At 36.5% G+C, this 144,179-nt stretch overlaps 1 protein-coding gene across 5 annotated transcripts; it reads left to right on the forward strand.

Moving 5' to 3' along the window:
- The first annotated feature begins 8,442 nt into the window (after window positions 1–8,442).
- Window positions 8,443–104,976, forward strand: IL15 (interleukin 15). Of its 5 annotated transcripts, none has more exons than XM_007999862.3 (8): window positions 8,443–9,266; window positions 30,114–30,235; window positions 92,754–92,864; window positions 93,880–93,977; window positions 95,337–95,421; window positions 99,805–99,849; window positions 101,687–101,824; window positions 104,565–104,976. In XM_007999862.3, the coding sequence occupies exons 3-8, from the start codon at window positions 92,853–92,855 to the stop codon at window positions 104,673–104,675; spliced, it is 489 nt and encodes a 162-aa protein (XP_007998053.1). In that variant the 5' UTR covers window positions 8,443–9,266; window positions 30,114–30,235; window positions 92,754–92,852; the 3' UTR covers window positions 104,676–104,976.
- Window positions 104,977–144,179: the final 39,203 nt, after the last annotated feature.

Genomic DNA, 144,179 nt, shown 5'->3' on the forward strand with positions numbered 1-144,179 from the left:
CTTCTTTATTCAAATAATATGGAAAATTACATTGATTGACTTTCCAATGTTAAATCAGCTACACATTGCATGGAAGATCTCTAGCTCCTCTTATTCCTTATGATACATTTTTGGATTAGATTTGCTGATACTTTGTTAAGAAGTTTTGTGCAATGTTCAGAAAAGATGTAACTATATCTGCAGATTTATTTTTGTGTAATATCTTCGGTTTTGGCAGAATAACTCTGGACTTCTACAGTAAGTTAGAAAATGTTTTTCTTCTGTTCCCTTAAAGAGTTTATGTATAATTGGTATATTATTAATATTTTTTCCTTAACTGTTTAATAGAATTTGCCATTGAAACCATCTGGGCCTGGAGTTTCCTTTGTGGGAAGGACTTTAATTATAAATTTAGTTTCTAAAATAGATATAGATCTATTTAAACTTTTTTTATGTGAGCTTTCATAAATTGTGGCTTTCAAGTTTGCCCTTTTTTATCAAGTTGTCAAATTTATTGCCATAAGGCTGTTTTTAATATTCCTTATTATTCTTTCATGTGTACAGTATATTGGTAATGTCTACTCCTCCAATGCTCATGCTGGTAATTTATATTTTCTCTCTTTTTCATTAATCAATTAGCTAAAAACAATTTAGCTAAAGATTTTCTAATTGTATTGATCTTTTCAAATAAGTAACTTGTTTACTTTCCTTTTCTTCTTCCATTTCAGCTCTTGTTTCCTGTAATTTGTTTTGTGTGTATTTTTCTTTTTCTAAAGGTAGAAGCTTATTCTATTGATTTTGATCTTTTTGTAAGGTATTTATAACTATAAATTCCTAAAAGCTGTTAGCTGCATCCCTCAAATATTGGTATGTTTTGTTTTCATTAACATTCAGTTCAAAGTATTTTACAGTTTCTTCTGTGATATCTTCTTTGGTCTGTTGTTTATTTAGATAAAGACTTGTTGTTTATCTTGGAAACTTATCAGAACATACCTTAGGAAATGTTAAGCACTGTTCTTGCTTACATTTAGAGTATAAGGCATGTTTAGAATATAAAGTATGAGTAGAGAATAGACTCAGGATTGAATCTATATATACACACGATCTATATTCCCCAACAGGTTATAGCAGATTTGATTTCATTTCAGAGATTTATTGAGATCCAAGATGGTATCACATTGGAGGGAGTGGCATAAATGTGAAGGAGAAAGTTTCAGTATCAGAGCAGACATGATGCTACAGGTCAGGAGAGCCTTGGGTTGAGGACATCAAGCTTGATGCGTAACAAAAACTTACAAATGCAACAAAGTCAAAAAGCACACAAGTCTCAAATAAATAAAATAAGTAATCACAAAGAACTTCCATAATATGACTCTGCTATATAATTAGAGAATATTTAGCAAAAAATTATAGGATGTATGTTAAATATAAACAATGCAAAAGTGAGTAGCTTATGTGGTATGGCAAAATTCATTAGATGTGTTAAAAATAGATGGTAAGTTTGTAGCCTGAAAGACATGTTAAAGGTAGAATAAATGAAATATATACTAGAATGAACAAGACTATTACGTATAATAGAAAAGGATAGTAAGTTGTAGTTATGATCATGCCCTTTTCAGGCAGGCATTTTTATATATAATCTTTAAGTTGGCCATTATCAGTGACATCTAACATGGTCCCATTCTAACCCATTCACATGTTTTGTGTCTATGAGGTATAGATAAAACCCATAGTTGTTTAGGAGGCTAATTGAAATAGAATTTTGCTTCAAATTTTGCTCCTATGTCTCTCTGATATGGTTTGGATTTTTGTCCCCTTTGAATCTCATGTTGAAATGTAATCCCCAGTGTTGGAGATGGGTCCTGGTGGGAAGTCATGAAAGTCAAAGGGAAACCTTTGGGTCATGAGGCCGGATCCCTTATTATCGGGAAAACCTGCTCCCGATGTTTAACGTGGGTTCTTTTCTATTTCCTAAGTGTCTCAGCTGGGTTGAGAAATAAAGGGAAAGAGCACAAGAGAGAGAAATTTAAAGCTGGGTGTCCAGGGGAGACATCACATGTCGGCAGGATCCCTGATGTTCCCCAAGCTGTAAAACCAGCAAGTTTTTACTAGCAATTTTCAAAAGGGTAGGAAGTGCACGAATAGCGCGTAGGTCACAGAGATCACATACTTCACAAGGTAATAAAATATCACAAAGCAAGTGGAGGCAGGGTGAGATCACAGGACCACCAGAAGAGGAGAAATTAAAATTGCTAATGAAGTTTCGGTGGCATTGTCATTGATTACTCTTATCAGGAAATAGGGTTTGAGAGCAGATAACCTGTCTGACCACAATTTATTAGGTGGGAATTTTCCTCCACCTGATAAGCCTGAGAGCACTATAAGAGACCAGGGCTTATTTCATCCCTTTGGCTTCGACCATAAAAGACGGGTTGCCTTAAAAGGGGCTGTCTATAGGCCAACCTTCAGGGCGCATTCTCTTTCTCAGGGATGTTCCTGCTGAGAAAAAGAATTCAGTGATTTTTCTCCTGTTTGCTTATGAAAGAGGAGAAATATAGCTCTGTTCCGTCCGGCTCACCTGCGGCCAGTTCAAAGTTACCTCTCTTGTTCCCTGAACATCGCTGTTATCCTGTTCTTTTTTTAAGATGCCCAGATTTCATATTGTTCAAACACACATGGTCTACAAACAATTTGTGCAGTTGACACAATCACAGGGTCCTGAGGTGACATTCATCCTCCTCAGCTTACAAAGAAGATGACAGGATTAAGAGATTAAAGACAGGCATAGGAAATCACAAGAATATTCATTGGGAAAGTGATAAGTATCCATGAAATCTTCATAATTTATGTTCAGAGATTACAGTAAAGACAGGTGTAAGAAATTATAAAAGTATTAATTTGGGGAACTAATAAATGTCCATGAAATCTTCACAATTTATGTTCTTCTGCTGCAGCTTCAGCTGGTCCTTCCATTTGGGGTCCCTGATTTCCTGCAACACCATATGAATGACTTGGTGCCCTCCCCATGGTAATAAGTGAGTTCTCTAGAGTTCATGAGAGATCTGGTTGTTTAAAGAGCCAGGCACTTCCTCTTTCCTCTCTCTTGCTCCTGCTCTCACCATGTGACATTCCTGCTCCCACTTTACCTTCTGCCATGAGTAAAAGCTTCCTGAGGTCTCTCCAAGAGCTGAGTAGAGGCCTTTGCCATGCTTCCTATACAGCCTGCAGAACTATGAGTCAATTAAACTCATTTTCTTTATAAATTACCCAGTCTTAGGTATTCCTTTATGGAGATGAAAACAGACTAACACACTCTCTGGTAGAGTATGTGTTTTGGCCCCAGGTAACTTCTGTCCATGCATTCCATTCTTATTCAAACTTCAGCCTTGGTCCCCATCACCACAGCATCAGCAGAGAAGGTTGGCATGGCAGAGACTGAGAAACACAGGGAGGGAGATAGCTGTGTTTATGTGAAAATTATATAATTCAGGATTTGGGTAGTGTGATCCTTTCACACACTTGTACCCTACACTTTGTGTTAACCTGGTGCCCCATTTCTTTTACATCTCATTGTGTGTTTTAAATTCATTTAATATATCATGTTATTTGGGCATCTTAATTTGGTCTGTAAGTTTTTCTATTCTGAGACTTGTAGAGTAGTAACTGGAGGCTACCATTTCATCAAGGTAATTTCCCACACAACCATAATAACAAAATCAATATTTTAACCAGTGATCAGAAAGTTATATTGATATTTTACCAGTGATTAGAACTAATTTTAATATATATTATGAAGAAATTTTAGTTGAAAATTTAATAAAAAGTGATTGTAGGATTAAACACATATGTTAACCACAGAATGAAGTTATATAAATATATAAATTATCAAATTATTTCATGATAAAGAGCTTTTTTACATACATGTATATACACATACATACATACACATATACCTGTAAGTTCCTAGATTTTGATTCTAGCAAGTATTTAAACTATGAGACAAGAAGTGATTTTTTTTAACCAAGATTAATATAACAAATATTTATTGAAGGCCAACTATTTGTCAGCCATAGAGTCAAAACCAATGCCAGTTTAACTTTGTTGACATAAACATATTATTGATATTGACCTGATTTACACTTTTTGTAAAGGTTATTATGTGTGGTAAAAAAACATGAATTTTAATCATAGAACAAATTCAAGGAAGGTGTATTTGCCATGTTTTAGCCAATGTATGTGAAGAGAAGTAAAATTCCTTTTTATAATTTGTCATTGAAATAAATGCTGACAAGATCCATTGTATACATTTATAATAAACTCTCAGATTATAAATCTAAATAGGTTTATTAATGTTTTGTAACTTAAGATCAACATTAAATGACTGTTCTGAATAGTACTGTTAGCATATGAACTTGTCACTTCTTTCTACGTAAGCTCCTTTCCCCCACATTAAGTACCAATGCATTTAAGATAACATGTACTTTTAAATATATCAAAAATTAAGTAAGTTATTGTGATGGTTAATATTGAGTGTCAACTTGATTGAATTGAAAGAAGCAAAGTATTATCCTTCTGTGTGTCTGTGAGGGTGTTGACAAAGGAGATTAACATTTGAGTCAGTGAACTGAGAAAGGCAGATCCACCCTTAATGTGTAGGCACCATCTAAACAGCTGCCAGCATAGCTAGAATACAGCAGGCAGAAAAACAAGCAAGGATTATACTTGCTCAGTTTTCCAGCCTTCATCTCTCTCCCATGCTGGATGCCTCTTGCCCTCAAACATCAGACTCCAAGTTTTTCAGTTTTTGGACTCTTGGACTTACACCAGTGGTTTGCCAGAGGCTCTCAGGCTTTTGATCACAGGCTGAAGCCTGCACTGTTGTCTTCCCTACTTCTGAGGTTTTGGGATTTGGACTGATCCACCACTGGCTTCCTTGCTCCTCAGTTTGCAGACAACCTGTCATGGAACATTACCTTGCGATCATGAGTCAATTCTCCTTAATAAACTTCCTTTCATATACACATATATTTTATTAGTTCTATCCCCATAGAGAACCCTGACTAATACAGTTATTATTGTTCTTAATTTCCAGCTTGAAACTAGGCGTCTTTTCTCCTTCTTTGTCATGGGTACACTCTGACATTTCAGTTCAAAGTCATCCATGTCTATTAGAATCTGCCAGCTCCTAGTTCCTCTGTTTCAGACCTGCAGCAATGTTCTGCCAGCCTTTTGCCAGTCACTTTATTCAAATAACTTATGTTAGTAGCAGGTATGCAATACCTATTGCAGTTTCATTACAGAAACATAAGATGAGGAAGCAGAAATTCAAGGAAAACTGATGAGTTTCCTCCCTGGTGGTGACTAAATTTACCCTGAAGCAAACAAAATTGGACCAAGACATACTGTCTGAGGGCCCATGGCTTCTTTCCTTATGAACTCTGTTTTAGAAACAGTGGAGAATGGTTGCCAATTTAGAGGCACCGGAGAATAGGAATGTGTATTCAAGCCACACTGTCTGAGTTCAAATCCTTGCTGGGTTAGCTAATTTCCATGTGATCTTAGGCAAGTTGCATAATCTTTTGGGCCTTGGTTTTCCCATTTGTAAAATGGGGATAACAATAATTTATATCTCATAGGTTTGCTGTGAGGATTTAATAAGTTAACATTTGTGTTTAGCACAGCACTAGAGAAACAGCAGATTGGAGGAACTACAGAAGTCCTAACTAATATTGCTGTGGTTCTGAAAAAGCAGCAACTTAAGGAGCTCTTGAAAACCTAAATAGCATTTAAGGCCAAGAGTATCCATCTATTGTCAGGATCACCAGAAAAACATGTGAGAAGCAACTTCAAGGTAATGCTGCATCAGCATGCTTTACCCCGAATGGAAACGTGGAGGACCCAGGCAGGCCATGTTTTCCAAAGAGCAGGGGATCAGCTTGTTCTTGATGGGTGGTTTAAATCTTAGGAAAACCATAAATAAGGCCACAGTCATGGACTTTGAACACTAAATCAGATGAAATAACTTGTAACTTCTTCCATGTAATCACAAAAGTTAGAAAACATTTATTAATAATTTATTTTAAAGAAGATTACCCAATTGACATTGTCTTTGAAAAAAGATATTAAAAATTTACTAAACTATAATTTTATTGTTAATTATTTGAATTCAAGAAGATTATTATGGTCACTTCTGTGAGGTTTAGTTAATTTTCACTTCTTTCTATGTTGTAATTTTATTAGTCATTGTAAAGCAGTTTCAAATTATTTCATCAATCTTCAACTTTGCTTTTAATTTATGTAGTGGAATTTACTTGTTCATTCGTATGAGTAATTTTCAATATTTTGCCAAACAGCCTGTGGCAACTGAAAGCACAAGTTGCATACATTAGACTTTTCTGTTTGAGTGCAATGCAACAAAAATAAATTACGTGCAAACCCAACTTTATTGAACTGCGGGAACTCATAACTAATTAAAAATACTTTTAAAATATCTGCATTTATGAAAACAAATTTGATCAACATATTTGGGAGGCAAATAGTAGAGCAAAGCATATCTTATGATTATAATACTTTTTAGTTGTACTTTATGTTTATTTATGTTTTTTATCTCCCTACTCTGACAAAATGCTTTATATATCATTCAGTCCATCTTGTTCTAGAATCTACTGTATTTGAAGCCCAATAAATAGTTGTAGACCAATTTTTTTACTGCTATATACTCAGATTATGCCTGGAAATTCACCCTACAAGTAAACTTTCCATCAATTTCATAGTGTTGTGAAAACTCTCTAGTAGCTCAGAACATTCTTGGTGGTCTCAATGTATTAAAAGTATGCAGTCAGATACTGATATCCCTCAGTCCTGCGGATAGCTAACAAGCTGAAGTCCACAGGCTAGTGAGCACCAACTGAGAGCAACTTTCTATAGATTTCGTGAGCAGCCCAAGAGAGACAGGATCTGAGATGTGATGATATGTCCTCTGGCAGCAGCAATATCTGATATCGAGCTCTGCTAGGTGGTGCTGAGTGTGGCCTCTGAGGTGTCTTATTGTCTGGCACACCTGCTTCATTCACCGGCTGCAGAGAACACAGTATCCATTAAAGGAGCTGAAGGAGGTGCTAGAGGAGTTTACATGGCAGAAGTCCAAGAAGCTCTACAGCAGTCCAAAATGAGGTGGGGGCACATAATACACTTGTTCATCCTTATTCTCTATTTTCACACATGTGGGTATCAGTCCTTCTGTGGCTGCAATATCCTTGTGATGGGATCCAATCCAGCTGCAGTCTTGCTCTCCCAGTGCATGCTCATTCTGCAAATCGGAGCTTCAATGTATTGCTATGAAAAATTTTGTCTGGTCTTGAAATCCATTGATACCATCACAAGAAAATTCAACATGACATTGTCATGAACAGAAATGGATGATTGCTTCATATTCTTACATATAATTTCCAACTATGGTGAAATTTTGAATGATTGTAAAAACTGGTTTTGCATGTTTATACCTCACTTATTTTGTCAATGGAGACTATCTAGAGTTGGAATTCTCATCAAAAAGTCCATCAGTAATTATTTTAAATATAAAACTGATATCAAAAAATTGAGTTAATGAAAATAAACCCAAATTTTTCATAAAAAATATGAAATGATATTATGTGGAACTTTATGTACATGGAAATTGAATAATTTCTATTATTTTTCTATTTGATAATTATATTCATGTAATTAAAAAACATAATTAAATTTTAAGCTAAATTAAACTGAGCTCCGGGAAGACTTACCATTTTCTCTGAGCCATGACTCTGAAAATTTGGAAAGCACCATACAATAGGGATTTTCAGTGATTCAGGGATTTCAGTGATTTGCAAGATTCTGCGAAGTACTTTCAAAACTGAGCATGAGGTCTTTGCTACTGCCTTTATGGCATGCAAATCACTCAGCTTCAACTCAGTTCCTTCCTCCAATGTAAAAAATCCTACAAGAACAACATCTCACGGTTCCATCAAATGGGACCATGTGTGATATTTTACACTGGACTACACAACAGACTGGAAAAGTGATCCGCAGAGAGGCTCATTGCTGTAAGTTCACTCCATGTAGGAACTGTCTTGCACAAAGCTGCCACCCTGGTGTCTTCTTCCAACTTTTCCTCTAGTTGGACCTCAAAGTTTCCTTCTTCCAGCCTATGCGGGGACCAAGAGGCCTGTCTAGAGTAGCCGCCCAGCATCAGGCTCCGACACCCTTTTCCCTTTCCTCTGGGAGACTTGGATGTGTGCCAGCCCAGCCCAGGTCTCCAGGTTCTGCTGCGGAAGCTTCCCACATGGTGCCCGTCGCTTGGGACGCGGCTGGTGGGCTCCCTCCAGTGTCCTTCTGTCTTCTCTACAGGTGTCCCGGCAGGTAGAGGCGGAGGCCGGTGGCTGGTGTTCCTGCAAGGCGGGGCTGGGGCTCCTCGAGGTCCTTGCGCTCGCCCTGCAGGTTCTGCGCCCCAGGACCCGGCAGGGACGGAAACAGGCCGGGAAGTAGTGACACCTGGGGCAGTCAGTCATCCAGGAGCCGCCGCCACCCGCCCCACCCCCAGTCTCTGCAGGAGGTGTTTGTCTTCGCCTCAGCTCCCGGCTCTTTCTCTTTCACTTTTCTTTTCGCCAGGGGTTGGGACTCCGGGTGGAAGGCGCCCGGGGGAATCCCAGCTGACTCGCTCACTGCCTTCGAAGTCCTGCGTCCCCCGGGAGGGAACTGGGTGGCCGCACCCTCCCGGTTGCGGTGGCTGTCGCCCCCCACCCTGCAGCCAGGACTCAATGGAGGTACAGAGCTCGGCTTCTCTGCTTTGGGAGGGGAGTGGTGGTGGTTGAAAGGGCGATGGTATTTCCCCCCCGAAAGCCTAAGCCCGGGGCCCCTCCCAGCTCCAGCGCTACCCTCTGGTCTACCCAACTGGCCCGGCTGCCCCGCCCTCTCCTGGGGAAAACTTAGTCGCAACTTCAGTTTTTGGTTTTTCCCCTAATGACACTTTAATGACACTTCCGAGGCTCTCCTCGCCATCCTCCCGCTTCCGGAGGAGCGCAGATCGCAGATCCCTTTGCCCCTGGCGTGCGACTCCCTACTGCGCTGCGCTCTTAGGGCGTTCCAGCCTGCTGGCTAGCGCAAGGCGGGCCGGGCACCCTGCGCTCCGCTGGGAGGGTGAGGGACGCGCGTCTGGTGGCCCCAGCCAAGTTGCCGGTTTCTGAGAAGACGCTGTCCCGCAGCCCTGAAGGCTGAGTTCTGCACCCAGTCAAGCTCAGGAAGGCCAAGGAAAGGTACCGCAGCTCCCCGCTTCCTAACTGCTCCCGCCCCAAACTCCCTGTGGGCCGGTGCAGATGTTTGTGCGTGCGCGTCTATCTCTATCTTTGCAAAATCAAATTATCGCCCTCTTCTTTGCTTGCACACGTCTTCTGGGAGAGAAATTTGCAGGAATGGTTAGTGCTTGGCAGTCAGGCCTGGGTCTGTATTGGTTCCAACTCTGAGCCAGCCAGTTATCTATTAGAGAAGCAATAGTGTATCTAGAATGCCAAAGGAACTTGGAAAAAATACGAGCGAATTTCACTGAAATAAAATCATTATTCACGGTGGCTTTTAAATGAAAATCCAGCCAATTTTTTCAAGTGTTATTAAGACCGCATGTTACTAGGGTATACAGTTCATTTGACTTTATGTAATTCCATGCATTAAAAACTATGTTAACTTCAAAGTATGTGTAAACCAAACTAATTATTAAATGACCCTTACAACAGATTCTTAAATAGGATGAGTCAGCAATTTCAAAACTGGAAGTGAAGTGGTGGTCACCAGCTAGTTTCCATTACATATTTTTAAACTACTTTCTAATATTATGATACTGGTGGTGGCCAACTAAGTGGTCGTCATCCTTATTTTGTCAGTGTGGTGAAAGAGGCCATATTAGCTAGACTGAATTCTTACTGTGCTATTACAGAATAAACTGGTGATTATGCATCCTGCCATGTAGAGGAGGCAAGGTGAACCACTCTACTGAAAGTATCAAGATACAACACACTTTTGGAAGGCTGAGGCAAGAAGATAGCTTGGGACCAGGAGTTCCAGGTTACAGTGAGCTATGATCTGCCACTGCACCCCAGCCTGTCAAAAAAATAAATAAATAAAAAAGATACAATACAGGTTAAAAATTTAAACTCTTCTTGTTTTCGTGTTAAATAATGTGGTCAACAGAGAAAGGAGATACAAGATCCAAGGGAAGGAACATAAAGATATATAAAGAGAAGAACTGAAAACACAACGAAAGCCATTTAGATCTAAAAAGTGAAGAAAAAGCTAGTTTTACTTAAAGTTAACAAGTATCGTAGAGATCTTAAGGTTCGTTATGATTGTCTTAGTTTCGTATCCTTGCGTTTCTGTTTTCTCACAGAATTTTAGTCAATCAGAAGAGCCTCTGCTGCAGTATCATCTGCTTTGCAACAGTGACAGAAAAGGGTCAGTTGGCCATTGGTCTGGAACTTCTGATAGGCAGGGTATTCCCATACTTTTGGTTTCACCGTTCCCTGCTTGATTTGTAGTGGCAACTCCAGAACTTGATGGGAAGCTATAGTTCTGGTTGGAATTTTCCTGCAGACTACTGGTGATTAAAATGATGCTCTTTTGTTTTAATCCTTGAAATTAATGTAACAAATATCAACAGCTATATTGCAAGGCCCAATGTTTGTCAATGAAATATTTGTTTATAAATTTCCTTGCGGGATGGAGAAAAACAGTGCCTTAAAATTTATTGAAATAGCTTTTGGAAATGGAAGGTTTTAAAGCCTACGGGATACACATCTCAGATTTGGTGCCTCTGATGGATTTCAGGATAGCTAGAAAAGGAGCCCTGAAATGCTGGGTACATGTGGATTTTTCTCAGGAAAATATCCGCAACTTTGATCAACTTTTTAAATAGGTCTCTGACCCAAAACAGTTTTAAATCTTTTAGAAATACAGACTACTGTCCTTTTCTCCCCATCTGTCCTGGAGTTTAATGTTGAGTTCTGCTCATTGTGTTAACTATTTTTCTGAGGGTTAGCTAATGATAATACAGAGTTCTGTCTTCAGACCCATAACTTAAGTTATGAGAAACAGTATGAATAATAGCTAACATTGTTGAGTTTTTACTATGTATCAGACATTGTTCTAAGGATGTATTTTTTAAAAACATCACAATAAACCTATATGGTAGGCAATATATTTTACAGCTGAGGAAATTCTCAAGGTCACAGAGCTAGAAAGTGGTAGAGCTGAAATTCCAACTCAGACAAGTTTAAGATTGTTGATATTTATAGAGGATGGTATTATCTGCATAAAAATATTTCCTACAATTTGACAGTGATAATCAATCCCTATTTATTTTCAGGCAGCGTTGTAATGGTAGAATGTTGGTTGTAAAGTAATGTTTGTATGGCACTTGTGCAATTGACATTATTATATATTTAAAGATTATTTTTCTAATCAAATAATATTCATTTGAGTATCAATATGTGTTTGGTTCGTTGGAGAAATTTCCTTTATGGTCCCCGAATGAAAACATTTGTCTAATTTGCATCACTTTTTGCTGAGAGAGCTTGACAAATAGTAGGCAAATGTGGATTGATCTAGATATCTGTCTCTGCCTATCTATGTATCCATTCATCCATACAACTAGAAGGCTGGGGTTCATGGAGAGGTCAGAGAAGAGGTTTCCATAATATCACAACTGGTGATGATATGGTTAACCATTTGGGACGTCCTCTTTTCAGAAGGCATTATGGTAGAAGGGTTGGCAAGAAGCCAGTTCTTTTACTCAATATTAGCTCTTTGATTCACTTACCCAGTGATTACAGTAACTGCATGAGACTACTGACACTAAACATCGCTTAAATACTTGCTGCTGTCCTATAGGAACGGGTTGGATGGAAACATTCCATAAAGGAGTTGAAGGAAAAATTGTTTTAGTGAGTACTGGAATGCATTAACTAACACCGACTTGATGGTGAATTTCACTAATTAAATACTATCAAGTATATGTCTATATGTGTACATATATGCCTATATGTGTGTATATATACTGTACATGTGTATATATGTGTGTGTATGTATATTTTGTACTGTACTATTTGTTAACAGCTGTGGGCAGACAAGGGCTACTTTTTACTCAGCTTCCAGACTGTATTGACTAGGTAAGCACAAGTAGCTAAGAAATCTTGACAGAAAGCCTGAAACAGAAATTATTGTTATTAACAGTGCCATTCCAGCAGGAACCTCATGTGAATTTGAAAGTTACAAAGAGGAACCCTGTGCTATGTTTCAGGCACCATACTGGCCCTTCATCTGTATGTCCTCACTGAATTTGAATAACCATTGCATTTTTATCCTGAATTTACAAACAAAAAAAAGGCATGCAGAGTTTCACTTGCATTAGGACACAACTGGGTAAGACAGACACTCCACTGAGATTTATCTTGATTCTAATGTTAATGCTCCTTTTTGGATATCATATGTATTCTCTTCTAAGAAAACTCAGGTGTTCACAGTGGACTGAAAACTAAAATGCTGCTATCCTTACCTTGAAATAGACCCTGGTCACCATTTGGGGTGATTTAATGCTATTTATTAATTTGCCTATGTAAAATAATATAGATTTATTTATTTATTTATTTATTTATTTATTTATTTATTTATTTTTGACACAGTCTTGCTCTGTCTCCCAGGCTGGAGTGCAGTGGCGCAATCTCCACTCACTGCAACCTCCGCCTCCCGGATTCACGCCATTCTCCCACCTCAGCCTCCTGAGTAGCTGGGACTACAGATGCCTGCCACCAGGCCTGGCTAATTTTTTTTGTATTTTTAGTAGATACAGGGTTTCACTATGTTAGCCAGGATGGTCTCAATCTCTTGAAATTGTGATCCGCCCACCTCGGCCTCCCAAAGTGCCAAGATTACAGGCTTGAGCCACCGCGCCTGGGCAGAATATTGCCCTTTTTTAAATAAAAAAGTTGTTTAGTGCTGGAGTCAGAAAGAGAAGAAAAAGAGGCTCTTTGATCTCAGTTTAGTTAAATGATATTATTTGTCCACATTTCACATCCAGAGCCAGAGTATTTGTATGCACTTATTTCACAGTGTTTCATCCCACTGTAGGGGCAGAAGACTCTATGTAGACCAGATAAAATTGGATTTCTTAAAAGTCTGCATGTAATACACAGTTGTTTCTTTTCTAAATGCTAATGGTTCCTCCAAGTGCTGACAGGATACAGACAAGATGAGGAAAGTGACAAATTATTTTGTGAAATGAGGGAATTGAAACTGCAAATCGTTCTAGAACAGGAAAATATGATGGTTGTAAGGTTGATGGGGGGGGGGTGGTGGTGGGGGTGAGCTCTGCTTGCCATTGTGACACACCAAAGGAGCCCAGAGAGGGTCTTTGGTCCTTTATATCACTGAATGCTACTTCTCCTTCCCAGGTATTTTGCTCATGTTCCTTCTAATAGAAATTTGACAAAGTAGTCCTTGCACACTGTTAGCACTGACCTCTAAAATTATCAAATAATTATTTCTTAATTGAACATTTGATAAAGATTTTATATTTTTAGGTTATTTGCTCTCCTGACTCATCTGCAACAAAAATAAGTACGTAAAACTTGATCTTTTATTTGAAGGATTTTTATTGGGAAAATTATTCTTGCTTATGTTATTTAAAATACTATCATTACAAAATTAATCAAAGGAACCATTAATTTTTGGTAAGTGATTATTAAGCATAAAACTAAAACAACATTGGAAATACATATCATACAAGTAGATATGTCAATGCTTTGATTAAAGATGTCTCTTAGATCAACTTTTCAAATCGCCCTTTTATTTGGCATCCTGGTGAGGCAAGACATATGTTAAGATTCTGGATAGGGAGAGAGAGGCATTTCTTTCCTAAAGTGGGAGAAGGGTAATTATGAAAGAGGAAGTGAGGAAGGAGAACTTGCCAGAAATCTGCCTGCTTTGGGCACATATCAGGCATATCTCTGGTAAAAGGGGCTCCTGTGCAAGTAATGGATCTTGAAATTGGTTCGTTTAGAACCCTCTATGCCCACAAACCCCTGGGAATGTTGTAGGGTACGCCAGAGGTGTGTGTTGTTCAGTTGGGATATATAGTTCAGCCTTCTTTCCCACACCCTCCCTTTGGCTTCTGGATTACCATGGGTTACTGTGCTTAAAGCAAAGCACAGGGAGTGGGATGGGGAGCAGTAAAGAGCCTGGGCTAACTTCTGTAGAGGTTTCCCACTGGTGACTAGTGGGAAATAAGCTCTAAAAGGGCTTGGGTAGCCTCTGCAGTGAAGTCTCCTCTTCAGCTATGGTCACCCTGCCTCAGTGTTCCAGACACACTTGCCATTCTTTGTCAGCCTTCCTGGGTCCTACTCAAAATGTTAACCCTCTATAACATTTTCTGTCCCCACCTACTGCTCAGGCAGAATTATTTTCTACCTTACATGAATTCTTCTGGTGCAGTCTGCATTCCCTCATAACAACTTTAATGTCTGTAAACTCATTGTTATGTGTCTGTCTCTATACTTACATTTTGAGTAAGGACAATGTGCTCCATGTGCTTAGCAGAGGGTTGGTCAGAGTCTATTAGGATTGACTTCAGTAAGAGTCAGTCATCATTCAGGTGTTTGACAGCTAAGCAGACAACTGTAAAAGAGGTAGGAAACATAAGTAATATAGCAAAATAATGTTGGAATACTGTAATAAAAGTAGCATTTTAGGGAAATTAGTTTGAGGTAGAATTTATTGAAGAAAAGACAATTAGAGATAAGGAAACCAGCTAAAAATCTATCACAGCTAATTCAGGAGTGTAGTTTCATTCTCATTTTCTGCTCAAGGACATAACTCTGGTAATTCATTCTTTCTCTCCATCACCGTTTTTTTCTCTGTCTCTTATGGGTCTTTCCCAATACCATGTAGCCATACTATAATTTCTACCATTTTTTAAAAAGACTCATGTTTTTCTCCTCATGCTTCTCCTCACTTCTATATCTGTTTTTTTCTGCCCACATTTTATAGGAAAACTTACAACATTAACTATATTCTCTGTTTCCAGTTTTCCTCTGTCCATTCTCTCTTGTACCAGGCAGTCTGTCATGTCCACTTCTCTACTAGAAATATACTTGTCGAAGGTACCAAGAACATCCTTTTTATTAAATCCAGTGGTTAGTTCTTGGGTCCCTTCCTATGTACCCTTTCAGCAGGACCTGAGAGATCTTCATGTGGCTTCCAAGCCACTCTCCTTCTCCTTATTTTCCTTTTACCTTACCAGCAACAATTTCAGTCTCCTTTTACTTTACCAGCAACAATTTCAGTCTCTGGCTGGTTCCTAATTTCCCTAACATGTAAATACAGCAGTCTGGGGGCTCAGTCCTTAGGCCTGTTCTCTATCTGTACTCTCTGTCTTGGTGATCTCATCTAGTGTCACGGTTTTTAATCCCTTCTTACATTGATGATTCACAAATGTACATGTGAATCTAGCCATAACCTCTCCCCTGAACTCCAGACTCATTTAGCCGTCTATTTATCTGTTATTCACCCACCTCTGATTGGATGCCTAGTACTCACTGGATTCCAGCCTTTACTGCCATATCTGCTTGCTCCACCTTCTTCCTCATCTTACTTGATGGCAGTTTCATTCTCTTAGTTCCATAGATAATCAATCAATCTGTCTTGGATTTGTCCTTAACGTCTCTTTATGTCATATTCCACGTTGAATCTGCCACCAAATTATTTAGCTAGGACTTCAAAATATACGCCACATCCTATCTCTTCTCACCCTTTTTTTCACTGTTGTCACCTGGGTTCAAGTTGCTGTCATGTCTCACAGTATTATTGCAAAAGTGCCTGCTGCTTGTCCCCTCATCTCTACTACAGCCTGTTCTCAACATGGCAGCCACAGCATTTCAGTTACCTGTCTCTGCATCAAAAGGATCAATAACAATAAAACAAGAACAAAACAAAACAACACCCCCAGAACTCAGTGACTTGAATAACAACAATTTGTTATTTATCATGATCTTGTAATCTGGGCTACTTTCGGCTGCTTGACTCCTCCTAGGCTGCTGGAGATGAGATATTCAAGAAGGCATCTTCCTTCACATGTCTAGAACATCAGCTTGGATAGCTGGAAAGCTCATGCTGGCCAGGCATCCATCTCTCTTTATGTGACCTCTATACATAGCTAACTTGGACTTTACATCATGTTGGTCTCAAATAGTTGTACCATTGAACTAATTATTGACTTTCAGGATCCCCTATAGCTTATCTTGTTATGGTATCTAACTCAGACTTTAAGTCTCTAAACTGGATCTCCAGATAAGGATGATATTTCTCCGATGTAGTTTCTTGAGTGTAGAAACCTGTAACTAAAAAGATAAGTTATCTGTGACCTTCCCCTTGTCCCAACATACAACAGTAAAACAAAAATAGGACAATTGCTTTAAACAATGCAATTTCAAAACAAGACAATAGAAGGCATATAATAGTCGCTAGTCCATAGCAAGTCTAAATAGAGCCGGCATACGTCCTAAGTTCTTGCTCTGGAAGCAATACATCTTCCTGATTAAGGTTTAAATTTGTTCCCTAGGAATCGTTCTCTGTGGCTTTTAACTTTACCTTTTGTACTTTGGGCTCTTTTTCTCATTCTTTCTTTCTTTTCTATGAGAAATAATTTTTGCTATTCTTTGCATTGGTGTAGCCTGCTTCCTGATGTTAGAGCGTTAATAATTTAGAGACTTTTTGTATACTCACTTTTGTTTAACTGCTTTTTGTTTTTAAGTTCAATGATATTTAAAATTTGGGGGGCTTCCTATGAATTTTATTGAGATTCATTCACTTCGTTAGATAAAAGACGACTTGTCTCAAATCCTTGAGACAAGTTCCACTTTAATTTGTTGGGAAGTCGAGATGCCATAGAAACCCTTAGCATTTTTAGAAGCCCTTTGCCTAGTTAGAAAGGTCTATGAGGCACCACTTTAAATCTTTCGGAGTTCTTAATGAAGGGCCTCCCTGCCATACAACTGATTTGATCTTCAACCTGAGAGCACATGTAATAGTACACCCTGGATTTGATCTTTGCCCTGAAACTACTTATTTCTTGGAGAATCTTTTGCTGCCTGGAAAGGCAAGAATGAGAACAGTTGTTATTTTCCAATCTAGCAAGTCTTAGGTTGAACTATTTCATCACTGTGTTTCTGGCCTTCACTGACAGTGTCCTTGCCTCTCTCCAGGTGTCTTCCCACCACTCAGTCTCATAGTAGTTTCAATGTCAATTACTAATTTCCATATAATAAACTACTCCAAAACTTAGTGGTGTAAAATAAGAACCATTTTATTTTCTCAAACCTAAGAATTAGGACAAGTTACAAAGAGAATGACTTGTATCTACACTGCAATGTATATGGCCTCAGCTGGTATGACTCAATGGTCAAGGGATGTCTGAGATGGCTCAGACATTAAGTCACAGATAGAGAGACTCAGTTCTGGCTGTTGTATGGGCCCCTTGGCTCTCCTCCTCTTAGTCTTTCCACATGGCTAAACTGGACTTTCTCACAGCATGATAGTTTCAGGGTTGTCAGAGTCTTCACAACTTGACCAACTTCCATAAGAGAGGAAGTTGGAGCTGTAATCACTTAAGGCTTGGATATGTAATTTCCAGACTGTAACATTTGTTTTATTCTTTTGGGAAAAGCAAGTCAGAAGACCACCCAGATTGAAGGGGAGAGGACAAAGATTCCACCTCTTGATGAGTAGAGTGTCATGCATGTTCATGGGAGGAAGACATTGATTGATGGCAGCTGTCTTTGGAGATTATCCACCACAAAGGATAATCCTGTTAAAATATTAATCAGATTATGCTGTTCCTCTATTCCAAACCCCCCATGGTTCTTTCATCTCACTCTAATAAAAGCCAAATTCTGTTACAGTGGATATTAAGTCTCTAAGTGATTTGTACCCCTGATGTCTGCCATCTACTACTCTTTCCTTAACTCACTGAGTCAGTTACACTGGCACCTTTTCTATTCATCAACCATACTACTATGTTCTTGTCCAAGAGTCTTTTACCTTGCTGTTCCTTCTTCCTAGAATGCTTTTCTCTCAGATATCACCCTCTTCCCCATACCTGCTTTGGGGTTTGGCTCAAATATCCCTGTTGCAATGAAGTAATCCTTGACTGATGTACTTCAAATTGCAGCCTCCCCAGCACTCCCTGTCCCAATCCTGTTTGGGAATTCAAATTATTTTTCAGATTTTGGAAAGTAATATAGTGTGTTTACTATATATCATGTAACGACCAAGCTTATTCAGGTACTTCCTCAAAAGGGAATAAATACAGCTTACACATAGTCTAATGTTAGTTCAGTGTGTGTTTTGTTAACCAGTGAATTAAGGAGAAACTTTCAGTTTTTAGAGTTTTTTTGATTTAATATTTTCATATAAGGAACTATGGACTTATATGTGTTATTGAATTATTTGATTATTAACATCTCCCTTCATTAGAATATGAATATGAAAGTCCAATTTATGCAGTTTTGTTATTTTATTCATTGTTATATCCCCATCACCTATTAGTGCCAGCCATACGGTAGTCTCTCAACAAATATTTGCTTGAGTATTTAAAGCAATATTTAAAGCAAAAATGAATGAGGGAATGAATGGATTAATGGATGCTAAGTAGTAGGGTACTGCAAATAGAATGGAGAATAGAAAGACAAGCTAATTTCAAGGAAGATTTGATTTACCAGTGTTCTATTTATTCATTGAATTGATTTTGGCAATTCAGCAGTTAATAATTTTGAGAGCCTAATATGGGTTGGGCACCTACCTAAATACTTGACTGGTCTGGATTGAGTTAGGGGAGCAGAGCACAGGGAAGAGTCAGAGGATGCCCAAGATTTTAACCACGAGAGTCAGGAAAGATAAACATGTTAGGAACGGATATATATTACAGCTAACACATGGGGCAAGGTAGGGGAATGGATGAACTTGGTTTTAGAAATATCACAATAGAGCTAGAAGTGGAACAAACTACTTAAAATGTCCTGTAAGTGATTAGAAGTGCTAGATTGAAGATTGGATGAACTATTTGTACAAGAGATTTGAGTTTGTGAGTTAAGTAAAAATTATTGGTTAAAACAAGTGGTCAGGCTTTTTCCCCAGGAGGCAAATGTGTATATATAGATGGTTTAGGGTCACATAAGACAATCAGAAGGACTGTCACTGAGCTAAGCACCCTGAAAGAGGAGATGTTCGGGAAGGCCTTCGAGGAGGGATTGGCCAGCTCCCAGGTCTTCAAAAGAGAAGGCCAGGCTTTGTACACCTCCTATCCCTTGCCTGCCTGTCATACTTGCTCTGCCTGCTGCTATCTAGAGGGATTTTAATCCCTTATATGCTTGTTTTTACATATTCATCTTTAAAGACTCACTTTCTCTGTGACATTTTCCTGGCCAGATGCCATCTTTACCTCCTGTCTTGCCTCACACCTTTTCTTTGTGAGTTCTCCACCTGATAGATATTTCTCTCATAATATCTGCAGTGTTTCACTGTATTTACCTGTGTTCATATTGCCTCTTCCACAGGTGTATGCTAAAGGTCATAGATGACAAGAATTGTGATGGTGGAGTTGGAAGGGCTGAAGTTTGAGAAACACTGAATCCTTATGTGTCTAACACCTTGCCTGGCACAGAGTAGACCTATAATAACGTTATTCTTGTTGTCAATGATCCAACATGTATTACCGAAGGGTCAAGTTAGATAAGGTTCTGAGAAAATGAGTTTGACTATATTTGACTCATAGTATATTACTGGTGATCACATGGCTTTTGGGAAACTATTCACAGCATATTTCTTATTGTCAGGGTCAGAAAGGGAAATAGAATTTTCTGAGGGTGTACTTTGGCCAGGTAACAAATAGGATCTTTACCTTCCTTATTAGGAGTATGAACTTTAGAAAACTGAAAACAAATAGGTTTGTTTAGTATTTTGTGCCAGTTTTAATATGGGGGGATAATTTTATAAATTTGCAAAGTAAATGTTTCAGTAAATGAAAGGAAATTGAAACAAGTCACACCCTATTCTCTAAATTCCTTCAAACAGAAATCCTTTCATTTTCTTAATTTTATTTGCTGAATATTTTGAGAAGTTATTTCAGTAGGACCAAAAAGAGACGATAAATTGTGTGAAAATAATAGTATTGCTGAAATTTAATTTATTTAGTATCTCTTCTCTTGAGGGTTTAAGAGAAGAAATATAGTTTCTTCTCTTGTTATGCTGTTAAAAAATTTGTAGTTACCTCAAATATCAGATTAAAATCTGTATTTGGTATCTTTCGATTCTACCCCTGAAAAGCAAGATCCTTGTAATGAACCTCTAAAACTGGAAAGATGTGGTTATGCTGATGGTTTATTTGACTTGATATTGAGGCATTCGTCTTCTAAACCTTGACCTTTCTTAAGTCAAGCCATATTACTCTGAGCCACTGCAATTTATAAAACATGGCTTCCAGGCTAAGGTGTTTAATCCAAAGAAGCTAACAGCACACCAAAAGTTCTAAACAACAGTGGATACTTACTGATCACTTTCTCTGCACATGACTCCCTGCCAAGTGCTGTGAAGGATAAAAAGACGCAGCACACATGATTATCTTTAGAAACTTATTATCTAGTGCAACAATTATTGTTTGCAAGTAAAGAGCTGAGTGTCCAGGGTACTGAACTACTGTCAGCCCCTGAACACAACACACTTTCTTTCATAGCCAAACATTTGGACACGTTTCTCTTATTGGAAATGCACTACTTCATCCAGTGTCTGTCTCTTCCTTGCCCCCTTCTCCTCACTCACCTCGTCCAGAAGTCTCAGTCTGATCATGGCTTCTCTGGGAATATTGTCCTAAATGTCCGGAGTTGGGTTAGGTGTCTTTGATTCTTAACTTCATACCATGAATATTTCAATAGTTAACATTTATTTTCATCCATAGTTCCAAGTATGTTAACATATGTAGCTTTCTCAAATTCATGAGATACTTTCCTTTGCACTTTTCAGATAAGTAAACTGAAGCACCAGAAAGGGTGGTGACTGGTGCAGGGACTACCAGTAGGAAGTGGTGGAACTGAAGCTTGAACTCAGGTTTCTCTCCCGAGCCTGCACACTTCCTATAGAGGGTACTACCTTGCTGGTGCAATTAATAAGAATTATAAAGATTAAAAGAGAGGAGGTAAAATTTTCATTATAGATGAAAGCCATACAAATTAACAAGCTACTAAAACAAATGAGTTCAGCAAAGTTGCCAGACCAAGATTTTTTAAAACTCAATAACATTTTTCAATACTAAATAAAGCATTAGCTAACATAACACAACAGTAAAACAAACCAGCAACACAACCTTCCCCAGCAGGAGCCTGCTTGCTGCAATTAAATATGGTTTATTTGAGGATTGTCTGGATGGCTCAACATCAGAACATCTATCAAAATAATCTTGACGATACAGGAAAAGTTAATGTCAAGTTCTGAGAAGAATAAGAATAGATGGAATTTTCCAAAACTGACTAAAGTATATCTATGAAAAATCTATAGTAAACATCAAATTTAATACAGGGCTCAGAAAAACATTTTTTTTGTTTTAAATTTTGGGAGATGATGAGGATGCCAGTGTTGGCACAGCTATTCAGTAAAGTAACGAAGACAAAAATAATAATGATCATTCATTTTTATTGAGTATTTACCTATGTGCCAAGCAGTATAAAAGCAAAAGTGTGGTGGATTCCCATTGGTGCAAGGAGATGGTGAAACTCCCATCTTCCTACTCCTCCAAGGTAGAGGTGATAATTGAACTAAAGTGAGCCAGGATGAAAAGGAGTTGTTGCAGAGCAATTGTAGGTAGGATGTTCAATTTATCGTTCTGACCCAGAATGTAGCTATTTGGACATAATGGACTGGAGCAAATTACAATGTAGTAAACTTTGAGTGGTAGTAGTGATGGTGTAGGATAGTTAGATCTAAGCTGTGAGATGAAAAAAATCCCTCAATATCTACTAATAACTACACTTTAGATATAGTCAATACATATGGAGGTGCAAGTACCAAACATACTGTAATCATGGATTTTTGTGGTTGAAGCAGAGCACTTTTGAAATTAATATGGAGAAGCAGCACAATGCATAGCATATTCCTTGTGCTATGTTAGCTGAATGAACTTCTGGTAAAGAATTAAAGTGGGGATCCAAAACACATTGTTAAATCTCAATTTAACCTCTTTATGTAAAATTGAATAATACATTTAATTTCTCGGCACTTATTATTCTCTTCCTGTAAATTAAGATGATTAGACCAGAGAAATTCCCTTTGGTGTTGAATCTGGTGGTTTGGGGAACCAACATAACATGGATGGATTCTATCATATGCTGAGGTTTTCAACCTGTGATCTTTATAGATGTTACTTAGGCACTGGAAAGGACTTTAGACACCTCCAATCTAATCTCCTTACTTTAAAGACAAGGTAACTGACACTTAAAGACATAAAGTACCGTGCTAGCGTCACATAGCTGTTTAATGACAGAATCAAGCCTTGGGTCCAAGTCTCTAGACCCCAGTCCATTCCATGGTTCTGATAAGATTAGGAAAGCTACAAATTTCATTAAGAAGTTCTCAATCTGAATTTTACAGAACTATAGTTTTGGAAATTGTGATATGTTAATGATGAATAGATGGGAATGATGGTAGTCTGTATGGAGTATAAGAAAACAATAGATGGTGAACACTTCCACCATTATTTACACAACACATCCAAAGAGAGAGATTCTATGGTGTGCGTATGTATATATACACAGCATATATACATATACACACACACCATCTATCTATATATATATATAAACACACACATATATATATACATACACAATGAAATACTATTCAGCAATAAAAATAATAAAATCATGTCTTTTGCAGCAACATGGATGCAATGGGAGGCCATTATCTCAAGTAAAACAAATTGAAACAGAAAGTGAAATGTGCTATATTGTCATTTAGAAGTGGTGGCTAAGTGATGTGTACACATGGACATGGAATGTGGAATAATAGTCATTGGAGAATCCCAAAGGTTTGGAGGATGGAAAGAGGTTGAGGGATGAGAGATTACTTAATGTGTACAATGTACATTATTCCGGTGATGGTTACACTAAAAGCCCAGACTTTACCTCTATGCAATATAGCCATGTAACAGCACTGCCTTTGTACTCCTTAAATGTATATTTTTTAATGAATGTTTGTGGTCCCACCACATGGCCACATTTAACGTTAGTTGCCTAGAAGTATGTTTTATAACTGAATGGAGATAATTTTCTATACTGTATTCTAACCTAGATGATGTATATACTCTGTAAGATTTTTCAATTTTCTTTGTTCTCACTCTGTATTTGTCAAAAAAAATTTATTAGTAATTTGGTCATGTAAGTTAATAGTGCAGGCTTAGTTACTCAGGGATTGCTCTGGTGCAAGAAAAAAGTTACTCACTTCTGCCTTCCATACCGCTTCACTTTTCACTCCGCCAATGCCAAAAAAAGCCCTCCAAATAAATCTGACCTCTTAGACTACAAAAAATGCAGCCATCTTGGGAAACCTGCAACAAGTACACCCAGTAGAAAGGGTCAAAATCTTAAAGATTGTGACATATCTGTAATCCCACAGAAGGGATGAGGCATGCCAAGTGTTGGATGATGTCTACAAAACCCATTTTCCTTAGACAAAAGCTGAAAGGCATAGAAGTGATATAAAGCAGAGAAAAATGAAAAGTAAAAATTATAAAGACAAGAATGGCAATCTACTTATAATAATGGTTTTGATAACTACCATTTAGATAAGAATAGTTCATGAGGCCAGTGAAAGAGGAGATACAGTACTAAAACTGACCATTTTCCTATCATGAGGAAAGGATCTCTGTTAGCTCTGTATCAGATAATTTGTACAGCCCAAGTGGAGAAGAAAGAACCAGCAGTGCTGTAAAAGATAAGTTCTTCTGTCCAATCTAGGGAGAAAAAAGCAACCACACTGACCACATTAGAGCTCAGGAGTCCAAACACTGCTAGTTGCCAAATAAACTTCATTAAGAGAGACAACTTCCCCCTTAGCAGTTTTATAAACACTATTGCTTTTTCATATAGACTTGAGAAGGTTAGTTTACTTGTCAGAAAGTAGACTGGAAAGCAATGTTTTAGAAACAAGACGTTTGGGACTGCCACAGGGATCTAATGTTCAGGCTAAATCACTTGATACATTTCATATGAAGCTAAGTATTTGGAACAAGAGATGCTAGAGGTCTAATCAGCAAGAATAATAAACAGAAGAACGACAGCCAAGTCTAGCGAAACTGTCTGGAGAAAGAGTACTGGAGGATTTGCAGTCTAATGTGCATTTGTGCTTAGTAAAAGATAAGCTGTTCCTAGATTTTTAAATTTAAGTGTTATTCCTGAGGATTATGGTCATCACATCTCTTTGCTTCTGTAAGGGGCTGGTGAGATGCAATAGCAATGTTTGAGTCCAGTTATTTGTGAGTGGGAGATGTGCGCTATCATTAGGTGTCCTTTTCACCGAATAGGTTATTATCAGCAGGTAATAAGAACTGTGCATCATTACAAATTCTCATGTGGTATTTTGTTCTAAAACAGACAAGGTATGTCTTCTGTGGCAGCGCTGAGTGAACACATAGAGACTGGTGTCAAAATGGCTGTTATAAATTATAGGGTACGTTTTAATAGTTAAACAATTATCTAAAGAGGCACCACTGGAAAATTGTTTAGTAATAATTGGCTGATTTTTACGATGAAGGATAATTCTAATGCAAATCTTTTTATATAAATACCTGAAGAATTCAGAAGAAGGACATTAATTTTAAAAGCACTTCTGGGAACTTTCTATTGTCTGGACTTATTTATCTTTAACTGCAAATGCTGGAACTGTTCAGAAAACCATCAAAATAGCTTTCTATATCTATTTTTAGAGTTTAAAAGTATGACATACATATATAGTCATATGTAATTAATATATATGATATAAATAAAATATAATTTCTACTATATAATAATGGTACTTGAGAGGCCAAAATTGACCACTACTAAATTCAGGCCTAACAAATTCTGTTGTTGGAAGCTACAACTAAAAGAGAATGCCTTGGCCTATGGAATGAAAGGAAAATATTTCGTTATTCTTGAAGGGTTAAAGCTATAAGGCTTCTTTTCCTTCTTACCCTTTCCTTTGTCTTGGTATTATTTCTTTATCATTCTTCTTTACTTATCTTTCTTTCCCCATCATGGTTTTTATGTTTTCAAAACTTTGCTCAAATTTACCAGCTGTAGAAACCTCACCTTGACTACCTCAGTTTGTCTCTGCCTCTTCAGTGCTACTGTACTAGGCTTTGCCCTTTTCATGGCAAAATATGACAGCCTTCCTTTTTGTGAAAATGTTCAAATCATATCAAGGAGTATGTCTTCCCAGTAAGACCACTACCATCCAAATATAAAAATGTTTGTTGCTAGTATTTGGCCTGATAAAGAGCTTGTACCAGAATATAAACTAGCCACATCACTAACACAGGTTTAGTTCACGTGACTTTTTTTTTCTCATAGCAAGACTTTCCTGAAAAAGAAATTAGGGCAAGCTTTATTAATTGCAAACTGGCACTTTAATGAACTAGACTATAGGGATGTTAGTGGATACTTTTTATCTTCCTGTGAGAAGGGTGAGTAGGATAATTGTGATAGATGAGGTGACTGGTTGGTGGTTAGCTGTGACATTCACAGTGTTGGATAATTGCTAATAAGAGGTGACAGTTTTGAGTGTTCACTGTTTGTCAAGGCCTGTTCTACGCAGCTTTTATGAATGAGCTCACTTACACCTCACAATTGCCATTTTCCCCATTCTACAGATGAAAAAAGTGTGGCTCTTGAGGCCAGGCACGGTGGCTCACACCTGTAATCCCAGCACTTTGGGAGGCCAAGGTGGACAGATCACTTGAGGTTAGGAGTTTGAGACCAGCCTGGCCAACATGGTGAAACCCCGTCTCTGCTAAAAATACAAAAATTTGCCAGGTGTGGTGGCACACACCTGTAATCCCAGCTGTTTGGGAGGCTGAGGCACAAGAATCGCTTGAACCTGGGAGGTGGATGTTGTAGTGAGCAAAGATTGTGCCATTGCACTCCAGCGTGGGTGACAGAGCAAGGTTCCATCTCAAAAAAAAAAAAAAAAAAGTGAGATTCTGAGAAATTAATTTGTCCCAAACCTTACACTTAGTAAGGGGCTAATTCAGATTTCAAACCCAGATTTGTCTGAAACCAAAGTCTATACCTGGATCTATTCTGTCCCACAGAGCTTTCTGCAGTGAAAATGTTCTGTCTTCTGTTTTCAAAATCGTAGCCATTTACCACATGTGGTTTTTGAATACTTGCTGTGTGTCTGGCTCAAGTGAGAAAGTGAATTTCTAGTTTTATTTTAGTTAATTTACAGATAAATTTAAATAGCCACATGTGGTTAATGGCTACTGTGATCAACAACACAGGTCCGGAGACTTTAAAATGTTGCTAACTACAGGCTAATCACAGGAAACCCAGTCCAGGAAAGTATATTCATGTAAGGTCTAGTTTTTCTCCATTTCTAGAGTTTCTCAGACATTGTAAAAAAAACAAAAACCAAAACCAAAAAACAACAACAACAGCAGGGGTACTATCTTACATTGCTGCTGCATTGGAGGTAACAGAATTCAATTAAAAAAATTATTTACAGTCTCCTTTGGTTCAGAAACTGTGTCATGCTTTGGGCATTCTAAATGAATTTTGTCTTCCAAGAGTTCATCGTCTAAGTAGCTTTATAGAGAATGTCATAGTTCTTTTCCCAAATTTTCTTCATAAATGATTAGACAAAGTATTTAAATCTGTGCTATATAATATTTTGTGGTATTTTGATTTTAATTTTATGAATAGATAATACATTCCCATGGTTTAAACTTCAAAAAGTTCAAAGTGCCTTCCAATTCCCTTCTATAGGTGCAACCAGTGCTGTCATTTTCTAGTGTAATGTTTTGTGCAGACACACAAAAATGCACATATGTATTTAACCATCCCCCTTTCTGAAACCAAATAAACACTGTTGAGTTACCTTGTTCTTTTTTTTTTTTTTTTTTTTTTTTTTTTTTGAGACGGAGTCTGGCTCTGTCACCCAGGCTGGGGTGCAGTGGCCAGATCTCAGCTCACTGCAAGCTCCGCCTCCTGGGTTTACGCCATTCTCCTGCCTCAGCCTCCCGAGTAGCTGGGACTACAGGCGCCCGCCACCTCGCCCGGCTAGTTTTTTTTTGTATTTTTAGTAGAGACGGGGTTTCACCGTGTTAGCCAGGATGGTCTCGATCTCCTGACCTCGTGATCCGCCCATCTCGGCCTCCCAAAGTGCTGGGATTACAGGCTTGAGCCACCGCGCCCGGCCTACCTTGTTCTTTTTACTTAAAAAATACACCTTGGATATATTTTCATGCTAGTATTAAAAAAACTTCCCATTCTTTTCTATGGATGCATTATATTACATTGCATGCATGTATTATAATTTACTTAAACAGTCCCCTACTGATGGACATTTAGGTTTTTTCCATTCTTTGCTATTACAGAAAATATTCACATGAGTAATTTCAATACTTATATTCTAAAGTGAGCTAGAGTGACCGTATTCCTGTTTCCCAAACCGTATTCCACAGAACACAAGTCTCATGAGATGTTCAATATCCAAAAGGGTTCTATAGTTCAATAACTTTGGTTAACTCTGGGTATTTGTTGGTGTTTCGTAGTGTACACTGTCAAATTAAAAGAAATCTTGCAATAATCTGCTTTGATGTAATCCAAGTGTTTCCCAACCTCACATTTTCTCAAGGAACAGAATACACTATTGTTTTGGGTCAGGTTCCTGGGAAGCAGACTGAGATAGAAATGTTCATGTGAGAGGCTTACTGGGGCATGTTCTAAAGAACAACACCTGATGGAAGTGAGGGCAGATCAAAACAGGGTGGGCAGAGGGAGAAGTTGGACTGTGATGCAGTTGCAACAGTGGCCTCACAGGATCCCATGGGGAGCCTTCTAGAGGCAGGATGTCCCTTTGGAGATATTCCAACTCTGGAAGGGAAGCAGGCCAGATTCCTGGAAGGGAGAGCCACTCCCTGATGCTAGACAGCTTTCTTCCATTGGAAGCATTTCTCAGGAGGGGCTCAGCTGTGAGCTATCAACTGTAACAATGAATTTCATTGTTCACTACAACTCTGTATAGAATCTTCAAATTTTTAAAGGAGATGCTTATCAGTTCCTAGAATATCTTGCTGGTCACAGCAAGTCATTCGGTCTCCTGGGACTCAGTTTCTTGCTGTATGAAATATGTATACTGAACTGAAAGTTCTTTAGAGTTTATAACATTCTTTGCATCCATTTCCATTTCAGTATGTGTGAATTAAATTCTAAGGTCAGAAATAAGTTTTCCCAAAGACATACTTGGCCATATAGAGGCCAATAATGTGGATAGATAAGCCCTAATTTTTTAATATTTCTGCTGTGCAGTTATGGAAAAAACATGCATTGTTATAATGCTTTCAAGTATATGTTCATTAACTTGGGGCAGACTCTTGGGGCAAAATTGAATAAGAGAGTTGAATTAGAGCTTTTTATTTTAAAGATATTTTGGTTACCTCTTGTTAGGTGTTTGCTGAAGAAGCTAGCCTGCTATTTTCCTAGGAACATTGGCCCATATTGATAAAATTGAAGGAATATACTGGCATGAGGTGTAAAGGAGAGAGGAGCATAACTAACTTTAAAGCACATTCTTAGAAGCTCTTATTTATTCTCCTTTTAGAAGCTCAGGAAGCAAACAGGTGTAGATAAACAGCGATAGCAATTTCTCAAGGACCATCCGTTTGGGAATCAGATGGGTCTAAATGCGCATCCTATGTCTTTTATGGTACTTGCGAATTTCATTCTCATACTCCTGCAGGATTCGTCAATTGTGGTTGTTATTGATGGAAGCTTGTTTCCTGGCAGGAGAGGGAAAAGGGCTCAGGGAATGGGCCTCTCTTAAGTGTGCCTGGTAGAGTTGATGAAGGTTCATAAAGATAATGGAAAATATATCCAAGAAAAAGAAAATGTTCTTTTTGGATAAGGAAATGGGAAGTGAAATCAAATTTAAAGCGGTGGGTATTATACAAATATGATGCAGAGAAGCAAACAAAAAGGAAAAAAAAAAGAAGAAGCAATTTTAAGATTGGTGGCTGTATGGGTGTAGGATCAACTTTTAAACTGAATGTAAGTTTTTCTAAAAAACCTTAATCTTTTTCTTCAACACAAAGCTTCATAAGGATTCTTGGATCATACTGAAATTTGGTTAAGATGTTTCTTAATTTATTTTATAAAATAAAAGTTATACTACTTTACTTTTTAAAATGGCATAAGAAGTTGGATTACCCTTATAAAAACAAAAGTTATACTATTTTTAGGTTTTCCAATCATATAGTCTGTTGACATGCTTATACCCCCCTCAAATCTCATATACCTTAAAAGTATTATACTATATTGTGATGTTGTGGTTTACTACTTCGTATTTGAGTGGAGACTTTGCCACTTGACTTTTAGAATAAACGTTTACAACTTATTTTCAACACCTTCTTTAGACTTAGTCAGTAACTTGATATCAAACAAATACATTTGACATCACATGTGCTTTGTGATATTTTGTGATAAAGAGAAAAACATTTTACTAAAGAGCTATATGAAGCATTATAGATTTTAAAAAATGATATATGATTTTTTTTCTCCAAAATGACATATGATATTTTTTTCTCCAAAATGATGTAGTTAGTTCTAGTCAGCAAGGACATGAGTTAAATTATGGGGAACTCTGAGGATTATAGAAAAGATTTCCCTAAGAAGTTCAGTCTTGACTTATGTAGTTTTCTCCATATGAGTCTTCCTGTTTTTTTATAGCATGATCAGGTATGTAGGTAACCATAAATCTGAGGAAGGGAGGATTACTCAATATATAATTATTAATCCTTTTATCCCTACCTTTGACTCTTACAGAATCCATTCCAATATATGGCCATGTGGCTCTTTGGAGCAGTGTTCCATCATGTTCCACGATGGTGACATCATACGGAGCACAGAAATCAATGTTAGCAGATAACCAGCCCATATAAAATCGAGTAAGTAAAGTTTTAAAAATTGTATCATGGCAATATAGATACTTTTATGTAATAGCATAACTAATAATAAGGAAGATGTGGCAAAACAGGTGACGTTATATATACCCAGAACTTTTAAAATGAGCATCTTGGTTTAAAAAATATACCGTTTGTTATTGCATGCTTAAAGCATATATTTGAGGGCACAGAATATTGCACATAATTTTTTTTCTGAAAAGAGCCACTTAGTAAATATTATATGCTTTGTGAGTCAAATGATCACTCTGCCCTATTGCTTGAAAGCAGCCATCATCGTGCATGGGCATGGCTGTGTCTTCATGGGCATGGCTGTGTCTTACCGGAACTATTTACAAAAACAGGCAGCAGATGAGGGTTGGCCTTTGGGTCATAGTTTGTCAATTCTAGGCATATAAAATGACAGAATTGTGCGTATCACTTTCTGTATATTACTGGATTAATTTTGAAAGAACTTGGGTGCTTCAAATTAAATAATAAATGTAATCAAACCATGTAATTTTTGAATGAGTTTACTAATGTAACGATATTAGAAGGTAATGTAGGTTAGAGTTTTTAAAAGACTAATTGAGACTTTTGAGGAGTATTTTAGAGAAATGTAAGGTGAAGTTCAGTCTCGATAACTAACAAAATATAGTAAGGTATAACTTGATGATGGAGATATGTTCTAAGAAATGTATCGTTGTACAATTCTGTTGTGGGAACATCCTTGGCTGTACTGACACAAACCAAGATGGTATAGCCTATACATGTCCAGTCTATATGGTATAGCCAATTGGTTCTAAGCTACAAACCTGTACAGCATGTTACTATACTGAATACTGTAGGCTATTGTAACACAATGGTATTTGTGTATCTAAACATAGAAAAGATACAGTAAAAATACGGTATAAAAGATAAAAAAATATATACCTGCATAGGACACTTAGGATAAATAAAGTTTACAATACTGGAAGTTGCTCTGGTTGATTCCGTGAGTGAGTGGTGGGTGAATGTGAAGGCCTAGGACATTACTTGACACTACTGTAGACTTTATAAACACTGTACACTTAGGACATGCAAAATTTATTAAAATATTTTTCTTCTTTTAATAATAAATTCACTTTAGATTATAACTTTTTAAGGTTAAGAAACAAACATTTTCTTTAACTTTTTGACTTTTGTAATAACACAACTTAAAACACAAACATATTATACAGCTGTACAAAAATGTTTTGCTTTATATCCTTATTCTGTAAGCTTTTTCCTGTTTTTAAAATTTTTTAATTTTTACTTTTTAAACTTTTTTGTTAAAAACTAAGACATAAACCCACACATTAGCCTAGGACTACACAGAGTCAGTATCATCAACATCACTGTCTTTCTCCTCCACATCTTATCTCACTGGAAGGTCTCCAGGGTCAGTAACACACATGGAGATGTTATCTCCTATAATGTCAATGCCCTCTTTCTGGAATATCTCTGGAAGGAACTTCCTGAGGCTGTTTTACAGTTAACTTTTTTTTATATATTTTTTTTGTTATTATACTTTAAGTTCTAGGGTACATGTGCACAGCATGCAGGTTTGTTACATATGTATACATGCGCCATGTCGGTGTGCTGCAGCCATTAACTCATCATTTACATTAGGTAAACCTCCTAATGCTATGCCTCCTCCCTCCCCCCACCCCATGTCAGGCCCCGGTATGTGATGTTCCCCTTCCTGTGTCCAAGTGTTCTCATTGTTCAATTCCCACCTATGAGTGAAAACATGCGGTGTTTGTTTTTATTGTCCTTGTGATAGTTTGATGAGAATGATGGTTTCCAGCTTCATCCATGTCCCTACAAAGGACATGAACTCATTCTTTTTTATGGCTGCATAGTATTCCGTGGTGTATATGTGCCACATTTTCTTAATCCAGTCTATCACTGATGGACATTCGGGTTGGTTCCAAGTCTTTGCTATTGTGAGTAGTGCCACAATAAACCTACATGTGCATGTGTCTTTATAGCAGTATGACTTATAATCCTTTGGGTATATACCCAGTAATGGGATGGCTGGGTCAAATGGTATTTCTAGTTCTATATCCTTGAGGAATCGCCACACTGTCTTCCACAATAGTTGAACTAGTTTACAGTCCCACCAACAGTGTAAAAGTTAACTTTTAAGAAAATATAAGTAAAAGGAATACACCACACATAATGATTAAAAAGGTATAGTATAATAAATACATAAACCAGCAACATAGTTATAATCGTGTTATGTACTGTATATAATTTTATGTTATACTTTTATTTGACTGGCAGCACAGTAAGTGTGTTTCCACTAGCATCACCATAAATTGAGCAATGCACTGTGTTATGACGTTATGAGGTCATTGTGGTTTGGATTTGTGTCTCCATTGTTGGAGGAGGGGGCTGGTGGGAGGTAATTGCATCACGGGGAGAAACTTCCTCCTTGCTGTTCTCATGATAATGAGTTCTTATGAGATTTGGTTGTCTAAAAGTGTGTAGCACCTCCCCCTGCTCTCTCTTCTTCCTGCTCTGACCATGTAAGACATGCCTGCTTCCCCTTCACCTTCTGCCGTGATTTTGTTTCCTGAGGCCTCCCCAGTCATGCTTCCTGTATAGCCTGTAGAACTGTGAGTCAATTAAACATTGTTTTTTTCTTTATAAATTACCCAGTCTCAGGTAGTTTTTTATAGCAATATGAGAATGGACTAATACAGACATCTTTGTCTCCAGGTGCTAGGAATTTTTCAGCTCCATTATAATCTTATGGGACCACCTCATTGTATATGCAGTCTATCATTGACTGAAACTTCATTATGGGGCATGTGTGGCATTAAAGCACAGAAATAAATCTAAGCATCTGGCTTCTTACTGGTAAAGTGAATCTATACATTTTATTTTCACTTCCAGTTATAATTTCTAATTAACATCCTCAGATAGAATTCTGTAGCATGTATACTAGATCAAGATAAACAGTAAAATAAGTAAAAGAGTTTAAGGAAATCGAAACATTTTATAAGAACTCTAAGAGGAAAAAGGTAGTTTCTTTATTTTTCCATCATTTTTAGTATGAGAAAATAAAATAACTATAAATTCAAAGAGAAAACACGGAAATCATGTTCTTTGACAGTAATTATTTATAAACTGAAACTTACCCCTTAACTTCATGAACTTCCTAGAAATTACTGTTTCTTGGAATTTTCATTAAGAATTCCCCAAACTCAAGAACAAATTTACTGGTGGGTTTTTTTTTTTTTTTTTTTTTTGAGACGGAGTCTCGGTTGTTTGCCCAGCTGGCATGCAATGGCATGATCTTGGCTCACTGCAACCTCCACCCCTGAGGTTCAAGTTATTCTCCTGCCTCAGCCTCCTGAGTAGCTGTGATTACAGACACATGCCACCATGCTCAGATAATTTTTGAGTTTTTAGTAGAGACAGAGTTTCACCATGTTGGTCAGGTTGGTCTCGAACTCCTGACCTCGTGATTTGCCCACCTCGGCCTCTCAAAGTGCTGGGATTACAGGCGTGAGTCACTGTGCCTGGTCGGTGTCTTACTGATCCACACAAATTAGGTATTGCTACCATTGAGGGGTTAAAAAAGAAGCAGGGGGAAATTTTGGGTATTGAGTGATAATATTAAAGACATTTTTAGTAATAGCAATGTAGTTGTAAAGTGTCTTGTCACTGAGATATTGATGGAATGAATAAACATTCTTTTTTTTAAAAAAATTATCCTGATCAGTTCTGTGGCAAATAAGCTATGGCAGGGGAATTTTGCTTAAACGAAATTACGCTTGAAATATGCAAGAGATTTAAACAGAGATCTCCCCTAGTATGTGAGTAGTAAATAAGTGTTTCAAAGTCATAAGAAGAGTGTCGTGTGCCTTCTGCTTTTCCTTTTATGAATTCTCTTTCACTCCTACATTTTTAGGTTCAGCTTCCTTTGTCAGGATACTTAAAAACAGGGGCACTTTGATTGGTTATTTTTTGGTGGCCAATAATAGTTATTCATGTCAGGATTTAGGTTAGATGGAATTAAAGACCTCAAGTATCTCTTTCAATTTGCATAGTAAAACAGGCAAGTAAGTGTAATTTGTTCCTTGGTGAACTCTGCTCTTACTGTAACAAGAACCCAGAAAGGCACTATTTGTATCAGTTAATCCCTTGAAGGTAGCTTTTATTTTGGATAGTCACCTGGGGAGTGTAATGGGCTCAATGCTAAAGAAACATTTGAAACATTTCTGCCAACCGAATCTCACTTGTAGTCTTCATCATTATTTCTTTGCTATAATTTTTACATTCTGAAAATAAACACATTTATAAAGCAGAATTGGGGTATCAACTAAGTTACTAAAAACCTCACCAATGCATGTTTTCACTTAAGGCCCCTCCTCTTTTATTTTAGCTAGGGATGCAGCTTACAAGCTTGGGTGGCCTTGAGTCACCACTTTTAACTCAATTTAGTTAAAGTTTTTAATTTTATTTCTTCTTATCTCTTTGATTATCAGGGTAATATGTGCTTGTTATAGAAGAGTGAAAACTACAGAAAAGTTTAAAGTGGAAAAAATATCACCAGTTGCCGTACTTACTAGAAGGCAGCTAAATGCATGACTGTTAACAGGTTATTTTGTTTACGTGATTGCTATAAAAAAGATTGAAAAGTTGCATTGTGGTTTTGCTTGTTTAACAGGAAATTGTGACATTTCTCTGTGACATTACATAAGTAAACGTTATTTTAATGTGTGTATAATACTCTAATTCAAAACAGGCTCCAACCCATCATTCCTTTCTCTAATTTTTGATTAGTATAAATAATACTTCAGTGAATGTGTTTTTGAATAAATTTTGTCCATATTTCTGATAATTTCATTAGGTACATTTCCTAGGAAGGGAACTAAGACGTCTCAAGTAATAAATATTTTAATAAATATTTTAATTTTTAATTTTAAAAAATCAGATCTTATCCCAAAAATGATGTACAGATTGACACTTTTGTCATCCCTACACCTTCATCATCTCCATGTGAGTCTTGGTGATATTGCATCCTCACCAGTGCTGATGTTTCACAATTCTTTCTGGTTCTATGAAGAATAGGGGCAGCAGTTTAGGCCAAATGTAATTCTTATCTTGGAAACCACAGAGAAAATTATGAGAATGGGATTGAAGGGAGTCCCACAAACTAGGTCTAGCAAAACCCAGAGACAGTGAGTAACCATAAAATCCAGAACATGCTACTGTAGATAGGCAAAAGCAACTGAAATTAGCAGAATTTGTGCAGGAAGCACTGCCAGGAGGAATGAGAGTGTGGAGGGGCCACGGTGATAGCAGATGTTGCTGACTGTCGGCAGGTAAGAAGGAAAGAGCCCTGTTTTGAGTGGGAGCTAAACTCAAATAGGGAGTCATTCCTGGGAGAATTGGAGAAAGATGTTTTTGTCCCCGTAAGAGGCAGATCTCAGAAAGCACATCTTTTAAAAAGGAGAGAAATGCATTGGAAGGAAGGGGTTGTATGCCTTGGCGGCAGCTTCTAGTGAGGAAGCTGGAGGAGCTCAGAGCTGGTGCATGTGTCATTCCTCGTAAGATCCAATGGACTTCACAAGGTGCATCCTGACAGGCAGAGTTGGATTCCTGCCTGCATTGTGCACTTAGTGCCTGGGACTTTTCTCCTTGTATGGAGATGTGGACAAGTTAATAGCCTGTGTGGCTCATCTTTGACCAATGGGATACAGAAGTTAGCAACACATTCTTCCCCTTTTCTCTGCCTGGGTGTGACCTCTTAAAGTACAGTTTGTGTACTGCTGTGCACTTAGAAACGATGAACTCTGTTGCATACCCTTATATTGGCTCCCTCCATCCTTCGTTTCTGTTTTGTTATTGTTGTTGTGGTTATTATTTTTTCTCCTTATTTTCACTTCTTTCTGCTTTCCTGGAATCATACCCCTCAATAAAATACTTTTTTCTGTGTCTAATGATGATGTCATACCCGTCATACCTTTATTGTTTTTCTGATTTCTATTGGGATTTCTTTTCTGTTCCATGGATTATTTAAAAATGTATTGCTTAATTTTCAAGCAATTGAAGATTCCCTAGTTGTCTTTTTCATTTTTAGGTTACACAGCCAGGTTTCTTTTAGAGAATAAAACATTGAGTACTTTTAGTCCTTTTAGTTTTGTCATGACTTGCTTTAGGCCCAACGTATGGTTAATTTTGGCAAATGTTCCAAGAGGACCTAACAAAAGTAAGTTTTGCCATTGAGTGCAATGCACCTTAGAGAATGGGTAGGTCAAATTTATTGTTTTGTCCACATCTACTCTGTCCTTGTTGACTTTTTCTTTTACTGTGTATTTTATCAGCTTTTGAAAGAGATGTTTTTAAATCACTCACAATGACGGTGAATTTGCCTGTAAGATTTAAAGCTGTGATTTTAGAAGACTATAGATTTTGGAATGTGAGACCTTCCTGGTAGTTTGACCTTTTCATAGTTAAGAAATGCACACCATCATCTTTGTAATAAGGCTACCTGCCTTAAAGTCTGCTTTGTTATTAATGTAGCTACCTCAGCTTATTTCATTTAATATTGCATGATATATATATTCTCATCCACTTGCTTTCAGCCTGTTTTTTTCCTCTATGTTATACACGTGCATCTCTTGTAAACAGCAGGTAGCTGTGTTTTATGTTATTGTTTTGAATTCAGCCTGACAATCTTAGTCTTTTACAGAGTATTAAGTTCATTTTTATTTAATATAATTTGTTTGTATTCATCAACCTATTTTTTTTCTGTTTGACTCAGCTTTTATGTAGCTTTTTCTTCCTTTGTTGTTATTACTTAGCTATTACAACATGCATCCTTTGCATATTACATTCTATTTAATGATTTGTTTTAAGAAGAGATAATTGCAGTTTGATTTAAACCCTTAGAGAAGAATACAAACTCCAAATTGTTTCCATGAAGTGAGAATGCCACTGATATCTAAGCTTGATAAAAATTTCACAAGAAAACTATTTCCCAATTTTATTTATGAATATCAGTGCAAAACTCTTCGTATTATTGTCAGAAAAAAAAAATCCAGTAACTCATTAAAATAGTAATCATTAAAAAAGTAACTCATTAAAAAAGTACTATCATGACCAAGCAGGCAGGGTTCATTCTAGGAATGAAATATTATGAACTCTATTAAAATAATTTATCATATTAATTGGTCTAAAACTCATATGTTAATTTCTATAGGTGCTGAATATTTATTTGACAAAACTCAACAGCCATTGTGGATATTTTTTAAAAAGACAACTCAATAAAATAAGAGTTAAAACATTTTATGAACATGGCGAACTGACAAACTATTTATGCTGTAGGGGCAGAAATGGGGTGATCCCTTTCTTCCCCATTATAAAGGTCACAGCCTACACCCTTCTAACAAAAGACAAATTAACAAGAGAAATGCATAATACACTTATTTGATCATAGTTTCATGTGACACAGAAGCCTTCAAAAATGAAGACCCAAAGACTCAGGGTAAACTATCCATTTTCATACTCGTCTTTTTGGAACGTTTATGGAGACTTCATGAGCTAGGCATGATTGAAGCATAAACAGCTAATGTAGAACTGTACTTGGACAAAAATGGCATGATCTAATGTTAATAGACCTGGTGGGGAAATCTCAACAAAGCCTGTTCGGATTCTTCTTGCCCTATCTATGCAGCTTTCCTTCCTCCCAGGTGTGGGATATGGCCCCTCTGGAATGAGAGTCTTAATTTCTTTTTGGCCAACTGTTACATGGAAAGGTCAGGGAAGTTTAGAGTAATATTTTTAGGTTTTATGGCTGGCTTTGGTGAAAAGGGGTTCTGGCTCCTATGACCTGCGTTGAGGAAGAGGGCTTCTAGTTTCTATAGCTCTCTGTGGGGAAGAAGGAAGCTGAGAAACACGAGAGTGGAAGATCAGAGAGCAATTTGCTTTTGAGGCTGCTTCTGAGGCCTTCATTTTGAAACATTATGTTTTGAGCCCTAAGAATGCACACAAACAAACACAAACACACATGCACACAAACACACCATCTTGTCTCAAAGCCATTATTGTAATGAAAAAAAACAAAAAAAACCACTAGAGGCATTTCTGCTTATTCAGTTAAAAGTATAAATCATATAAGGATGCACATTTCTCAACCCTGCTACTGATGCTGTACCAGAGATTTTAGCCAACAAAGCAGATGCAAGAGACAAGTTAAGTCTTAAGCAATAAGACCTAAGCAGGTGGAAGTAAAACCTTTATGTTTTTGTGACTTAACATTTAGAAAACCCCCAAATAACCTATGAAAGTTTCTAACCATTACTCAATTCCAGCATCTAAAATAGGAAAAACAGAGATACATTTGACTCATTTAAAAAATCCTTTGGTTGGAGAAAAAAAAAAAAAAATGCCACATACACAAAAAACCAACAAAAAAACACCCTCTGGGGAAATTCAAAAGAATGATAAACGGAGAAAAATATTTACTTTTCCAATCACCAAGCACTTCCCCCCTAATATATTAAGAGCTTTTAGAAACTGGGGCATTTGGGGAAATATAAACTGTAGAGCTGCTGGCAAAGAACATAAATGAATAGTTTATATAAAAAGAATTGCAAATAGCATTTCAACTCAGAACAAAGGTGTTCAACTCCACATAAGACGCTAGTTGTTATTTGATTTTATTTAAGAAATGAGAGAATATAAGTGTATATTTCTAAATTTGCTGGCATTTTATAAAGAAACTTTCAAGGAAGTATAAGAATTAATAGAAATGGTTGTCTACAGAGACCAGAGTGGAGAGACAACAAATAGGGTGAATGGTACTGGAATCGAAGTCTAATTCTTACGTAAATACTTTCTCATATTGTTTTGTTTTTTAGCCATGTGAACATATTACTTTTATAGAAAAAAATATAAAAATACAAATTTGCAATTCCTTTATGTAAGGTGAAAAATTTCACCTCTTTCAATTACTGTGTAAGTTGAGTTATTTAAAGCATTCATGTGCTATTTGTATTTTTATTTCTTAAAATTATCTGTTCAAGTTCTTTAGAGATATTTTTGCTTTGTAGTTTTTTTAAACAAACTTTATAATTCCTTAATATATTTAGGAACAAGTACATTTTAACATTTTTATCTCACCTTTTAAAAGTCTGGTTATCCTATCATTTTGTTCATTATACATTAACTTACAGAGATTAGTAATTCTTATTTTGTCAGATCTATCAATATTCCTGTGTTGACTTTTTAAGAAACATTATTTTATTTTTGAGATGACAACTGAATGCTAAATGTTTAATGAGAATCATATCAATTTTAAGGAAATTGATTATCACTGGCTGACCTTTCACTTCAAACTGCCCTAGTTTTAATAAATGCATAAAACATTTCAAAGGAATCATGACGGTATATTTTACTTCATGGCCTTTAATCTTCTTCATGAAACCTTCATTTTGATGAATGACAAAAGGAGAAAATACAGAAAATGATTCTGGGTACTTTAATGACATCTCTTTGCATGAACTATGAACCACAGTTACCAGTGCTATGAGACTGGAAGGTGTTGCTTGTTCATTAGAGATTCTTACAGCGATTAGGAAACAAAGACTAACTGTGAAATGAGACTTCATGGTTTGGGAGATCTGGAAACATCAGGTGAAACTGAAGTTCTCCCACATGAATAAAACATTTTTATTTTTAAGGCTAATTAGGACATCTGTAACTACTATTTGCTTTCTTGAAGGAAAGTATATTAGGTTGCAAACACTGAAGGGGAGATAGGTGGGCATGTTTCTTAATCTTAGGTGGAATTTAAAGACTACAAAGATCTGAATGTATGTGTGTTGGGAGATGGAGGAACAGGGAAGAAATAAAATGGGTTTAGATCATCCAAGATTTTAACAAACAAAAGTTTGAAATTTTCCAAGCACTATATTTACCTATGTTCCAGGTGCTCAGATTGCATAACAAATTATTCTCAGACTTCATGTAATAAAGACACCATTTATTATGCTCATAAATTCTGCAGATCAGGAATGTAGACAGGGCACAACAGGTATGGTTGTTTCTGCTCCAGATGCATGGGGCTTCAGTGGAAGACTTGAAGGCTGGGAGGTAGGAAGCAGGACATTTTTCTCTAAAGAGCCAGAGAGTAAGTATTCTTGGCTTTGCAGGATTTAAGTACAGTCCCTGTCATTACTACATATTTCTGCTGTTTCAGGATAGTAGACACCATTGATAATATATAAATGAATGAGCATGGGTTTCAATAAACTTTATTTTCAAAAACAGGCAACTGGTTGGGTTTGGCTCCCTGAGGTACCTGAAGGATAATTTGTTTGCATGTCAGGTTGATGAGGAGTGCCAAGTGGAGGTCTCAGTTGTTCTTCATGTAGACCACTCCATGTGGGCTCATGCCCTTTGGGATAGTTTGGGCTTCCTGTCCTCATGGAGGCTGGGATCTAACGATGTAAGTCTTCAGAAAGAGGCAATTAATACATACCCCAAATCCTCCTAAGAATCTCCTTGATGTATCTATGACACTTCCTCTTCTTAATAAACAATGGAAAAATGAATGAATGGAACTCAAGACATTGCCTCAAATGATTCATCCGTGCCGAAGGATGGACTCACAGAGACTTGGCACATCAAGTTGGGCAGGTATGTGAGTCTTGAATGATACCGGTTGATCTCTTTGCCACTGTAGTTAAGATAGGCTTCTGAGGTCACTGAGAAGTTCCAGAAATATTAGAGCTCATCTAGAAATTACATAAATATTTACTTTTTTTCTAGATGTCTTTTTTAAAACTAGAATTTATTTGTCATAGGAGGTGAGATGAGAATATAAATCTCTTAAAGACCTAGACGAATGCTTCACAAAATCCTTGTTAAGTGATAACTTGTCCCTTACCTGCTGCTTCAAGATTCAGACAGCGCTTCATTGAGTCAACTGTCAATATGTTAGTATTGATGGAACAAACTTGTTTTTATTTTGTGATAAATTTTAACATCTACTATGTCTAGTTCCTCTTTATTCCTTTTCTATTTAAAAATTATTTTCACCAGTAGATGTTTTTGGATGAACTTAAGGATCATAGTGTCAAGTTCGCTTCTTATGTCAATTCTTATATGGCAATTTCACTTCCGAATTTATTTCTTATGAAATAATTTGGAAAAATGATATTTCTGTAATATATAGTTTCCATCTAGGAATAACGTATGCTTCTCAAATTACTTAATTGTTCTTTCTGCCTTTCAATCTAGTTTTATTGATTTCTTTATATATTTCCATACATTACCATATTCATTCCTAACTATTGTATAATTTTGTTGCTAATGTGGATTAGGTAATTTCCCCTACATACCGCTGAGACATGGAATGATAAATATAAGAGTTGTTGATATTATGAGGTATATATTTTGGTTTCTGTCCATGGTTTCTGTCTCATACTTCCCATAGATCTTGTTTTTCCTAGGTGACTAAAACAATAGGTATGTCTTTTGTTAAAGTATTTAGTCTTTTGTTCTTGATTTCTGAAGCAGCTTCTAAACAGCTTTAAAGTAATAAAGGTGAAACACAGCCTTTTGTCATAATGTTGGGGCTGTTTAGGGCTCAGAAGCAGGACTCAGAAAACAGAATCTCTCTCTGACCTTTTCCTGACACTCCTCTCCTTTTTTTTTTTTGTGACGGAGTCTCGCTCTGTCGCCCAGGCTGGAGTGCAGTGGCACGATCTCGGCTCACTGCAAACTCCGCCTCCTGGGTTCACACCTTTCTCCTGCCTCAGCCTCTCAAGTAGCTGGGACTACAGGTGCCCACCACTACATCCCCGGGCGTGGTGGCTCACGCCTGTAATCCCAGCACTTTGGGAAGCTGAGGCGGGCGGATCACAAGGTCAGGAGATTGCTCCCCTCCTTTTAACTTAAAATTTTCAATTTTATAAGACAGGGTCTCACTCTATCAGCCAGCCTGGAGTGCAGTGGCACAATCTTGGCCCAGTGCAGCCTTGACCTCCGGGGCTCAGGTGATCCTCCCATCTCAACCTCCTGAGTAGCTGGAGCTACAGGTGCACACCACGCTGCCTGGCTAATTTTTTGTGTTCTTTTGCAGAGATTTGGTTTCACCATGTTACCTATGCTGGTCTTAAGCTGTCTATCCATCTCAGCCTCCCAAAGTGCTGGGATTACAGGTGTGACCCATCCCACCTGGCCTTCCTGCCTCCCCTGCCACTTTTTTTAAACTTTCTCCTTTTTCTCCCCAAGGAAAGCTATAGAAACTAAAAATATACTCTCATCTTCCCTCCTTTTGTGTCTTGGAGCTGGCCGTAGAGAATTTGTCTGATTGTAAGTCATAAGATTCCCATTTCTGAAGGGGTCCTCCTGCACCATACCCAGGAGGAAGGAATGCTGCACAGAGAGGCCAAGAAAAGTCTCAACAGTCCTTGCTGGGTTGCCCCACTCAGTCTATTCATATTAGGCCATACTCTCTTTGTCCATGTAAAAAGTCATATTTTTACATGGTTGTCCATGCTTCAATCATTCCTATCCAATGAATTTTCCATAAGAGGCCCAGAAAGATAGAATGTGGGGAGCCTCCGCATAGCTGAACTTGTGGAAGCTTGCAGAAAGGTGAAGAAGAACTCATCCACGTGCGGGTGGGTGGCACATCCCACTTCCACAGGAATGGAAGCGCTTGTGCTCAGGACCCTTTACCTCACCCTATGTATCTCTTCATCTGACTGTTTATTTGTATTTTTAAAAATATCTTTTATAATAAAGTTGTAAATGTGTTTCTCTGAATTATGTGAACCAATCTAACAAATTAGTGAAACCCAAGGACCGGGCTATGGAAACTCTCATTTCTAACTGGCCGGTTAGAAACCCAGGCAAAATAATCTGGGACTTGTAGGTACTGAGCCTCCAACCTGTGTGATCTGATGCTGTCTCCGGGTAGATAGTGTCAGGAGGCTATTTCCAGGTAGAGAGTTGGGTGTCCACTGCAGAACTGACTGCTTGCTTGTTGGTTGGGAGAAATCCCCACACACTTGGTCACAGAAATTGTCCGTGTTGATTGTTGTGGTATGAGAGTAGAGAAAAACTGTTTTTCCCACTCAGCACCTATGGTTTAATTCATACCTTCTTTTTTCACTCTATATACCACTTACTTTAAAAGAATAAAAATGTGAGTGTCTTGTCTAGCCAGGAAGACTAAGAAATAAGTTTGTCTTCTGCTTTTTGGGGCTCTGTTTTTTTCAGTTATAGGAAGGAAGGGTAGAGTTGAATCAAATACTAATTCTTAAAGGATCTTCTGTTTTTTTAGTTCTCTTATAATGTGAGGTAATGTGGGGTGTATTTATGTTTTTCTTGGTATCCTAATGTATATAATACTTAGAAAGTTGTCAGAACCCTCTAGGGATTAGACATATATGCATAGATAAATAAGCATGAACCTCACTGTCAGCATCTACCATTAGTGAGCTTATTTATTTAATTATTTCTCTTATTTTAATTTTCTGGTACAATAGGTTATGTTAATATTCTGTGAAAACTAACCTGACATTGTTAACCTTTTCATGGGACATTAAACTTTGACTACTGTCACAGTTAGTAAAGCTCACTTTACAGAAATTTAATTTGTGCATTCAAAATGTATATATAAAATTACCTTTTATTAACACATATTTTACAGTTGTGATTAAATCACTGTGTAATTTTATTAAAACGTATGAAATGATTGATTTTGAGATAGACATCATACCTAGTGCCACATATGGTGGGAGATACATGCACATCCTTGTTGAGAGGTATTTTCTTTAGGATGGAAGGCCTTTTGAGAGAGACACTGCAGCTCTCCTGTGCCTCAGCCTACCTCCCTGGGCCAGGCCTTTAAGCTGTCTCTGATGTGGTGGGTTCAGCTTCCTTTATGCCACTTGCCCACTGCCTCTTCATGCAAGCCTCTGACTGTCTCCTCAGCTATCTTCCATGTTCCCTGTGGGTTTTGGCAGAAACTTCTGGATTTCTTCCAGACAAGACGCTTAGATGAGCTGCCCAGGGTGTTTCTGAGCCAAGGATAATGGCTGCATCATGTTGAATTTAGCAGAAATAAAGAGTTAAAAGAAGAGAATGTTGTCTGGGTAGAAAAATTTTGATTTTAGATTTATTAAGTTTGAGGCAATAATAGGCTATTCAAGTGGAAGTATCCCAGGGGACAGGGATTGGCAAACTTTTTCTGTAAAAGGCCAGATGGTAAATATTTCAGTCATTGTGGACCGGATGTGATCTCTGTCACATTTTATTCTTTGTATTTTTTTTTTATTTTTTTTACTATTCTTTTAATATATATTTAAAATGCAAAAATGTAGGACAACAACAAAAAGCTGCAGTGTAACTTGGCTCATGACAGAGCCTTGACTGAGATATTGGGTCTAGAAATCTAGATTAATATTCACCATGTGGATAATTTGAAAACTCATGAGTAAGCATAGATGTACAATATTCTAATTAAGATAGATTATTATTGTAAATTATATAAGTATTTACATTGAAAGTGTTTTGCCCAGAAATAGATTTTGTAAAATCATGTCTTATTTTTTTGAGCCACGTAAAGTTACTAAGGACTTCCATCAACCAGATATAAAAATAGATTCGATAAAATTAATAAAATTTTTCAAATTTGATTAGGATTTAAGAAAAATAGTTTCAGAAAATTTCTAATTTCATAATTCGGTGGAAATTAATGCAAAATAACGTTAAGCTTACTGGATGTCACAGAGGCTAACAGTAATCTTTGGTTTATGAGAATATCATGATATGTGATAGAATAAGACAGGCTATAAGAATTGTAGCCAGCTGTGTTGCCATCAAGGAATTATAATATTTATGCTTTAACTGTGGGATTAAAGGGGGTTATATCCTTTCAAAATTGACTGAAATAAATGCATTATAGGTAGAATTAAATAAAAACAACATGAGTTCTTTACTTCTGTCCAAATTGAATGGCACAAATTGAAGAAGTCTTTTAAACTAGCCATAATTAATGAGTTCATTTATTCCCTTAATTCAAGTAGATCACTCGAGTTTAAGTCTATTTTCCTAATGGAATTTTATTGATTGTAAGTTTAACCAACATGTTTTGCTTTTTGCAACAGATTTATAGAAAGATTCAACATTTTTACTAGTACAACCTAGAAATTATTTTACTTCTTTCATTTAAGATGATACAATGTTTCAGATAAACTTTTGAAATCTATAGAGTATGACTTTCATATATTAAATGCAGAGTGCAGAATACAGAAGTTAGTTTTAGATTCAACATTATGTCCAAGTTCCAGTAGTACCTTTATACCTGAAGTGTTTGAGAGAAACATGGGGAATTGGAGCTTATGTGGAAAGACATAACCAGGAATGTAACATATCTAAGTACTAATTCAAGTGAAAAATAGCTAAAACAACTAGTATGGAGAAGAAAGACCTTGGAGGGTCTGACCTCATGTATGCATTGCACAATGGGGTGTATATCACAGTTGTCTTAAACATTTAAAATGGCAGAAGAAGGAGCAGACTCATTTATCTATCCACTCATCCATCTGTCTAACCATTCACCCATCATTTCATATAGAAATAGCCTTCTATATGCTAATCTTATTGTATATACTAGAGACAGAAAGATGAGTAATATAATCCTTACCTAAAGAAGCTCATAGACTAATGAGGAAGCTCATATTTTGTGGGAACACTTATTAGTTAGGTAAACCATTAGCTTTCTTTTCCTCCTCTATAAGTCCAGATAATAATAATAATAATGCATAACTCAGAGGATTATCTATGGGGGAAAATGAAATTGTGAAAAGTACTACAAAATGCTATAGAACGTTAGATGACATATTATTGACTGAAGGATTTCTGGATAAGAGATTACTAACTCATGTTTTCTGAATCTCTTGATTTAATATTTTATAGTAAATCAGTTACGTGTGGTGTGATAAACCATGTAAAATTTAGTGTCTTAAAATCACAACACTTTATTATTTCTCATTATTTTACTGGTTAACTGAATGATTTTCTCCCTGTCTTGTTTGGGCTCATTTGAGATCTCCTCACTCACCTGCCTGGTGCCGTGGTGATGGCTGTTGTGTGAGCTGCTTTCATCATGCAGTTTCTTCATTAGGTAGTCCAGCTGGATTTTCTTACATGACAGCAGAAACAGTCAAAGATGTAACAAACAGAATGGCAAGGCCTCTTGGGACCTAGAGTTGGAAGTCACACATTATTTTTGCCATATTCTGTTGGTCATAGCTAGTTATAAAGACATAGGACATAAATCATAGCTAGGACATAAATCATAGCCAGCCCAGATTTAAGGGGAGGGAAGATAGACTCCACCTTTCAATGGGAGAAGTGGCAAATTCACATTGCAGAAGGGCACATGGGATGGAAGAGGCTGTTGTGGCCATCTTTGCAACTATGTACCACATATACACATGGCAGGTTTTTATTTCCCATTTGGTAAAGTGTAAGTAATCTATTTTTCTATGTACAGTGGCTAACAGTTGTACTTATTTTTTTGTATTTCAATCATCATTGCTAGCAAGGAAATAATAGTATGAAAAGGCACAGTTTGAGTTCTCCTATATAGTTCATTCCGTCATTGTTGTTTATAATTAAAGAAATTGCAGCAACTTCTAACCAATAGGTTATGAGTGAAGGATTTGTCTGTCTGTGAAAAAATCTAGTAGTTTGAAGGTTCTTAATTCTTGCTACTTTATTATTACAATATCGTCAATTTTTTAGCAATAAGAGGTACATTTTTACTTTACTGCTTAATATCTGTCACTTTTATTCCTACATAACAAGAAGATAAATATTTTAAGTCAGTTTTCCTCTTGTCTAAGTATATAACCAATGGTTACAGAGCATGGAGTTGAGGTGAAGTGTGACTGTGTTTTCTTTTTATTTTAATCTAGTAGTTTCAATATCATTTCTAACTAGATAGCCTTACTTTTCCAATGTCTCACCACAAACTATTACGTTGCTGCATTGATTTATTTTTGTTGTTTTGAAGTCTCAGTGAATTTATGATTTACATCCCACTCTATTTTGAGGGTATGTGTGCTAAAGCAGAAACACAAACTTGTCCATTTTGGTGAAATAAGTGTATTCCAAACTTTTGACAGTTGCAAAAATCCTACTTTGAAAAATATTCAGTCTCCAGATGAACTGTAGACTTTAAATACATAAAAGCAGTTATAACAAAGAAAAATATACCAGTTTATAGCCAATGATGTATGTTGATCATAGACTCTAGCTATAGGAATGCCTTTCATTTTCTTGAAAATACAAGACAATTTCTTATCTTTTAACTTATAGATATGTTGCCCTCTTAGGTTGAAACACACCCTACTATTCTTTGGATGAGTGTCTCCCTACCCTGTAAGTCCCAGTTTCCATGTCACTTCCTCCCCTTTTCTGGCCAGGCACCTCTCTTGCATGTTTGCATAGCACCCTCCTCTAATGCCTCCCATTATCATCTAGCTGCTGTGGACTTTTCCTTCTTCCCACTAGACTATGAGCTCAATGAGGACAGTCATGATGCTGACCTTGAATGTGTTTATACCTTCACTTCTTAGCACAGCAGTTAGAACATTGTAGTGGGCAAATGATATTTGTTAAATGAATGAATTTGGGGTAGACCGTAATAAAATCTGCCACTTTGTGCATTTTCATTCAGATAAAAATACAATAGAAAATCTCTTTTTTGAATCAGGACTCATAGTTGTTTGGCACTGAAATAGAAAAAGCATACAATGATCTATCATTTCATTGTGTACAACAGATCAAACGTTACGCTTTGTAAGTGTCTACATAGTCTCTCATTAAATGGTTCTTTATATAATCAAAGATATGATTTTTCTTGTTACTTTTATTTTGTGGTTCCCTAGCAAATTACTATGGGAATTAAGGTCACCCAAATCAAATACCTCAATTATGCCTTTGGTATCTTACTCATCACTATCCTACCTACTTTGCCTGTATCTCTCTGCTTCTTAAAATTTTCTACAGCTTCCTTTCACCCTCTGAAACAATAATGACCTCATTGCCCCACTGTTCTCAGAGGGCTCGGCTATTAGACACAAGTTATTTGACTGTATCTGCCTCTTGGAACACACATGAAATAATGTATTTATACTATCTGACAATATATTTCAACTCACCTTCTGTAGTTGCCACCTTTCCTTAATTTTTGTCCATTTATATCATACATATAAACTACTTTATTCATTCTGACAGCAGTAGCATAGATTTCATTCTCTTTTTAACTTCATTATATGGTTTGCTTCCTCTAAAAACAAACATTCTAGTTTTTTATACCATTTCTAATATTCCAGCATAATTAATGATCTGCTCTTTTCACTCAATGCATATTTGTACTTTGATAACTATGAATTATTTGGGCCAGCTAAACAATGTAAGCAAATTGAACATTCACAGCATTTGATCATTCATAGCATTTGATCTATTTTGTCTGGGTCTTGATATTTAGAAAGTTCAGCCAAAGTTGATATTAAAGTGTTAAATTTGCAGGAATTTCAGGTAACTCTTCAGTTGATCTTTATTGAAATAATGAACCACAGCCTAGAGCCCTTGTGCTTTTGTGTGCTTACTAGGATTCCATAATTTTTAAGGATATCTAGTTGGAAATTTTGGGAAGTGGGGATTTGACTTTTGGTTCATTCTCAACTGAAGTGTAGCATGGATAGGATGCAAATACAGACCAACCAGACTGAACTTTCTGTGTGCTTTGTGGGGTCATTTGATTATTTGTGTGGTATCTCACATGAGACTTAATTTTAATTTAAACAAACCTGTAAGTCTGTTCAAGGTACAGGAAAACCCAGGTAGAAGTAATACCCTAACAATTTTGCAGAGAATATCAGAAATATAAAATGTGTCAATACGAAAATTAGCCAGGTGTGGTGGCGCCTGCCTGTAATCCCAGCTACTCAGGAGGCTGAAGCAAGAGCATTGCTTGAACCCGGGAGGTGGAAGTTGCAGTGAGCCAAGATCACGCCACTGCACTCCATCCTGGGTGACAGAGAAGACTTAGTCTCAAAAAAATAAAAAATGAAATAAAAAATCTCTGAAGTTTCATAAAATAAAGAATTTAAAGGTACAGTAACAGCATATTAATTTATTACTGTATGCTAAATAGTGTGCTAGGCACATTACATACAAGATTATGTATGCAGTATGTACGCAATGTGCCTCCTAAAATGTGTGTATGATTTGTATTATTATCTCTGTTTTTCAGCAGCTCTGGAAGTTAAATAAATTGCCCCATGTATTAGTTTTCTATTGCTATGTAACAAATCACCACAAACTTAGAGAATTAAAATAACACCATGACTTATATTGTGGTTCTCTAGATCAGAAGGCCAAGCAAGCTGGACTGGATGTTCTACTTAGGGTCTCTGAAGGTAGAAATCAAGGTGTCAGCTGTGCTGGGCTCTTAGTTGACAGCTGGAAAGAATTCATTATCAAGCTCATTCAGGTTGTTGGCAGAATTAAATTATAACTGAACCTCGAACAACATGGGTTTCAGCTGCACAGGCTCACTTATACCCATATTTTTAAAATAATTATATTGGAATTCTTTTGGATATTTGAGACAATTTGAAAAAAAAAAAAAAGATGAACAGTGTACGCTAGAAATGCTGAAAAAATTCAGAAAAAGTTAAGTGTGACACTAACTAGTCTGGAGATACTAGTCTATTTTATCATTAACTACCAAAAAATATACACAAATCTATTATTAAAAGTTAAAATGTATCATAATTTACATATATAAGCACTTAGAGTTGACAGAAATGTAAACAAATATAAGTAGGCATAAAATTAATTGTGGAACATACTAAGCTACTGTAATCGTTTTGTAACCCCCCTCCTGTTGGTATTGAGGTGAACTCCAGTGCTGTGAGTCTCTGCATAAAATGCCCTACGATGCTAATCAACCTGTGTGAGCAGTTGATTTCCAGTAAATTGCATACTGAAGTAAAAAGTTACCTCTTGCAGTTTTCGAGTATTTGTCATAGTGTTTAGTGTACTACCATAAACCTTGAATAACACCCATAGGAAGTGTCACTAGTGATGCTGGAAGTGCTTCCAAGAAACAGAAAAGTCATGACATTACAAGAAAAAGTTGGATTGCTTGATATGTACCATAAAACGAGGACTGCCACTTTGATTGCCCATCATTTCAAGATACATGAATCCATCCTAGGAAAAGGAAATTCCTGAAGCTGTAGCTGCAGCTACAACAGCAGGTGCAAAAACCTTGCACATTTTGTGAAATACCTTTGTATTTCATATCAAAAATGTAGCTTTTATGTGGGTACAGGATTGCTATGAGAAAGACATAGCTATAGACCAAGAGACAGCATACTAGTTTCCTAGACACCATTAAACAATAATTAAATAGAAAGGATATCTGCCTGAACAGGTTTTTAATACAGACGAAAGTGTCTACTCTGGGAAAAAAAAGCCACAGAAGACATTTGTTAGTAAAAAATAGAAGCCAGCACCAGGAATTAAGGCAGGAAGGGATAGGCTAACTCTACTGTTTTGTACAAATGTAGTCAGGTTTATGATCAACACCGCCCTCATCTATAAAGCTGCTAATCCAAGAGCCTTGAAGGGAAAAGATAAACACCAATTGCCAGTCTTTTGCTTTTACAAGAAGACCTGGACAATGAGAAGCCCTATTCTGCATTTGTTTTATCAGCACTTTGTCCCTAAAGTCAGGAGTTACCTTGCAGGTAAAATTCTTTTGATTTTGGACAATTCCCTTGGCCACCCAGAACTCCATGAATTCAAGATTGAAGGTGTCTAAGTTGTCTACTTGATCCCAAACACAACTTCTCTAATTCAGTCTCTAGATCAAGAGGTCACAAGGTCTTTAAACTCATTACACATGGTACTTCATGGAAGTGATTGTCAATGACATGAAAGACAGCCCTGATAGAAAGGACACCATGAAAGTCTGGAAGGATTACACCCTTGAAAATGTCATTGTTATTGAAAAAGCCGTGAAGGCCACTAGCCCAAAGCAATAAATTCCTACTGGAGAAAACTGTCCATATGTTGTGCATGACTTCACAGGATTTATGATGGGGCCAATCAAGGAAGTTATGGATGAGATTGTAGGTATAGCAAAAAAAAAAAAAAAAAAAAAAAAAAGATGAGGTAAAGGATTTCAGGATATGGATCTTGGGGAAATTCAAGAGCTAATAGAAACCGCACCAGAGGAATTAACAAAAGACAACTTAATGGAGATGAATGCTTTTGTACCAGTGCCACACTATGAGGAAGAAGACATATTATAAATGAAGCAGTGCCAGAAAACAAATTGACATTAGACAATCTCGCAGAAGGGTTATTGTTATTCAAGACTGCTTTCAACTTCTTTCATGACATGGACCCTTCTATGATACAGGCACTGAAACTAAAGTGAACAGTGGAAGAAAGATGCTACCACATATAAATATTTTTAAAGAAATGAAAAAGCAAAAGAGTCAGAAGTTACAATGAGTTTCCTCGAAGTTACACCAAGTGTGCCTGCCTCTCCTTTCTCCCCTTCCACCTCCTCCACTTCTTCTGCCTCTGCCACCTGAGACAGCAAGACCAACCTCTCCTTTTCCTCCTCAGCTTACTCAGTTTGAAGACAATGAGGATGAAGACCTTTATGATGATCCACTTCTACTTCATGAATAGTAATTATGTTTTCTCTTATGACTTTCTTAATAATAATTTTTTCTACAGCTTGCTTTATTGTAAGAATACAGTATCTACTACATATGAAATACATTCAAAATATGTGTTAATTGGCTGTGTTATCAATAAGGCTTCTGGTCGACAGGAAGCTATTAGTTTTGGGGGAGTAAAAATTTATAGGTAGATTTTTGACTTTGCCAGGGATCAGTGCCCCAACCTGAGTTGTTCAAGGATCAGCTGTACTTGCAGTTGTAGGAGTGAGGTACTAGTTTTCTTGCTGGTTGTCAACAGGGGCTACTCACCACTCTGGGAAGCTACCTGTGCGTCTGCTCGTGTGGCTCACTCGTTTCAAACAAGCAATGGCATGTTGAAACCTTCTTATGATTTGAGTCTTTCTGGGTTTCTCTTCTCCTACCAGCCAGATAAAGTTCTTTGCTTTTAAGGGCTTGTGTGATTACATTAGTCACCCCTTCTATGTAAAATCTCTCTATGTTAAGGTTAACTATGCCTTGTAACATGAGACAGTCACAGGAGTGATACGTTGTCACATGCACAGTTAGTGTGAGATATTCTGGGGGAAAAGGGGCATAATTCTGCTTACCATATCATATTGCTCAAAACAGAAATTGGCAGAGTTAGAGGTCAAGCCTGGGTTTGGTTGAACTTCAGAGCTTTTTTCTATACCACATTCATCAGAGGGCCTAATTTTATCTGTGGTGATATGGAAACCAGTCTTAGTCCTATATAGCCAGGCTATGTTGGTTCCATATAGTGCTGTAAATGTATTGCCTCAGAGGTCTCCAGCACAGTTTTATGTACACACTGGTCCTGTAAAATAGGAGATCCAGATGGTCAGAAATGCATACATTAGGTTTTGTTATGCACCTTATATTTCTGTGATTTGCACTTGTGTGTGTTTGTTTAGTCTGCGCTATTTTATTACAAGCTTTGATTTCTACTTTCTACCCTTTCTCCCTTCTGCTTACTTTGTGAACATACTTTAAAAACTTGGTTAACTAAGAGTCAGGTTCACTGCAGTTTCTTATGGAAATTTGTAGTCACATATTTTTTTTTTTCTGTTTAGTTAAATCCTTTCCAGAGGTGATTGAGTTGAGTGACCATAATGTGCTAAGGGAACTGCAAAAGATACAAAACGAATCAAGAGAAATCCCTTACTTGATCATACAAAGCTATCATTTAACTAGGGACCCCATGGATTTTTATGAAGTGGAATATTTGATCTGGTGCACACAATAGAAAAAAAAAAAAGCAAATGTGTGATTTCGTTGGTTTTTTTTCTTTTTTTTTAGACAGAGTCTCGCTCTGTCACCAGGCTGGAGTGCAATGGCATGATCTCGGCTCACTGCAACCTCTGCCTCCTGGGTTCTGGCAATTCTCCTGCCTCAGCCTCCTGAGTAGCTGGGACTACAGATGCCTGCCACCACGCCCAGTTAATATTTGTCTTTTTAGTAGAGATGGGGTTTCTCCATATTGGCCAGGATGGCCTCGATCTCTTGACGTTGTGATCCACCCGCCTTGGCCTCCCAAAGTGTTGGGATTACAGGTGTGAGCCACCGCGCCTGGCTTCAGTGATTTTAAATAACGTAAACAAATATATGCCGTATGCCGTATATTTCTTAGGCTGCTAAGTGTACCATATTTTGAGATAACTATTAATTTCTTTGTTAACAGCTTTTGAATCTTGTTTGCTTACCTCCATTCAGAAAATGACACAGTCTTCTTTTTCCTCATGACTCACCAGGCCAGAGACAGCCTCCCAGATTATAACTAGCTCAGTGGTATGAGGAGTAGTATTGATTGTGTATGAAACAAAGTCCAACTTTTATTTACTCAATGACTAAGTAATTTGGGACAAGTCATTAGATACAGCTGGACCTCATTATTCTCCATTATAAAAATAAGCAAACAGTTCCACAATTCTATTATTTTAAATGACATCTGCTGTGATATACTTTGCTTAGTATCCAAGAGGCTGGAAATATTTAATTTATTTTAGTTTGACCACTAAAAAACTTGTTCTCTGGATCTCATAAAGACATGGAAACATTTTACAAGTCAATATGTGTAAGTATTATAGTAAAATTAATTTGAATATACATGGGGCTTATCATACTTAATCAAGTTATAAGATTGTTTTTCCTTCTTTACACAATAAAATTCTTTCTTTGGTTTCAATTTTTTGTATATGCTTGTGTTCTCAAAGGTGTTCCTTTTATTCTCTTTCTTTTAGTTAACCAGAAATATCTTTTATTTTGAATGTTATTTTGTCATAATTCATGCATGATTGTGCTTACTTTAAATGAGATATGATTATTTCTGCTGTCTAGGTTACATGACCAAAATATTAAACAACAGACATGATGATTGCAGACTATGGCCAACATGGCTACACAATGTCTTAGAAAAGTTAGTTTTGCCTTTCTTTGTGAAATATATTGCATGAGACACTGATGTTATCATTTTGATGGATTCTCCCCCAAATTGATGGTCTGGTTTTTACAAGTCAAAGCATTCACATATTTTAAAGTGTTAAAGAAAAGTAAATGAACAGTTAAATTAGAAATGGAGGATGAGCTATAACTTCTCTTCCTAGAAGGGAGGACATTATGAGCAACATGCACATAGGGTATGATTTTTCTGGTAATAAAGTTTGGAAAACAGCAATCAAAACAACAAAACTATTCATATCGTCATTCAGTACATAGAGAACAAAAAGAGTTTCCATTACACAAGAACCTATACTACTATATATTTGCAATGATGCTTTAATGCAGGGGAAAACAGCTGTTTATCTGTTTTTCTTTTGGTTTTATTTTCTTTTTACATTGCCATCCTGTCAGTACGTGGCTTCATAAAGCTGTAGGATTCTGATAGGGAAACTACAGATTCCATGTGCTTTGGAAGCCAATGCGCTGATTATCTAGCTTGATAGCAGTATTTTATTATAGCTGGAGGGAAAGTGTGACTCTGTTTGTGAGAGGCAGGAAGGCGAATGCCACCAATACCATGTCCAGAAGTGAGCTATCCCGTTTTATGCGCTTCATTCTACTAAATGAATATTGTATCACTGTTTTCATTTTTTTGTTTGAGTATCAGAGACTTTTCCAATGGTTCTGTTTCTGTCGAACTCTTGATGGAAAGCCCTGTTGTAAAGCTTCCTTCATGGAGATGGCTTTATGACTTGGCTATAAAGTTCCATAAAATTTGATCAGAAATCGTCTTTATGGGTTGCCATCCTGTGTGCTATTAAAAGCTCAGAACCTGGGTGTTAGTTTTCACTCAGAGCTGCGCTTGCCTTTTGTATCTGGCAAGTGCAGCTCTGACTTAAAACAAACACTTTCCTTCATTTTATCACTTTCTTCCTACAGAACATCTCTCCCACAAGCCTCCCTTTTGGGGCTCACTAGTCTTGTTCAACCCATCTTTACTGTACACTAAACCAAGTTCTTTGGGTGTTTTCCTAGGATATTTGCAACATCAAGGTCAAAATGTTCTTTATGTTCAACAATTCACCTCTTTCATTACCCTAGGTATAGCTCCTAAGAAGTAGTCACACCAAGGAGTCCTCAATAAATATTAATTATACATTTTTGAGAGATTTGTATTGCAATGAACATGTTTCAGTGCCAGTTCTTCCTTATTAAAACTTCTTGTTCTCCACTTATATTTTGTGGCCATGTCATCCTGGCTTTGTATCCTTACCTGCTGACGTCTATATATTCAGCCCAGCCAGTATGCATTTATATTCTCTCTGTAGTTCTGAGACTTATTAATGGTCCTCTTTTACCTTAATTGAGTACAGTCTGAGAGAGTGCCTGTCTTCCATTATTGTACATTTTTCTTCTCACAGAACATCTTTTGATTCTTGCTCTGATCTCTTGTATGAGATGCACTATGAAATACAATTTCTTTCCTTCTTTTTTTTTTCTTAAAAAAAGAGTTGGTATGTTTAATTAACCTGTGTTAAAGAAAGAAAGAAAGAAAGAAAGAAAGAAAGAAAGAAAGAAAGAAAGAAAGAAAGAAAGAAAGAAAGAAAGAAAAGAGATGACTTTTTTTTAAAGGGTAATAGAAGTCATAGTAATCTTTTGCTTTGCCTGAAAACAGCTTTCTCAGTGTCCAAAGGGATTCTAAACTATACATGTATTTCTTCACATGCATTATTAATTTAAAAATAAATAAATAAGAGGGTAAGTGGCAGTCCAGACAGGCTGCTTCACTGTGTCTTGATGCCTCATGGTAGCACAGGCGCTAGAATGCTATGAGTGGGAAAACGATTTCTTTCATCTTCCTTTCTGATAATGTTGTTTGCATGATGTAAATATTCAGTTCTAGCATGAGAATGGGTACCTGAGGGAATTTAAAGTGAAATAACAGGATTGTTAACAAATTTTCATTCCCATATAATTTATGTTTCATATATTTCTACTGGAAAACTGAGAAAACGTTTTTTCCCAAAGGCAATTATTTTGCAAGGCCTTTTTACCCTATTATAAGACTGTCTTTCTTTTCCGTTAATAACCCACAGTATCTCTTCAGATACTCAAGTCAAGTCGTTAATTGGCTTGACTAAGTGGTTGTTGGTGCAGAAAGTTTATTCTCTCCGTTGGTTGTATATAACTTATAGACATTAAATGACCCACTTTGTTGTTCCTAAGGCAAAGAATCATTATTTTCTTTTGGCAGTATACTGTGGACTTTTAATTCACAAACTTATAGCTCAGGTTGAAGTAATTTCTGCTGAGAAGTGATGTTTCTAAACAATTGTTTAATAGAAGTAAACATTAGATGCAACTTTTGAACTAGTATACTCTACTATAGAGATCATTAATGTAAGCTTTTGTTTTTGTAGTGTACCTGTCTCTCTTCAAAAATTCTTTATTCTAAACTGTGATCTTTTTTCTAAACATTTGTTTAGAGTTAACAACAAGATAAGTATAACCATTAAATTCACATATAAATGATTAATACACAAATATTCAGCTTTGTTCTCTGCATAAATATCTCCCTCTCCTTAAATTAAAATTTGTAATTGTTGAAAGAAAATTTGAATACTAGGAAAATTTTACTTAATTATGTCTAACTGTTAATTTTATTTGCTGAGTGGGAAATAGTGATAATTGAATCTCATAAATAACTTTACCTAGAGTTACATAAACCTTTTGACCAAAATTATTTAAAAAATAAAGTACTAGCTAGAATATATCTGTCAGAAAGTCACTACAACTTACCTCTGCATGTCCATAACACACATAAGTAACATATACAGTCATATTTAAAAATGTGTCAACTCTATAAGAGCGGAGACTTTTTTTCTCTTTTGTTCTTTCAGTGGCACATGCACACGTGTACATACATGTGTACACATACACACACAATGAAAAGCCAACATTGGAACCTTCTCTGGGGAGTTGGGGAATGATGAGAGACAATGTGGTATAATAAAAACAATAGGGACTGGGTGTGGTGGCTCACGCCTGTAATCCCAACACTTTGGGAGGCTGAGGCAGGCAGATCACGAGGTCAAGAGATCGAGACCATTATGGCCAACGTGGTGAAACCCTGTTTCTACTAAAAATACAAAAATTAGCCTGGCGTGGTGGTGTGTGCCTGTATTCCCAGCTACTCAGGAGGCTGAGGCAGGAGAATCGCTTGAGCCCGGGAGGCGGCGGTTGCAGTGAGCCAAGATCATGCCACTGCACTCCAGCCTGGGCGACAGAGCGAGACTCCATCTCAAAAACAAAAGCAAACAAACAAAAAACAACAGACCAAGTGTGGTGGCTCATGCTGTAATCCTAGCACTTTGAGAGGGCAAGGTGGGTGGATTGCCTGAGTTCAGGAGTTCGAGACCAGCCTGGGCAACATGGTGAAACCCTGTCTCTACTAAAATACAAAAAATCAGCCTGGCATGGCAGCGTGTGCCTGTAGTCCCAGCTACTTGGAAGGCTGAGGCAGGAGAATTGCTTGACCCCGGGAGGCGGGGGTTGCAGTGAGCCAAGATCAGGCCACTGCACTCTAGCCTGAGTGACAGAGCAAGATTCTGTCTCTGAAAAAAAAAAAAAAAAAAAAAAAAAAAAAAAAGAAAGAAAGAAAGAAAGGAAAGAAAGAAAGAAAGAAAGAAAGAAAGAAAGAAAGAAAGAAAGAAAGAAAGAAAGAAAGAAAGAAAGAAAACCAATAGTGGACAGTGTCTCCTCTTGGTTGTTCTAGTAACTGCACTGTGGGAACCTGGAACAAGTCATTTAATAACTTTTAGCTCACTTTTATCTTGTCCATATACTCGGAAAACATTCTCAAGTGTAATTTCACATTATTATTAGAATAACAGTTATTTGAAGATGGAGAAGATGATGTTAAAGATACAGAAAAAAGCTTTAGGTTGGAGAGAGAGCAGTACAGATGTTCTGGGGGAAAATGGCATTGCTCATATCTACTGTTATCTATAGCAAGGATTCTAAAGGGATTTATAACCCAAACATACTGCAAACGGATTTGTAGAGAGATTAATGACTAGCGTTAGTAGACAGACTGAAATGTAGACACAATATGAATACTTGATACATAGCAGGGTTTTCTTCCCCAAAAATACACTTATGGAAGCAACAGTAACAAAGAGTGCTATAGTGCAGGTGAAAGCCCCTGTTGGGGATATGTGTTGGAGAAGCTGGGGGATGTCATGCTATGACTTCAACTAATTATGACCCAGCCTGTACCCAGACAGCTAAAAATTAACACAGAAGTTTAGCATGTAATTAACTATAAATTCTCATTCTTCAGTACTCAATAGTCCTTTTTTTCTGTTAAAGGAATGACCACTGATGACCAGGAATTGTAAACGAATTTATTCAAGTAGAAGGGCCATTTATCAGATTAGGCTCTTCGTTTATCTAACAGGTGAACGCCTGGTCTGAGTTTTCATACTAGCTAATGTTAAAAAGTAATGTGTAAATTTTTTTTCTCTTCAGTTATGCATTTAATTAGTGACTAATCCCTGTCAAGTATAATTATTAGGCAGCATCACTGTCTAAGAATCTAAAGTAATATCCCATGGCCGAGCAAATCGTATCAGATTTCCTCAGTCTGGCTTTGAAGGACACATGCAATCTGGCTTCAAGCTGCCTATCCACATGTATTTCCTTTGACTTCCTTCAATACTTTTCGTTCAGTGGCACCTCTTAGGTTTTCTCATACTTGCTATTATTATTTATGCTAGGCCTATATTAGCTTGGAATATCCTCCTTCTTTCTATTCAAACTTTATCCACTCTTCAAAATTGACCTCAATTACCACCCATTCCAAGACCTTCTCCATTTGCAGCAGTGTTTATTCAGTATTATTTATTATTCATTTTTTCATATATTCACAATAACTCAACAAATATTTATTGAGTGACTTCTATGTTACAGATGTTGTCCTCACCTAAACATGAATTTTTATTTCAACCAAGTAGTATACTGAGTTTGTGGTTTAATATTTATTGTATCTCCTCTATAAAACTGAGCCTACAGTGGCAGTCATTATGTCTTTTTCTTTTCTTTAATAAAGAGGTCATGAAATAGTGTAAGACAAAACCAAGTAGTGAATTATAAGGCTGATTTGTATTTCCTCTTGGCTACTACTTAGTCATTGGATAATTAAAATCAATGAACATTTATTAAACTTCTATAATGTACATTGCAATGTTATACACTATAGGAGATATACAGACAATCACTTAATAGAGTCAGTATTCCAAAAGAGAGAGCCTCTATTTGAGGTCCTAAGACCCCCATAGAGAATTCTATGTTTTAACTTCAGAGGATTTTATCTAAAGTTTGGATATGTGCTTATATTCATTTTTCTGAGGAGAGGGCACATAGTTTTTAGATGTTAAAGATGTAATTGATAATTTTTTAAAAAGGTTGAAGAGCTCATGATCTCAGTATGTATGAAATAAGTATATAACTAAAGAACAAGAGTCATGAAAGAGCAGCAAACCCTACGCTGTGTTTAGAGAAAGGTAAACTGATATCTGACTATGGTCATTTAAGGAAAAACTTCTTGAAAGAGATGACTTTTGGAATAAATGCAGTCCATTTTTTGACCTAAGCTCCCTCATGGAAAAAAAGGATAGATTATAAAATCTCTGCTATTTTTCCCAGATATAAATGTATTTCTTGATTCAATCACCAAATGCTCTTCAGAATGCCAGTGACATCATAGGCACTCAAAAAACATCTGTTCATTGGTAAATCTGAAATTAAACTTAAAAAATTTATAGCTCCAAATATATCTATTATGTTGAGTTGAAATTTTAGAATATTATTGCATTAGCTTCCTAATGTTCCATGAATGAATAGATTTATCAGATGTTTATATACCATTAATCACAATCTTCCACTTGGCAGATCAGAATGTTTAATTCATTATTTCTCCTTCATTTCTTCATAACATTTAAAAAACTTTGTATTTTGTTATTCTTACTGTTACAGCCATTGGGGTCTCCTCATTAATCTTTATGATTTGGAGGGGCAGGAACTCTCTTAGACCTGTTTGATATTATTTAGAACCTAGCACATCCCCCTAATCAAAAAGGGACACAGTAGGCTGTGCCTGTAATCCCAGCACTTTGGGAGGTCGAGGTGGGCAGATCATGAGATCAGGAGTTTGAGACCCGTCTGGTCAACATGACAAAACTCTGTCTCTACTAAAACTACAAAAATTAGCCAGGCATGGTGGTGGGCACCTGTAATCCCAGCTACTCAGGAGACTGAAGCAGGAGAATCGCTTGAACCCAGTAGGCAGCAGTTGCAGTGAACCGAGATCGTGCCATTGCACTCCAGCCTGGGCAACAAGAGCAAGAGTTCATCTCAAAAAACTAAAAATTAAAAAATAAATAAAAGGTGGGGGAGGGGCACAGTAAATATTTAATCATAAATGAAAGGCTGCATATCAAGGTGCATCAAAATAATAAATTTCCTATTTCATTATCGCCCAGAATTTAAAGAGCATGAGCCCAGGAGTGAGACCACATGTTCAAATCCTGACACTGACTGGTCCTCTGTGAGTCACCTTTGATACGTTCCTTAAATTTGTCACTCAGCTTTCTTGTCTGTGAAGTGCAGTAATGACAGTGCCTACCTCATAGGGTCATTGTGAGCATCAAATTTAGTGCTTGGCAAAGTGCCTAACACATCATAGGCAAGAGAGAATCCAGGTTTGTAGGGCCTTAAGCTTTTACAGTGTCTGAGCTCTCTTGAAGAAAATGAATTTCAATCTATGAATTCAAAATTAGTTAATTAGAACATTTTAAAGGTATTTCTTTGGAGTGGGAAATTATAGGCAGCAAAGGTCTGAAAAATACCCCAGTTATCATCAAGTATTATTGTTACTAGTAATTTCCTGGCTCATTATAATACTTTATTTCCTATACATTTTCAGATGCATACACTCAGATTTCCTTTTTCAAATAATTATTTTAAATAATTTCTATAAAGAGAATAGAAAGAAAATTCATTCTTTAGCAAAGTGGATTGTTATTTATTTATTTTTTATTGTTGCTGGTTTAGGAAGTATTCATTTACTTAACTCATAATGTATTACTGGAAATGCCACATTCTGACTTCCTCCATGGCTTTTTGGCCAGTAAGTTCTTGTTTGGAAGGAAGCCTCAGAGAAGTTCAGGTTATGGGTCTCACTTGGCATGGTCTCAGACAGGCCAGTGCCTTGGCAGCGGCTCCATCCTGGCAGCCTTCTCTTGACTCCCCATCTTCATCCTTGTGAGCAGGGCAGGTCTTTCTGTGAGAGATGAGGGGAGGAATAGAAAGTAGCCAAGAGCCTGGGAGACAGTGGTCACAAAGCTTTGCATTTACATTATTAGAGTCACTAAGGTAAGGTCCAAAATCTCCCTGAAGTCCATTGGGGTTAGGTTGTCATTGAAGTGTAGATAGATTGAAGGAAATGCTGGCAGCCTGCCTCCTGATAGCATCTGCTGCAAACCCAGGATGATTTTTAGGAAGTAGAAGGTGAGGACCAGGCTAGGACCACTCTCCACACCTCCACTACAGGCCTGAGGCTATTACTTCCTCACTATAGAAAATGCAGGTGAGGAGCTCTGAAGCCTCAACTCCATTAATTCCCTAGTAAATCTTCTTCTGACTCTTAAGTGCTCAGTAAATTAGCACTTACCCAAATTATTTTACTGTTTCATTGGTAAATTATTTTTCATTGAAACCCTAGGAATTTTGCAATGAATGCCTTTTTAAATTCTATTTTATTTTTAAAAAAACTTAGCATTAATTGTGTTTCTCCACTTTATTCCAAACAGGACAGAATTCTAAATAACCCAGTCTTTTACTAAAGTGAATTTGAGGTGAGTTGTGATAGAGCAAATTTGTTTAATACCTCATGATCATGTTAAGATCTAATCATATTGAGAAAAAAAATGCCGTATTCATTTCATTCTTAAATATCATTTGTAGTGGACACCGTTCTGTGTCCATAGATCCTTTCAGAGATGAAGAATTTGTTATCTCAGTTGTTGGGAGTGCTACTTGCTACTTGTTAAGATGACAGTTCTCTCCGGGACAAACTCTTTTTGTGCAAGATCATAGTCACTCCCTAAGAGCAGCTAACACCCAGTGTTTCTTTGACAGGAGTCGGGTAGGGTTGTTTACAAAGGCCCTGGTCTAGTTCACCCAACTTGGCACAATTCTGAAGGATCATCCTAGCTTCAGAGCTCCACAAGGTCTGGCTAGTGACAGAATAGTGACTTGACTTCTCCTCCCTCTGACCGATTTACCTATCCTCCCTTCCCTGACACGTAGTGACCCTGAAAACATTTTCCAGTATACCTTGTGTACGTAAATCATTCTCAGAGTCTCATTCTTAGAGACCACTACCTGAAGCATTTTCACCATTTTTAAGAGGCATAATGTGTTAAATAATAGCTTCTCTGGGGACAAGGGTGGAGATCACTTTAAAAATGTGATCCAATTCCAGAAACGTTCAAGTTGAAAAAAGTCTTCTTACATTCAAGAAAGTGTGCTATCAGAGTATACAGGAGTGCTATAATTGTTTGCTGTATGTTAGCTGTGACCAATAACCTGAAGCAATGAGAAGCCTTTCACTGAAGCCATTTTCTATAGAAAGGTTAAAGATTGTTGTTCTTTCCTTTTCCCACTGCAATTTTCTCTTTATATGCTCTCTTGGCTTGATCTCTTTTGAACTCATGGTTTTTGACCATTGCAGTACATCTCTAGTTCTGCCATCTCTTGAGCTTCCGATGTACATATTCATCTGTCTGCCAGAGCCCTTTTGTTGATATCCCACCAGCCTCCCAAACTTAACATATCCAATATTGAGTTAACTTTCCCTCAGATCAGTCCTGTCTTGTTCACAGTTTCAATTAGTGGCCCCACTACCCTGATATTTCAAATAATAAAACCTATTAATCATCCTAGATTCTTTCTTCTCCCTTATCTTGCATATCCAGACAGTCAACAAGACCTGCTAATTTTCCTATGAAGTATTATTCCAATCAGCTTCCTCTTTGCAATTCCTATTGCTATTTTCTCGGTTTAGGTTCTTATGAGGACTACTACAATAATAATTGACTTGTTTTCCTACCCTAAGCCTGGCTTCCTGTAAGCCCTCTGCATAGTGGTCCAGATACTCTACATCAAATACAAATTTGATCATGCCATTACATTCATGAACACAACGAACAGCAACTTCTCCTGTCAAGAAAGGCTCTCTATGACATACTCCTATTTTTTTCATTTTCCATATTACCACCACTCCCTTTGTCCAACTTTATGTGCTAGTAAAATTGAACTGCTTGGAGTCTACTGGTATGCTTCATATTTCATGCCTCTGTGCCGTTGCCTATTATTTTCACTCTTCCAGGAAAGCACTTTTCTTCTTTATTAGATTAACTAACTTTAATCATTCTTTAAGATGATTTATTTTTATCATCTCTAGGATGTTTCTTGCACCCAAAAATCCTATAATACTGTATTAATCCATTTTCTTACTGCTATAAAGATACTGCCTGAGACTGGGTAATTTATAAACTTAAGAGGTTTAATTGACTTGCAGTTCTGTGTGACTGGAGAGGCCTCAGGAAACTTACAATTATTGTGGAAGGTGAAGGGGAAGCAGACACCTTCTTCACAAAGTGGCAAGAGAGAGAGAGCATGCAGGAGAAACTGCCAATTTTAAACCATCAGATCTCATGAGAATTCCATCACTATCATGAGAACAGCATGGGGGAAATGGCCCCTATGATCCAATCACCTCATACCAGGTTCCTCCCTCAACATGTGGGACTTAAAATTCAAGACGAGATTTGGGTGCGGACACAGAGCCAAACATTATCATTCTTCCCTGGGCACTGCCCAAATCTCGTGTCCTTTTCCATTTTGAAACCAATCACACCTTCCCAACAGTCCCTCAATGTCTGAACTCATTCTGGCATTAGCCCAAAAGTTCAAGTCCAAAGTCTCATCTGAGACAAGATAAGTCCGTTCTGCCTATGAGCCTGTACAATCAAAAACAAATTAGTTATTTCCAAGATAAAATGGGGGTTCAGGCATTGAGTAAATATTCCCATTCCAAATGGGAGAAACTGGACAAAACAAAGGGGCCACAGGCTCCATGCAAGTCCAAAATCCAATAGGGCAATCATTAACTCTTAAAGCTGCAAAATGATCTCCTTTGACTCCATGTCGCATATTCCTGGCAGGTTAATGCAAAGGGTGGGCTCCCAAGGCCTTGGGCATCCCTACCCCTGTGCGTCTGCAGCATACAGTCCCTTTTGTTGCTTTCATGGGCTGGCATTCAGCGCCTGTGGGTTTTCCAGGATCATGTTGCAAGCTGTCAGTGGATCTATCTTTCTGGGGTCTGGATGTCAGTGGCTGTCTTCTCATAGCTTCACTAGGCAGTGCCTCAGTGGGGACTCTGTGTGGGGGTTCCAACTCCACAATTCCCCTCCACACTGCTCCAGCAGAGGTTCTCCGGGGGCTTTGCCCCTGCAGCAGTCTTCTTCCTGGATATCTAGGCATTTCCATACATCCTCTAAAATCTAGGTAGATGCTCCCAAAGCTCAACTCACATCTTCTGTGCCCCTGCAGGCTCAACACCACATGGAAACCATCAAGGCTTGGGGCTTGCACCCTTTAAAGCATGACTCAAGCTATGACTTGGTCCCTTTTAGCCCCAGCTGGAGCTGGAGTGGCTGGAACACAGGGTGCCATGTCCTGAGGCTGCACAAAGGAGCTGGGCCCTGGGCCTGGCCTACAAAACTGTTTTATTTTCCTAGGCCTCCAGGACTTAATGGGAGCGGCTGCCTTGAAGATCTCTGAAATGCCCTGGAGACATTTTCCCCATTGTCTTGGCAATTAACTTTTGGATCTTTGTTACTTAGGCAAATTTCTGCAGGCTTGAATTTCTCCACAGAAAGTAGGTTTTTCTTTTCTACGAAATGGTCAGGCTGCAGATTTTCCAAACTTTTATGCTTTGTTTCCCCTTTAAACATAAGTTCAATTTCAAACTATCTCTTTGAGAGCACATAAAAACACTTACAGGAAAAGCCAGGTCACCTTTTGAATGCTTTGCTGTTTAGAAATTTCTTCTGCCAGATACCCTTAATCAACTCTCTCAAGTTCAGAGTTCCACAGATCTTTAGGTGGGGGGAAAATGCCACCAGCTTCTTTGCTAAAGCATATCAAAAGTGACCTTTACTCCAGTTCCCAACAAGTTCCTCACCTCCATCTAAGACCACCTCAGCCTGGACTTCGTTGTTCATATCACTATCAGTATTTTGGTCAAAATTATACAAGTCTCTAAGAAGTTCCAAACTTTTCCACATCTGCCTGTCTTCTGAGCCTCCAAACTGTTCCAATGTCTGCCTGTTACCACTTCAAAAGTCACTTCCACATTTTCAGATTATCTTTGTATCAGTACCCCCACTCTGCCAATTCTCTGTATTAGTCCATTTTCACACTTCTATAAAGATACTACTTGAGCACCACTGCACTCCAGCCTCAGCCACGGCAACAGAGCAAGACTCCAACCCCCCCCCCCCCCCCACAAAAGAAAGAAAGATACTACCTGAGACTGGGTAGTTTATAAACAAGAGGTTTAACTGACTCACGGTTCTACATGGCTGGAGAGGCCGCAGGAAACTTACAATCATGGCAGAAGGCGAAGGGGAAGCAGGCAGCTTCTTCACAAGGCGGCAATAGAGACAATGCAGGAGAAACTGCCACTTTTAAACCATCAAATCTTGTGAGAGCTCACTCAGTATCCTGAGAATAGCATGGGGGAAACTGCCTTCATGGTCCAATCACCACCTACTGGATCCCTCCCTCGACACACAGGGATTACAGTTCGAGATGAGATTTGGGTGGGAACGCAGAGCCAAATCATATCAAATACTATAACAAAAGTATGTGTTGATTTTCTATAAATTCCTAAAGGACAGGAACCATGCTCATTCACTTTTGTAACCATAGTGCCTGACACATAGGGGATACTCAGTAAATGTCTGCTGAACAGATCTGAATAGTTAACACTAATAGGTCCCTAGATCTCTTTGCACTTACTGACTTATTTCTTATTTGGTATGTTATCAATTTTTCCATGATTGTTTCTTTAAAAATTAATGAATTTATGATTTATTTATACAGTAAATATTTATTGAGTGGCAATCATATGAAAGATACTTCTAGATAGTGGGAAAACAAGAATAAATTAGTATTAAATGATTTAGATACACATTTATTGGATAAATAAGACAATTTCATTAGTCATTTGAAACAAAAAAATTAGTGAGCACATACTGTGTTCCAGGCACTATTCTGGAAGGAAGAAAATTCTGGGAAGAGAGGAAGGAGGTAGCACATATAGATTATTTTTAAGAGTTTTTTTTATTGTACTGAAGACAGAAAGCTTAGGCAGTAGTTGGAGGAATTGGTGAGGTCAAGAGTCTTTCTATATGAGAGAAATAATTATATATAGGTATGCCTGATATAAATGATCCAGCAGTGTCAGAAAAACTGGTGATGTGGGATACAGTGGGTTCAATTAATGGAACAATGGTGTCGAGAAAGTTTAAAAAGTCAAGTATTTACTGCACCAATGGATGGTTTTATCTTAGGTAGTGGCACAGTTTATCTATGGTTGTAAAGGGAAAACAGAGCAGATGGACACAGATACAAGGAGATGGAAGATGTGGAAGTCCTCTGGTGAGTCCTGTTTTCTAGGTGAAATAAGCAAGTGATCATCTACCTACCTGTGAACATGGAGAGTACTGGTTTAAGGAAAAAAGAGAAGCAGAGCAACAGTCACCTGAGAAAATTACTAGACTATTAAATGTAATAAAATAGCTGGGCATTATTAAGCGTGGGTTCTCTTGAGGTTAGAGATCACGAATTGAAAGTGAGCTTCACCATTCAATATATGATATTTCTCTAGGCACAGTCTGATGTAGGGGTGAGGTCACAGTAGGCAGAGAGGTGAACTTAACCAGGTCAGATACTTTATCAAGTAATTTCAATGAACGAAAAAAGAGGCAGTGTTGTTGAATCTGGTTGCAATGGAGGTGGTACATGCTTATATTTAAGATCATGGAAGGCCTGCAACAGAAAGAATTGGGGAAGCCCAGGGCTCAATTCTCAGACCCTCTTCATCCTCCTTCCTTTGCTAGATGATCTCATCCAGCCTTGAGGCCCTGCAAGTCATCAATAAGCAGGTCTATTCCAAATTTATATCTCCAGCCTGGACCTCTATCCTGAAACACAGCCCCCTTCTCAACATCTTGAAAAAATTGGTCATCTAAGAGGCATGAAACTTTCAAAAAACTCTGGACTTTTCCCACAGACCTAGTACTTCCACGGTTTCACCCATCTTAATAGATGGCAGCCCTGCTCTATTGGTATCTCAAGCCAAAACCTTTGGCGCTATCCTTGAGGCTTCCATTTCAAATGTAATGTCCAATTCATCAGCAAATCCTACCCCATCAGAATATACACCTCTCTCCGTGTCCATTGCTATTTACTTTGGATTACTGTAGCACCTTCCCATTTGTCTCCCTGTGCCCATGCTTGTCCACACAAATACTTCCTCAATATGGTAGCCCTTGTGTGCTTTTTAAAATTTAACCCAATTTCCATTCTCCCCACACTCAACATGCTTCAAATGGGTTTCCCAATTAAATCCCAGGTTCTTACTTGATGGCATACCTCCTGCCACCCCTACCTAATTTTAACTTTATACTCTTTGCCCAACTTCTCCCAATCCTTCTAAGCCTCTTCTCATCCCTAGTCTCTCTTCTGCTCTGCTTCTATGATACTTTTTTTTTTTTTTTTTTTTAAATTCCACATATGAGTGAGATTATGCAGTACTTGTCTTTCTGTGTGTGGCTTATTTCACTTAACACGATGTCCTACAAGTTCAAATGTTCTCATAAATGACAACACTTCATTCTTTTTATGACTGAATAGTATTCCATTGTGAATATATACCACATTATATTTATCCATTCATTTGTTGTTGGATACCTAAGGTTGTTTCCACATTTTGGGTTTTGGAAATAGTGCTGCAATAAACATGGGACTTCAGATATCTCTTTGATATATTTATTTCATTTACTTTGGATGTATATCCATTAGTTGGATTGCTGGATCCTATGGTAGTTCTGTTTTTAATTGTTTGAGGAACCTCTATACTGTTTTCTGTAATGGTTGTGCTAGTTAACAATCTAACCAACAATGCATAAGCTGTGGCCTCTCTTCACATCCTTACTAACACTTGTTTTGTCTTTTTGATAATTAGAGACTTTTGTCCATTTTTCAAGTTGTATTGTTTCTTCAAAGTTGGGTTGTTTAAATTCACTATATATTCAAGATATATACACTATATATTCAGGTGGATAGTTTGCAAATATTAATATTTTCTCCTATTCTCTATGTTATCTCTTCACTCTGTTAATAGTTTCCTTTGCTGTTCAAAAACTTTTTAGTTTGATATAATCTCATTTTCCTATTTTTGCTGCTTATGATTTTGAAGTTATTTAAAAATTATCTTTGCCAAACCAAATGTCATGAAACATTTCCCCTATATTTTCTTCTAGTAGTTTCCCCATTTTAGGCTTTACATTTAAGTATTTAATTCATTTTGATTTCACTTTTGCATATAGTCTAATTTTCTGCATGTGATGATGCAATATTCCAGCACAATTTATCTAAAGACTGTCTTTTACCCAATATATATTCTTGGCACCCTTTTGAATATCCACTGTAGGTGTGTGAACTTATTTCTGGGTTTTCTTTGCTGTTCAACTGGTCTATGTGTCTGTTTTTTATGCCAGTATTATGCTGTTTTGGTGACTAGAGCTTTGTAGCATATTTCAGGTAATATGATGACTGCTACATTATTCTTTTTGCTCTGAATTTTTTTGGCTATTTGGGGTGTTTAGTAGTTCCACATGAATTTTAGGATTTCTTTTATATTTATGTGAAAAATGTCATTGGTATTTTGATAGGTATTCCATTAAATCTGTAAATTGCTTTGGGTAGTGTGGTCATTTTAACAATATGAATTATTCTACTTCATGAACACTGGATAGCTTTCCATTTTTTCGATGTCTTCACATTCATTCAGAAAAGGTTTATAGTTCTTAGTGTATGGAATTTTATTACTTTTTATTTTTATTTAAATAGAGTTTAGGTAACTGTGGTTTTTGGTTACAATGATAAGTTCATTAGTGGTGATTTCTGAGATTTTCATGCACCCATAACCCGAGTAGCGTACACTGTACCCAATATGTAGTCTTTTATTCCTCACTCTCCTCCCAACCTTTCTCCCTGAGTCCCCAAAGTTGATTATATCATTTTTATGCTTTTATGTCCTCATAGCTTCGCTCTCATTTACAAGTGAGAATATATAACATTTGGTTTTCCATTCTTGAGTGAGGTCACTTACAATAATGGCCTCCAGCTCCATCCAAGTTGTTGCAAAATACATTATTTCATTTCTTTTTATGGTTGAGTAGTATTCCATGCTGTATATATGTGAGATTTTTTTAATCCGCTCGATTGATGGGCATTTAGGTTGGTGCCATATCTTTGCACCTGTGAATTGTGCTGCTATAAACATGCGTGTACATGTGTTTTTTAAATATAATGACTTATTTTCCTTTGGGCAGATACCAAGTAGTGGGATTGCTGGATCCAGTGGTAGTTCTACTTTTAGTTCTTTAAGGAGTCACTGTACCTGCTTTCCATAGTGGTTGTACTAGCTTACGTTCCCACCAGCAATGTAAAAGTGTTCCCTTTTCACCACATCCACACCAGCATCTATTGTTTTTTGACCTTTTAATTATGGCCATTCTTGCAGGAGTAAGGTGGTACCTCGTTGTGGTTTTAATTTGCATTTCCCTGACGATTAGTGACGTTGAGATTTTTTTCATGTTTGTTGGCCATTTGTATATCTTCTTTTGAGAATTATTTATTTATGTCCTTTGCCCACTTTTTGATGTGATTATTTGTTTTTTTCTTGCTGATTTATTTGAGGTCCTTGTACATTATGGATATTAGTCTTTTGTCAGTACATAGTTTGTAAATATTTTCTCTCAGTTTGTGAGTTGTGAATTTACTCTGCTGATTATTTCTCTTGCTGTGCAGAAACTTTTTAATGAGGTTTCATTTATTTATTTTTGTTTTTGTTGCATTTGCTTTTGGGGTCTTAGTCATAAATTATTTGCCTAAGCCGATGTCTGGAGGAGTTTTCCCAATGTTATCTTCTAGAATTTTTATGGTTTCAGCTCTTAGATTTAACTCTTTGATCCATCTTGAGTTGATTTTTGTAAAAGGTGAGAGATGAGGATCCAGTTTCATCCTTCTATATGTAGTTTGCCAGTTTTCCCAGCACTATTTATTGAGTAGGATGTTCTTTCCCCAATTTATGTTTTTGTATACTTTGACAAAGATCAGATTGCTTTAACTATCTGGCTTTATTTCTGGGTTCTCTATTCTGTTCCATTGGTCTACATGCCTATTTTCACACCAGTACTATGCTGTTTTGGTAACTATATCCTTGAAGTGTAATTTGAAGTCAGATAATGTGATGCCTCCAGATTTGTTCTTTTTGCTTAGTCTTGCTTTTGCTATGTGGGTCCCTTTTTGGTTCCATATGAATTTTAGGATTGTTTTTTCTAGTTCTGTGAAGAATGATGATGGTATTTTGATGGGAATTGCATTGAATGACCAGATTGCTTTTGGCAATATGGTCACTTTCACAATATTGATTCTACCCATCCATGAGAATGGGACCTGTTTCCATTTGTTTGTATCATCTATGATTTCTTTCAGCAGTGTTTTGTAGTTTTTCTTGTAGAGGTCTTTCGCCTCCTTAGGTATATTCCTTTATTTCTTTTTTTTCAGCTATTAGAAAAAGGGGTTGAATGACAGTTCAATCAATTTCTACTTTACTGATATGGACACCCTTTATTTCTTTCTCTTGTCTGATTGCTCTGGTCAGGACTTCCAGTACTATGTTGAATAGAAACGGTGAAAGTGAGCATCCTTGTCTTGTTCCAATTCTCAGGGGGAATGCTCTCAACTCTTGCCCATTCAGTATTATTTTGCCTGTGGGTTTGTCATATATGGCTTTTATTACTCTGAAGTAAGTCCCTTTTATGCCTATTTTGTTGAGGGTTTTGATTATAAAGGGATGCTGGATTATATCAAATGCTTTTTCTGTGTCTATTGAGATGATCATATGGTTTTTGTTTTCAATTATGTTTATATGATGTATCATATTTATTGACTTGCATGTGTTAAACCATCCCTGCAGCCCTGGTATGAAACTCACTTGATCATGATGTATTATCTTTTTGATATGCTGTTCAATTTGGTTAGCTAGTATTTTATTAAGGATTTTTGCATCTATGTTCATCAGGGATATTGGCCTGTGGTTTTCTTTTTTTGTTTTGTTCTTTCTGGTTTTGGCATTAGGGTGATACTGGCTTTATAGAATGATTTAGGGAGGATTCTCTCTTTATCTTTTGGAATAGTTTAGTAGGATTGGTACCAATTCTTCTTTGAATGTCTGATAGAATTCAACTGTGAATCCATCTAGTCCTGGACTATTTTTTTGTTGGCAACTTTTTTATTAGTGATTCAACCTGGCTGCTTGTTATTGGTCTGCTCAGGGTTTCTTTTTCTCTCTGATTTAATCCAGGAGGGTTGTATATTTTCAGGAATTTATCTATTTCCTGTAGGTTTTCTTGTTTGTATGCATAAAGTTGTTGATAGTGGCCCTGAATGATCTTTTGTATTTCTGTGGTTTTGGTTGTAAGATATCTCGTTTCATTTCTAATTGAGCTTAATTTGATCTTCTCTGTTCTTGCTTAATCATACCAATGGTCTATCCATTTTGTTTATTTTTTCAAAGAACCAGCTTTTTGTTTCATTTATCTTTTGTTTTATTTTATTTCATTTATCTTTTGTTTTATTATTTTATTTTTTGTTTCATTTTCATTTAGTTCTACTCTGATCTTTGTTATTTTTTTTCTTCTGCTATGTTTGGGTTTAGTTTGTTCCTGTCTCTTAAGTTCCTTGAGGTGTGATATTAGGTTGTTTATTCATGCTTTTTCACTTTTTCATGTAGGCATTTAATGCTATTAACTTTCTTCTTAACACTGCTTTTGCTGTATCCCAGAGGTTTTGATAAGTTGTGCCACTATTATAATTCTTTTCAAAGGATTTTAAAATTTCCATCTTGATTTCATTGTTAAGCCAAAAATCATTCAAGAGCACATTATTTAATTTCCATGTATTTATAAAGTCTTGAGAGTTCCTTTTGGAGTTGATTTCCAGTTTTATTCTACTGTGGTCTGAGAAGATATTTGATATGATTTTGACTTTCTTAAATTTAATGAGAATTGTTTTGTGGTTTATCATATGGTCTATCTTGTAGAATGCTCCATGTGCTGATGAGAAGAATCTATGTTCTATAGTTGTTAGGAAGAATTTTCTGTAAATATCTGTTAAGTCCATTTGTTCTATGGTATAGTTTAAGTCTATTATTTCTTTGTTGACTTTCTACCTTCATGATCTATCTGGTGCTGTCAGAGGAGTATTGAAGTCCCCCACTATTATTATGTTGCTGTATAACTCATTTCTGAGATCTAGTAGCTATTGTTTTATAAATTTGGGAGCTCTAGTGTTAGATGCATATAAATTTAGGATTGTAATATCTTTCTGTTGGACTAATCTTTTATCATTATATAATGTCCTTCTTTGTCTTGCTTTACTGTTGTTGCTTTAAAGTCTGTTTTGTCTGGTAAAAATAACTACTCTTGTTTTGTGTTTCCACTTGCATGGAATATCTTTTTCCACCTCTTTCCCTTAAGTTTATTTGAGTCCTTATGTGTTAGCTGCATCTCTTGAAGACAGCAGATATTTGGTTATTGGCTCTTTTATCCATTCTGCTATTCTGTATATTTTAGGTGGAGCATTTAGGCCATTTACATTCAACATTAATATTGAGATGTGAAGTACTGTTCTATTCTTCATGTTAGTTGTTTCCTAGATACTTTGCTTTTATTGTGTTATTGTTTTACGTACTCTATGAGAGTTATTTATTTATTTTGAGATGGAGTTTCCCCCTTGTCACCCAGGCTGAGGTGCAATGGTGCGTTCTCGGTTCACTGCAATCCCCACCTCCCAGGTTCAGGCAATTCTCCTGCCTCAGTCTCCTGAGTAGCTGGGATTACAAGCACCCACCACCATGCCTGGCTAATTTTTGCATTTTTAGTAGAGATAGGGTGTCACCATGTTGGCCAGGCTGGTCTCAAGCTCCTGACGTCAGGTGATCCACCTGCCTCAACCTCCCAAAGTTCTAGGATTACAGGAGTGAGCCATTGTGCCTGGCCGAGATTTATTCTTTAAGGAGGTTCTATTCTTTAAGGAGGTTATATTGAACTTTTGTTTTAAGATTTAGAACTTCTTTTAGGATTTCTTGTAGTGCTGGGTTTGTTAGGGGCAAATTCCCTTGGTGTTTGTTTGTCTGAAAAATACTTGCCCTCTCCTTCATTTATGAAGCTTAGTTTTGCTGGATAAAAAGAGTCTTAGCTGACAATTATTTTGTTTAAGGAGGTTTAAAGATAGGGCCCCAATCCCTTCTGGCTTGCAAGATTTCTGATGATTTATCTACTGTTAATCTGATAGGTTTGACTTTATAGGTTGTCTGATGCTTTTTTCTCACAGTTCTTAAGATTCTTTCCTTTGTCTTGACTTTAAATAGCTTGATGATGATGTGCCTCAAGACGATCTTTGTGCAATTAATTTTCCAGGAGTTTTTAAAGCTTTTTGTATTTGGATGTCTAGATCTCTAACAAGGTCAGGGAAGTTTTCCTCAATTATTCCCTCACATAAGTTTTTCAAACTTTTAGACTTCTGTTCTCCATCTGGAACACTAATTATTCTTACGTTTGGCCCATTTTACATAATCCCCATATTTCTTGGAGACTGTGTTCATTAAAGAAAAATTGTTTTTGTCTTTGTCTGATGGATTCATTTGAAAACCTTGCCTTTGAGCTCTGAAATTCATTCTTCTACTTGTGCTACTTCTACTTGTTCTAGTCTATTGTTGAACCTTTCCACTACATTTTGTATTTCCATAGCATGTCTTTCATTTCTAGAAGTTCTGATTTTTTTATATAATATCTATTTCTCTAGAAAAATTTTCATACATATTCTGGATTATTTTAAAAATTTCTTCAAGTTGCTTTTTGCCTTCTCTGGTTTCTCCTTGAGTAGCTGAATAGTCAACCTTCTGAATTCTTTCTCTGGCATTTCAGAGATTTCTTCTTGGTTTGGATCCATTGCTGTGGAGCTAATGTGATCTTTCGAGGGTGTTATAGAACCTTTTTTGTTATATTACCAGAATTACTTTTCTAGTTCCTTCTCATTTGGGTAGACTATTTCTTCAAATTGTTCTTGAATTTAGTTTTGATGGGATTGAGTTTTTTAAATATATTTTTTCCCTCTTGAGGATCTGACTTAAGATCCTTTTTTATACTTTATTTTATTTTTATATATAAAAATTTATATATTATATATAATTATATATTATATAATTACATATATTATATATAATTACATATATTATGTATATTATATAGTATATAGTATAGTTTATATTAAATCTTGTATATTAAATTATATATTATATTTATATAAATTATATATATATAATTTATATTACATACAAATTATTTATATAAAATAAAGTTTATACTTTATTTTAGCCTAATTTAATTCTTGGTGCTTTTAGGGTGAAGACTTTCTATGAGTTCTTTAGTTATAGAGAGACTTCGTGTGCTGGTTTTCCTAAATGTTGTTTGTAGTAGTTATGTACTTGGTGTGTGGGCAAGTTCACTGTCTCCTATGGAGTTGGAATGGCTGGGATCTCTTGCATTTTATCTCATTCTCTTGTGATGTACACTTTATTTATTTAATTTTACTCCAATATTTTATTTACTGAGTTGATGATTCAGGCTTCAATCCAATAGGAGAGGTAACCCTTAGTAGTCACTGGCTGTAGCTAAGGCAGGTGGGTACACGTAATACTCAGTGGTGGGCAGGGATCCCAGCCTTGATGAAGGTGGCTAGGGGAGTTCTCAATTAGATGTGCAGAGGTTGTACCATGATGAAGGGTGTGAGCTACCTCAGTTCCCCTGCCAGGCCAGCAGAAAAACTATCCACCTCCCAGCCTTACTTCTGTACCAGTGTTCTGGCTATTCAGATCATACAGGCACCTCTTTTCACACGTAGGAATGTTGGTGTTCCAAGTAGGGGGAATTGTGGCCCTGCCTCTCATACAGGCCTGAATATGGGGTGTACCCCCCAGTTGGGCTGCAATCACTATGAAGTGTTCCAGAAAGGCTGTCTATACATATATCCACATTGCATTCTTGTGGTAGAAACTCCAGTTGTGTCTGCAATGATGTAGCAGGGTTGAACAAGGATCTCTTCTCCAAGACCCTTCATGATCACAGAGGCTGCCTGCCTGTTTGGGTAGAGGTGCTGACTGTCTCTATTGTGTCCAGCTCTGCACTTGGGTCACTGCTATAAGAAACATTCCACTAGTGGAAAGATCTGGGACTCAAGCCTGCTGTTCAGACTCTTTTGTCCCATGGGTGTTCTCTTGATATGGTGTTCTACCCCTTCCCCTAAAAATGGGACTTCTTGAGAGCCGGACTGCAGTGATTACCATTGATCTTCTTGGTCTAGCCACCCAGTAGGGCTACCAGACTCTGGGCTGGTGATGGAGAATGACTGCAAAGGATCCAGTGATGTGACCTGTCTTCAAGTCTCCCAGCAATGGATACCAGAGCCTGCTTTGAATGGAGGTGGCAGGGGAGTGACATAGACTCTGAGATTCCTTGGTTGTCAATAGACTTAGTGTGCTGGCTTTCTTAAATGCTGGTTATACTAATAGTGAACTTGTCATGTGCACAGACTCAGGACCCCTGGATAGCCAGGGTATTGCAGGCAGTGGTGTAAGCTGAGATCACACAGCCGTTTTCTCCTTGCTGAGAGGTATTGTAATGGCCTGAGTTGGCTGGCCTCCAGCCGGAGGTGGCGCTTGCAAGACAGCACCAGCTGCAGTAGCAGCAGTGGGATTTGAGCTTGCTCTAAGTTGCTCAGGGGAATTATTCTGGTTTCTCAGGTGATGGACAGGGTCGTAGAGCTCCCTAAAGTTTGTTATTTGCGTTAATCTACTAGGGTGAGTGGAGAAATATCACCAGGTGGGGGCAGGGTTAGGTGGATCTGAGCTCAGATTCCCCTTGGGTGGGGCCTGCCACAGTCACTGTAAGAGGCATGGGGTGGTTTGCAGGCCAATAGGGTAATATTCCAGAGGTGAGTATAACTGCTTCTGCTATGCAGAAGATTTCACAAAGGGAGTGGGCAGTAGCGGGCAGCAGTAAGCCTCATCCAGCTTCAATGCAGTTGGCAAGGTCAGTCTTGTTTCTGAAGTGCCATGCTATTAGCACCAGGTTTAGGTCCACATAGCCTGTGCACAGAACTCAGACTTGCCTGAGGCCATACGTTCCCTGCAGAAATGGCAAGCATGACTTTCGGGTCATGTCCCTCCTCATCTGCCCTCAAGGCTGGTCAGCAGTGCTCTTCCCACTTGCCACCAAGTTCTGTTGATGGGTGTTCGTCCTTACTCAAAATTATATCACAAATTCAACTGGGAGCTTATTTCACCCTGTGATCCCTCCCTGAGCTCATTGGCTAACTTTCTTGAGGGCTTCTGTGAGATATAGTCAGGAATGGCTTCCCTTGGTTCACACTAGAGACTCGGAATACCTGCAAGGCACTTCCTGCGACTGCTTCTGCTTTTATTTTCACGAGGCTCCCTAAATTTGTTCCAGCTCTGGGTCGCGTTAAGGCCTTTTCCTGTGGCCTGGATTTTCAGATTCCTTAGTGGGGATATGTGCTTAAAGGCAGAATCTCCCCCTCTTATACTCTGGGAACTTTTATTTTTTTTTCCTGTCTCATGGAGTGGGCTGCAGCCTAGGGCTTCTTTCAAAAGGTCTGTGGATTTTTCCAGTTTTCCCAGTGGGAGAGACATGCTAACACTGCCTCCTATCTGCTATCTTAGGGGAAAAAAAAAAGGTGTATGGATCATTCACTTCCTTCGTTAAGTTTATTTCTAGGTATATGATTTTTTTAAATTTTTTGTGGCTATTGTAAATAGGATCGCTTTTTGATTTCCATGTTAGCTAATTCATTATTGGTGTATAGAAATGCTGGTGATTTTTATATGTTGATTTTCTATCCTGCAACTTTACTGAATTTGTTAATTTTAAAAGTTTTTTGATGAAGTCTTTAGGGTTTTTAATATATAAAGTTTTGTCATCTGCAAACTGGGACAATTTGACTTCCTCCTTTCCAATTTGGATGCCTTTTATTTATCTGGCCCAATTGTTCTGGGTAAGATTTCCAGTACTATGTTGAATAGAAGTGATGGATAGGCATCCTTGTCTTGTCTTTAATCTTAGAAGAAAAGCTTTCAGCTCTTCCTTCTTCTATATGATGTTATCTGTTGTTTTGTCATATATGACCTACTGAGATACATTCCTTGTATGTCTAATATTTTTGTGAGTTCTTCACATGAAGGAATGTTGAATTTTTTCAAATGCTTTTCTGCGTATTATCATCTGTATTTTGTCTTTCTTCCTGTTAATATGTTGTACCATATTTATTGATTAGCTTGTTATGCCATGCTTACCATGCTCGCGTCTCTGGGATGAATTCCTCTTACTCACACTAAGTGATCTTTTTAATATGCTGTTGGATTCAGTTTGCTAGTATCTTGTTAAGAATCTTGTATCTATGTTCATCATCAATATTGACCTATAGTTTTATGTTTTTGATGTGTCCTTGTCTGGTTTTGGAATCAGATTAATGTAGGCATTATAAAATAAGTTTAAAAGTTTTCTCCCATCTTCAATTTTCTTCAGTAGTTTGAGGAGAATTGGTATTAGTTCTTTATGTATTTGGTGGAATTCAGCAGTGAAGCTTTCAGGTCCTGATCTTTTCTTTGATGATGGAAGACTTATTAGTGATAATAATAAATAATAATTTATATTAATTGTTATTAATTTCTTTACTCATTATCAGTCTGTTCATATTTTATATTTCTTGGTAGATTTTATATTTTAATTTTGATAAGTTGCATGTGTTCAGAAATTTATTCATTTCTTCCATGTCATCAATTATTTTGGTGTATACTTGTTCATAATAGGCTCTCAGGATCCTTTGCATTTTTGCAGTATAGTTATGTCTCATTTTTTCATCTCTTATTTTATTTACTTGAATCTCTCTCTTGTTTTTTAGCTTAGGTAAAGGTTTGTTGATTTTTATCTTTTTAAAAAGTCAAATCTTTGTTTTGGTTTTTATATGAATTTATTTTTTTAGTCTATATTTTATTTATGTTTTGAATTTTATCATTTCTGTCCTTCCTTCTACCAATTTTGGGTTTACTTGTTCCTATTATTTTTAGTTCCTTGAGGTGAATCATTGGATTGTTTACTAGAAATCTTTCTTCTTTTTTGGTGCAGGCATTTACTGTTATAAACTTCCCTCTCAGAGCTACTTTCACTATGTCCCTTAGGTTTTGATATGATGTGTTTTCATTCTTGTTTGTCTGAAGAAAATAGTTTTTCACTTTGTTTATTTATTTATTTATTATTTTTATTATTATTTTATTATACTTTAAGTTCTAGGGTACATGTGGATAACGTGCAGGTTTGTTAAATATGTATACTTGTGCCATGTTGGCGTGCTGCACCCATCAACCCGTCAGCACCCATCAACTCGTCATTTACATCAGGTATAACTCCCAATGCCATCCCTCCCCCCTCCCCCCTCCCCCCTCCCCATGATAGGCCCCGGTGTGTGATGTTCCCCTCCCCGAGTCCAAGTGATCTCAACATTCAGTTCCCACCTATGAGTGAGAACATGCGGTGTTTGGTTTTCTGTTCTTGTGATAGTTTGCTGAGAATGATGGTTTCCAGCTGCATCCATGTCCCTACAAAGGACACAAACTCATCCTTTTTTATGGCTGCAAGTTTTTCACTTTTAATTTCCTCATTGACCCATTGGTTATTTAAGAATACGTTGTTTAATTTCTATGTATTTTTAAATTTTCTGAAGTTTTAATTTTAGTATTGATTTCTAGTTTCATTGCGTTATGGTTAGGAAAGATACTTGATATGATCTCTATCTTCTTAAAATTTTTAAGACTTGTTTCATGGCCTAACATGTGATCTAACCTAAAAAACTGTTCCATATGCGGTTGGGAAGAATGTGTACTCTGTTGGATGCAGTGTTCTGTAAATGTCTGTTAGGTCCATTTGGTCTATGGTATAATTTAAGTCCAATGTTTCTATGTTGATTTTTTGTCTAGATGATCTGTTCATTGTTGAAAGTGGTATATTGAAGTCCTCTACAATTACTGTATTGCCCTCTATTTCTCCTGTTAGGTCTAATAATATTTGCTTTAGATATCTGGGTGCTCTAGTGTTGGGTGCATAAATATTTATAGTTGTTACATCCTTTTATAGAATTGATTTCTTTATTTTTATATTATGACCTTCTTTACCTCTTTTTACAGTTTTTGACTTGATGCTTATTTTATCTGATATAAGTATGACTATTTCTGCTTGCTTTTTGTTTCTGTTTGCGTGAAATATCTTCTTCTATCCCTCCACTTTCAGTCTGTGTTACACTTGTTGGCAGCGTGTAGTTGGTTCCTTTTAAAAATTTATTTAGCCACTCTCTTATCTCTTAACTGGAGAATTTAGTCCACTTACATTCAAGGTTATTATTGATAGATAATAACTTACTCCTGACATTTAGAAAAAATTACTTTCTGGTTATTTCGCAAATGTTTTGTTCCTTTCTTCCTCTTTTATTGTTTATCTCTGTGGTTTGGTGGTTTTATGTGGTACTAAGCTTGGTTTCTTTTCTCCTTGCTTGTATATGTTATATATGTTGTATCTTTCTTTGTGGTTATTATGAGAATAAACAGTCTTATGGTTTATTTAAATCTGATAGCAAGTTAATTTTGGTCACATAAAAATACTCCAGATGTTTTCTCTTTTCTTCACTATTTATATATCTGTTTCCTTTATTTACTTCTTTACCCATTATGTAGCTGTTGTAATTTTTGACGATTTTGACTTTAAACCTTCATATTAAAAGATTTGCACAACATTAAAGCGCTCAGATATTCTGAGTTTGAATGAATTTACCTATACTGGTGAGCTTTATATTTTCACAAGTTTTTATTATAGTAATAATCAGCCTTTCATTTCCAATTGTAGCACTCCTTTAAGCATTTCTTGTAAAATCAGTTGAGTGGTGATGAATCCCATCAGTGTTTGTTTGTCTGGGAATGTCTTCATTTCTCCTTCATTTTTGAAGGGATAGCTTTACTGAATATAGTATTCTTGGCTGATTTTTTTTTTTTTTTTAATTTTCAGCACTTTGAATATATCATGCCATTCTCTCCTAGTCTACTGAAAAATCTGATAGTCTAATAGAGATCCTTTTGTATGTGAGTTAACACATCTGTCTTGCAGCTTTTAGAATTCTTTCTTTGTCTTTGACTTTTGACAGTTTGATAATCATGTGCCTCAGAAAGGATCTTTTGGGGTTCAATTTAATTAGGGACTTTTCAGCTTCCTGAATCTAGATGTTTGTATCTCTCCTCATACTTGGGAAGCCTAAAGCTATTATTTCATTAAATACGTTTCCTATGCCTTTTTAAAAAATTTCTTCTTCATCTGGCATTCCTATAATGTGAATATTTGTTTGCCTAATTGTATCCCTTGTATTCTGTAGACTTTCTTCATTCTCTTTTGTTCTTATTTCTGTGTTTTTCATCTGACTGGGTTATTTCAAAGACGTGTTTACTAATTCAGAAATTCCTTCATGAAAGATCTAGTCTACTGTCAAAATTTTCACTTATATTTTTAAAATTTTCACTTATCGAATTTTTCAGCTCCCAGATTTCTGTTTGGTTCTTTTAAAATTATATTTGTATATTATGAATTTCTCATTCCAATTATTGATTGTTTGTGTTCTATTGTATCTCACTGAGTTTTTTAAAGATTATAATTTTTAATTATTTTTTAGGCATTTCATAAGTATCATTTTATTTGGGGTCTTCTACTAGGATTTATTGTGTTCCTTTGTGGGTATCATGTTTTCTTGCTTTTATTATATTTCCTTTGTCTCTGCATTGATATTTGTTCATATAGTAGAATAGTTTTTGTTTCCAATTTTATAGAGTAGCTTTTTTAGGGAGAGACATTTCCTGTAGATAAGTCCTAGAGTGTAAGTTCAGTAGGGAGAATGGCTTTGATTCTGGGTGGACTCAGTAGCATGGTATCTGTGCAGTTTCTTTGGCTATAATACTCAGCAGTGATGTCTGTGATTGCCTCAGGGGCCTACGCTGTGAGAGCTTTTGAGGCAGTGGCATAGTTTTCTTGGGGTGGGAGCACTGGGTTGGTTTTCAGGTTGGGCATGTGTGGGCACAGTGAGCTGACAAGCTGTCTGGCTGCCTCTCCAGAGAGTCAGTGGCTACTGCTGTGCTGGCTGTTGGGCCAGACTTGAGCTTACAGAGATGCTGCCAGCAAAGTAGCTGTGTGACTTTCTTTTCAGGGAGGCAGGGTTGCCACCAAACTAGATGAGCATAACAATGCCAAGCATCCCTGTGGCAGTCTGTTGGAGAGGCAGAGCTGCTGCGGGACTGGATGTCAGGTTACATGTGAAAGTCTGTGGGTGCAGTAAGGCCAGGCAGCTCTGCAGTTGTCTTTCACAGGAGTAGATTGCCACACAACCACTTGCCAGGCTGGGTACAGGAACATACAAGCTCAGTGTGCTTGCTGGCTGTGAAGCACAGGTATGTGTTAGTAACATGGCTAGTGGCTGTTTCAAAGCTTCCCTGCTGTGCATATCTGCCTGTTCCCTGAGATGGTGATGTGCCATGTGAGTTTGGACACTGGGGTCTTGGTCATCATGACAGGCCTATACTCTAGGTAGCTGAGTTTGTGGAGTTGCAAGCATTCATGTGAACATCGTGGAATGAGAGCAGGGCCTCAGGATGGAGACAGTCAGTTGCTATTGGCCCTTAGTACTGGGTCTGGTTTTAAGAAGCCATTGAGCTGTATCATCTTAGGTCTTAAGGGTGGGAGGTGTTCAAGGTGGGCTCCTACTCTGAGGCGGTGCAGCTGTACAAACTTCTGGCTAATCTCCAAACTGGATTCAAAACCTGTAAGGACCAGGACACTCTCCTGCAGCAAGGATTTCTGGCATGTGTAGTAACAATTGGGACTGCTGGGGATTTACAGCTTACCTTTACCCCATAAGAAGAAGTCTCCCTGACTCTGAGCTAATTCTGGTGAAGATGACATTGTGGCAGAAGCAGATTACTTGCTCTCCTCTCTATGGTGCTATTCTCGCCTTCTGCGCTTCCCAGGGATGTTGCCACTTCCCTGGTGCTCCCCATCATACTTCTTCAGTCACTCCAGTCAAATTATAGATGTTTAGTCATTGTTTTGATCCCTTTTAGTTGAGGGAACAAGCACCAGGTAACTATAGTCAGTCATCTTTCTGACTTCACTTGGACAGGTATTTTAATTAAGTGCCATTTCCAGATTGACTTCCTCTTTTATTTAAGATTACTTTACATGATAATTTTATATTTATAAGTGGACAGGATTTTTTATTGGCTAGTCTTTTATTATTAATTTGTAATTCAATATTATTGAAAATTTGGAATTCAATATTCCATTTAATAGTTCAATATTATTAATTTTTTGGATTTTTTGGATCATATAATGTAACAAGTATGAATTTAGATTTCTGTAATGTTTGATACTTTATTTTAGATCTAGGACATAAACACTTTAGGTCTAGGTCATGGGTGACCTTTTACGAATATTCTGCATGTTTATTTTTAATGTACTATCACTGTGGTGTAGGATGTCATGTATCTAATCTGTTTAATCAAATGTACATATATACTACATAAAAAGGTTGTTCATTGAGTTTTTAAAATTTACCCTAGGCATTGTTTGGCTGGAGCCAGCTCTAATTGGCTCATTAGGGCCAATGGTTAAATAGTTAGGAATTTTATGAGCCAGCTTTTAAACCATTGGTATTTTGAAGTCAGTATAGTGAGTTTTTTATACAACAAAAATTGGCAAATGCTACAAAGTAACGATTTTTTTTTTGAGAGCTCGTTTATTGGCATATCAGTGCTAGCCTCACTGATTTCTGTATATGTTTAAATTTCTAAAAAACTAGGTTAAAATATTTTTAACTTATTTTTCCTATTCATTTTTCTCTGTATAATTTGAAGCTATACTATTAGGCACATAAACATTCATAACTATTATATTATATATATTATATATTATATATATTTATATATGTTATATATATTATAATTATTATATTATATACATTGCTTTTTCTGTATATTTTTACTGCACTTTCTTTTTTTCTTCTCTCTTTCTGCCTGTCCCCACTACCTCTACTGCTGTTACAACCTTCTGTTAGAGTCTTTGAATTTTGTTTGTTCATTTTATTTTGTTTTGGTTTGGAAATTATACATGTCTGGCTTGGGTTTTTTTTTCGTAGTTAAATTTTCTCTTGACTTTTTGCAATTAATCAGCGTTAAGTGTATTTCAAATTCCACAAATAAAATAATCATCACAGTATGAGTTTACTTCTTCTTCTTCCTTTTCCGACACCATTTCCCCCAGGGAGATTATCCATGATTTTCTTGGCACATTGCTACTTGGAAAAGTACATGGCTAAATCAGTAGTTGCCTTAGCATTGGGACTGATGATACAGTGACTGAAAAGGAGGATGAGATAATTTTTTATAATTACAAATATTTTCTATATCATGGTTGTGGTAGTAACTTCATGAGTGTATACTGTCATCAAAACTGCAAACTGTATGCTTAAAAAAAGTGTATATTTTATTATCTCAAAATTGTATCTCAATAAAGTTTATTTAAAAGTATGGTACAGAATGTCAGAGAGAGTAAGAAAGAATTAGCAGGATGTGGAGAAAGCCCATTGCAAGTTACATCTCATGAAATTATACTGGCATGGTTTTTCCAGAAATACTTAGCACTTTGGAACTTGAAATTGGTGAGACGGATATAGTAGAAAGAGATGAAATATGGGGTAAAGTTAGTGTACTATTTAGGATAGTATTTATTACAGTGACTGGCTGGGCCACCTTCTGGTTAGGGAAGCTAGTGCAGCTAAGATGCTGATAGTTGTGAGAATAAGGACAATCTATTTATAATATAAACAAATTAAAAATCAAATCCAGTAAATACGTCATATGTGCTTATTATATGCTTAGCATGCTTATAGGTGTTGTAGGTACTGTAGGTACAGTAATTAGTAAGATACACAAGGTTTCTGACCACAAGAATTTCACATTTTTGCAAAATGAATGATGTCAAAAATGTACTTTAATGAATTGCCATTAGTGATTTAGACTCAAATATAAATGTTACTAATTCTGCATTCTTTCTTATATCCCACATCTTTTTTGGATAACTTTTTAATTTTTCTGGAATGCATTTTTTACATAATTATTTCATGGACATTCTGTGGGTCTTATGTTTTCTAAGATGTGCTATGAAAGAATGTGTTTGCCCTCTTTTTCAAATACTAATAGCTTTCTAGGTTCAAACTCATACTCACTTAGAACCTTGAAGATGATTCTCTTGTCTTGTAAGTACCATAATCAGATTCATTCTGATTTTTGTCCTTAAATAGCTTTCTATTAGCATATATTTCGTTATCCTGGAATCAGGAAATTCAATTCAAATTGCTGTGTTTTTCAATTATCCCTTTTATGCCCCATCAGTGTGAAAGCTTGTGTTCTACTTCAGCTCTGTAAACTTTTATTTTATGACTGTTTTGATTATTTCATTCTGTCTGTTGTCTCTTTGCTGTCTGTTTATGGAACTCCTTTTGGATACTATGTTGGAATTTCTAGACCTGTCTATCTCATAATTTCCAACTTTTTATTCTTTTGTACTATGGCTTGGGATAATTTCTTCACTTTAGCAAGTGTTTGAATGAAGTACTTTGGGAAACTGACCAGAGGAACAGATATCATTGATTGTTTCTGGAGAGTACATTAAATATATCTTTGCTGCCCCAAGGAAGCTGTCCATTGTTCCTGCCCTAGAGAATTATACTAGCTGGGATTTTTCAAAAACATTTATACCATTTTCCAAAACATTTGCACCGAATGACAATAGCCCATGAACATAGTGCTACAGAAAACTATGATCAGAGAGTGGTAAGAGAATCTACCATAGATCCCCTCCAGCCACATAAATGAATATCCCTTGTTTACCTTAAATGATAAACTACCTGAGGTGTTCCTGGATTTATTTTATATATTTCTATCAATAAATATATTGTTTAAAAATATATATTTCTATATATAAATATATTGTTTAAATATAGTGTTTCTATATTTACCCACTATTTGTTTAGTTAATGCTTTCTGACAGTGATTAAAACTAAGATGTCCAAATCTTACTGCTACCTCTGTCTGTGGCAGTTCAAAGAATATTTATATAGATTATTGTTTGCATTGGAAACATTTCGATATAATTAACAAATTTGTCTTATTTTAAGCATTCCAAAGGACTTAAAGGTATTTCATTTTAAAAGATACATGTATTTGTACACCTTTGTATTTTGGTTTTGATAAACTGAAATTTATAGGCCTTATAAACATGTTGGGTAGTCTTATAGGAGAATTAATGCCAACCTCAGGTCTTACATTTGTATGAATGAATTTTTAAAAATCATTATAGTAATCCAAGTTACTATAGTTTGTATTGGGGTTTATTTAGCCTTGATATTGAACACAGATTAAGTTTGAGGAAATTTCTTATTTGAAAATCTCACATTGGTGTCAATTTAAAACAGCTTGAAAGCAATTACTGAAAATGTCTTAATGCAATTAATGATAGGAAGATTGGAGATGTTTAAAGATATCACTTTCTCAGCTGTGCTTAAATTAGGACTGATTAAGAGAGCTGTAGCGGTCAAGAGCTGGCAAACCAACTGTTTATTTATCAAAACCGACTACTTATTTGTCAAAGCAGGTGGTTGGTGATTCAAATCCATCAACCACCTGTTTTTATAAATAAAGTTGTATTGGAACACAGCCATACCCATTTGTTTATGTGTTGTCTATAGCTGCTCTTACACTGGAGTGGATGAGTTAATCACTGGCGACAAAGTCTGCAAGACTTGCAAAGCATGAAACATTATCTGGCCCTCTACACAAAGTGTTAACAGTTGCTGCATTAAACAATGGTGACAGTTTTGTGGAGTCCTGCCGACCACTATTTTCACACTGTTAGGAAAATGGCTCACAGTCATCTGCAAACACGCTATGCTTGTTTGCATATGGCCTTGCTTGGGTTCTGCCTTCTGCCTCAATGCTGTTTTTCTCCTTTCACTCATGGCTAGAATATATCCGACCTTCAAAGTATGATTCAAGTAACACTACCTTTATGAAGTCCTGTAATAAAGATACGAAGTAAAATTTCCTGGACAAATCTCCCAATCGCTCCCTTACATATAATCTGAAATCCCTTGCCCCTCTCTTCCTTGTACTAGCTTGGTATACACACAGCAGGTTTAAATCCAGTAATCTTACCTATTCCAGGCTTTCTTTCCTTTTCAGCTTACTGTGGCTGGAGAAAACACATAAAACCCTAATGACTAATCTCACTCTACAGCCATTCACAACATTGATCCTTCAATAGGCCAAGCTCTCATACTATTCTCCCAGATACCTAACTGGCTATTTTGTGTGTCCTTCCCTGTCATCCTCCTCCTTTCCCCATCCTCCTCCAATCTTCACTCTCTGCTCATGACATTTTATCTTAATTCACTGAGAAAATAGAAGTAATAGTAGAAAACTTACACCTAGCTACCAGCCCCACCCCCGTTATAACTCAGCATTCCTTCCTGTGACAGTAGATGACTCAGCCCTCACCCCCTCTCGGAGGTGAGCTAACATCCTCATCCTCACTTGCTTGTTAGAGAACATTGCTCTGGCACTTCCTACCCCCACCAACATCCTTAATTCCCCCTCTCTAATAAGTCATTCCCATTAGCATGCAAACGTGTTGTTATTTCCACCACTTTCTACTACCTGCTACAACCCCCTTTCCTTCCACCCTTTTGGAGCAGGATTCTTAACAACATTTCCTGCACTAGCATTTACAAAATCATTTCTTGCCACTTTCTTGTCAACCATCCCAGGCAGGCTTCCCCCTCCATCATACCCCTAAACATGCTATTGTCAGAGTCATCTGACATGACCTCTGCGTTGCCAAGCCCATTGGTCAGTGCTGAAACTGTGTCTTGCTTGGCCTGTCAGTGCATTGGATGTGTCCATTATTCTCTTTTGCTGGATATACTTCCCTTGACTGACTTCTAGAATATGATACTCTTCATTTTCCCCTTCTTCAGTAGTCATTCCTTTTGATGTTTCTTTCCTGGTCCTTCTTTTATAATCCCTAACCTAATTAATACTGAAGTATCCCATGCTTAGGTTTTGGTCCTTTTCTCTACCTACACCACTCCCTCATGAGCACTCTCATGAGTCGCATATCTCCAGTTCAGTAACATTCCTGAACTCCAGATTTACGTATCCCATGGCGTATTTGGCATTTTCCTTGTGCATATCTAATAAGCCTTTCAAACTCAGCATGTCCAGAACTGAAACTCCTGACCTGTCCCCTCTCCTCAAGGCATCAGCTCTGTCCAAGGCTTGCTTGTTTCAGTTGATGGCAGCTCCATCATCTCCGGTGTTCAGAGGAAAAGACTCAGAGTCATTCTCATTCTCTTGTTTCCTCCTGTACCCTACAATCTGTCAGGAAATTCTACTAGTCCTGTCGTAAAAAATGTTTCCAGACTCTAACCACGTGTCTCTACCTCCACTGCCACCCAAAGCAGATTCAGGTCCTCCTCTCCTCCACCTTTCTGACCTCATCTCAGACTACTCTTGCCCTTGCTCACTCCACTGGCTTCTTTTCTGTCCGTTAGACTCATAGCCACACAGTTGCCTCTGCGCTATCTATTCCCTCTGCTTCAAATAGTCTTCACAGAGATACTACCGGGGTTCACACCCTTGCTATCTTCACCTTGACCACCCAAAATTTCAACCTCACCCTTCTTTCCTTTTTTTCCTTTCTCCTAGATAATTTTTCACTCTCTAATAAAATACAAAATTATAATAATTTATTTGTGCATTTTCTATATAGTCCATCTTTCTTTCTGAAATCAAAATTGTGTTCTGCCATCATTGATGTACTCCAAGGTCATAAAAAATGCCTAGCCTGTAGTAAATGTTCAGTGAATAGTTACTAGATGAATCAAGGAAAGTGATGCTGTCTTATAATCTCTATATTCTATTCAGTCTTGTCGTGTCTTTTCTAGTGGTTTGAATGAATGGATGATGTATTTAACCCAATAAACCAATACTTGTAAATCTTTTATTCTTGTATGTTTAATTAATTTTAAATGTGTGATTAGACAAATTAATAAGCAGAATAAAACAAAACATCAAGTATGTCAGATCATCTTTCCTCACTGGGAAGAACTATAATACTGGTATAGAATGTAAGATGTTTACAGTTATTTTCACAAGCATTTATTTGCTTGGGAAATAGCAACGGTGTGAGCCCCAACAGTATCTGAGTGAAGAATGTTTGAAGCAGAAGGAAAAGCTAGAGCAGAGGCAACTGTGTGACTACAAGTCTAAGGGACAGTTTTCACTTCAGAATGAACACTACAGAGATGCCTGGCTGTGTGAACTTGCTCACCTCACGATGTTCTTTCCCTGGGCAGTACCATCCTGCTGCGATTTCAGTGCTGCCGTGAGTCACCAGTCACCCTGCAGTGAGACCTAATCACAAGATTCCAAACAGTTCCTACCCTGTGAGCTCCTTGAGGACAGGGCTGGGATTTAGTCTCTTTTATTTCACGGGCCCAGACTTCTAGGATGGCAGAATGGTTTCCAGTGCCAGGCCCCACCTGGTTGCTCTCCGTGGGCTTACTGCCCAGGGCTGCCTTGGGACTTGGCTCCCTACTTTCTGGTGCAACATTCTTCGGCCACTCCAACTATGGCTTAAGTGGCCCCAGCTACAGCTTGACCCACTGTTTCATGAGATACAGGTGTTAAGCCTTGGTGAAATTCATGTGGTGTTAAGTCTGCAGTCTCACAGAATACAAGAACTCAGGGGGCATGACTTCCTCCACCTTGACTTCAAAAGATGATGCTGACTTCTATGGGACACAGGCAGAGACTTTGCACAGGGGCAGAACCACCACAGAGAACCCCCGACAGGGCAGTGCCTCGTGGAGCCAAGGAAATGGGGTTGCCACCAAAATACCAGAACTATGGTTAACAATGTAGAGTTGCAGTCTGGAAAAGTTTCAGGCATGAGACTCCAACCCATGACAACTGAAGCATAGGCTGAGCCTAGGAAAGCCGTGGGATCTGACCTGCCTAAGGCTTTAGGCGTCCAACCCCCGCTCAGTGCCCAGGATGCAGAGTATGAAGAGAAAGGAAATTATTCTCCAACTTTAAGATTTAATATTTCTCCTTGTTGGGTTTTGGACTTGTTTCAGATGAGTTATCCCACTTTTCTTGCTTATTTCCCCATTTTAGAATGGGAATGTCTATTCTATACCTTCACACATTGTATTTTGGAAGCAGATAACTTACTTTAATTTCACAGGCTCGTGGTTACAGAACATTTGCCTTCAGGATGAAATCTCACCCATATTTGATTTCGATAAGTATTAGCTAGATGACTAGATTAACTAGCTAACTAGATTAACTAGATTTAGATAAGTATTAACTAACAGTATTAACTTTAGAATTAATACTGGAGTGATTTTGAGCCTACTAGGATGGAATGAATATACTTGGCGTTGTATGAAGGGCGTGAATTTAGCAGAGAGGGGAGGCTAGGGGCAGAATGCTATGGTTTGAATGCCTCCACCAAAACTCGTGTTGACATTTAATTGTGATTGTGACAGTGTTAAGAAGTGGGATCTTTAACAGGTAATTAGGTACCTCTTTAGGCACTTTCACTAGACAGGGCCCTCACAAATGGATTAATGCAGTTCCGGAGGGGGTGAGTTTGTTATTGCATGAGTGGGCTCCTTATTAAAGGGTGATTTTGGCTCAGTTTCCTCTCTGTCTTGTGTGCTTGCTTTCACCTTGTACCCTTCCGCCACAGGATGACCTTTAGCAGATGTCAGTGCCATGCTCATGTACTTCCCATCCTGCAGAACTGTGAGCCAAATGAGCTTGTGTCCCTTATGAATTAAGTCTGTGGTGTTCTCTTCTAGCAGCAGAAAATGGATTCAGGCAGCAAGCAGAGCTATAAAATACTTCCTTTTTTTTTGAGATGGAGTTTCACTTTTGTCGCCTAGGCTGTAGTGCAATGGCATGATCTCGCCTCACCACAACCTCCGCCTCCTGGGTTCAAGCAATTCTCCGGCCTCAGCGTCCCGAGTAGCTGAAACTACAGGAATGCACCATCACACCTGGCTAGTTTTATATTTTTTTAGTAGAAATGGGGTTTCTCCATGCTGGTCAGGCTGATCTCGAACTCCAGACGTTAGGCGATCTGCCTGCTTCGGCTTCCCAAAGTGCTGGGATTATAGTCATGAGCCACCACGCCCGGCCAATACTTCTTTTCATCTACACTGGCTTCCAATATCATAATTTGGTTAGATACCTTTGAGGACATTTTCTATTGCATTCCTCCATGTTTGGCAATCACACTCTATTGTGGAGTATTCTGGCTAAACACTTAGTTTTCTTTTACTTATGCCAGCAGGATGTAGTTGAGCAGGGTAGTGAAAATCCATTGTGATATTGTAAAGCCTCACTGCTATAAGAGGCCAGGAATTTACAAAAGTAGCTTAGTAAGGCCTAATTAAAAATTATATCACCTACGGCATTGCTCAATCCCAAGTCAATATTATTGCTTTTTGAAAAATGTGGATTTGAGGATACCACAACTAAAAGGGAGGTAGGGAATGTAAGAGACTTTGGATGAAATTATGAAGATAACTGTAAAGTTCTATAAAAAATTTGAAGCACTGAGATAATATGGACAAAGGGAATAATTATAAAATGAGAGTGATAAGGAAGGTTTGCTTTAAATAAACCAATCAATGAGTGATTTAGATCATGTGTAACAGGAAGATTAGATTTGATACGTTCTTGTGGACAAAAAGGTATTTCTATTGGATACACCTTTATATCTTGCTTAATACTTAAATAAGTGTTAGCTTTTTCTTTCTGTGAGTTATACATAATATATTTTAAAGCAGCCATTTTTATATTTCAGAAACATCTGAAAAGTATAATAATTTAATTATTTGAGTTTATAGAACTTAATTCAGTGAATATTTGTGTCATGGGTTGTGGAAGATTTTGATTTTTTCTGGAAGAAGTCACCACATATATACTATTTTAAAGGGCAGGAAATAGTTGTTTGTATTTTTGTATATTTTGGTTATAAACGGCTTTTAATGACATAGAGTTGAATTTAGGAATGTTTAATCTTCACATTCTTCACTTGATTTGAGTGAGAAAAATAAAATTTTCTTGGTTACAAAATTCTCAAATGATTAACAGTGGTTTATTTAAAAGACTGAAGATACATATTCAGTGACTGTAGAAATGACTACTGCTGTTGTAAACTGATTAACAATCAGTACTTCTATAAATCTAAGTCTTTGTTTTTTCTTTTTACTAGTATGACTCTGGAATTTTTCAATTCAGGGACATAATATAATAGAAAAGTTTTGCAAAGGCTTTGTAATTAGACAGACCTGGTCTCAAATGCTGGCTGTCATGTACTTGCTGTGGACCTAGAGCAGCTTACCCAAATGCTACTAACCTCCCTCCATAGGATTATTGTAGAGATTAAAGGTGATGCATCTGTTAAGTAACTAATAGAGTGCTTATTAAAAGGTAGGTGTTCAATAGGTATTAATTCCCTCCCTTTCTTTTTCTCACTAGTCCACTTGTGTTTTTAATGGATCATACTTTACCCTAGATTGTATTGTAGGAAGCATCGTGGATGGATGGCTGCTGGAAACCCCCTGCCATAGCCAACTCTTCTTCAATACTTAAGGATTTACCGTGGCTTTGAGTAATGAGAATTTCGGTAAGAAAAAAAAAAAAAAAGATGAAAATAGCATATGGAATTTCCCTAAAAGGTCGTTTGAATCTCAGAGTCTTTGCAATAAGTTACATGGTTATTCTCTAAAGATCTTGGGATATCATAGATGTATGTTCACATTTGGATTGTTCTTATTTTGAAAATAAAATAAATAGATTTTTAAAAACTCTATTGACCATGTTAAGGCTCTTCTTGTCATTATAAATGTGTTATTTCACTTATCCCACTCTTTTGTGTTCTCTAAATGTCTTTGTACACACTAAATTGTGTAGTCTTAGAGGGCAGGGTGTGGTTATCATTCATCTTTTCTGTGTAAACAGAAGGAAGCACGAACAATCAGTGGTTAAGGTGGCAGTTAACACTGCTTTCTGAAACTATAAAAGCTTTGACAACACAAAAGAGGCAGGTGAAAGTACCAAAACTCTGGTAAGTTCTAGGATAAATGATTTTCCTAAATCACCAAGAAAAATTATTAGATAGTCACTCTCGAGATGGAATACAGTATCTGTAGTTGTTTCCATTTTATCCAATTTTTCACCAAATAATATTGATATAATTCATTTTCATAATTTACGTGAGGTTAATATAACTAGTGCATCTCTGTTATTAATGCATGTTATTAACCTGTGCTTTATAAATTATTTTGGCCTGCTAAAACAGAGAGAAGGATGAGGAGGAGGTCAAAGTTAATATAAAAACATTAAGTGGTGACATTGGTGTGTATGTAAATTAACAAATGTGTCAACTTTGTTAAATTATCTTTGACATGCATCTGCAGAAATATCTGTTAAGGAATTTTGTGCATAAGAGACAGAGTTGGAGGTAGGAGAGAAAGCAAAATAAAGATAAATTATAGTTGTATTATTTTTTGATAAGGAGCATTAATTATGAAAATATGAAAAAATTACATCTTTAGACCTAAAAATATGTTGACATGTTATTTTAAACCTCACTTTTTAACCAAAAAATGTAACCATTTGTCTATGATTATATTTTTCAGAAACCACATTTGAGAAGTATTTCCATCCAGTGCTACCTGTGTTTACTTCTAAAGAGTCATTTTCTAACTGAAGCTGGCATTCATGTCTTCATTTTGGGGTAATTTTATCTTTAGGCATAAATAATATTATGTTCATGGTCATGATGACTGTCCTCGGATATCTTTTCCATTAAGTTAGTTTATGTTCAGTCTGCTTATATCTCTAGGTACTCAGTATCTGGGGGATAGAAGGCAGACTATAGAGATTCAGAGGAGGTTGGGTAAACACCTAACTGAGCGTTTTTCTGCATTGTGGTAATAGTACAAATAAGCATTATAGCCCTCAAATAAATTGGGCCTTTTGATATTTAACTGAACTTGGAAATGTACCACTTATTGATAGACTACATATTTTTCACGGCAATTAAAAGTAGATATTTAGAATTTGCTTATGTTACTTCTTATCTGTCCCTGACACTGACTCCTCCTAACCCTTGATCCTTATCCTAGTTCAGTTGAAAACATTTCTTTCTTTATTTAAGCCTTTTGTTGTTTCCTTCTAATAAAATTCATATGTTTCCATGACTATTAACTTTTTTCTTCTCTCTTAGATGCAGCTAATATACCCAGTTGGCCCAAAGCACCTAATCTATAGTTATATAATCTGACTCTCAGTTCAGTTTTACTCTACTAATGCCTTCATGGTATTGGGAACCATAGATTTGTGCAGGTAATTCTTCATCATAAGACAGATTAGTGTTGACTATCATGCTTCTGTGTAAGATCCATCAGGAAGTGAGGGATTATTTTTCCTCAAGCTGTAAGAATCATTCCAATGTTACTTGGTCAGTATAAGTGTATTTTGTCTGGATATTAAATTTTAATTTTTATGAAATTTATGAAAGTGAGTAAGTATATGGTCATTCAGCCTACACTGGGATGAAGTCTGTAATGTTTATGGAGAAAGCTGCTGCAAGCATAGTAAGAGCATGAGCAACATGAAAGAGGCATGTTTAATGTTTTGTAAAAAAACATTTACTGTCAAAATCATTACGTGAAAATAATTATTACTTATTTTAAGAATTTTACCTATTTATTAGACTTCAAAGTCTCAGTAAATCTCTACGTAAAGGAAACTAGTAATTCATTCAAAATCATTTACTGAGCCTTGCCACACATCTGGCACTGTTTCTATTTCATTGTGATAAATTGAGCCAGTTTATTTATAAAGTATGCCTACAATTAGGCTTTTCTCTAATCAGGTTGGTGAAGCCTCAAGTTATCATAAAATGTCAAAGTTGTACTATATGCTTAATGTTTATGTTCAGCTACAAGGCTGTTGAATGCACAGAGGCAAGGATAACACTGATTTTTTTCACTGGTCAGAATAAAAAAATTATTGATTACTCTTTTGCTTATAGTATTCATCAAGATGAATAGGCTCCTTCAAAATGCTTTGCTCATGGTTTTTCTTTCAGCTGTTTCAGTGCAGGGCTCCCTAAAACAGAAGCCAACTGGGTGAATGTAATAAGTGATTTGAAAAAAATTGAAGATCTTATTCAAGTGAGTACTCATTTTTCCATATAATGCCTGGTAGAACTGCTATGGAGTTTGTTTCTCTCTGTGTTTTTCTATCTGTCTTAAAGAAACCACACTTGAAACAATAAGATTTTTGTAGAAATTTATGATCTTATAAAGCTCAAAAAGAAATCTTTTCCTTACTGTTTTATAATCTAATTATCTTTAAATCTTAATTTATAAGCAGCCCAGCCTGATGAGTTCTAGTCTGTACAGGTGAGGTATTATCTTCCTGTATCTGGAGAAGCCAGATATCTTGGTGACACCTGCAGGGAGAATGGTTTGACCCAGAGAAGAGCTGTTGTTGTTTGTGGACTAAAGGCCCTCTTCTCCCACCTTGAGAAAATAGATTGCCTGACCTAAGGAAGTGCTTCCTGCCATAGAAGGTAATATCAGCTTCAGTGGAAGTCTCAATGGCACCAAGCATACCAAAATAGAACCACAAAGTTCTGAAAACTAAATTGTCATTGGATTCACAGCATTAAAAAGTAGGTTAGAACTTGCATGCTAAATCCAAACAGGCTGACTGCATGCTAAAATAGAAGATTTAAATAGGACCAGAGTGTCCTAACATAATAGACATGAAACCAAGATACAATTGAAAATCACCCATTGTACCAAGAAATAGGAAAGTTACAACTTGAAAGAGAAAATATAGTCAACAGACTACAAAATTGAACGGGATCAGATGTTGGAATTCTCTGACATGGATTTGAAAGCAGACATGATATAAAGTGCTTCAAAAACCAATTACAAATGCCCTTGAAGCAAATGAAAAACTAAATGCCTTAACAAAGAAATAGAAGATATGAAAGGAACCATATAGAAATTATAGAACTGAAAATACAACTGAAATATAAAGCAAACTGTAAAGGCTCATTAGCAGAATGAATAACAGAGGAATGATAGTTAATTTGACAACAGAATACTAGAGAGACAATTGACTTAAAAAAAAGAAAAAGCATCACTGATCTTGAGAACAGTGACAGAAGATCCAGCATTCCTGTGGTTAGTATCATAGGAGAGTATGAGAATACACCAAGTAAAAGAGAGAGACTGGCTGAGTTGATAACAAAACACCACTCACCTATACTATCTATAAGCAGTTTAGTTCTGGTACAATGACATACATTGGTTGAAATTTTAAAAGACAGAAAAAGATATACCATACTATAATGGGTTGAATAGTGTCCCCCCAAATTTCACATCTACTTGGAACCGTAAAATGTGATCTTATTTCAAAATAATATCTTTGCAAATATAATTAATGAAATTAAGGTGAGATCATACTAGAGTGGGGTGGGCCCTAAATCCAGTGACTAGTGTCTTTATTGGAAAAGGAAAGGACACAGAGGAACTCACTGGGAAGAAAGCTATGTGAAGACATAGAGGAAGAGATCAGAGTGATGCCCCTATAAGCCAAGGAAGGCCAGGGATTGCCAGGATCCACCAGAACCTTGGGAAAGTCAAGAAAGGATTCTTCTCTAGACCCCTCAGAAGGAACATGGCCCTACCAACATCTTGACTTTGGACTTCCGGTCTCCAGAACTGTAAATGAATAAATTTCTGTTGTTTTAAACCACCCACCTTGTGGTAGTTTATTACAGCAGCTCTAGACTGATACACATGCATACCTTAATTATAAAAAGCAGAAGTGGCTAGATTAACATCAAATAAAGTAGACTTCACAGAAAATAAGGTTACTAGAATCCAGAGGGACACTACATAATGATAAAAAACAAATCCATGAGGAAAACATAATGTTCTTAAATGTATACACATCAAACGACAAAGCCTCAAACTTTGTGAAGCCAAAAATAATAGGGCTAAAAGAGAAACAGACAAATCCACAATTATTCTTGAGAATTTCACCACCTCCTCCTCTGTAACTAATGGAAGTACTAGACAGAAAATCAGCAAGGGCATAAAAATACAACATAACCAACCAACAGGATCTAATTTAACACATAGACCACTACACCCAACAACAGCAGAATATACTTTCTTTTATCAAGACTGAATATATACTGAGCCAAAAAAGAAACTTTAAAAATTTTTTCAGAACTTAAATCATGCAGAATTTGTTCTCAAACCACAGTGGAATCAAACCAGAAATCAGGAAATTAAATACAATGGGCAAATCTCCAAATGCTTGTAAATTAAATACTATACCTCTGTATAATACATGGGTCAAAGAGTAAATCTCAAAGGATATTCATAATACATACAATGAAAAAAATGAAATGCAGCATATCAAGGTATATGCGATGCAGCTAAAGCAATACTGACAGGGACATTTTTTAAAATCAAATGAATACATGAGAAGAAAAGGAGAATTATCAAATCAAAAATCTATGTTACCACTTCAAGAAACTAGAAGAAGTAGAGCAAAACAAATTCAATACAAGCAGAACAAAGAAAATATTTAAATGTAAGAGCCAAAATTAATGAAATTGAAATCAAGAAAACAATAGAAAAAAGTAATGAAACATAAAACTGGTTATTTGGAAAATCAGTACAATTAATCTTTAATAAGACTGACAGAAATAAAAAGAGAGAAGACACAGATCTCAGGAATGAAATGTGAGGCTGTCACTACAGAATCTGCAGTCATTAGAAGGATAATAAGAAAAACTATGAACAGTTTTATGCTCACGGATCTGACAACTTAGAGGAAACGGACTAGTTCTTCAGAAACCACAAACTACCAAAACATGTGAAGATGAAATGGACAATCCAAGCACTCCTGTAATCACTATATACATTGAATTCATCATACACAAGCTCCCAAAAAGGGATCTCCAAGCCTGCTGGTTACACTGAAACATTCTATCAAATATTTAGAGAAGCACTAACAACAATTGTACAGTTTCTTCTAGAAAATAGAAGAGGAAGGAGCATTTTCCACTTGATTTTAGGAGGGCAGTATTGCTCTGATGCTAAAACCAAATAGAGACATTACTAAAAAAGACAACTACAAACAAAACATGCATTTGCCTTACAGTCCAACAATTGTACTCTTAGACATTCATCCTCAATAAATGAAAACTTATGTGCACACAAAAATATGTACATGAATGTTCATAGAGATTTTTTCGTGACTGCCCAAAACTGGAAACAAATGTGCTTTAGTTGTAAAAACTGTGGCATATCATGTCAGGGAATACTACAGAGTAATAAAAAGGAACAAACTAGTGATACCCACAAGGTGGGTGGATCTCCAGGGTATTATGATGAGTGAAAAAAGCCAATCTTCATAAAGAAACTGGGGTACATTTATAAAACAGAATATTATCCATTGATAAAAAGAAATAAGCTATCAGGCCATGAAAATAAATGGAGAAACCTTCAAAGCCATATTGTTAAGTGAAAGATGGGGATGCCAATCTGAAAAGGCTTCACACTATATGATCCCAACTATGACATTTTGAAAAAGGCAAAGCTATGGAGACAATAAAAAGATCAGTGGTTGCCAGGGGTTCGGAGGGAGGGAGAAATGGCTAGGCAGAGCACAGGCTACTTTTAAAGCAGTGAAAATGTTAATATATGATGATGGGTGGCATTATACATTTGTCAAAACCTGTAGAACATACAACACAAATAACGAGCTCTAATATTCTATATAGCTAAGATCATAATAGTGACTCACCGATTATAACAAACACACCACACTAATGCAAGATATTAGCAATAGGGAAACTGGGGTGGAGGACAAAGGGGTGTATAAGTCTTTGTACTTTCTGCTAGTTTTTCTGTAAACCTAAATGACTCAAAAATGTCTATCAATTCTTTTAAAAGCTAATTTCAGAAGGTTATATACGATATGAGTCCCTTTACGTAACATTCTTGAAATGACAAAATTATAGGAATGGAGAGCAGAGAAGTGCTTGCCAGAATTTAGAGAGATTGGGTGATGATGAGGTATGTATAGGGAGAAAGGTGACTTTGGTTATGAAAGAATAGCAGGATAATCCTTGTGGTGATGGAACTATTTTGTGTCTTAACTGTGGTGGTGGTGATGTGAATCTATGCAAGTGATAAAATTCAATAAAACTTCACACATACGCATGCACACACGCTGTGGCACATAAAACTTGTGAAATCTGAACAAGGTGACTGCATTGTATTAATGTCAATTTTCTGATTGTAATTCTGTACTGTGGTTATAGAAGATATTACCACTGGGGGAAGCTTGTTGAAGAGTACACAAGATCTCTCTGTATTTACTCTTACAGTTTCATATGAATTTTAAATTATCTCAAAATAAATAAAAGAATTAAAAACAATTTAATGTTTTCAGTAGGTTGTGCTCATAATATTTAAAGCAGGGCATAGTTTTTAATATTGTCTAATTTTGTTTCCTTCCAGTCTATGCATATTGATGCTACTTTATATACAGAAAGTGATGTTCACGTGAGTATACTTTTTTCAAAATTGCTATTTGTCTCGTCATCAAAGTTTTTAAAAGTATATTTTTGTAACAACTAAAATATGTGTAGTTTTAAAATCTAACTTTTGGTGTGTTTCTATAATATATGATGAATGAGTTTTATTAGTGATTGTTGAGATGGGACTTGGGGGCAGATAGCTACATAAACGCTATTTTTGTAATGGTGCCAAATCAAAATATTAAAAAAGTCTTTTCCCTCAATGTCAAACAAGATACATTATACGTTTTTGTGGTGCAGTTGCATCATGATGCAATTAGATGCAAACATCAGATTAACTTATTCAATTTAAGAGTAGCCAACATATCAGTTATTTCCAATGCTGTAATGTATCACCATCTGCAATATTTTCCATAAATTGCTTAAAGTCGTCCATGTTCTGCATTTCACATGGTTCTCTACATTTGTCAGAAAAAGATTCTGACCAATTATTCTTTATGTGAGAAAAGAAACATAACCCATGAAACGTACTAGAATTGAAAAGTGATTTTGAACTTGTTTCATTAATACATTGACATTTACTAAGGCATGTAGGATTTGTCATTTTGGTGGTGGTCCTTCCCTTCGGGATTGTTACTAAAACCAAGAAATGAATCCCCAACTTCACTTCAGGGAAAACAAACTCTATGTCCCTCTCCATTATTCTTCAATTGGAACTTCTCTTACATAGATGACTTTCTAAGCATTGGAAAGAAACCATAGCCAGAAACTAGAAAAAAGAGATATTCACCAACCAATTGGGTCATGCTGCTGCCCAAAGAAATTGTCTCCCTCCTCTGGCTTCAGCATGTATTGTTTTTCTCTGCATTTTTTGTAAAATGGAAAGTAGTCAATTAACCACCAAATTCAGCATCCTGAGATTGCTTTTTTGCAATAAGATAACTTTGCAACCCATGGGTTATAGAAACAACCTTAGACTGAAGTTTAGATTTTAAAACTGACTCCACCACTTTTTACTTGTGTTACCTTGGAAATTACTAAACATTTCTGAAGTTCAGTTTTATTATTGCTGATACGGTGACAGTATTTGTCTTTCAATCCTAAGCAGTGACGGTAAGGGTTAAGGAATATTACCAGTGCTGGGCACATGGGTGTATTTCTTCATTTTTTCATCCATTCAGTAAGCATTTGTGGAGTGCCTGCAGGCTCCCAGGCACTGTGCAAGGTATTGAGAACACAAAGTTGAATAATGGTCAAATCCCTAGATATTCCTTGTTTCCTTTCTTTAAGTTCTTGTTAAAGTAAATGTTGTGGAAAACATATTTTTGTGGCACCTAAGAGCCTTTTCTGATTTGGCCAGCCTGTGAGTGGACATTAGTCCTGCTTTGATTTTTCTAATAAATTTCTTGGAATTGCTTCTCTCCCTCTGGAACTTTGGAAATTGAAAGAATAGTATAATTAGCAGCTACCACTATTTAAAGTGTTAACAACATGATTTGATTCTAAAACTTCTTACAAATGCACTGTCTATATTGATATTTTCAGAGTCTAAGGCCAGTATTGTTACCCTTTCCACAGGGGAAATGTGCTCAGTGAGAAAAACTGGCCACTATTTCTACATTTTCTAGTTTCATGTTCTGTACAATATTGCCATCCTTCTTGATTGTGTTTTATTGGTTTGTTTTGGTTTTTATTTTAAAGCCAAAAGAAAAAAAATTAAACTGCCTCCTATGTAAAATTTCTTAAGGATATTGTGTATCTTTATAAAATATTTGGATTAACTTTTTGAAAATCAAAATTACATCAGTATGAAAATTAATAATCACAAAAAATTAATTGTTCTTTATAACTTTTATTTTTAGCCCAGTTGCAAGGTAACAGCAATGAAGTGCTTTCTCTTGGAGTTGCAAGTTATTTCACATGAGTCCGGAGATACAGATATTCATGATACAGTAGAAAATCTTATCATCCTAGCAAACAACATCTTGTCTTCTAATGGGGTGAGTTTTCCAACAGTTGCTCAGAGTTGCATCTTATGTTTTGGGCCTGATTTGGAGAAGTCATTCATGGACAAGCAGATCCTCCTAAGGGGCACTTAGGAGAAGGAGTCCTTTTCCAGTGGAATGGCATCCAAAAGTGGCACCAACTCCAGCATGCACACAATGCTAAACTGTTCAATGATTTATTCAGTAGACAAACATTTACAGAATCATGCCAGGTAGTGTGCTTCAGTGCTAGAATTATAGTTGCAAACCAGACAGACAGGTCACTGACCTCAAAGTGTTTATTGTCAGGTGCAGTGGATAGACATTAATCTAATTACATATTCAAGTGTCTAACATCAATAATAGTAACTCACATTTATTGAGTTATTACAGTGTGGCAGACACTGTGCTTTGAGCTTTAAATTGTTAATTCATTTAATCCTCATGACAAATCTGTGAGATAGTTATCTTTATTTCTATTTGAATGATGAAGAAATTGTAGCACTGAGAGCTTGGATCACTTGCTCCAGTTTATACAGCTAGTAAAATGAGGAGCCACAATTCTTACCTGAGCAGTCTGTCTGCAGAGTCTGTTATCTTATGAGAAGATAAATGCTTTAAAAGGATAACAATGAAAATATTAATAATTTCAGTATAATCTGGGACATTCCAGGCAACTTGAGCAGTCGAGGGTTCCAGGAGAGCAAATTCTAGGTACTCATATGATAGGCTGGGGCATCAGCTGTGCAAAGGCCCTGAAGTGCAAAGAATTATGACTTTCATGGCAAAACACCAGTGGCCAAAGCAAGGTAGAGAGAAAGCAGTTTTGTAACAAAGAGGCATAATCAAATTAGTTCATTTCATAAATACTTTTTAGCCCTCAGGAGACAGTATGAAAAATACCCATAATCTCTGCTGTTAAAGAGGGAGGAAACAGAAAGAAACCAACCACTCAGCAAATGAGTAATAAGTTAGTTATTTATGAAGTCCAGTGGTGAAAAAGAAGGTAGGGTAGGGGGACTGGGGCTCCAGTTAGGGTAGGTTGAACTAATAAGCTGCCATTTGACAAAGATGTGAGGGAATGAGCCTTAAGGGTATCTAGGGACATATGTTCAGGCAGACACAACTGAAAGTGCAAAGACCCTGAACTTGTGTGGGTGGACACCTTGACTTTTCTCTAAAAATACAATGCTGCTTTATGTCTTTGCTTCAGTGTCACCTTCTCAGTGATTTACCTGTTTACAATTGCAATCCCTTCCCTATTTGAGCACTCCCTGTCCCCTTGTCTGCAGGTCCCATATCTGGAATACGATATATTTTATGTAATGGGTATTGTCTGTTTTTCCCTATGAGAATGTCAGCTTAAAAGGGACAAGTGTTTTTGTTTTTTATTAGTACTATATCCAAATTCCCAGAACAGTGTCTCATATATATTAAATACTTTATATATGTATGAAATGAATTGATTAAGGTTTATAATACTCTTATGATGTTATCTGTATCTTATTGGTGGAGTGAGCCATGCAACAGATAACTCATGGCGAAATAAATGATGAGCTCTTTAATGTGAATGTTGATAGTCACCCTCATCATGGCAGAGTGTGGTATACATGCTGGAATGCGTGGGCAGGACTGCGCAGTCAGAAGACCTGGATGTGAAGAATTTCAGTTGATTATGTCAGTTGAGATGAGTCAATACCTCTGTCTTCCTAGCTGACATGATTATTTTCAGGATCAAATAGGACAGCATTATATGAAACATGACAGTGCTTGGCATAGAGGATGTGCTTGATAAATGTTAGTGATGCTGAATTCCAAATAGTTAATGGATATAAAATCTAATTTTTATTTTTGCTGGCACAGTCTTCATGGGTTCAGATGATCTCTAAAAAGTTTATTCTTAATTGCTACATTTGGAACATTCTAGTTATCCATAAAACTGTGTTTGAATTACAACAATTTGTGGTATTCACCTAAATGGCTCAATTCAACCAGTGGGTGATTACAGTGCATCAGGCCCTGTGCTGAATGCTAGGGAAACAAACGTACCGGCTTTGCCCTTCTGGTAGAGAGCTTAGAGAATAGTATTATAGTATACAAAGAGTAAAACTTCATAATATGAATAGAATACATGAGATGTTGTGAGAGAGGTCTAAATAAGAGGTTCTGAGATGTAAAGATGGGACATTGGGTCCAGCCCTGGGAACCCAGGGGTTCAGAGAAGCCCCCCTGAAAGAGTATCTGAATAATCTTAAGTGTGAGTAGCAGCAGCTAAAATACGAAAGAATGTAACAGAGAGAAAAGCAAAGGCAGAGAGGCATCTAATAGTAAGCTGTGCACGGCAAGGAAAGCCAGATGCTCACTCAGTGTTCCTAGAGCATAGCATTGAGGCATGGGGTATATGTGAAATAAATAGGTAAGAAACAGCTCATGAAGAGCCTGTGTGCTATGCAGAGAGGCATGGTCTTTATGCTAGAAGCAGATGATAGGAAACCATTGAAGGGCTCAAAGCAGGAACTCCATGGTCTGACTTATTTTTCTCAATGTCCTTAACCCATTAGTGGAAAAATAAACATATATCAAATCTCCCAGTTCTCTTTTCTCATAATTCTTCCTAGTATGCTATTTATTTGCTAAAGTTTTCATATCTCAAGACCTCACCATATGGTTCAAGCGATATGATATTCCCATTCCCATGAATGTATATTTAATTTAATTATAAATTGCCAATTTAATCTTTCTTTATATTTTGCAGAATATAACAGAATCTGGATGCAAAGAATGTGAGGAACTAGAGGAAAAAAATATTAAAGAATTTTTGCAGAGTTTTGTACATATTGTCCAAATGTTCATCAACACTTCTTGATTGCAGCTGATTCTTTCTAAAGTGTTTCTGTTACTAACGAACATCACTCTGCTGCTTAGACATAACAAAACACTCAGCATTTCAAATGTGCTGTCAAAACAAGTTTTTCTGTCAAGAAGATGATCAGACTTTGGATCAGATGAACTCTTAGAAATGAAGGCAGAAAAATATCATTGAGTAATATAGTGACTATGAACTTCTCTCAGACTTACTTTACTCATTTGTTTTTAATTTATTATGGAAATTGTACATATTTGTGGAATAATGTAAAATGTTGAATAAAAACGTGTGCAAGTGTTGTTATTTGAAGTCGCACTGATATTTTACCTATTATCGCAAAATAGCATTTGTTTAAGGGTCAAATTATGTAGTGGTGGGGATGGGTACCAATGCTGCAGGTCAACAGCTATGTTGGTATGCTCCTGCCGGTGTGGAACCACTGACTACTGGCTCTTATTGACTTCCTTACTAAGCATTGCAAACAGAGGAAGAATTTGCTCTCAATAAGAAAAAGAAGAACTATACGTGAATCCTCTTCTTTACACTGTAATTTAGTTATTGATCTATAAAGCAACTGTTATGAAATAAAGAAATTGCAATAACCGGCATATAATGTCCATCAGTAAATCTTGGTGGTGGTGGCAATAATAAACTTCTACTGATAGGCAGAATGGTGTGCAAGCTTGTCCAACCCATGGATTGCAGGCCATATGCGGCCCAGGACAACTTTGAATGTGGCCCAACACAAATTCATAAATTTCATTTTTAGCTCATCAGCTGTCATTAGTGGTAGTATATTTAAAGTGTAGCCCAAGACAATTCTTCTTATTCCAATGTGGCCCAGGGAAATCAAAAGATTGGATGCACCTGATATAGAAAACTAATAGTGACAGTGTTTATATTTCATGCCTTCCCAAATACAGGTATTTTATTTTCACATTCTTTTTGCCATGTTTGTATAATTTTTAAAAAGCCCTGTTGATTTGTTGGAGCCATTGTTATCTGACAGAAAATAATTGTTTATATTTTTTGGACTACTCTGTCTAAAATTAGCAAGCTCTCTTCTAATGGAACTATAATAAAGATGGAATATTTTTGTTTTATTATACATTTATTTCATCTTAATTCAATTCTAGTAATACTCACTGAGTGACTGTGGGATGGGAAATTATCTCTTAAGAATTCGATTTCTCTCCATTCCACAGTAAAAACTGGTTCTCTGTTGAAACATTCTTCTATCACCCCAGTGCCCGCTCCATGTACATGGGTCTTACTGCTCTAGTCCAATGGTGCTTATAAATACCTTCGGAGAAAGTTTAGAAGAAATCTGTATCCTGTTTGACTTTCAATAATCATGTATTGGCTCTCAGCTTCTTACCTAATCTCAGTCTAGAAAAAATAGTATTTGGCAGCCACTCTTAAAAGTCTTGGATTGTGGAAGTTTATTTATTTTTTTATTTCAATTGAGATAATATTTTTAATATACCTGTATTTTTGTTTTGCTTTATGTATCTTTTTTCTATTAGGGAGAGGAGGAAAAGTGTACCATTTTCATCTCTAAGTTTCCAGTTCAGTCTTTAGGGGAATGTTAGTCTTCCTGAGATGGGGGAAGGAAAATCATAATGCCAGTCACGTTACAAATAATATTTTATAGTGATCAATAGTTCATTTTGGTTACATAGGCATACATGTGGGCTTAAAACTTGGAATTCACTAGGGCTCAAAATTAAAATTCTTACATTAGTTACTCGATATGGATCACTTCAGTTGATCTTAGAAAACTCAAAGCATAGATCTGCAACTACTTTAAAATACTATTAGTTAACTGAAGAAACAATATAATATTGTAAAACAATCTAAATTTTATTTTTCATGCTTATATTCTTTACAAAATCAGTCTTTCCTTTGGATTCAAAATCTGCCTGTTTGAACTATCTTCCTTAGTTAACCAACCCAATGTCATGTGCCTAGAGGATACTGTGTTTATGTCTCATTTACTTCCTTAAATGCTGAAAACATCTTCCATATGGAACATATAATAAAGGAAGCACAGAAACATATACTTAGAAACTCAAATAGTAAAGATAAGCATAACAATATGACATACAGTCCAAAGTTATATTGATGAATTTTGTTTTTATCTTTTCTTAATTTCGGGAAAGAAAAAGACATATGAAAGAATATTATCTCTACATTCTCCCTGACAATGAACAAAAGGGCTAGAAGGCAGAGGACATGGAAATGTAAACAGAACCAATATATAATTGTTGAGCCCAGGCCAGGCACGGTGGCTCACACCTGTAATCCCAGCACTTTGGGAGGCCAAGACGGGTGGATCACGAGGTCAGGAGATTGAGATCATCCTGACTGACACAGTGTAACCTCGTCTGTACTAAAAGTACAAAAAACTAGCCAGGTGTGGTGGCGGGGGCCTGTAGTCCCAGCTACTGGGGATGCTGAGGCAGGAGAATGGCATGAACCTGGAAGGCGGAGCTTGCAGTAAGCCGAGATCAGGCCACTGCACTCCAGCCTGGGGGACACAGCGAGACTCCGTCTCAAAATGAAATGAAATGAAATGAAATGAAATGAAATAAAATAAAATAAAATAATTGCTGAGCCCAGAGAATTTTAAAACTTAATCACAAAGCTAGTATTATATACTCTCATTTTTTTATCTTAGAAGAGTAAGTCACAGAATTACTTTCCTTCTTTTGCTACTGTTGTTGTGAGAGGGGATCACGTGTTTTGATGTGCTACTGTTTATGGCCATCAAATTCAATAACTCATAAGGTCAACCAACATATACAATACGAAAATCAAGTAGTGTGGTTGTTCCCTCCCTTCTCCCCCAACTTAGCACAAAAATACTAGAGAATGCATTTTAGTTCCTTCATCTGTGCTATGACAGGCTTAGCTTAAGCTCTTTGCATTCCTTGTGAGCCATGGTTAATGTATGCATGCCATATATAAATATTTTGCACAGAGAATATCTCATTTCCATAGAGGTTTGGTTCAATGTTTCTGAATGTGTCTAATGACTGAATTGTGTCCTTAGTAAGAAATTGATTATGCAAGGTAAACTTTAGCTTAATTAAACAGTATCCTAATTGTAATTGTATAATCTATCAGATGACATACAGAAGAAAAATTAATGAATTATTAATAAAGGCTAATTATTTTATTCTATATTTTACTTCTTCAATCCTGTACTTCAAAATGACAATTAGAGGAACTGAAGAGGAAATTGTTAGACAAGTAGAATTGAAAATTCTACATGTAATTTATACAAAGGTGTCAACACTTTCAGAATATTGTCATCAGAGAATCCAGGGTCACCCAACAGGTTATTTGTCTTCATTGTCATCATCACTTTTTTTATTAACAAATTCTCTCCTTTAGTCATACTGAAAGCATCTTTCTTGAAAACCTACTGTATGTGAACATTATGTTAGATGCTACAGTTCTAGCTGTGAATAGAAAGCCATAGTCTCAGCCCTCACAGAGATTTCATTTCAGCAGAAGAGCCATATTATCAAACTAATAACTTGAGAACTTATTCACTTACCATCATTTCTAATGAACACCACCAGAAGAACATATAATGGGAGGATCTGGTTCATTCAAGGAATCAGAATTTCTTTGAGAAAGTGATATCTGAGGTCAACTGTGAATTATGATTAGGACTTATCTGGGGTGAAGCGGGAAGAGTCCATCAGCAAAACAGCCTACCAAAACCTTCCATCAGGAAGGATCATGGCATTTTCATAGAGTGGAAGGAATGACAGTACAGCAAGGCTAAATGAAAGAACTAAAAGAGGAAGCTGATAAGAAAAGTATCAACTGGTTAGGCTCTAGTAAGAATTTGCTATCTGAACAAAAGAAATGAGATTTACTCTGACATGCATAAAACATACAGAATGTATTATTCTACTGTCAAGAAAAGAGGTGAAGTCAAAATTCCCTTACCACTAAATCCCAAGTTAATAAAACAATTTCTAATAACAACATCTTACATGGGCCTCATCATCACACTCATTTAATGAATTATTTTCAACTTAATGGACATAAACTTCAGCAAGTAATTACCTGCTCACTGTCCAAAACAACAAGCCTTTTAGTAGTGTATATAATTTGAGAGGCTGAAGTCAGGACAATTAACGTATGAATCCATAATTGGGGAGGAGAGCTGAGGAAGATGATGGAATAGCTCCCTTCAGGGATTGCCTCTGTCCACAGAGGGATCAATTTGAACAACTATCCATACATGAAAGTACCTTCAAAATGGCTAACGAAACCAGGTGAGAGATTACAGTGCCTGATTATAGCATAATAAGAAGAAAAGATGCATCAAAGAGAGTAGAAAGAATGATTTTATATTATTTGCATTACCCACACACCCTCACCAATCCTAGGCACATAGCACAGAGAGATACCATCTGCTTGTGAGAAAGAGAAAGAAACGAGCATATAATTTTTCACTGATACCTAATATCAGAGTCAATCCAAACAAGACTATCCCAATACATACTATAATCAAACTGTTAAAGAGCAAAGACAAAGAGAGGATCCTGAAATCAAGAGAAAAGGAACAAATAACATGTAAAGAAGTTTCAGTACACCTAGCAGCAGACTTCTCAGCATAAAACTTACAGGTCAGGAAGAAGTGGGATGATTCAAAATACTGAAAGAAAAAATATTATTAACCAAGAATATTGTACCCAGAAAAGCTGCCCTTCGGAAATGAAGACAATATAAAAACTCCCAACCAAAGAAAAACTAAATGAGTTCATCACCACCAGACCTGTCTTACAAGAAATGATAAAATGAATTCATCAAGCTGAAAGAAAAGGGTATTAATGAGTAACACAAAAGTATCTGAAAGTATAAAACTTACTGGTAAAAGTAAGTATGCAGTCAAATTTAGCATACTCTAATACTATCTATAATGGTGGTGTGCAAATCATTTATATCTGTAGTATGAAGGTTAAAAGCTAAAAGTAGTAAAAATAATAGCTACAATATTAACTAAGGGATATGGAATATAAAAAGATGTAAACTGTAACATCAAAAATTCAAAATAAAAGGGGATGGAGTGAAAGTGTAGAGTTTTGTGTGTGCGTGTGATCAAAGGTAAGTTGTTAGCTTAAAATAACCTTCATAAGATTTTTGGTCAACCTTTTGGGAACCACAAGACAAAAACCCATAACAGAGAAATTAAAAATGGAATTAAAGGAATCAAAACATACTACTAGCAAAAAAAAATCACTTAATCACAAAGAAAGATAGTAAGAGAGGAAGAAAAGATCTACAAAAAGAAAGGCAATTAACAAAATGGAAATAATAAGTCCTAACCCAATAATTAGTCCTAATAATAAGTCCTAACTCAATAATTACCTTGAATGTGAATTGATTCAATTCTACAACCAAAAGACACAGAATGGATAAATGATACAAAACCAAAACCAATTATATGCTACCTAAAAGAGATTCACTTCACCTATAAGGACACACAGTGAAGAGATCTAAAAACATATTCTTCACAAATGGAAACTAAAAGAAAGTAAAAGTTACTTACATCAGATAAAATAGACATTAAGACAAAAACCGTAAAAAGTGCCAAGAAAGTCACTATATAATGATAAAGGATTCAACAAGAGGATACAACAATTATAAATATATATGCACCCAACATCAGAGCAGCTAAATATATAAAGCAAATATTAATAGTTTTGAAGGAAGAGATAGATTACAATACAACAATAATAAGGAACTTCACTTTCAGCGCAGATGGAGCATCCAGACAGAAAATCCAAAAGGAAACATTGAATTTAGACTACACTCTAGACCAACTGGACCTATCAGACATAAAAAAGAACATCCTACCCAACAGTTGTAGAATACACCTTCTTCTCAACGGAACATAGAACATTCTCCAAAATAGATTAGATAATATGTTAGGCCATAAAACAAGTCTTGTCAAATTTAACAAGGTTGATATAATATCAAGTATCTTTTCTGATAACAATGGTATACAACAAGAAATCAATAATGAGAAATTTGCAAAATTTACAAATTCACAGAAATTAAACAACATGTTCTTGAATAACCAATGAGTCAATAAAAAGTTAAAAATTTCTTAAGACAAATATAAATGGAAACTTATGAGACACAGCAAAAACTTATGAGACACTTTTTATTGATAAAGAGTTTTTATCAATAAATATCAATATCAAAAGAGAGAAAGATTTCAAATAAACTATGTTGCACCTTAAGAAACTAGGGAAACAATAACTAACTCAAAATTACTCAAAAGAAGGAAATAATAGAGGAGAAATAAAAAATAATGGAAACTAGGAAAAAAAAACAGTAGAAAAGATGAATAAACAGTTGATTTTTTAAAAAGATAAGCAAATTCAACAAGCCTTTCACTAGACCAAACGAAAAAAGAGAGAACACTCAGAATCAGAGATGAAAAAGGAGGCATTACAACTGATACCACAGAAATAAAAAGGATCATAGGACATTATTGTGAACAATTACCAACAGATTGGGTAATCTAGAAGAAACGGATAAATTTTTGGACATATACCACCTAGCAAGATCATGTTATGAAGAAAGAAAATCTCAACAGATCAATAATGAGTAAGGAGATTGAAACACCCATTAAAAAGCCTCCCATAACAGAAAAGTCCACTCTTCCCTGCTGAATTCTGCCAAACATTGAAACAATAACTAACACCAATTCTTCCCAAACTCTTCAAAAAAATTGAAGAAGAGAGAATCCTTCCAAACTCATTTTATAAGGTAAACATTACCTTGATTCCAAAACCAGACAAAAACAGAACAACAACAACAACAACAAAAAACCGTAGGTCAATATCTCTGATGAATACAGATGCAAAATCCTCAACAGAACACCAGCACATTAAAAAGATTATTCATCATGATCAAGTAGGATTCATTCTAAGGATGAAAGGATGGTTCAACTTAAGCAAATCGAAAGACATGATACATCACATTAATGGAAATAAGGACAAAAACCATATGATTTCTATTGATGCAGAAAAAACATCTGACAAAATTCAACATTCCTTCACTTAAAAAAAAATCTCAAAAAATTAGATATTAAAGGAATGTACCACAACACAATAAACACCATATACAAAAAAAATCTACATCTAATATTACACTGAAAGGGGGAAGTTGAAATGTTTTTCTCTAAGGTTAGAAACAAGAAAAGGACTCCCGACCCACCTCTTCTATTCCACATAGTACTGGAAATTCTAGCCAGAGCAGTTAGGCCAGAGAAAGAGATAAAAGGGATAAAAGGCATCCAGATTGAAAAGGAAGAAGTTAAATTATCTATTCTTGTAGAAGGTGTAATTTTATATGTAGAGAACCCTAAAGACTCCACCAAAACACTATTACGACTAATAAACAAATTCAGTAAAATTGCATGATACAAAATCAACATGCAAAAACAATTAACATGTTTATACATGAAAGCAAACTATCTGAAAAAGAAACCAAGCAATCTCATTTATAATAGCTCAAAAGTAAAAATGAAATGCTTAGAAATATCTTAACCAAAGAAATGAAAGTGCTACACTAAAAGATAGAAAACATTGATGAAAGAAGTTGAAAAAGACAAAAATAAATGGAAAGATATCCCAGGTTCACGGAGTGGAAGAATTGATATAGTTAAATGTCTACACTATCCAAAGTGATCTACAGACTTAATGCAATGTCCATTGAAATAGAAATGTTATTCTTCACAGAAACAGAATTCCAAATTCATAAGGAATCCCAAAAGACCTTGAATAGCCAAAGAAGTCTTGTGCAAAAAGAACAAAGCTGGAGTCATTACTCTACCTGCCTTCAAAATTCACTAAAAAGCTATAATAGTACCAAATACAATAACCAATAACAGTACAGCTTTCTGACAGTACCAAAACAGCATGGTATAATTTTTAAAAAAAAGAAAAAACAGACACAGAAATTAATGGAACAGAAGAATCAAGATCAATAGTGCCACAAGCACACAATGGGCAAGGATGATTTCTTCAAAAAATGGTATTGAGAAAATGAATATCCACACGCAAAAAATAGACTTTTATCCCACATCACATCAAAAAACCAACTGAAAATGGATTACAGACTACAGACTTAAATGTGAGAACCAAAACTATGAAACTGCCAAAAGAAAATATAGAGTGAAAACTCCATGACATTTGGTCTGGGAAATTATTTTATTTTCTGGATATGATCTCAAAAAGGACAGGCAACAAAATGAAAAGTAGACAAATGGGATTTAAAAGCTGTACAGCAAAACAATCAACAGTTTGAGAACTCCTACATAATAGTAGAAATTATTTGCAAACTATATGTCTGATAAGGGAATAATACCCAAAATATATAGGAAACTCAACTCAATCGCAAGAAATCAAGTAACCCAATTAATAAATGAACAAAAGACCTGAACAGAGATCTAGTTCTTTTTTTTTTTTTTTTTTTTTTTTTTTTTATAGACAGAGTTTCATTCTTGTTGCCAAGGCTAGAGTGCAATGGCGTGATCTCAGCTCATGGCAACCTCCGCCTCCTGGGTTCAAGCGATTCCCCTGCTTCAGCCTCCTGAGTAGCTATGATTACAGGCATGCGCCACCATGCCCAACTAATTTTTGTACTTTTAGTAGAGATGGGTTTCCTCCATGCTGGTCAGGCTGGTCTCTGGTTCCTGACCTCAGCTGATCCTCCCACTTTGCCCTCTGAAAGTGCTGGGATTACAGGTGTGAGCCACTGTGCCCGGCCAGAGATCTGTTTCTTAAAGGAAGACATACAAATGACCAAGAGATATATGAAAAAAATGCTCAACATCACTAATCAAAATCTCAACGAGTTATACTCTCACATCTGTTAGAATGAGTATTATTTTTTTTAAAGTTAACAAAAGTTGCAAAGATGTAAAGAAAGGGGAACCCTGCCACTCTGTAGGTGAGAATGTAAATTAGTTATAACCATTATGTAAAACTTCATGGAGGTTTCTCAGAAAATTAAAAGTAGAACTACCTTTTGATACAACAATCCCATTGCTTTGAATATATACCCAAAGGAAATAAAATCAGTGAAAGAAATGTCTGCACTCTGATGTCTATCACAGCATTATTCATGATAGCCAAGATACGGAATCAGTCCATCAGCAGATGAACGGATAAACAAATGTGGTGTATATACAAAATGCAACATTATTTAGCCATAATAAAGAATTTCTTGTCATTCACTACAACATGGATGAACCTGGAAGACATTAGGTTAAGTGAAATAATCCAGGCACTTAAAGGCAAATACTGCATGATTTCACTCATATGTGGGATATTAATAAGTTGATCTCAGGAAATAGTGAATACAGCGGTGGTTACCAGAGGCTGGGGCATTTATGCAGGGAGGGAGGATTAGGGAGATGTTGGTCAAATGATATGTATTTATAGTTAGGTGGGAGGAATAATTTCAAGACATTTATTGTACCGTATGGTGACTATGGTTAATGGCAACATATTGTACTCTTGGCAAATGCTTAGAGAATGGATACTAGGTGTTCCCATCACAGAAATGATACACAAGTAAGGTAGTGTATTTGTTAATTACCTAGATTTTATCCATTCCACAATATATATGTATTTCAAAACATCATATTGTACACAATAAATACATAAAATTTAATATATCAATTTGAATAAATTTTTAAAAATAAATAAATCCAGCATTGAATTCTGAAGACTGACAGAATTTATCTGTCACCAAAATCTTAACATAGGGATGGCTTCTTGAAAAAAGGACTTTCTAGATTACTTTTCAGTAATAACAAGTTTTTTGTTTTTGTTTTGCTTTCTTAATTGACAAATAAAATTATATATATTTATCATGCACAACATGACATTCCAAAACACATCTATCAGAATGACCAAACCAAACCAACCAACATGTACATTTCCTCACGTAGTCATTGTGAGAACACATAAAATGTACTCTTTTATTATTTTTCAAGAATAAAATACAGCATTATGGTCTCCATGTTTTACGATCTATCCCTTGAATTTGTTTTTACTATTAATTGAAATTTTGCAAGCTTTGACCAACATCTCCCCAGTCTGCTCCCCCACCACTACCTTATCTCCTGTTGATCACCGTTTTACTTTCTATTTCTTAAGATCAACTTTTTTAGATTACATATATGAATGAGATCATGAAGTATTTGTTTTTACATGCCTGACTTATTTCACATAACATAATGTCTTCCAGGTTCACCCACGTTGTTGCAAATGACAAGATCTTCCCTTTTTATGGGTGAATAATGTTCCATTGTGTAGATATACCATATTTGCCTTATCCATTTCTCTGTTGATGGACTGTTAGGTTGATTCTATATCTTGGCTGTTATGAATAATACTGCAATAAACATAGGGGTGTAGATATTTCTTTGACATACTGAGTTCATTTCCTTTGACTATATATCCTCAAATGGGATGGCTGGATCATGTGGTAGTTCTATTTTTTCTTTTTGGCAGGAACCTCCAAAAAGTTTTCCATAATGGATATACTAATTTACTTTCTCACCAACAATGCATATTCCTTTTTCTCTGCATCCTCTCCAATTCTTGTTATCTTTTCTTTTTCATTATGGTTTAATTTGCATTTCTCTGAATATTAGTGATGTTGGACATTTTCTCATATATCTGTTGTACATTTATGTTTTCCTTTTAAAAATATCTATGCAGGTATTTGCCCATTTTATAATCAAGCTATTTGTTTACTTGCTATTGAGTTGTCTGAGTTTTTACATATTTTTCATATTACTTCCTTATCATATAAGTGGTTTGCAAATATTTCTTCTTTACTCTGGTGATTTTTTTTTTTTTTTTTTTTTTTTTTTAGAGCATGTCATCCAATTTGTGTATTTTTGCTTTTGTTGCTATTGGGATTATAGCCAGAAAATCATTGCCCAGACTGACAACATAGAGCTGTTATCCATTGGTTTTTTTGGTGGTAGTTTTATAACTTCAAGTTTTACATTTAAGTCTTTAATTGGTTTTGAGTTGATTTTCATATACAGTGTGAGAGTCTTCTGCATGTAGATATATGGTTTTCTCAACATGACTTATTGAAGAAATTGTCTTTTCTCCATTGTGTGTTCTTAACTCCTTTGTCAAAATTCAGTTAGTATAAATGTGTGGATTTATTTCTGGGCTCTTTACTTTGTTTCACTTGTATGTGTGTTTGTTTCCATACTAGTATCATATTGTTTTAATTACCATAGCTTTGTAGCATATTTTGAAGTCGGGTAATATGATGCCTTCAGCTTTATTCTTCTTGCTCAAGATTTCTTTGACTGAGATTTTCAGCGAAAACGTTTTGTATAAGGGGGGCTAATTATTCTCTGTGAGAAAAATGAGGTAGAGGAATGCACAGGAGCATGCTAGTGGTGCTCTGCTGAGTGACGACAGGGTACAGTTAAAATATGGGGAATGAATAAAGGCAAGGTAGGTGTGGCTGGGTAGAGAGAGAGAAAGATTTTGAGGCACAATTATGCTACATACAATCAGGGACTCAGAAAGTTAGGCTATACATTAGCTTAGAAGAGACAAAAGTTGATATGTTTAACGGGAGGATAAGAAAGAAGCAACATTTTTGAATAAGTGACAGCTAAGAGCCTACAGGTAAGGATAGAATGTCACTGTGTTGGTTGTGCTTGACAAGCACCATCTTTTCAAGAGTTTTAAAGATTATGATCATCAACCACATTCAGTTTTTAACAAAGGCAAAACCTTCAATGTGTCTATGAATTCTGCTAAGGACACACCATGTTGATGGTAATGACAATTGTCTTATACATTTATGATTCTTTAAAGTTCACAAAGTACTTTTATCTACATTATTTTAATCGGTAAGGGTTTCTGTCCCTCATGGGTAAAGACAAGAAGATATGCAAGTCCTGGAAAACCTTTTTATATATATCACTGACATATAAGAATAATAAAAGAAGACACTACCTGAAATTTTATCTGAGCTGAGCTGTATATTTTTCTATGCCTTATTGCCTTTTATATTTCTTTTCAAATGAGCATGAGCATAATACTTATGGTGGAAAATTATTTGTTGTTCAAGAAATCAAAATAAAGTTTATCATATATTTTTATTTCATATTTTAATTATTTTTTCTTCACACAATTATATACTGGTGTTTTGTTTGCTTTGCCCAGATGGCAAATGCACCATTAAGTTTATCCAGCCTGAATTAATTATCTTTTTATAGTAGAAGAAAATCCTTTCCTTTAGACAAGTAAGATGTTTGTGCTGTATTTATGAATAAATAAAGACAGCTTTTACACACAGCATTATTAATAGCAATGCTTTAAACAACTCATCTGAAAAGAAATCCACTCTTATCAATATAGTATAGGCTCTTGGTGTTCTAGATTTTATTAAATGAGTGAAAACCACAGACTTGTTATCCATGCTACAGCATAATAAGAAAAATATCATGCTTTCTATGAGACACTCAATTCAAAATAGCAAACATAAGGCAGTACTCTTTTAAATGCTTGTTGTCTTTGCTGGTCATTTTTTCCTGATTCTTCAATACTTCACACGTTAAAAATCTGGAGATCAGCAACACTTCTCTCCCTGGAAACACAGTTAACATGCAGCCACAGACTTCATCTAAATGGCCACAGTGATGCTGTTCCCTGTTTTCCATTGAATGGCTTTCTGACAGATCATATGGCCATTATAAAAGGGATTTTTTGTCTTTAGTAGGAGAGAGTATGTTTGCAACACAGAGATACCCTTTTCCCTCACAGACAGGTCTTTGTAACTCTAAGCCAGAAAAGGTAAGATGAAGTATAACCCCTTGTCACCATGATGAGATTACAGCTCTCTGGAGTACGTCACTGGACTTCAGACGTTCCCTATTTGAAGGAACTTGGTTTCTCATAAGGCCACTGTTTCTCAGCAGTGCCAACTTGTTTCTAAGAATTTAGTTTTCTTTTTAGTTATCTTTAGTTTTACTTAAAGTAATAAAGATAAAATATATTCAAAGGAACACATATTTACAAGTTCTGGCACCAAGGTCCAGCAGCAGAACTCCCAGGTGCAGGCTTCAAGGAAATGCATTGTTTGTACAGAATTTAGAAACAACAATGAAACTGAGTAAACATCTGTCTGCCTTTATGATGACTACATCAACAATTACTATGTGTAAACAATACCCACGGTAAAACACTCTTCTCTAAAAACATTTCGTTGGTCTAAATTTTAAACAATTGCTCAGGTTTTGGTTGTTCTTCATAGCACACATATAATCTTCTAACTAGCACATATTTATTATGTCTCCTTCAAAAAACACTGTACTCTACATGGATGTTATTTTACAGACCTTGGTTATGCAGGTAGCCTATCAACTCTAGTGGACTCAGTTGACAGTGACTTCTAGGGTTCAGACTTCTTCACACCAGCTTTGGGCGCAGATGGCACTATTTTGACTGCTCTGGTCCTACATAGTCTTGTGTTTAAACAGGTTGAAATAAGCAGTGACAGCCTAATGATGGTAAGGATGATAGCCTAATGATGGTAAGGATGAAAATTACCTCAATTTTGTTTTTTTTCTGTGACTGCTTGGGATTTTGATTTGTGTTTCGCATGTAAAATGGTGAGAAGGAGAGGGCAAACTTTGAGATGCAATGGTTTAGCATGCTCAAACTTTATTTTACCCCCAAAATAGTTTATTGGATATAATTAGTATCTTTGACTTTGAAATTTGTTCTTTTTAAATTGTTGCTTGCTTTAAAATTAAAAAGAAAATATAAAATGTTACATCAGTGGTACGGTTTATTAGTTATCTAAATTGCATCTTTTGCAGATGTTTTAGTGTTACTAAACTTATTTGCTAGTTACTGGTAAGTTATTTACATGAAATATTATTTTATCAGATTGCTACTAAAGGATAAAAGTCTAAACTGTTATGGTGATATAAATAATTTAAAAAGTGCTTTCTGTCCTCCATAAACTTGTAAGAACTTACAATTTTTGTACTAGTTTTGTAAAAGTAAATAGTACAATTGATTCATAATTATTCTGAATTTTGTAAAGAAATTTACATGGGGAATCCATATCAACATGCAGCTATATTGATGGTGAGGAAAAGATAAGGGAAGAGGGAGGTGTTAGCAAAATTAAGAATCATAAATTCTTGGATACATACATCCTCCCTAGACTGAACCAGGAAGAAATTGAATCCCTTAACAGACCAATAACAAAGATCCAAAATTGAATCAGTAATTAATAGCCTACCAACCAAAAAAGCCCAGGACCAGACCAATTCACAGCTGAATTCTTCCAGATGTACAAATCTGGTAGAACCAAAAAAGAGCTGATACCATTCCTACTGAAGCTATTACAAAAAACTGATGGATTCCTCTCCAAATCATTCTATGAGGCTAGCATCATCCTGATACCAAAACCTGACAGAGACACAGCAAAAAAAAAAAAAAAAAAAAAAAAAAAAGAAAAAAGAAAAAGAAAAAGAAAACTTCAGGCCAGTATCCTTAATGAACATGGGTGCAAAAATCCTCAACAAAATACTAGCAAGACAAATCTAGCAGCACATCTAAAAGCTAGTCCACTACGATCAAGTAGGCTTTATCCCTGGGATGCAAGATTGGTTCAACATAAGCAAATCAATAAATATGATTCATCACATAAACAGAACTAAAGACAAAACCACGTGATTATCTCAGTAGATGCAGAAAAAGCTTTTGGTAAAATTCAACATCCCTTCATGTTAAAAACCCTCAATAAACTAGGCATTGAAGGAACATACTTCAAAATAATAAGAGCCATCTATGACAAACCCACAGTCAACATCACACTGAATGGGCAAAAGCTAAAAGCATTTCCGTTGAAAACTGGAACAAGACAAGGATATCCACTCTCACCACTCTTATTCAACATAGTATTGGAAGTCTTGGCCAGAGCAAACATGCAAGAGAAAGAAATAAAAGGAATCCAAATGGGAAGAGAGAAAGTAAAAGTATCCCTGTTTGCAGATGACATGATTCCATATCTAGAAAACCCCATCGTCTCTGCCCAAAAGCTCCTGGAAATGGTAAGCAACTTCAACAAAGTGTAAGGATACAAAATTAATGTACAAACATCTGTAGCATTCCTACATGCTAATAGCACCCAAGCCAAGAGCCAAATCAGGAATGCAGTCCCATTCACAATTGCCATGAAAAGAATAAAATATTTAGGAATACTAGCCAGGAGGTGAAAGATCTCTACAGTACGAATTACAAAACATTGCTTAAAGAAATCAAAGATGACTTAACAAATGAGAGAACATTCTATGCTCACGAATAGGAAGCATAAATATCATTAAAATGACCATAGTGCCCAAAGCAATTTCGCTATTCTTGTCAAACTACCAATGACATTCTTCACAGAGCTGGAAAAAAAAAAACTATTTTATAATTCATACAGAACCAAATCAGAGCCTGAATAGCCTAGGCAATCCTAAGCAAAAAGAACGAAGCTGGAGTAATCACATCGCCTGGCTTCAAACTGTAGTACAAGGCTACAGTAACCAAAATAGCCTGGTACTGGTTCAAAAGCAGACAAATAGACAAATAGAACAGAATAGAGAGCCCAGAAGTAAAGCTACACACCTACCATCATCTGATCTTTGACAAAGCTGACAAAAGCAAGAATGGAAAAAGGATTCTCTATTCAATAAATGGTGCTGGGATAACTGACTAGCTATATGCAGAAGATTGAAACTGGACCCCTTCCTTATACCATATACAAAATTTAACTCAAGATGGATTAAAGACTTAAATATAAAATCTAAAACTATAAAAGCCCTCGAAGGTAACCTAGGAAATATTAATACCATTTGGACATAGGAACTGGCAACAATTTCATGATGAAAATGCCAAAAGCAATTGCCACAAAGGCAAAAAATTGGACTAATGGAATTTAATTAAATTAAAGAGCTTCTGCAGAGAAAACAAACAAACAAACAAATGAATAACAACAACAAACAGCCCTATCAACAAACGGGAAACTTACAGAATGAGAGGAAATATTTGGAAACTATACATCAGACAAATATCTAATATCCAGAATCTACAAGGAACTTAAACAAGTTTATAAGAAAAAGGAAAAACAAAACAAAAAACAATCCCATTAAAAAGTGAGCAAAGCACATGAAGAGACACTTTTCAAAAGAAGACATACATGCTGCCAACAAGCATATCAACATCAGTAATCTTAGAGAAATGCAAATCAAAAGCACAATGAGATACTGTTTCATACCAGTCAGAATGGCTATGATTAAAAAGTCAAAAAATAACACATGCTGGCAAAGTTGTAGAGAAAAGGGAACACTTTATACACTGTTGGTGAGAGTTCAACATTGTAGAAAGCAGTATGATGAATCTTCAAAGAGCTAAAAGCAGAACTACCCTTCAACCCAGCAATTCTACTACTGACCCTCAGGGAGTTTCTAACCTTCTATATACCTAGAGGAATATAAATCATTCTACCATAAAGATACATGCAAACATATGTTCATTGCAGAACTATTCACAATATCAAAGACATGCGATGGGCAACCTAAATGCCCATCAACAGTATACTGGTTAAAGAAAATTTGGTACATATACACCATGTAATATGCAGCCATAAAAAAGAATAAGGTCATATCATTTGCAGGAACATAGATGGAACGAGGCCATCTTCATTAGCAAACTAAAGCAGGAACAAAAAGCCAAATACCGCATGTTCTCACTGATAAGTGAGCTAAATAATGAGAACACATGGACAGTAAGAAGGGAACAACAGACACGGAGGCCTACCTGAGGGTGGAGGATGGGAGAAGGGAGAGGTTCAGGAAAAAAACAAACAAAAAACAAAAAACTGTTGGGTTCTAGTCTTAGTACCCAGGTGACAAAGTGATCTGTACACCAGACCCCTGAGTCATACATTTACCTAATTAACAAACTTCACATGTACGCCTGAACCTATAATTAAAGATTTTTAAAATTTAAAAAAATTATAGAAATAAAAATAAACTAAAAAAATATATTAACAATATTTTTAAATAACGGAAAAGAGAAAGACACTACTAAAGACCAAGTAAGATTAGACCAAAGCGTTAATAGACTTGGGCAAGACCAAGACTTTATTAAAGAAGAGTAGACAAATGATTTTAATCAATTTTTCTATCACTAATTGTCCACAACTGCTTCCAGGTGACTTGAGAATTAATCTAATTAGGAAAAAAATGAATCTCTTCTCAATAAAGATAGACCTCCCTTCAAAATCCAAGGAGAGGGAAAAGGGGGCAAAGGAAGCAGTCAGTATTGATGATGCGACAATGTTAAAAATTTTACTGAATGGTGAAAAGGGTTGAGAACATGGGTATTTTATTCAAAATCCATTTTTTTTAATTTTCCTTTTGCTTCAGACTTTACAGTTCATAAGGTAAAAATTGAAATGCACAGCTTTACAACTAGCTGAATAGTTATAGTTATTGAAATAGTCTTTGAAAACATAGTTGAAAATATATCTCAACGTCCCTAAGAATGAGGTATCCAAACATTATTTTATAAAAAAATTTTTATCAATGAGGAAAATATTGGAATTGGGACCGAAACTCCAAACAACTATCAATAAAGTCCATGGAGAAGTAATAAGTAGAGAAATAAAAAGAGAGAAAATTTCTAGGGAAATGTATTATATCCACATAAGTCCATATAGTGTATCCACATAAAAAAATGTTCTGCTATTTTCTAAGGATGCATATGTGGCTGAGCTTGTATAATTATAGTCATGTTTGCTTAAAGATGGGGATATTTTCTTTTTTTATTATTATTATACTTTAAGTTCTGGGATACATGTGCATAACATGCAGGTTTGTTACATAGGTATACATGTGCCATGCTGGTTTGCTGCACCCATCAACTCATCATTTACATTAGGTATTTATCCTAATGCTATCCCTCCCCCAGCCCCCGACCCCCCAACAGGTCCAGTGTGTGATGTTTCTCTCCCTGTGTCCATGTGATCTCATTGTTCAATTCCCACGTATGAGTGAGAACATGAAGTTTGGTTTTCTGTCCTTGTGATAGTTTGCTGAGAATGATGGTTTCCAGTTTCAGCCATGTGTCCCTGCAAAGGACATAAACTCATCCTTTTCATGGCTGCATACTATTCTGTGGTGTATATGTGCCACATTTTCTTTATCCAGTCTATCATTGATGGACATTTGGGTTGGTTCCAAGTATTTGCTATTGTGAATCGTGCCACAATAAACATATGTGCATGTGTCTTTATAGTAGCATGATTTATAATCCTTTGGGATCACTGGGTAAAATGGTATTTCTATTTCTAGATCCTTGAGGAATTGCCACACTGTCTTCCATAATGGTTGAACTAATTTACACTCCCACCAACAGTGTAAGCTCGTTCCTATTTCTCCACATTCTCTCTAGCAGCTGTTGTTTCCTGACTTTTGAATGATTGCCATTCTAACTGGTGTGAGATGGTATCTCATTGTGGTTTTGATTTGCGTTTCTCTGATGACCAGTGAATATGTCTGTTGGCTGCATAAATGTCTTCTTTTGAGAAGAGTCTGTTCATATCCTTTGCCAACTTTTTGATGGGGTTGTTTGTCTTTTTCTTGTAAATTTGTTTGAGTTCTTTGTAGATTCTGGATATTAGCCCTTTGTCAGATGGGTAGTTTGCAAAAATTTTCTCCCATTCTGTAGGTTACCTGTTTACTCTGCTGACAGTTCCTTTTGCTGTGCAGAAGCTCTTCAGTTTCATTAGATCCCATTTTTCTATTTCGGCTTTGGTTGCCATTGCTTTTGGTGTTTTAGTCATGAAGTCTTTGCCCATGCCTATGTACTGAATGGTATTGTCTAGGTTTTCTTCTAGGGATTTTATGGTTTTAGGTCTTAAATTTAAGTCTTCAATTCATCTTAAGTTAATTTTTGTATAAGGTGTAAGGAAGGGATCCAGTTTCAGCTTCCTACATACGGCTAGCCAGGTTTCCCAGCACCATTTATTAAATAGATAATCCTTTCCAACTATGGGGATACTTTCTAAGAAATGCATCCTTAGACAATTTTGTCCTTGTGCTTACATTATATAGCCTATCGCTCCTAGGCTAGAAACTTGTACAGCGTGTTACTATACTGAACACTGTAGGCAAATGTAACACAATGGTAAGGATTTGTGTATCTATCTAAAAATAGAAAAGACATAGTAAAACTATGGCATACAGGATATAAAAATGGTACACTTTTAAAGGTCAGCTCCATTATAATCTCATGGAGCCACCACCATGTATGTGGTTCGTCTTTGATGGTAATGTTACATGAGGCATGACTCTATGGTGCTGCTAATGGAAAGAGTTCACTTTTTTCCTTTCACTATGGTTTTTCACTTTCCAAACTTTTTATACAGATTTTGTATTTCTCCACTACCATAATCACCTCCCAAAGGCACTTTTAACCTGGAGTCTACAGATAACTAGTTTGTCCATACATAGGTTTCAGGGAGTTTATAACCCTCAGAAAATAAATAAAAGTTTGTGTAACAATGTGCTTACTTTATTCAGGAGAAGGTTCATAGTTTTAATCAGATTTTTAAGAGTGTTCCATGAACCAAAAAAGGTTTAAGACTGCCTCTTTAATAATCTTCACTTTTCCTGTTAAGTCAAGGGGTTAAGGAGTGTTGGATCTTGTAAATTGTGTATATGTACTTGATGGTGCATCTTAGGGTCTTGTTAAATTGCAGATTCTGACTCAGTAGCTCCCAGGAGACATGATCCAGGGGTCACACTTTGAGCATCATAGGTGTAAAACTTTTAAAGTTTGACGTTAGAGAGCTTTTGCCTCTGAACTGTTCCAGTAAGCCACAACGATTACTGGAAGGATACCATCCAGAGAGACATGGGACTAGATATGGTCTTAGTATCTGATCATGGGCAAGTAACTCTAGGCTTATTTTCCTGAGTCTAAAAAGGCAGTAATTATATTATTGACTAGCAGGATTGTTACAAGTTAGATGTCAACTGCATTTCTTGGTACAGAGTAACTACTAAACTTTTTTCCCAATTTCATTCTCTGAAGCACTTTCTGATTTTCTTTGCCTCTAGTGAGGTGATTACTTAGGAATTACAATCAGCATAACTGAGGATAGCCCCAGGTTTAAAATGAGTACAGTATGACATATGCCAAGAGTTTCCTTAGGAAAGTTGCCACTTAATAACTCCTGCTTCCAAGCAGAATTCGAGTTCCAGCCTTTTCTACCCATCAACTTTCACCAGTAGTCTGCCAATACAAGTTGGCTGTTTACTGCTCTTTTTGGTTTAGCTGCTCACTGTTTTGGGGAATGCTGCCTTTAAGCCAATATGACCACTGCATTCTCTCACTCTTATTCCAAATTCAACACTTATTTGCACCAGTTACATTGGTTGTCATCTTCTATAGTGAATACTGCAATATTCCCATATTTCTATTTTCTATCCCCAACTTAATTTTCAAGCAATTGTCTGCCAGATTTCACTTACCTCACTACAACAAAACTTCAATGTTTATCTAATTACCACTGCTGAATGTAACTGCTTAAATTATTTACATTAATTATTGATTTGATGTATGACCTTGGTTACTCATCTTCTCACTTTGCCCTTCTCAGATTTTCAAGAATCAAATATGTATAGGTTTGAATTGCATCACAACACTCAAGTGTCACATGGAGCTGGGGGCTTAAATGCTTTGGAACATGTCACGGTTATTCCTTCTTGTAGTCTAGGTCACTGCTGTTGCTAATGAATAATTTTATGTTCTCATCATTAAGCTACAAAGGCAGAACAATTTGATCACTACTTTATTTTATTAGAAAAGTACCAAGGTCATGATTAACATGGAACTTATATTAATGTGACCGACTATCAGAGTCTCATCATTGAGAAAGACTCGAAGCAGATGGTAGTAAACAAATGTGGTGGAAAACAAAGGTACTAATTGATAATTTTTCAGTTCTTGAAGTTGCCACTGGTATGAATAGATCCCAGAATAAAAATGTTGTGTTATACTGGAAGACTAGGAGGCTCAAGGTCACCAGCCAAGCATAATTCTTGTTTAACTCTCCCATTATCTCCTCATCTTGTTTATGTCAGAAACAACTTTAATAGAATGTCACTTGAAATCACTGAAATACAGACAGGTGCTGTAATTTACATTAGCGACAAAATGAATACCCTTTCCACAAGGACCCTTGAGTTAGCAAGTGCATCAGGGACAATGTATGTTGCCTCTGAACTCTCTCTGGAAGCCATAGCCATTACTTGGTGGATATCATCTAAGAGGAAGGTGACTTTTTTTTCGGAGACATCAATTAGAGTGTTCCCCTTTCCCTTTCTGAAGGGAGTTCTGGGTGCTGATCCAGGAAATAAAATGTTTCTGGTTTCTGGCACTATAGTGCCTCTGTCTGAAAAGGAAGGATTAGACTTATCTACTCAACCTCTAAGTTTTACTTCTGCCTACAGGGTGTTCTGATGTCTGACGAGGCCTATGGCTGACTTCTGGAGTACTGTATCCCCATGAGAAGAGCTCCCCAAATGCTTAACTACTCAGTGATAATTGAAGAAATCTGCATTACACTGGACCTGATGTATTTGGCTATTGGCAGCTACAGAGAAGAAAGTACAACAGAATTAAAGTCATTGATAGGACTTCAAAACGACGTTTTAAAGAACAAATCTCTAGGAATGTAACTTCTTATAGAAAAATTATACCATTTTTAGTAACTCAATTATTACTTTGATAAAGCAAGAACATAAATGTTGACCATGCCATTCAATGACAAGAATGAACCTGATGATTTTTAATTTGCCATAAATTGGGACTGTGGAATAATCTTTAATTTTAGAAGTAAGTAACTGAGATTCATGGAAACCATTATTGGGATGACTAAGTGGATTTGCTGGGTGGCCAGCAAATTTCTACAACAAATTTACTGTCTATAGGTAACCTGCCATTGAGAACGCTTTGCAAAATGCATAACTACAGCAGTGTTTTATTATGATGGAATTTTCCACTTTTCAAGTCTAAATTGGTCAGAGCTCAGGGGAGGACAGGGTTGGGGGGAAAGGAGGCAGAGTCACACTTCAAGGGCCCACCTGATAAAGGGTCTGAGGACTCCGACAGTAGGCAGGCTTGTAATGGGCCCTGCCCCATTTTTTTCTACTCCCTTTAGGCATCATACCCTATCTTGGCTGCCTCTTATACATGATTCCTTTTGTATATTGCAATAGTTCTCAAACTTTAGCATGCATTCATTTCAATTGGAGGGATGATTAGAACACAGATTCCTGGATCACAAGCCCAGAAATTCTGCTTTAGAGTGTCTGAAGTAGGGAAAGGAGCAGTAATTTGCACTTCTAATAAAATGATGTTGATACTGCTACTGAGAATTCTGTCTCCTCTGGAACACTTTCCTTTGGAACACTCATTACTTTGTTGTCATATCTGCCCTGCTCAATATTTTTCTCCTTGCCCAATTAGAGCTTCCACTTCAAGAGAACAAAACCCCAACCTCTCCAAGGTCATATGTATTAAGTCGCAGGTTAAGAATTTGAACAAATGTCTCTCTCTAATTCAATAGAGCACTGAATGGAAGTGCACCATTAGATCTATTCTTGGGAGTGTTACAGGAGCTGACTCTTGAAAGCAGCCTGATAGAGGTTAAAGAACGTTTCTTGAAGGAGGTGAGAAGGTGAAACCAAAAAGTTAAAGGATGAGTAGAAGTTTACCCAAAAAAGTACATGGAAAAGAATACTCCAATACCTTTACTCTGACCTCTGAATTTTTTGATATTGCCACTTTGTCCTCATTACTTTCACCTCTTGGGTGCTGTCTCTCTGCCCCTGTGACTGTTTCAATCATCCTCCCTCTTTCAGAACAGTGGTAGAAGTCAAGCACCCTGTTCAGTGCATAAATCTCCCATTCTGGACTCAGATTGGAGTAAAGTTTTTTATTTATTTATTTATTTTACCCTAAGTGCTGCACAGATTGTTCTCTGTTAAAGCAAGGGCAAAATTATTTTTCATTTTCTTCCCATCATCACTTTTCTCAAGGACTAATAATTTGATCTTTTCTGTACAGCTGTTTCCCTAAATAACTTAAGAACAAAATTGTTACTTCAGATGATTTTGCTTTAATGTCTTAGCAATCACACATGGGAAAATTAATCAAACAGAAAGGATGATTGGTATTTGAAAAAGAAGGCAGAGTCCACAAAGAGACTAGTTTTGAACAATCTGCCAGGGAATTCTACTGCTTCACTTCACCTGGAGGCTGCTATACCCTGGGAAGAATTATCAAGATGAATAACCCCTAGCTTTTCTGGTAGTCTTTAAAGGTGACTTGGAATCTTTTGTGTTTGTGACATTTTCAGACATTTCTGAGAGATCCTGATGACTTTCTGATGTCACTTTGTGGTTCTATAAAATACTCATCTTAGCCCAGTGTTTTTATCAATGGGACAGGCCTTCTGTTGTCACAGGCTTCACCACACCAGCCTGGTTTTCACATTTGTGTAACTCCCTGGTCCCTGCAACCATTTTATTGCACAACTGCTGAAAGGCCAAAACCTAGCTGCAATTGCCACTTCTTCCAGTGCAGTTTATGAGAAAGATATACGTACAAAAGAAGAAAGTAGACAGAGGTACTTGCATAAACGTAAATAGCTATCACTGGCTTGGGTTTTGGCTCCTCCATGCCTCAGTAGGGAATTCTTGTGAGCTATACTGGATGATAGCACTATGGTTCCTCTTGTCTTTTATGCTATAAGCATATTCTTTGAATCTCAATGCTCAGCTCCAAGGCCAACAGGATAAGAAAACACATTAGTGGGGAAAAACAAAGAATGGAACATTTCCTTAATCCTTAGATAGAGAAAATTTTACTTCACTACCCCGCCTAAGCAACCCTACCCCGCCTAAGCATTCCTAGGGTTGCTTGTATTACCAACTCCAGGAGAAGAGGAAAGACCCAAGAGAAAAGGAGAGTCAATCCCACCCATGACAAAACACACACACACACACACACACACACACACACACACACACACACACACTGACTCAGACCTCTAATTCCTTCCCCACTACATGAACCTACTAGTCCTTTTTAGCATAAGGATCCAACAGAACATCTTTGAGCCTAACCATGCTGCATCTTGGGGGTTACAGGGTGTTTATGTGAGGCTGGGGGCAGATGTTTAGAGTCCAACTTGCACAGCTCTAATCAGTGGTCCTGGAGGGGGTCTTGTTTGGGGATGATATTACCTGGAAATGGTAAAATTATAAAAGAAGCACCCTTGACCCCCCTTAGCCCCCAACAATGAGTTCCATAGAAAAAAATCATGGAAGAATTAAAAGACTTGGATAATGAAAACAAGTTCAAAAAAAAATTCTTACTGTCTTTGAAATCAAATAATCACTTCCTCAATCGGTGTTCTGAAACTTTTCATCAAATGACAACACTTTAATTTCCAGCCTCATATCTCTCTATTTTACTAAATGTTTCTCCTCTCCTAACCTCATCAGCTATGCCAGTCATATCTTTTTTGCAAAGCCAAATGCCATTTTCCCCAGCAAGGCTAGAGGTAAGCCACACCTTCTCCAAAAACCTTTTTACCATGGCTCTCTAGGACATTCAAATCTGTTCCACTCTTTCCAGTCCTCAGCAAAAATCTATGCATGATGCCATGCTAGAATATTATCTTGCAAGTGTGATCAAGTTATTTCAAGTAGGGATGATTTGTTTCCCAAAATAGGCATCAAGTTTGCAGCAAATTTGTCTCAGGAGAAATCTGTTTTCTTTTTTGCCTTCCCAGGGCACTAGTAAATCATATATTCATTCCACTTGCAAATGTTTGTGACTAGATGAAGAGATGAATGAATCTACGGATCTCCAAAAGCAGATCGTTTGAAGGTGATAGCAAATAATGTAGGGTCAAAAAGGGAAAGGTAAAGCCAGAGAACATTTACTTTAGAAGAAACCCATTTTTGAAAGACCATAATAATTCCTAATAAGAGGCAGCCTCAAATAAGCCTACTGAGCCAGTTATTGAGTTGTAGGGAAGTAGTTCCTGCACAATCCAGGTACCTGTGTTGTTCCCTGGCTTCTGACAGAGATGTGCCTCTCATCACAATTGACCAAATCAATTGTTTTCTTTCATTAATGTTTTTACTTAACTTGTATAAACCTTATATGTTTTTATAGGAAAATTGGATAATTCATATTTTAATAATAAAAAAATTAAAATCACAGAGTGCTACCACTTAGAGGTAATCACTGTAAACTCTTTTTAATAACCTTCCATTCTTTTGTATGTGCATTTTTATACATAAAAAGAGTTTATATTGTATATACTATTTTATAATTTTTACCTAATTTATCATGAATCTAATTTTAATGGCCATATAGCAGTCTATCATATTAATATAATATAGTTTCTAAGTCTTTTTTTCTATTGTTGCACCTCAGTCATTTTACACTTCCATTGTAATAAACTCTCTTCAATGAGTATCCTCAAGATAAATCATTTTGTTTATGTCCAATTGATCCTGTAAGATAGATGCCTCTAAATTAAAGGATATGGATATTTTTAAGGACACATTATTGTTGAGTGGGTCTTTTATCTCCTTTCACATTTCTGCTTCACCCACAGGAAAGACTAAACACACCCCAAGCCTCTACATTTAGGGAAGTGTTGGGGCAGATACATCTGAATTTTCTAGATCCCATTCTCTATCCTATTCTAGGAGAAAGAGTGACTGATTGAAGTGGCCACAGAGCACATTAGCAGGGCTTCTGTTCATTAGTAGTTAAGGTCTTTAATTTAAAAGTTGGATCTACGTGCATCCTGGCCTCCTGCCTTGTCTTACACATTCAGGGTTCTGTATTTCAGTCTGACCTGACTTGAAGGATAGCCTTCCATCTAGCTTTCTCCAGACTAGCCAGACTCTTAGCATTCTTTGTTCTGGTTGTGACTGAGTACATGGGTAAGTTGAAAGCACAAATCTGTTTCTTGGCTCCAAGTTCTTGTGGTTGGGTGGGTAAGCCAACTCACATTCAAAGATTAGAGAATAGGAGATAAGAAGTCTTACCTAAGACTCCTGGCCTATTCTCAGCCTGGTTCCAGTGTGTCAGTGTTTACATAGGACGACGGAGGCAGGAAGAATATTAAGCACTGGCCAATATTAAACAGACCAGCACTTTATTTTTACTTTTTCATCATATCTTCTGTGCATCCTCTTTTTTCAGTTCGTGAAACCTAGAGGATGGATGAATTTTACGTGTGTGTGTGTGTGTGCGCGCGTGTACATACACACAGCTACTTCTTCCAAAAAGGGCTGTGAACAGGAAAATGACTCACAGGATATTATCAAGTGCATTTGTCGTATTTTGATAGGAAGTGTTTTAATGTCCATGCAGTAGTGGTGGTCAAATCTATCAAATGTTTTATTTATGGTTCTATGACATCTTACTTGGAAAGGTTTTTCTCAGCCTAAATTTAAATTTAAATCCATGTATTTTTCCTCCAGGTAGGTTTTTGGTTTCATTTTGGGTTTTGAAATAATTTGACTCATTACTTTGGTTTGAGGTATGAAACAGGGAATCTCAGTTAATTATCTCCCCCAAAGGTTAATAAATTGTATTTTATTATGTGATTATTTTTCCACATATATACTTAGATACCTTCCTGGACTCTCTCTATCCTCTTTTGGTTTTTTGATCTGCCTATTATTCTTATTATTTGAGCAGATCAAGAGCATTCTGCTGTTATTAGCAATACTAACAAGTAAATATGTGGAAAAATAATATTAAATATTAGATTGGGACAAAAATTTAAGGGAAAAGTATTATTCTGCATAAAATGGTGAATTAGGGTTTTGCAAAGTTTTTTGGAAGAGTTTAATATAACTAACGAAAAGATAAAGGAGAGTTGGAGAAGCAAGCAAACTTCAGGAAAGCTCATGCATTTGCTTCTCTGGAAAAGGGTCCCTTGGTGGAAGATTTGACTGCTCATTGCCAAGAATGGCTGTATTCCTCTCATAGAGACACATACACCAGCCTCTCAGAGCCTGAACTTGATGAACCATTTGAATTTTACTTGCTCCCTTTGCTCTGATTTCCTCCTCAACAATTAAATCGCCAAATAAAAGCTGGCTTCTTACTTACCTTACCTACAGGGAGAAAAGATAGTTGTCTGAGGATGCCTGGCCTATTGGCAGTTAGAAATCTTGTAAATTCTTAAACTGTATCCTCCTGTCAGCCTGTTTATGCTGGTGTCACTGAGATTTGTGTCTATGCATACAGAAGAAGCACAATAATTCTAGCATAGTTTTTCTCTGAGCATAGCTAACAGCATTTATGTAAGAATCAGACATCAGCTTTTGTCTCAAGTGAACCAAACAATTTAGATACCTAAAAGCACAATTTCTCTACACATCTGTAGATTAGAATTTATTTTCACTTTTTTTTTTTTTTTTTTTTTTTTTTTTTTGGTGTATTTTAAAGGTGAAAAGGACAGGATATCTGGGACCTGAATTTAAAAATGCCAAATTATTTTAAAGAAGATTTAAGGTACAAGCTTATATATATTTATTATTTATCTGTAAGAAAGCATACTTGTTAGAAATGTATTAACCTCTCTTAGAAAGAAATTCCAAGAAAACTTATGTGATTATGACCATAGGCATTGCAGCAACCACAAGAGCACCCCACATTTAAGTAAAAATGAGTGGACCACTCAGACAAACAAAAATTGGAGTCGATATGTGGAAAATTCTGTTTAATTTGTTTTTCAAATCTTGAAAACCCAACAAGTGGATTTAATTGCTTAGCAGTTCTCCACCCATCAAGTGGGAGGAAGTGAGAAAAAAGGAAATTTATTGCAAATCTGCTCCTTTTCTTCTTGAAACAATCTAGTTTAAAGTGATGGCTCAATGAGCACTTGACTTCTCTCAAATACTTTTCTCAGGTTTATACTTTGCTAAGTTTATCCTCTTATTTCTTGATTTTTCAGCTCTAGGCATTACCTACAGACTCTCTTCTCTGGCAGATGAGAATTTTACACTTTCATTTACCCTGGTTCCCACCATACACTTTGCCTCATGTCAATATATCAAAATAAACATTGATACTCAACATTTAATTATTGTGACTAAGTAAATTCTGTCTACTGCCAAGCCAATTGTGCAATTTATTCTGCTAAAGACCATGTTGTTGTTTTTTGTTTTAATAGGAATTACCTCAAATAACATCAGTAACAGTGGAATGATCAGTACAACTCGGAAGTCATATTATGTTATATGACATTTTGCATGATATGTTAATATTTTGAAGTCATCAAGGATAAGTGATTTTACAGGTAAAAGAAAGCCTTAGCAATATATATATGTACATTACAAAACTGCTGAAAATACTATAAAATGCCTTTCTTTAGAGCAAGAAGTTGCTGACTTAGTGACTGCAAGAAATGCTACAACCTCTAATATCTTAAATATTTTGGGAAAATAAGTGCAGAAGACATTTCCTCCGACATTAAAACATTTGTTGATGGGAAAGACCATCCCTGTATCACAGTTTTAATTTTGATGAAATCAGCCACTCACAAAGTAAAGACAAGCTAGATAACCTAAAAGAAAATATTTAAAACCCATCAAATACTTGAAGTCTTAAAGTAACATAATGAATTAAAGTATTGGAAATGCCCAGTCCTCTTAGGAGATATGGAAGCTATGGATGTTTTCATCTTTGGTAGAGTAGCAGGGAGAAGAGGAAATTTCCATAGACACAGCAGGAAGAAAACAGGTGAACTTTTAAGGATTTTTACAGGCTGAGTACAGGCTGGTATAAGAGTTTAGAGACCTTGAGGGTCCTGTATACAAGCAGAACCTATGCTGCCTGCCAACTTTTTAACACAGGCCTTCGCTGAACTGTCACCGGAAAGATAGCTGGCAAGGAAGGAGAACTGAGACCCTTCCAACGTGCAAGTGCCACCAGTCTGCTGTACTCTGAGGGCAGAGCAAAGAACTAAGAGAAACCCTCCTGGCTGGGTGCAGTTGCTCACACCTGTAATCCCAGCACTTTGGGAGGCCGAGGCGGGTGGATCACGAGGTCAAGAGATCAAGACCATCCCCGCCAACATGGTGAAACCCCATCTCTACTGAAAATACAAAAATTAGCTGGGAGGTGGTGGGTTCCTGTAGTCCCAGCTACTTGGGAGGCTGAAGCAGGAGAACCGCTTGAACCCGGGAGGCAGGGATTGCAGTGAGCAGAGATCGTGCCACTGCACTCCAACCTGGGTGACAGAGCGAGATTCCATCTCAAGAAAAAAAAAAAAAAAAAAAAAAGGAGAACCCCTCCCATATTGCAGGCCTTATGCTGAATATCAGACAGCAGCACTCTATGACTGGGGATGAGGCAGGACCCTTCTGAGGCATACGCATATGGGGCCTGCCTAAGTATGATGGCAAGAAGGAGAACTGAGAAGAACTTCACAGGAACTCCAAGCTTTACCTTGATCCTAAGTGATAGGAGTCAGCCATCAAAAGAGGACCAGAAGAACTGAGAGAAACTGCCCACATAGGTGCAGAGGTACTGAGATAAGGAAAAAAATACTGAGGGAATCCCTTACAGGCAACCAGGCTGACACTGCAGACCAGGCAATAGCTTTCTACCACCTGAAGAGTACAGAAATGGACTGTAACATATAAAACTGAATGGCTTTAAACAAGGATACCAAAGCAATTCAGTGGAGAAATCAAAATCTTTTCAACAGATAGTGCTTAGAGAATTGGATATTCAAATAGGAAAAAAAAAAATACATCATAAATGAAAAGTAATGTGGATTACTTTTGAATCCACATGAAAAGAGATGGATTATAGACTTAGAATTAAAGCTAAAACTGTAAAACTTCTAGAACAACTGTCCTCAACCTTTTTGCCACTAGGGAGTGGTTTTGTGGAAGACTATTTTTCCACAGATGTTGGGGCCAGGTGGCAGGGAATGGGTGGAGCACGTAACCTAGATCCCTTGCATACACAGTTCACAATAGGGTTCATGACCCTTGAGAATCTAATGCTGAGGCTTATCTGACAGAAAGTGGAGCTCAGGCACTCATCCGAGTGATGGGGAGTGGCTATAAATACACATGAAGCTGGGATAACAGGCTTCAGCCACCGAGGCCAAGATGGGCAGGTCACCTGAGGCCAGGAGTTCAAGACCAGTCTGGCCAACATGGCGAAACCCCGTCTCTACTATAAATACAAAAAAATGAGCCGACTGTGGTGGTAAGTGCCTGTAATTCCAGCTACTTGGGAGACTGAGGCAGGAGAATCGCTTGAGCTGGGATGGCAGAGGCTGCAGTGAGCCAGGATCTCACCACTGCACTCCAGCCTGGGCAACAAGGAGTGAAACTCTGTCTCCAAAAAAAAAAAAAAAAAAAACCATGAAGCTTTGCTTGCTCTCCAACTGCTCACCTCCTGCTCTGTGGTCTGGTTCCTAACAGGCCCCGGTCTAGTACCGGAGCAAGTTGGGGACCCCTTTTCTGGAAGATAACGTAGGAGAATCTTCACTACGTTGGTTTAGGCAAAGATTTCTTAGAGTAGAGTCGCATGACATTAACCAGAAAAGAAAATCATTGATAAACTGAACTTCATCAAAACTAAAACTTCCACTCACAAAATTTCACCATTAAGAAAAGAAATAGGCAAGGCTGCAACTGGAGAAAATATCATTAATATCTGACAGTTACAACTCAGTAATAAAAAGACAAACAACCCAGTGGGTAAAGACTTGACAGGTATTGAGAAGATACACAAATGGCCAATTCACATATTAAAAGGTGCTGAACATCATTATCCGTCAGAAAAATGCAAATCAAAGCTATTGCAAGAACCTACTGTACACCATCTAGAATGGTTACAATGACAAAGATTTATAACACCAAGTGTTGGAAGATATATGGAGCAACTAGAATTTTTATTCATTGATTTAGGGTGCATCAAATAGTAGAACAACTTTGGGAAAGATTTTGGCAATTTCTTGTGAAGTTAAGCATATACTTACCATACAACTCAGCAATTTTCATTTTAGATACAATGATTTTTAAGATTTATGTTATTCTTTTTTTTTTAACTTTTAGGTTAAGGGGCACGTGCGTAGGTTTGTGATATAGGTAAACTCATGTCATGGGGCTTTGTTGTACAGATTATTTCATCACCCAGGTACTAAGCCTAGTACCCTGTTTTTTCTGATCCTCTCCGTCCTCCTACTCTTCATCCTCAAATAGGCCCCAATGTCTGTTGTTCTCATCTTTGTGTCCATATATCCTCATCATTTAGTTCCCACTTATAAGTGGGAATGTGCAGTATTTGGTTTCCTGTTCCTGTGCTAGTTTGCTAAGCATGATGGCCTCCAGCTTCATCCATGTTCTTACAAAGGATATTATCTCATTCTTTTTTATGGCTGCATAGTATTCCATGGCATATATGCACCACATTTTCTTTATCTAGTCTATGATTAGTGGGCATTTAGGTTAATTTCATGTTTCTCATATTGTGAGTAGTGCTGCAATGAACATACACATGCATGTGTCTTTATGGAAGAACAATTTAAAGAAAAGTTCAATATCACTGATTATTAGAGAAATGCACATCAAAACCACAATAAGATGCCATCTCACACCAGTCTGAATGACTATTGCCAAAAAGTCAGAAAAACAGCAGATGCTGGCAAGGTTGAGAAGGAAAGGGAATGCTTATACATATAAACTATGTAAATTAGTTCAACCATTGTGGAAAGTAGTGTGGCGGTTCCTCCAAGAGTTAAAAACAGAACTACCATTTGACCCAGCAATCCCATTACTGAGCATACAGAAACAATGATTTTTTTATGGCAACTTTATTTAAAATAACCCCAAATTAGTGACATCTCAGGTGTTCACCGACAAGAGAACAGACTAACAAAATGTGATATAGTCATACAATTAAATACTCATCAGTAATAAAAAGAAAAACATAAAAGTGGGTGAATTTGAAATTTCCTATTAGAAAACTCACCAAAACCACTATGCTAAGTGAAAGTAAATAGAACCAACAAACTACTTATATAATATTCCATTTCTATGAATTTCTAGAATAAGCATAACACATCTAGGATGTTTGCTTTTGGTGGACTTTTAACTGAGAAAGGGTATGAGGAAAATTTCTGTGGTGATAGAAATATTCTGGCCCGGGCGCGGTGGCTCACGCCTGTAATCTAAGCACTTTGGGAGGCTGAAGTGGGCAGATCACTTGAGGTCAGGAGTTCAACACCAACCTGGCCAACATGGTGAAACCCCGTCTCTACTAAAAGTACAAAAATTAACTGGGCTTGGTGGTGGGCTCCTATAATCCCAGCTACTAGGGAGGCTGAGGCAGGAGAGTTGCTTCAACCTGAGAGGTGGAGGTTGCAGTGAACAGAGATTGTACCACTGCACTCCAGCCTGGGCCACAGAGCGAAACTCTGTCTCGAAAAAATAAACAAACAAAAATTCTGAAAAATGATAGAGATCAAGATTATATTATTTGTTAAAATTTTTGACATATACACTTTAGATTTCCGTATTTCACAGTATGTAAATTATACTCAACAAAAATATGTTTTAAAGTTTTCTAGTTTTATTTTTTATCAAATAGTCATGACCTGACATGTTTCCCCCTCCATGGCATTAGCTTAATGTAGCCAGATTTCAGTCATCTTTGAAAGAATTTTTAAAGAATCTCTTTTTTTCCACCAAAGACTTGGGAGATTTAAATAATTCATGTTTTCAGATATGATCCCTAAATTTAAATTGAACTAAGCAAACTCAGTGAATGCAGTTCATTCACTAGCAGGTGTAAAGCAGTAAAGCAGCTGTTTAGCAGAGAAGTGTCTGAACATTACAAGAAGCCTGACTAATAGATTCATTATCACAGTGGAGCATGATTTTACAGTACTGTGAATGTGTTAAACTGGTTAAGCCAGGGGACTTAAACTCTGTTTTGTTATGGTGCCTTAAACATGAGAATATTCCAAAATATTTAGTCAATATATAATTATTATGAACTCACAGAGACATAACCCTATTCAGAGGTGCTTTCCAAACACCGTAGAATATTGAGACTAATTTGTTAACATACATATTCAATGTCTTTTATATAAATGAGCATTGACCTTGGAAGTTCTTGGAACTAGGCTTTTACTTAAGTGATATGCTTTTTGCATAAAACTTTCAGAGCTAATTTTAAACTTTAAATGAAAGAATAATTATTACAGGTTTTTAAAGCATTGGTTTATTCTTTATTCAGAAATACTTCCAAATTACATTATTTTTAAAATTAACCCAAAAGTTGATGATTTACTACCACTGAGAAATTTAAGAATTCCATTTGTAAGCCCTTATATTTTTCAAACAACTACATCTTTAATTTAGTTGAAAAATATTAAAGGAGAACTTTCAAAGTAACTAACAGTATGATGGGTGCAGGAAGATAATGTGAAAAATATGCAACTTCTGCTCACTCCCATAGATTTCTTTCTGACTATAGGACCCCGAGCTTTCTTTTCTTATAGCATTTACTTTAGAAAACTATTAATGACACATTCTTTCTCTGCCACTTTGGAATGAATGTAAATCTCCTTAAAAGCCTATCGCTAGGTTTACAACCCAGGGCATGTCTTCCTTAAGGACCTTGGAGTCATTTCTTTGAAGTGTAATCATCCAAGAAGATAGCACCCCTTTTTCTCAGCCTCCATGGTAAGGTAGAAACTTAACTACAGTGGCTCCTTGCTCCAAGTTGTAAAACTACCACCTGGCCTGAAGATAGGAGAAAGCTTACTTTCTCTTTGGGTTAGGCCAATTAGCAAACACAGATGACATACAATTCCCCCCACTCCAGCTCTTAAAAACTTTCTGACCTTTGTTTCCGTGGATTTAAGTTTAGTCTCTTTTCCCTCTTGCAATTGTCTTGAATAAATGATAATCTGATTACTCTTAAACAGTCTTCAATAAATAGAATTTATTAAAGTAAAAAGCATATTTTGCTTTGTCCAGTGTAATTTTTTACAATGACAACCTTTTGGACAATGGTTTTATAAGAGGGAGGGGCACTGGGTGCAGATGATTAATTATGAATCTATTGCTATAATGCAGGCACAGCTATTGGGAATAAATTAAGAACTTAGTGCAGGAAGAGGCAGAACTAAGAAATATCAAGAAGGTAGAATCTATGGGACTTGGTGACCGTGGATTTTTAAAAATAAGATTGTAGAGTGTTATTTAGGTTTTTGGCAAGGATCAAGCCTTTTGACTGAATAATTCATTCAGTGGTAAATCTCCTGATAAAGTGAATAAAAAATTATTGAATGAAACAGAGGTAAGCATATTTTTCTTATTCCAACTTTCTGGGTTGATGTTTGAAGATCCCTACAAACTACATACCTCAAGCAAGGAAAAGAATGTGGTAGTAAGTAATGTTGGCAGACCTCATCTTGAGATAAATGGAAGTCCTCTCACATAGTTCTTTCTTTCAGTACCCACCATGAATTCTTGTAAATATACTACTGGTTGCTGAGGAGTATTAGGGGATAAGCACCTTGCACATGATCTCCATATTGATCAAGGCAATCTCAACACTTTTATTATATGATTAAACTTAATTCTGGAACCAAGAGTCCATTATAGAGATATTGGCAAATAATAGCATTGAACGAATTCATGTTTTCTGCATTTTTTCAACCAGAACATAAAGTTCTCTTGTTTCCAGGGCCATTCTCTTTTTTTTTTTCATCAACAGACAGTGTCACAGTCGATTGCTGTGCTCTTGTACCGGCATATAAAATCTAAAGCAGCTATCCAAGGGTGCATTAAATATAAAATGGCTGAGTCATTCTGTCTTACACAGAAACATATGGGAATCTTTGCTTCCTAATAAAGAAAACAATGGGGGTGTAGGTAGCCACCACGGGAATAATCTGAATCACAAAGCTTCCAGACTCACCAAACAGCTTGAAATGTGCAACAGTTTTAGGTTGTTAACTTTCAAATATAATGAAATTTTGGAAGGGCAATTTTATTTCACAAAAATTTTCAATAAACTCCACTCCTCATTGACCCCCAAAAGCCCATGTGAGCTCCGCAGGTTAATATTGAGTTTCCTTTGATCACTCTTACCAATTATGTTCAGTACACATTTTCTTTCCCTGAATGATCATCTTGTTTACTTCCATATTTTAGCCATCTCCCATCCCCCAAAGAAATTCAAAATGAATTAAGTTTCATGAAAATGAATGGAATGAATTGATCTCATCTTCCCATCTGAATCTTATAGGAGTCAATCTGATGTGGATGAGGTCTTTTTGGCTCTCTCAATCACTAAACTAACATGAAGAATAAGGGAAGAAGTACAAGAACAGAGAGCAAGTTCTTTGGAACTGGGATGGTTTTTAGATTCCAGAAGTTCTGTCTTTGCCTTAGGGACAACTAAAAGGAGTGTCTTCATATTCCTTGGGACTGGATTTGAGCAGTTGCAGGATGACCTACCCTATTCCAACTTGAGAAAGCAGAGGGGAGAGAAAAAAGTTTTGTCCTTTAAGATGTAAACTTATAGAAGCTTATTCTCTAAGAATTTATGCAAGTTCAATATTAAAATCATGGGTTAGAGAATGGAGCTGTCTTAACCATGTATACCCTCCTTCCTCTGCTTTCCACCTGTCCTCTCTCCCTTTTTCTTTCCCTCCCTCCCTCCCTCCCCTCTCCTTCCCTCCCTTCCTTCCTTCTTTCCTTTCTTCCTCCTTCCCTCCCTCCCTCCCTCCCTTCTTTCCTTTTGTCTATTAGTCCTTTTGTCTGTGCTTCCTTCCTGAGTGGTTAGAGAACATTAAGGTGTCCTTCTTTCACTTGATGATGCTCAGCAAATCATTGAGGCCTTTAGAACAGTTTCAAGCTAATAATCCAAAAATTCAGTTTCTCACTAAAACCAAGATAAACCTCAACCCTTTAAGGCTTCTAGTAGAAATCCCCATCTTTGAAGGTCTAGACATAAATCACATTGATGGCATTATTTACTATGTTCTAGTTCTGAAGTATTGAGAAGTAGTTTATTTTTATGTCAGTTGTCATATAACCAGTGCCCTCTAATAAAATAGAAAATTCTTCTTTATTCACTGTTCTGTATCATAATTCAAAATAACAGGACCCCAAATAACTGAGGCTCAGGAACATATTTAAGTAGAAAGAAGGTGCAAATCTAAGTTGGAGAGTGGAAACCATTGGCTAAAACTGAAATGGTCACAAAACACTATTTAATTATCACGAGTACTTAGGAATGAACTGAAAGCAGACAGTTTTATTTTCCCTGAGAACATATACCCTCCATTCTACACACGCATCAACCACTTGCATTTTTCAGGTCATCCACACCAGTCCTTGATGGAATAACAGCGTGGTTCAGTTCTGTTTATGAAAATTCAACGGATGGCAGCACGAGAAGTTCATGCCATAAATAATGGAAGAAAGAGAGAGAGAGAGAGAGAGAGAGAAAAAAAAAAACTCTGCAGATAATAGACTTTCCTGGCCTGAGTCTGATGCATATTGCTGACCTAACAAATAGTTTTATTTTATGCTACTGAGGTGACTATCCAGTTACCAAAAGTATGCTTCTCTCTCAACTTCAGGCAGGTAAATGCCACGGTACCCTCTTGATGTAGGACATATAAATGGTTAGTCTCTTGTGAATGACCTTAAGGAAATAAAATACATTAGCTTGGTGCAAAAGCAATTGTGGTTTTTGCCAAAAACCACATTTACTTCTACATCAACCTAATATATATTGCACAGCTATCTTGGGCAGGTTAAGCCATCAAGAGAGCAAACAGATTGATCTAATAGTTACTGGATTTTAGCAAAGTGTTAGGTCCATCTGCTTGATGGTCAGACATGCCTGTTCTGGAGTGTAGAATAAAATGCCTTATGTCTAAATTAATATTATGATAATATACTTTAATAGTTTGTACTATAAACTAATCATGAATCAACGTTTAATAACATGTGCATCTCAAGTTATTAAGGTTATTAAGTTGCTATAAGAAACTTAAAAATTACCAGAGCATCTTTTGTCAGAAATTTTTGCTTTTAAAAAGTGCAGAAAATTCCAATAAATTGTAAATTCTAAGAAGAGGACTAATACTTAGACTTACTGAGTTTCATTCACATTTGTTTCCATGTATGTAAGTCATATTTTTCTGGGAAGGGCAATGAAATAAGGAGAGATATAAACTAACCAGTAGTTTCAAGATAGCATTTGTATATTTGAACTCCTATAAGGCTGTGACTGTTTCATTTTTAGGCAAAGTATGTTATGTTAAAAAAATTAAATTCCAAATATAGAGGGCCCAATCATGGCTAAAAACTTGAAAGGACTACTACTCTAACACTAATAGCCCTATTGTTACCAATGTAGATTTTTCAGTTATTACTATGTATAGGGAATGCAATGTTTTCTGTTCAAAAATGTATGCATCTTTAAATGAGCATTTTAAAGTCATGCTCTAAATATTACCAAGATTTTCTAATTTGAGAATCTTTAAGAAAGTCTTCTGGGTCAAAAGGGAGATTATAAAAACGTTTCAAGGTACTAGCAATGTTAGTAAGGGAAGAACTTAATGGGTAAACAAGCATGAAATGCAAACTAGAGCAGTAACTCCACCTATGAGGCAGAAAAGAAACTTAAAAAGCAAACAAAAGGTGGTTTGTTTACAGTAAAAATAAAATAGAAAATTGTGGTACTCTAAATAGGAAGTCACTGTGGTTTTTCACCTGTAAAAACGTAGACCTGTTACATGGTGAGGACGTTTTTCTCCTGATGCTGTGCATCAAAACAGAAGGGAAAGCATGAATGAAAAAGCATATGGAATAGGAGGCATAGTTCTTTTGCACACTATCTAAAAGGACTGAAATAGATATAATAGGATATCTTCAATTTTCCCCTTGTCTCCTTTTGTTTTTAATTTTCTCTTTTTTTTCTTGTTTTTATGTTTTGTTTTGTTTATTTGCTACCTTCATACATGCCCCCTCCCCCCACCTCCAGACACAGACACACACATTTTGTTTCACCAACAAACCACAGGGTTTGCAAGAACCGTTCTTGGTAAGTACTGTTTTGACAGGAATGGGGGCAGAATTGCACAAACAATCCTGAGTGAGAGGCACAAATAACAACAACAACAACAACAAAAACAGAAAAAACCTTCAACTGTGAGTTTCACAGCAGTCAAAGATGAAAACTGCCACTTGAGCCAAAACTCTCCTCACTTTCTAAAACTCTAACCTTCCTCCATTCAGAGAAGTATCTGTCTTCAGGGGCTCCTGGATGCTTATCAGCTGAATACAGCCTTTAACCTTTGTTTGGGTCATGCACACTGCCGTTTTAAACAACTATTAATATCTACAGAGTAGATATTTGTGTCACTGATCAATGTAATTCAATGAAAAATTATGAAGACAGTACCTGAAAGGACTGTAATTATGGGACTGCTCTGAAGTAACCAAGAAAGGTGTAAGGATACATATGCTTTTAAAACTTTTGATAACACACTAAAAGATATAGGGGGTGTGGTTTTTCTCAAGCACAGGGGCATAAGTTAAATAAATGAGCTCTCTAATTGTCAAATAAGCACATCCTAATAATCTTGTTTGTCCTAATTTAAACAGTACTAAATATATGTTTTTATTTTTGTAAAGGAAATCATTACTGAGTGAAATAAAATGCAGTATTATTTTCTAATCAGGTAAACATTCCTAGGGGAGCCTCACCCAGCTAAGACAGCGCTGTTGAACATCTACACATAACTCTGTGTAGAGGCAATAACCTGGCAATACATAGAAGCCATGATGAAACCACACCTACATTTTCTCCACTGTTGCTTGGGTAGAAAATTTTCTAGATCATTTCATTACCAAATTAGTTTAAGTTTTTAAAAAATATATGTAGTTGTTTAAAATCATAACACTATGATACTGGCACATTTGTACTCTTGCAGCCTTCACTTCCAGGGCTAGATGAAGCTCTAAAGAGATGGTGAAGAGCTTGGACACATGTAAGGTAAATATTTCGTTAGAAATAAATCCTCTACTCCTGAAAAGAAAATGTGTCTGTATACTTTGCATACTTAGATCTATTTCTAATCAGTTTAATTGACATTATCTAGAGAAATAAAAAATTACATGATACATTGAGATGTACATACTTAGGAATTCATTTAGAAAGTAGCTGTGATAATGAGGTTTTTCTATGCATTTGGTTGTAAGTCAGCATTGATTAAGCAATTTCAGATGGCTACTTACAATTA

Source organism: Chlorocebus sabaeus, chromosome 7 (assembly GCF_047675955.1).
Source record: "Chlorocebus sabaeus isolate Y175 chromosome 7, mChlSab1.0.hap1, whole genome shotgun sequence".
Lineage (NCBI taxonomy): Eukaryota > Metazoa > Chordata > Mammalia > Primates > Cercopithecidae > Chlorocebus > Chlorocebus sabaeus.

Coding starts and splice junctions, on each gene's coding strand:
- IL15 (XM_007999862.3), top strand. Junction 93,978..95,336: donor ATTCATGTCTTCATTTTGGG/GTAATTTTATCT, acceptor TTTTTCTTTCAG/CTGTTTCAGTGCAGGGCTCC. Junction 95,422..99,804: donor AAATTGAAGATCTTATTCAA/GTGAGTACTCAT, acceptor GTTTCCTTCCAG/TCTATGCATATTGATGCTAC.